At 44.9% G+C, this 144,179-nt stretch overlaps 2 protein-coding genes across 2 annotated transcripts; one reads left to right on the forward strand and one right to left on the reverse strand.

The window, feature by feature from the left end:
* Positions 1–5,039: 5,039 nt before the first annotated feature.
* On the reverse strand, positions 5,040–94,399 carry BAALC (BAALC binder of MAP3K1 and KLF4). The gene is made up of 3 exons (XM_040261961.1): positions 94,096–94,399; positions 19,990–20,156; positions 5,040–6,304 (listed from the first exon to the last, which is right to left on the reverse strand). The coding sequence occupies exons 1-3, from the start codon at positions 94,253–94,255 to the stop codon at positions 6,194–6,196; spliced, it is 438 nt and encodes a 145-aa protein (XP_040117895.1). The 5' UTR covers positions 94,256–94,399; the 3' UTR covers positions 5,040–6,193.
* A 42,200-nt stretch (positions 94,400–136,599) lies between these two features.
* Positions 136,600–138,211, forward strand: LOC120878969 (small nuclear ribonucleoprotein Sm D2-like). Its single transcript, XM_040261962.1, has one exon. The coding sequence runs from the start codon at positions 137,375–137,377 to the stop codon at positions 137,678–137,680; it is 306 nt and encodes a 101-aa protein (XP_040117896.1). The 5' UTR covers positions 136,600–137,374; the 3' UTR covers positions 137,681–138,211.
* The last annotated feature ends 5,968 nt before the right edge of the window (positions 138,212–144,179 follow it).

The following is a 144,179-nucleotide window of genomic DNA, read 5'->3' on the forward strand; positions in this document are numbered from 1 at the left end:
GCAGGGAGAAGTGAAAACAAATACCAGGTTGCTTTGCTCACTCCGGAGTGAGGGCAAGCTGGTCGCTTAAATGGGGTGAGGGAGGGAGTGGATTATCGGGTGGGCTTGGAGGGTAGTTAGGTGACTGGCCTCCCTCTTAGTGGTGGTGGTGTGTGCAGGGTGCATGCATAGCACCCTGCTTTTGCACTCAGCTCCTCAGAAGTGGCAGTTGGATGTTTTGTCTTTTTGTATCTTTTTGTTCATAATTTAGGCCAACTGTGCATGCATAAAGTTATTCTTACCCTTAAAGTTTCTTTGTATCTTGTTGCTCAAGCAGACATTTGCACAGATGCAAGCACTGTGGCAAGGGATCCCAGGCCCCATGTTTCAGGTCCCAACCTGACTCAATGATAGCGGAAGGATTTAGTAGCGATATATATCTAAAGTGCTTAGTGCAGTGCCCAGCAATGAAGATGAACAGGAGGTTCTTTGTTACTGTTGAACTGTTATCCAACCCTGAAATTTCCAGGATATGGGCAAGACTTGGCATACAAAATTCAGCTCTTAAGGGTAAATGTACCAGAGAACTGGCTCCTTACTTGAGTAATTTATGTACCACAAATGTATCTTTTTTTCCAAGATAAGCACTTCTTATCCAATACAGAATGTACCATGGGCACCATGAGATGAAGACAGCAACCATTCTCATGAATGGTTTCTCACAAAACCTACCTAAGAAGCTTGGGCATTGGGCAGATGCATTGACTCCAGATAATGCAGAGGAAGAAAGCTTGCTTAGTTATTGATAGTTTGGGGTTCTAGAAACTTTATATTTTCCCTTTAAACATGTCTGAGATTTTGTTGGCAAGTTCTCCAGAGGGGTGTGTGTGTGTATTAGTTGCTCAGTCATGTCCGATTCTTTGCAACCCCATGGACTGTAGCCCACCAGGCTCCTTTGTCCGTGGGATTCTCCAGGCAAGAATACTGGAGTGGGTGCCATTTCCTTCTCCAGAGGATGGCTGTCCCCAAATTGGGGATTTGCAGAATTGCTGAGATGATTTAGGAACTCACAGCAAGGGAGACTGGGAAATACAGCCCAGCTGAGAGAACCACATGCCCCTTCAGAGACCCAAACACATTTTTTCCACTTCGTCTTATAGTACTTTACCAAAACCCTGTTGATCAAACAAAACTTAAGAATCACACCGATTTCCCCCCTTCTCTTCACTCCCTAAAACCAATCCATGAGCAACTCTTAATGTTTCTATTTCTGAAATGTTCTCAGCATCCACTCACTTCTACCCATCTTCAAAGCCATTCCTCGGCTCCTTGCATCTCTCTCCAGGGCTGGTGCAGTGCTTCCTAAATAGTCCCTGCTTCCATTTCTGCCTCCTTCCAATCCATTCTCCTGTTAACTCCTGTCTTCTTTTCAGCATTCATCACCATCTTAAGTTATTGTGACCATTTCTTTATGTCATTATTGTCTGTTTTCTCCATTAAAACACCAGCTCCATGAGGGCATGGGACAAGTCTGTTTTATTCTTCACTCTGTCTCAATTTTGAACACACTGAAGCTTCTTGAGAAATTCCTATGGAGTAAATGAAAGAGGAGGTGAATACAGAACTTAAAAAATGAAATCATGTTTGGAGTTTGCCTACTCAGAAAATTTTCCCAAGTTTGACTTCCCAGAATGGTGGGAATGCAGTAAAAGGACCTTGTATACTTTGATGACTCCTGAAAAGAACATGAAAATGATATACTAGAAACACAATTTGGAGCAGGGGTCGCAAACACAAATGTCTCAGAGCTCAGTTCAGTTCAGTTCAGTTGCTCAGTCATGTCCGACTCTTTGCGACCCCATGAATCGCAGCACGCCAGGCCTCCCTGTCCATCACCAACTCCCAGAGTTCACTCAGACTCGCGTCCATCGAGTCAGTGATGCCATCCAGCCATCTCATCCTCTGTCATCCCCTTCTCCTCCTGCCCCCAATCCCTCCCAGCATCAGAGTCTTCTCCAATGAGTCAACTCTTCGCATGAGGTGGCCAAAGTACTGGAGTTTCAGCTTTAGCATCATTCCTTCCAAAGAAATCCCAGGGTTGATCTCCTTCAGAATGGACTGGTTGGATCTCCTTGCAGTCCAAGGGACTCTCAAGAGTCTTCTCCAACACCACAGTTCAAAAGCATCAATTCTTCGGCATTCAGCCTTCTTCACACTCCCAACTTTCACATCCATACATGACTACTGGAAAAACCATAGCCTTGACTAGCCGGACCTTAGTCGGTAAAGTAATGTCTCTGCTTTTGAATATACTATCTAGGTTGGTCATAACTTTTCTTCCAAGGAGTAAGCGCCTTTTAATTTCATGGCTGCAGTCACCATCTGCAGTGACTTTGAAGCCCAAAAAATAGTCTGACACTGTTTCCACTGTTTCCCCATCTATTTCCCATGAAGTGATAGGACCAGATGCCATAATCTTCGTTTTCTGAATGTTGAGCTTTAAGCCAACTTTTTCGCTCTCCTCTTTCACTTTCATCAACAGGCTTTTTAGTTCCTCTTCACTTTCTGCCATAAGGGTGGTGTCATCTGCATATCTGAGGTTATTGATATTGCTCCTGGCAATCTTGATTCCAGCTTGTGTTTCTTCCAGCCCAGCGTTTCTCATGATGTACTCTGCATAGAAGTTAAATAAGCAGGGTGACAATATACAGCCTTGATGTACTCCTTTTCCTATTTGGAACCGGTCTGTTGTTCCATGTCCAGTTCTAACTGTTGCTTCCTGACCTGCATACAGATTTCTCAAGAGGCAGGTTAGGTGGTCTGGTATTCCCATCTCTTGAAGAATTTTCCACAGTTTATTGTGATCCACACAATCAAAGGCTTTGGCATAGTCAATAAAGCAGAAATAGATGTTTTTCTGGAACTCTCTTGCTTTTTCGATGATCCAGCAGATGTTGGCAATTTGATCTCTGGTTCCTCTGCCTTTGCTAAAACCAGGTTGAACATCTGGAAGTTCACGGTTCACATATTGCTGAAGCCTGGCTTGGCAGGTAACAAATGGGGAGGCTGCAATGTGTTGACCACAGTGAGTGGTGGGGATCCTCACAAGCTGGAGACTCCCAACTTCAGCTAACACAACCTTATCAACTCCAGCTGACTGTATGTAAGTGACAATAAGGACCCAGGGATGAAAGATTTTCCAAGTTTTCAAAGATGGAAAGTTAGTATATTCTTTAGAATTAGGTTTGGCTGGGAGTAATGACCTGCAAAGTCCATCCAAGTCTTTCCAAGTCCATCTCCTGGCCATGCTAGACCTTCCGGCTGGGAAAGCCTTCCTGTGATCATGGTAGGAAAACCACTGGATCTGCAGGCAAACTTCCTCACTTGAATCCTTGTCCTGCCACGTACTGGCTGAATAGACCATAAATACTTTTTAAACTATAAATGGGAACAGTGTTCCCCTTACCTGTTTCATGAGAATTTGGGGAGGACTCAAAGTGATACATTTCGGGTATCACTTATGTAAAAGCCCATTGTTTATTTATTTTTAAAAATAATTTATTTATTTGGCTGGGCTGGCTCTTCCTTGCTGCGTGGGGGCTTTCTCTAGTTGTGGAAAGCAGGGCCCACTCTGGTTGTGGTGCAAGGCTTCTCATTGCAGTGGCTTCTCCTGTTGCACAGCATGAGCTCTAGAGCTTTCAGATTTCAGTGGCTGTGGCACGTGGGCTCAGTAATTGTGGCTCCCAGGCTTGGTTGCTCCGAGGCACGTGGGATCTTCCCAGATCTTCCCAGGTCTCCTGCACTGGCAGGCGGATTCTTTACCACAGAGCCACCAGGGAAGCCCAAATCCCTTTGTTTAAAAGAAACAAGATATCTAAGCAGCTATGTACACAAATTTACCTTTTCATACTGTTCAAGGGGTTCTCAAGGCAAGAATACTGAAGTGGTTTGCCATTCCCTTCTCCAGTGGACCACATTCTGTCAGACCCCTCCACCATGACCCGTCCAGATTGTTCTGGAGCAGGAAAGATCATGTAATGCCTTTATTCCCCTCTCCTCCAGAAGTGGAAACTGTTTCTAGATAAACCAGAGACACCCTCTCAAGTTAATAAATTCCAAACTACCTACAGTAGTTAAGTGATGCAAAAAACAAGGTTGCAAAGAGGAAGGGGGCTCAGCTGGCAACTGGCAGAGTGACTGGTGCAGGAGCACCTTGCACAGAAGTGCAGTGCACGAGCACTTGAACTTGCTGGCTCGATGAGCACCAAGCTTTGGCAGTGGGTGGCTCCTGCTGAGTAATGCCAGAGGGGACGCCAGAGTCACAGGTTTTGCTTTATTATTATTTGTAAGTTTTGGAACCTAAAGTTCCCTAAAAGCCCTTTCTCAAAGAATCACACAATGATAAAGACTTGGTAAAACTGTAGTTTTGTGTATGATGGAGTCTTGCAGAGTGACCAGAAGGAAGCCCAGATCTGTAGTTTGAGAGAGGAACCTAGCATGACCATAAAAATGAGGTTACACTGCAGAGCAACTCACACCACATATATCTCAATGTAAACTAGCCTCCTAGTTATTTTACCATCAGATTCAGGATATACAACCGTTGACTGTGTGTGTATGCGTGCTAAGTCACTTCAGTCGTGTCTGACTCTTTGTGACCCTATGGACCACAGCCTACCAGGCTCCTTTGTCAGTGGGATTCTCCAGGAGAGAATACTGGAGTGGGTTGCCATTTTCTTCTCCAGGGGATCTTCCCCACCCCGGGATTGAACCCACATCTCTTCATCTCTGCATTGGCAAGCAGGTTCTTTACCACTAGTGCCACCTGGGAAGCCCACAGCAGTGACTGGCTAAATCTCTCAGCATCTGCCTTACACAAGGTTGTCATTTAATGTTTAATGAATAAATATACAGTCCATTGAAGGAAGGAAGGACACTGCCTGCTTGTGTTTGAGGAATAACATAGCTGGGAGGTAACGAGGCCAAGGATCTGAATTTTTAGCCAGCTCATGTCAATTCTCTGGACTATGTTAGATAAACATACACCATCAGACTGTGCATTTCTGCTAAACATGGAGTTTATTGGTATCATTCAGTACGACTTTAGTCCTGCCTTTCCCAACCCCAGGCCTGTTGACAGTCCTTTAAAAATCAGGCTACATTACTTTGGAGGAAAATATGTCCACTTAACATGTTTAAAGAAATGCTAGAAAATTTTATTCCTATCAAAAAAATTTTTTTATTTACCCCCTCAGCTACTTGACTTCTAACAGAGTGCATGTTGATCTAAAGTCCATGTGACTTCACACCAACCAGGTACTAACTTCCTTAAGGGATTTCTTTGCAGATACCAAATGACACAGTCCTGAGCTATGCAGAGAGGCCTAAGGGAAGCCAACATGTTCCAGATTTTCTCCCTCTTGTGAGCCCAGTCTTTGATTGGGCCAAAGGTCTTACTGGAGAGAAAAAATACTCAAGAAAACAAGCAAAGTGGGAAGCTGAAAAAATGCAACATCTGCAGAGCCCTGAGGGCATTTGAAGTGACCAAAATCGTAATATTGTTGTTCAAAGGCTGATGTGGACCCCGGCCTGGGGGGATGCTGAAGACAGGTGAGAGAGAAGTGGGTGTGACTGTATCACCGAGGCCTCCTTGGGACACACGGGTTGTTGGTGGGGTTAGTTCGTATGAAATCGGATCTGAATCTGTCTCATACTGAGCTAAGGAAACAAGAGTAACAGTTTTCCTGTTTCTTGATTCCTCATTCAAGAAAATTGGGTGAAAGCCAGCTTTTAAGTAAGCTTTGTGATAGTAGTATTTTAAAATAAAGGAAGAATGAAGGAATAAGCTGGCCTGAAACAGGAGAGCACAGAACTGCCCATGACTCAGCTGGAAACCCACCCCTCCCATTTTTGTTTCCTAAACTGGCCCGTGGCTTTTGCTCACCATTTTTCTATCAGACCACACTGCAGGAGTTACCAGAGGCAAACTGAACACACATTGGTGGTTTATTACCCTATGGGAATACTGTGCCAGTGCGTTTATGTGACATACAGGAGGCTGAGAGTGTCTCAACAGGCGAAGACAGCATCCCAAAGCCCTTGGCCGTGCTCCCACACAGCAAAGGCAACCTCTTCTTCAAGCTTCCTTGACGGTGTCCAGGATGTGAAGGGCACCAAGGAGGTCCCTCTGCCCTTCAGCTGGTGGAACACTCTGCTAGTTGATGCAGGTCTTTGTGATTCTTCGACTTCTGTCCACCTGTCGGATGCTGTCTGCGACATTAATGGCGACTTCTTTTGCAGACGTCCGCTTAGTGTCCCTTTTAGCCTGTTAAAAAGTTTAATGCAGTGAATTGAGTTACTAGGAAATATCCAAAGGTCCTCATATTGGCATTAATCTCTTGAAGTTGTTACACACACACACACAAAGGCAAGAAGAATAACTCATAAGGACACATGCACATATACTCCTTTTCATAGGCTGTTCTGTTGAATCTCTTTTAGCAGCCTAGCGCAGAGCTTGGCATAAGAGATGCTTGGTAAAGCAGTGTTGAAGGAATGAATGAATCAATTAGCAAAGATCCATCAGAGGGCAATGTGAAGGATTTCACAGTTGACTTTGGTAGAATAGCTAAGGGTTTGAGCTTTGGAGTCAGACAGACTTTGGCTTGAACATTGACTTTATAATTTCACGGTAGGCAAGTTTTTTTCTAACCTCTCTAACCCTTAGATGAGTTTCCTCATCTGTAAGATGGAAGATAATAACAGTACCTAACTCATAAGGTTATTATAAGCACTAACTAAGATAAAGCTGAGTGTCGAAGAATTGATGCTTTTGAACTGTGGTGTTGGAGAAGACTCTTGAGAGTCCCTTGGACTGCAAGGAGATCCAACCAGTCCATCCTAAAGGAGATCAGTCCTGAATGTTCACTGGAAGGACTGATGTTGAAGCTGAAACTCCAATACTTTGGCCACCTGATGTGAAGAACTGACTCATTTGAAAAGACTCTGATGCTGGGAAAGATTGAAGGTGGGAGAAGAAGGGGATGACAGAGGATGAGATGGCTGGATGGCATCACCAACTCGATGGACATGAGTCTGAGTGAACTCTGGGAGTTGGTGATGGACAAGGAGGCCTGGCGTGCTGCAGTCCATGGGCTTGCAAAGAGTCGGACATGCCTGAGTGACTGAACTGAACTGAACAGGTCGCATAACTCCTGTGTAGTGGCTGCTGGCGATGCTGCTCTCAGATGCTCTCTACTTGGCTGGTGCCTTCATCCCTCAACTGTTTTGAGTTCTGGCTGCTAATCACTCAGAGATGCACCCTTCTTTTGAGAATTGCCTTCATCTGATTGGAGCCATCTCACCCAGAAATACCAAACAGGTTATACCTGAATTTCTAGAGACAGCCCCAAGCTAACGCCTGATCATGGGGAATATAAAGACTGGCCCTTTTGCCTCAAGGGGGTATAAATCCATGATGCCATTCATGCTCTGGAGCTCCCTGAGGGATCAGGCTGAGGCTGCAGCTACAACTCTTCAGCTGAGCTCAGTATTTGCAGAACTTGGTCCTCTCCCACCACCTTAAGGGTTTCACCTGAGACTATGCAGTTTAAACCTGGGTCTGGAAGATCCCTGGAGAGGGGAATGGCTACCCACTCCAGTATGCTTACCTGGAGAATTCCATGGACAGAGGAGCCTGGTGGGCTACAGCCCATGGGGTTGCAAAGAGTCAGACTCGACTGACGCTTTCACTTTTCACTTAGATCCTCCACACCTGAACTGGCACTAGGGTCTAGCAGTGACTTTTATGGGTTTATTTTTTCCCTAAAAGCAGAAAACCCATAGAGTCCCACAACCATTTTTGTTTCCGAAATATAACGGTAGTGATTATGAGGTTGATTCCATCTGATTTCAATTTTGGGTGTTATTGCATAAAAGCTTAGAGGGCTGCAGCACGGAGGAGAGACACAGAGGCCTTATTTGAAATGAGCCAAGTGGAGGGAGGCATTCCCATCAAACCAGTAGGCAGTAAGAGAGCTTTCCAGAATGGAAATGTAAACTTTCTGAACTGTAGAACTGCTTTTCTTTAGAGTTATTGGCAAGGTTTCACAAAGTTATTAAAAATTCTACACAGAAAGTGCTCTTGCTCCCTGGTTCAATCTGCCTTCATAAGTTTAAAAAAATCAAAGCAAACGTTTAATAGTTGGATGATCGTTAGTTTTTCAGCCTGTTTAAGAGTTAAAGGCTACAAAGCAGTCATTCCCAGAAAAGCCACAGAATATGTACAGTTTGCATCTCAAGTACACTGGAGCAATTAAAAAAAATTTTTATTTGGTTATGCTGAGTCTTCTATCTTTGTGGTGGCATATGGAATCTTTAATGGCAGCAGTTGAGGCAGGTGGGATCGAATTCCCTGACTAGGGATCGAACTGAGTTGGGAGCCCTGAGTCCCAGCCTCTGGACAACCAGGGAAGTCCATGGGGCAATTTCTTAAATCCGTGAATCAAAAACCTGACAATGAAGTCGTTCAAAGGACAAGCTTTGGGGGCCAGATAGACTTGGCATGAGGCTTTGCCATTAGTTAGCCTAAGAGCAGGCTGCAGTCCACAGGGTCACAAAAGAATTGGACTAAACAACAAGCTGTACAAGACATTGCTTTAACCTCTGAAACTCAGCTCCCTTATCTGAAAGAGGGAATAATGCTTGTTTCTTAGTGGTTTTTGTAAGGAGGGTTTGGGAAAGAATTAAGCATGTCAGTTCAGTTCAGTCACTCAGTCGTGTCCGACTCTGCAACCCCATGAATCGCAGCACGCCAGGCCTCCCTGTCCATCACCAACTCCCGGAGTTCACTCAGACTCACGTCCATCGAGTCAGTGATGCCATCCAGCCATCTCATCCTCTGTCGTCCCCTTCTCTTCCTGCCCCCAATCCCTCCCAGCATCAGAATCTTTCCCAGTGAGTCAGCTCTTTGCATGAGGTGGCCAAAGTACTGGAGTTTCAGCTTTAGCATCATTCCTTCCAAAGAAATCCCAGGGTTGATCTCCTTCAGAATGGACTGGTTGGATCTCCTTGCAATCCAAGGGACTCTCCAGAGTCTTCTCCGTCACAGTTAAAAAGCATCAATTCTTTGGTGCTCAGCTTTCTTCACAGTCCAACTCTCACATCCATACATGACCACTGGAAAAACCATAGCCTTGACTAGACAGACTTAACATTAATAGGGTGATCGACTTCTCCTGGCTTGCCCAAGAGTGTCTTCAAATAAAATCCCACATTCTGGGAATCTTTCTTGTTCTACTGAAACCATCACTATTGGTAAAAGTGAAAGTCGCTCAGTCGTGTCCAGCTCTTTGCAACCCCATGACTATACAGTCCATGGAATTCTCCAGGCCAGAACACTATTGGTGGGGCTACTTCTAAATGCCAGCAATAATAATAACTCTACATGATCTGTCTTTGAATAAAGAACAAACTGGAGTTCTGTATTCTAATAACGGGCACAGACAATTCCAAGCCATAAACAAATCCACTTTCAAATAATTACAGTATATTTAAATGACAAATGAAACAATTAGAACAACAGTGCATTGACTTAAAACAGGAAAGAGAAACTTCCGAGTCTGAGACCTCAGAGAGGCAACCACCCTTTTTATAATGGCACAATTATCTAGGAGGTTGGCAGTTGCTAAAATGTAGTTACAACTTGGAAACCTCAGATTTGAAGCCCAAATGAGGACAAAGAAGATGAATGAGAATGAGAACCACAAGGCCAGAGAATTTGTCTAGAAGTTCCAAGAAGTAAGCTGTTTTGCCCTCTTTTGAGAAGAGCTATATAGATACACAGAATAATTACACCACTTGTGCTTTTGGGACCATGGCATTTTGTATGACACAGATATTTCCCCCTCTGATGTGGTTTTTAGCCATCTGAGCCTTTTAATTTAACAGCCAACTCTCTTTATTCAGTGACAGGAGAGCAAAATGTGTCCCTATTGCAATTATTGGCTTAAAAAAGAAAATCTTATGGTCTTCAACTCAGTGCTGAGAGAAGCCTGTTTGGCACCTTTTCCTTTTGTGGCTGTCTGTTAATTCAATCCTTCCACTTTTAAAATTCTTGTCTTGCGAGTTTTATCACCATTGGCTTTTGTTAATGGCCACACTCTTGTTTCTCACCCAGTTTTACAGCTTTTCTATTTTCCCCTCACCTCGTTTTAATTTCTGCAGGTTTAGAACCACAGATTTTAGTCCTCTCTTTTAGCCTTTTTAATTAATAGTAACTTACTGACTGCTATTTCTCAAGGGTAACCAGACTGACTGTGATAACTTCCTGGCAGATGGATGTGCTTCTTTTGAGGTTTTAAAAGTCAATGAGCCAGCTCATTCCCGCAAAAGGAGGCCTGAACTCAAGAGGGCAGCTACATCTCCTCAGCCTTTTCTCACATTTCTCCCAAATGGAAATGGTGATGTTCTTTGCTTTATTTTGACTCCACGAATATACCTAACAGGGCTGTACTGACCTTTTTGCAGGTCCTTGTAGACAATGAAGAAAAACAAGGCTTCCTGAGATCAAAATGTTTTTTGAAAATGTATTTATTTATTGATGACTGTGCTGGGTCTTCACTGCTGTGCATGAGCTTTCTCTAGTTGCAGTGAGCAGGGCCTGCTTTTTGCTGCAGTGCACAGGCTTCTCATTGCATTGGCTTCCCTAGTTGCAGAGCACAGATTTAGTTGCTATGCGGCCTGTGGGATCTTAGTTCCCCAAGCAGGGATTTAACCCGGTGTCCCCTGCAATGGCAGGCGGATTCTTAACCATTGGATCACCTGGAAGTCCATGAGATCATGATTTATCAGACACCAATGTTCTATGTAACTAGTATTTTTTATAAATTATAAAAATGATATGTAATTATGGTAAAAAGAAATTCACAGAGTAGGGAAGGGCACAGTGACAAGCAACACTTGCTCCCATGCTGAGGCCACACCGTGCTTTCCCCAGAGGTGATCACAGCTAATCATTTCTTAGGGAGTGTTGAAGGGATTTTCTAAGTGGACACAGTATTGGGCTGTCTCATTTCCTCTCCTGGTACTCTGTACTTTCTTCTTGGCCTTTAACCAGAGATTGGATTATCTATTTATCTGCTTGTTTACATGCTTATTTTTACATCTTCATTAGATTAAAACTTCAAGGTGGGTAGGGACCCAGTCTGGTATTCCCAGCATCTAATTTAGTGCCTAATACATAACAGACACCTGACAATCTGATGAAGGACTTAAGTGTAAAGATACATCTTCAGAAAGAAAAAGAAAAAAAATCCCTGGGAGGAGAACCTGTTTGCATTGCTCTGCCTAAACATTCTAGAACTTTCCTACAGGATTTCAATCATGCTCATTATTAATCGTTCCTTGGACCATCCCTGAAAAATGGCCAGGAATGCAGCTGTGTACTCTTTATCTGAGGAGGCAGCTGAAGTCACTCAGGCTAAAGCAATTTGCCCAAAGTCAGCGTCAACAGGTAAAGAATCTGCCTGCAATGCAGGAAGACCTGGGTTTGATCCCTGGGTTGGGAAGATCCCCTGGAGAAGGAAATGGCTATGTACTCCAGTAGTCTTGCCTGGAGAATTCCATGGACAGAGGAACTTGGCAGGCTGCAGTCCATGGGGTCACAAAAAGTTGGACACAACTGAATGACTCACTTTCATTTTCCTTCACAATGTCAACAGGGGTGGTGAGTTGAACTAAAGATGGTAGGAGGGTGGATGTGGGCTTTGGGTCTCACATATACATATAGATTCCTACGATCGCCAGCACTCACACTAAATTCTCCACCATTTTGCTTCAGGAAATGGGACAAAGATCGTAGGGTTTGGAGGCAGACAGACCTGGATTTGAACTCCAACACAGCCAGACACTACTCCCTGTGCCATGGTGGCCTTACCTTTCCAAGCCTGTTTTCCCAGCTGGGGAATGAATGATGCTACTGACCACTTACACTGTGAAGGTTAAAGATAATGCCATGGGTGGCATGGTTCACAGGGTGTCTGGTTCACAGTAGACACTGAAATGTTGGTTCTTCCTCTCTGCCTTCCCAAAAGATGAAAGCTTGAGCCTTGACAGCTACAACTCAAGACATTTTTCTTCTTTTCCATCACGCCCCATTAAAAGGAGACACACAATAACAGACTTCTAGCTGTTCCCCCAATTCCAGGAATTTATTTGGCATTAATGTGAGGTTGTTCAGGAAACATTTCATCTCAGCAACTCCACCGAGAGCCAGGATACTAGCCTCCAAAGGCAGGAGTCAGACCATGCCTCAGGCAAAACTCTCAATACGTTGTTATGTCAGCTGCTCATTAGTGTCCTACTCTCTGCAACCCCATGGATGGTAGCCTGCCAGGCTCCTGTGTCCATGGAGTTCTCCAGGCAAGAATACTGGAGTGGGTTGCCATTTCCTTCTCCAGGGTGGCATTAACACGAGGTTGTTCAGGAAACATTTGATCTCAGCAACTCCACCAAGGGCCAGGATACTAGCCTCCAAAGGCAGGGGTCAGACCATGCCTTGGGCAAAATTCTCAAGAGCTCTCCAAACCTAAAGCAAATCCTACACAGAACAGAGCCACTTGCTCTAGTTCAGGCTAACCAAGTCTAGGGGTTTTTATTTATCAGGTATCTGGTGCCAAAAGGAGTTGTTGCTTTTCAACTTAAACCTCAGATAGATCAAATGCTAGGAGGGCAGTAGAACCTGCTTTAGAAAAGCAGTTGGCTCCAAGGGAACAGTCATCAATCATATGATGGTGGCACGGGGGGTGGGGTTGGGTGAGTTGGGAGTGGACCCGTGGGAAATCTTTCTAGTCTTAATGAAGTCCCAGGCTGACCGCATTCATCAACAATTGGTGAGTTAATATACCATATTTGTTCTTCTCTTTCTGACTTCACTCTGTATAACAGGCTCGAGACATTGCTGTAGAGCACAGGGAACCCAGCCAGGCACTCTGATGATCTAGAAGGGGTGGGGTGAGAGGAGTGGAGAGAGGCGATATATGTGTAATTATGGCTGATTTGTGTTGTTGTAGGACAAAAACCATCACAATTTGTAAAGCGATTTTCCTCCAATTAAAAAATCAATTAAAAAACCAATCAGTGAGTACATGCTAGGTGCACACTCCTGAAGCAGGCTCAGGGGAAATGGAAGAATACAAAGGAGAATAAGAAGGTCTCTGCCCTGCTGCTGCTGCTGCCGCTAAGTCGCTTCAGTCGTGTCTGACTCTGCGCAACCCCATAGAGGGCAGCCCACCAGGCTCCTCCATTCCTGGGATTCTCCAGGCAAGAATATGGAGTGGGCTGCCATTTCCTTCTCCAATGCATGCACGCCTGCTAAGTCGCTTCAGTCGTGTCTGACTCTGTGCAACCCTATGGACAGTAGCCCACCAGGCTCCTCTGTCCACAGGATTCTCTAGGCAAGAATACTGGAGTGGGGTGCCATTTCCTTCTCCATCTCTGCCCTGAGTCTTCTAATCAAACTGGTTTTTCTGCAGACCCTTAGGTGAACAGCGAGTCTTGCAATTCTTCATTTACATAAGGTAGCAGCTAATATATACATGCAATTGTGGAAATCACCACACACACACTCCACCCCTAAACTGCTACTTTGCTTCCTTTTCCCAGGCTCAAACTAGAACATGCATCAAAGGAGGCCCCTTCTACCAGGTCTTCCTTTCCTGTTGTCCTAAATGTGCCTTTTTTTTCTCTCTCTCCTTTTAACATCATGTTTTTGTTTCTCCAAGAGAAACTCACATTTCCTTTCCAAACTCTCCTCATGGATCTTATATTACTGCCACCAGGAGAAATTCTGGGTTGGTTTCATCCTCCTTTTGGGATTACACCCCACCCCCCTTCAGGTCACATCCACATCTCTGAGGCTTCACCTACCTTTCCTGGACTGTGCCAAGCCTTGCTGACAGTTAGACACTGGAGAGAGGAGGGGGCTGGGAGCAAAGAAGGGAGAGGCTACTTGGCCAAGAACCAGTCCAGGCATCTGCTAATTTGTTTGTCAAGGTCTGGCTACGCTAACAAGAATAATAAAGCAAACCCAAAAAGATGAAGCTTCTGAGGATGTGAAGGTTCCACTGGGAGGCCGGCCACAGACCAGAGTTTTGTGTGCCCAGAGCTACATCCATATTTACTTCTCTACCTTAGCTGAATAGTTGAGGAGACAGCTCTGGAGTAGGAAAACAGGAGTCCTCAGCCTGGAGAAACGGGTTGGAGAGTCATGTCTGGAGGCGGCCCCGAGCTCCCGAGCAATTCATTGGCATGGGAGAACAGGCAGCTACAGAGCTCCCTTGTGTTGTCTGCTGGGCTCAGGGAGGGGTGGGGAGGAGACAGCCGATGATCTATCAGCTGCTTTTCAATCAAAAAGGTCCCAGGTGACTGGAGCAAATCAAGGTTTAACAGAGAAAGAAAGAGCGCCCCACCGAGACAGTTCCAACTCGTGAAGCATCACTTCTGTCACATTCTTTCTGCCAGTTATCACCTATTAACACCAGGCATGAGACAGAGGCCAGCGGGAACTGAAAAAAAGATGTGGTTGGTCTGATGGGGCATGGATTGGAGCAGGGCTCCGAATGTGAGGTGTGGCTGCTCATAGGCGTCAGCTGCCCCATCACCCTTCAGAAAGTGATCTGAACTGTGGGGATCGCATCTACGTTAAATTGAGTAGGGAGGAGAAGGGGACGACAGAGGATGAGATGATTGGATGGCCTCACCAACTCAATGGACATGAGTTTGAGTAAGCTCCGGGAGTTGGTGATGGACAGGGAGGCCTGGTGTGCTGCGATTCACGGGGTCGCAAAAAGTCGGACACGACTGAGCGACTGAACTGAGTTGAACTACCTTCCCCTACCAGTGACCTTTCATTTCCTTTGCAGCACCATTTCGAATCTGTAAGGCTTTGTTCATTTACCCTGTATTATCTGCCTCCCCAGGCTCAGTGCCATTAAAATCGGCAGCTGCCTCTTCCACTCCTGGACCCTTGGCATCAGAACAGTGCCTGGCACCCAGACAGCACTCAGTGGGTGAGCATCAGATGAATGAATCCAAAACGTTCTTACACTACCCAACAAGGAAATTTTCCATACCAGGTGAGGATTGCCTTTAACCCACAAACACGGTCTGTCAATCTGAACGGGACTACTGAGTAGACATGGGCATGATGATGCATGCTTCATGAACAGGTTCTTCTGGAGAAGGGAAGCTTTAAGAAAGTGCCCAAGAACCATTAGCTGGTGGCCCGATGATGTTCAGGGGAGCGCTGTGAAGTACTAATAGGTGATTTTGCGGGAGCTAAAAGCAGATCGGAAGAGGCCAGTGGATACTGCCTGAGCCATACACAGAAAATGGAGGAAGCTCTAGCCTGGAGTACGAGGCACACCAGGAAGAGACGGTGTGTCAAAAGCCCTGGATGGAATAGGAAGAAAATAATTTTATCTTTATTTAAAAGATTTATGTATTTGTGTATTTTTTAGCTGCGCTGGGTCTTTGTTACTGCGTGCGGGCTTTCTCTAGTTACAGCAGCTCAGTCATTGAGGCACACAAGCTTTAGTTGCTCTTTGGCATGTGGGATCTTCCAGGACCAGGGACTGAACTGCTGTCCCTTGCATTGGCAGGCAGATTCTTAACCACTAGATCACCAGGGAAGCCCAATCCTTTTTTTTTTTTTAAAGCAGATTCTAGGCAGCTGAGAGGTGTGTTAACAGAAGCTTCAATCAGAGGTGGGCCTGTCTTGTAAGCTGACACCTTTGGTAGAAATCTTTGCCCTTGAGGAAGACAGGACAACTTGTGGCTAGTGAGGTCTTAGGACAGGAAGACCACTGATGCACTTCAGCAATTGTCTGAATGCTTTAAAACTGAAGCTATCTGCTCCTTGATCTTATTTTGGAAATACTTAGTACACAGCATTGTTCGCTGAATCTGAAAACACAAAGCTGTGTGTTGGGCTTATCAGTGTGTGCCATCTCCCCCCCAGTGCTGTGTTGGTCATGTTGCTCAGATGTGTGATCCTCACTCCCAGCGACACAGTTTTCATTGCGGCTGGAGCCTAGGGAGGGTGGGCTCTACCTGGCCCCCTTTTAACTACCACACAGTGGGGATAGCTTTCCTGAAGCACCCAAGGCTCCATTCTTATCTGTACATTGGAGACAATATCCACACTGTGAGGATCAATGATATGACGAAGTGCTTAGACCCCAGGCTGCATGTAGAAGACCTAAGAAAGATGGGACTAAGCACAGCTTACTGGCCTTACATTCTTATGGTCCCTAACTGGAACTCATCTGCTGCCAGTTAGCATGTTAAGTGATATAACCACTTTGGAAAACTGTGTCAGTATCTGTTAAAGTCAAATATGTATGCACCCTATGAGCCAGGAATTCTACTTCTGGGTATATACCCCCAGAGAAGGGAATGTCTACCAAAGGGCACAAGCATGTTAACACTTGGGACTTCCCTGGTGGTCCAGTGGTTAAAACTCCCAGCTGCCAGTGCAGGGGACACAGGTTCAATTCCTGGTCAGGGAACTAAGATCACACATGCCACACGATGTGGACAAAAAGGAAAAAAGAATACAAAAAAAGACTAAATATATGTGTATATATGTAACATTCACTTTAAGCAACTATCAGTCAGTTCAGTCGCTCAGTCATGTCCGACTCTTTGCGACCCCATGAATTGTAGCACGCCAGGCCTCCCTGTCCATCACCAACTCCCGGAGTTCAGTCAAACTCACGTCCATCGAGTCAGTGATGCCATCTAGCCATCTCATCCTCTGTCGTCCCCTTCTCCTCCTGCCCCCAATCCCTCCCAGCATCAGAGTCTTTTCCAATGAGTCAACTCTTCGCATGAGGTGGCCAAAGTATTGGAGTTTCAGCTTTAGCATCAGTCCTTCCAAAGAACACCCAGGACTGATTTCCTTTAGGATGGACTGGTTGGATCTCCTTGCAGTCCAAGGGACTCTCAAGAGTCTTCTCCAACACCACAGTTCAAAAGCATCAATTCTTTGGCGCTCAGCTTTCTTCACAGTCCAACTCTTAAATCCATACATGACCACAGGAAAAACCATAGCCTTGACTAGACAGACCTTTGTTGGCAAAGTAATGTCTCTGCTTTCAAATATGCTATCTAAGTTGGTCATAACTTTCCTTCCAAGGAGTAAGCGTCTTTTTAAATTTCATGGCTGCAATCACCTTTGCTCTAATAAAAATTAATTTTAAAAAAGAATATTAACAGCTGTATTGTTCACAACAGCCCTAAACTGGAAACAACCCAAATGTCCTTCAAGTACGAGTTAAATGGTGGTGTATTCATTTGACGGAATATAAATGGCAGTGGAGATGAGGAAATTTTTTGCAACTCACAACACCATGGATGATTCCCACTAGCATAATGCTGAACAAAAGAAGCTGGACCCCAAAGAGCACATACTATATGATTCCATTTATAAAAGTCAAAAATAAACAAAACTGGTCTCTAATGCTAGATGTCAGAGGCTGGTTATGTTATGGGGGTGGATGGTGACTGGCGCATCCAAGTTCCTATGGTGAGGGGCACAGGGGATATTTGGAGTAATGATACTGTTCCGTGTCTCCTTACAGATGACGGTTACATGTGTGTCACCTTATTAAAATTCATCACACTTAGGACTGACTTGACCATTTTTCTATACGTATGGTCTGTGTAGTAGATTGCTAATCCTTTGCTGTCTATCCATTGCAGACAGACTCCACGTCCTTGTCTTGCTGATGTTGGGTTTGTCCATGTGACTTACTTTGACCAATAGGAGGTCGGAGGGTCTGATGGGAGCAATGACATGAAATGGTTTTGCCCTCTTGGGTTTCCCACAAGCATAATAAACCCCAGAGAGCTGCTGCTCTTTTAGCCTGATTCCCAGAATAATATACACAGAACAGACTAAGCTAGATCTGGAGCCTGAAGTCAGGGCTAGCCATTCAAGTTGTGGTTGATTGCGAGGAGAAAGATTCCTGTTTTAAGCCATTGAATGTTGATTTGCTTTGTCATGCAGCATTATTGTGGCAATAGCTGACTAATACATTATTCTTCAACAAAAAAAGGACTTCAAGATCTAACTGCTCTATTTTTCTTATAGTCACTTGTTTCAACTTAATGTTACTGACACCCATCTCTAGCACTTATAGGACCTATTCATGTCATCTATCAAGTGAATTTCAGTTTCCTTGTCTATAAAATGGGATGATGCTTACTTTACACGCTCTTGGGTGGAATGAATGAGCCAGTAGACCTAAAGCGTGCGTGCTCAGTCGTGCTGACTCTTTGCGACCACATGGAGTATAGCCCACCAAGCTCCTCTGTCCTTGGGATTCTCCAGGAAAGAACACTGGAGTGGCTTGTCATTTCTTCCTCCAGGGGATCTTCCTGACCCAGGGATCAAACCCACATTTCCTGCACTGGCAGGTGGATCCTTTGCCACTGAGCCACCTGAGAGGCCCAGAAGACCTAAAAGCACTGTATAAACTGCACGACACAATTTTAAAGTGATGGATTTTAAAGTGAAGGCACACTCACACCGGGCGAAGCTGCTTCCTCCCTTTTGTGCACATCTTGGCTCAAAAGGTGAGGGTGCGGTATGGGGAACAGGCTGGAGAACAAAAGCCAGGGCCTGCCCTAGAGCAGTGACCGAGCTTCTGGGCGTCGTTCTGTGGGACCCAGACTGCCTTGGGAGATAGCAATGATGCCTGGGCCTCTAGAAGGTCAGCAGACTATAAAGGACCCCAGGAAGGCCACTGCTGCCCTCAAATCTACCCCCCAGCCATGACCCTCTGTGTGTCTGAAGAACTACCATCAGTGTTTCCTTTCACGGGGTTATGGTGCTGGGTGTCTAACCAGCCCCTGTTGAATCCTTACTGCCTTTCTCACTGCACTTCTCAGTTCCCAAAGAGCAGGCCCATCTGTTTTCTCATTTTGGTATCATTTCCATTGTGTGGATAAGGAACCTGAGACTCTGGAGGACTGAGTGATTTCTGCAAAGCCACTTAGTCCAGGAGTATTGGAGCTAAATTTGCAACAGGTGTTCTGACCAAAGCTTAGAGAGGCAGCTCACTGATGTGGGCAAGAATTCTATCAGTAGATAATCCAGTCGGATCTCCAGACATAAAATAGGTGGCGCTGGCCTGAAGGATAGGAGCGGAAAGTGTTGACAGAGGAGACGGGAAAGACAGGTATTGAGTGAGCAGGTAAGTGGGGGCACTTTGAAGTGGGTTATGGGGGATGGTGAGGGAGTGAGGGAGGAGTGGAGTCAGGGCACGGGGCGAAAGACTGCAGACCCCCCGTGCTGGTCTGCTAAGGAGCAGTCAGGGATAGCAGCAGGAAGAGTCCTTCCCAAGAATGGCTCTGAGAGAAAAGCAAGAATCAGAAAGGATGCCAGCTAGGTCCAGAGACTCTGCAGCCCCACTCCGTCTCCAATAGCAACAGTGTGGGGTGGTACCATCAGCACATCCTACAACAGGAGCCCCCCTCGGGGACCCTCCTGCTGCCCGCCTGGCTGGAGGGTGAGGTAAGACTCCAGGCTTGTCTCCTACACGCTGGGCTCTGGTCTTGTTCCCTGCCAAGCCCTGTGACGGCCGACTGCCTGGCCTGGGACTAGTTCCTGCAACCAGTACAGTCCTCGCTATCAAGACGCAACAGCAAAGGAGACCCTTGAACAAAGCTGTATTTAAACAAACACACACTTCCTCTAGAGCCCAAATATCAAGGACCCATTTCCGCTGATTCAACCAAACACAGCAGCCCTCAAGGCAGGGGGTGGGAGGTGGGGCCGTGCTGTTTTCTTTGTAACGATTTTCACACGGGTGGGTGGAGAATTTCCTTTGGCAAGGTGAGCCATCACGGCTGCTTCCGTGGATGCAGTCTCAGCGTGGCTCTGCCTGAAAGCAGCCTTCTCCCCGCAGACTCCGATCCCCAGTCTGTTCTGCGGCTGTAACCTACCTCTGCGGTTCGGAGGCCATTCTGTTTCTGGGCCAGGGGGCCTGAGCTGAGGCTCTGAGGGTTCGGGCACTGGGTCCCACAGCTCATCTTCTTCTCTGGGTTGGATATTCCACTCGGGGCTGTCGATCGGGGCACACCATTGGAGGTCACACCATCTTCCAGCACACCTGCGGGGAAGGAAGCAGAGCATGGGACTCGAGTCTTGCCCATGGCAGTTGCTGCAAACAATCCCCAAGACAGCAGAAATGAAGAAATAAATGTCACCCAGAAATCCCGTCATGCAGAGCTACATTTTCTATAAGAAGACGTGTGGGTTTTTTCCTCTTTTTTTAAAAAAAATTAAAAAAATAATTTTTGACCACATGGCATACCACATGCAGTCTTATTTCCTTGACTAGGGATCGAACCGGTAACCCCTGTGTGTTGAAAGCCTGTAGTCTTAACCACCAGACAAGTCCCTGTTTTTACAAAAATGAGACTTTAAAATAATTTTGTAACCTCAAATTATTACTTAGTAATACATCTTTGACATTTTCCCACACCCTTAAGTATTCTGCCATACACTTTGTCTGGTCTGTCACTGTATGGATATGTCACTATTTATTTAACTAATGCCCTCTAATTGGATATTTATTTTTACCTTTTCATATCAAATGTTACAGTGATGAAAGCCAATGGGGCTAAAGTTTTATTCTTAATTATCTCCTAGGATAAATTCCTAGAGGTGGGATTACTAGTTTGAAGGTAACACATTGTTTTTTACATAATTCCATTTCAAGGTGTTGGACTGAGTATGTGGTTCCTCCCAGGGAAGGCCAAGAAAGGACAGAATGAAGTTTAAATATGGCCTCAGTGAAAAGCAAGAGGGTGGAATTCCCTGGTGGTCCAGTGGTTAGGACTCCGAGCTGTCACTGCTGAGGGCGAGGGTTCAATCCCTGGTCAGTCAGGGAACTAATTCCCACAAGTTGTGGGGGGAGGCCCAAAAAAAGAAAAAAAGGAAAAAGAAAAGCAAGAGGAGAACGTCATGGATAAAGAGTATTAATTGAAAAGACAAAAGGTGGTCCAGGGAGCACTGGGGGTGGGGGTGGCAAGGGCGAGACAGGAAGACAGCAGAGGCCGTCATGGCCACAGGGAGGCCCAGGGCAGCAGGGCAGGCCAGTCCCTCTGCTCCTCCAAGGCCAGTTGGCAATGACGGAGCCGTCTGTGAGGGCAGGACGTTGTGATACAAAAAGAAACATACATTTGGTCTTGGTCCCTGGTTCCCGGCACAGAGCTCCTAAAACCCTTGTCATTTCCTGAGTAATAATGGGGACAGCAGCACCTTCGGTGACAACATTTTGTATTTGCTCACGTTTCCTGACGCAGAGCTCCCAAACTCCTTGGAATTTCATGAGTGACAGGAAAGAGAGGAGCACTATTTGTTATAAGGAGGCCACCCCTGGTGGCCCCCTAGGTGGCACCCTTCAGGGTGAGGGCTGGTTGCCAGGAAGACCTGACCTTGAGTAGGAGCTTGGAACTTTCAGCCCCACCTTCCAACCTCTGGGGAGGGGAGAGGGACTGGAGACTTGAGTTAGTAACTGATGATGCCTACATGATTAAACCTCCCTAAACATCCCTACGTGACAGTTGTTTGGGGGAGCTTCCAAGTTGGTGAAAGCATACAGATGCTGGGAGGGTGGCACACCCCGGCTCCACAGCTCAGATCCTGAGCTTAGAACTCTTTCAGACCCTGCCCTGAGTACCTCTTTATCCAGCTGTTCATTTGGATCATTCATAATATCCTTTACAAATAAAATGTAAACATAAGATATATTACTTATATGCCTATTAGCTAATTGTGTGTGTGTGTGTTTAAATTTTTGAGTCTTTTGCCTGTCTTACTTTTGGGGTGTTGGGGTGTTACTTTGGGCGTCTTAATTTTGGGGTGTTTGCTTTCAAACTTAAGGAAAATAAACAAAATCCTTTCCCAGAGTGTTGAGAAATCTGGCACGAGGCAGGCATCAGAAGCCATGTATCTGATACACTAAGAGAGGGAGGGGCAGAGCTGATGAGGCTGCAGTCTCCGTGCAGCTAAGGGAAGGACCTGAAGGACACACGTGTCCACATGCCACCCACCTGCTCTGCAAAGTGCTAGGAGGCTCCTGACCATGGCCACAGGATAGAAATCCAAATTCAAAACACTGTAAGTCAAAATGGAAGATGCCTGATCGAAAGTTTCCTGACTGACAGGCACTCTGGATAAGTTCCGAATGTGTCGAGAAATGGCTGGATTCCTTCAGCTGGGCTCACCCCAAATCTTTGTGCTCCTCTTCCTCCACCAGCTGGCAGCCTGCCCCCCTTCTCTTCCCATCCTCCCTCCATCCTGCATCAGCAGTGCTTCAAACGCTTATGCAGACACCCCAGCATACATATTCAATCTCCATCCCCGCTGCCCCCTGCAAACAGCTGCCCCTCGGCCTAGGGAAATGCAAACCGGGAGAATAACTCAGGTGAAAAGGCCCATGAAGACCCTGGAAGCAAGTCTGTGTGATTTGGACGGGTAATTCCAGGATCCTGGCACCCACAGAAGAGTCTAAAGCAGAGCTTCTTATCATGGTCCACTGTTGTCACCGGTCTGCTGTGGGATAACTATAAGAACTGAACACAAGCATTTGGAAATGTACGGATGTGAGAGCTGGACCATGAAGAAGGCTGAGCATGGAAGAATTGATGCTTTCGAATTGTGGTGCTGAAGACTCTTGATAGTCCCTTGGACTGCAAGGAGATGAAACCAGTCAATCCTAAAGGAAATCAACCCTGAATATTCTTTGGAAGGACTGATGCTGAAGCTGAAGCTGAACCTCCAATACTTTGGCCACCTGATGTGTAAAGCCAACTCACTGGAAAAGACCCTGATGCTGGAAAAGACTGAGGGCAGGAGGAGAAGGGGATGACAGAGGATGAGATGGTTGGATGGCATCACTGACTCAATGGACATGGGCTTGAGCAAGCTCCGGGAGATAGTAAGGGACAAGGGAGCCTGGCATGCTGCAGTCCATGGGGTCTCAAAGAGTTGGACACAACTGAGCAACGACAACAAATGACCATCTGACATCACTGGAACATCCAAGGGGGAACCTGTCCGACTGAACTTATCTGGTTGAAGAGGGTATAGACCAGTTTCAGTGTTGTCAAACTCATGAGGTGAGCCACAGTTGCTGCAAGCTGGGTGTTAATCATATACATAGGACCATTTATTTGTCTGTGATGGACTGGGAGAAAGAAAAGCAACTGGCCAAGAACAGACAGTGGAGAACACAGAAGCCAAGAGGCAACAGGAAGGGGGACCGGGTACAAGGCAGAGCTCTAAGCTCGTGGCACCTGTTCTGCTGTCCCATAGTATTTCACTTACAAAATGCAAATTTAGACAAAACTATTAAGAATTTCAGGATGGCACCTGCAGGGCATTAAATCCTAAGCACGGGCCTCTTCTGAGCCTGGCAGGCCCTGGGGGCTGCCCTGGTGGCACCCCCAGGAAGCCAGTCCTGACAACACAGATTGAGGCAGAGCTGCTGTGGCTGCGGTGCATATGGTCAGTCCTACCCTCTCAACAGCCCGCTGACTCCCTGGGTGTCTCTGCTGAGGCTCACGACTCCTAGAAACATTGCCATTCATTTGGTCTAGTGTTTTCAGTTTTCACTGGTGGCTGAACAAAAGTTAGAACTCCTTCTTAATCCCCAGTCTAGGGACTTCCTCAATGATTAAAAGGGAAGAATAATTCCCCCTTCCTGGGCTACTGTAAGGGTTAAACAAGACAACATATGTTAAGGTTCTAATATGTTTGGCACATGGTCTTCCCAGGTGGCTCAGAGGGTAAAGAATCTGCCTGCAATGCTGGAGATGCAGGCAGATGTGTTTGATTCCCAGGTCAGGAAGATTCCCGGGAGGAGGGCATAGCAACCCGCTCCAGTATTTTTTTCCTGGAGAATCCCCATGGACAGAGGAGCCTGGTGGGCTACAGTCCACAAGGTCGCAAAGAGTTGGATACGACTGAAGTGACTGAGCATGCATGTCACTTTGCACTTATTATTTAAGGTCCAACACCAGCCTCTTTGACTGCTCAGGTGCCCCCCTCTATCAGCCATATTAATGACATTCTTGATCTATGAGTCACACGAGCAGGGTCTATGAAGAGCTCAATGACTGGCTCACTGAGCCTGATGTGTGTGTGTGTGTGTGTGTGCTCAGTTGTTCAGTTGTGTCTGACTCTTTGTGACACCATGGACTGTAGCCCACCAGGCTCCTCTGTCCATGGAATTTTCCAGACAAGAATACTGGAGCGGGTTGCCACTTCCTGCTCCAGGGGATCTTCCCAACCCAGGGATTGAACCCGTGCAAGTTTGGAAAACTCAGCAGTGGCCACAGGACTGGAAAAGGTCAGTTTTCTTTCCAATTCCAAAGAAAGGCAATGCAAAAGAATGCTCAAACTACAGCACAATTGCACTCATCTCACATGCTAGTAAAGTAATGCTCAAAATTCTCAAGCCAGCCTTCAGCAATACGTGAACCGTGAACTTCCTGATGTTCAAGCTGGTTTTAGAAAAGGCAGAGGAACCAGAGATCAAATTGCCAACATCTGCTGGATCATGGAAAAAGCAAGAGAGTTCCAGAAAAACATCTATTTCTGCTTTATTGACTATGCCAAAGCCTTTGACTGTGTGGATCACAATAAACTGTGGAAAATTCTTCAAGAGATGGGAATACCAGACCACCTAACCTGCCTCTTGAGAAATCTGTATGCAGGTCAGGAAGCAACAGTTAGAACTGGACATGGAACAACAGACTGGTTCCAAATAGGAAAAGGAGTACATCAAGGCTGTATATTGTCACCCTGCTTATTTAACTTCTGTGCAGAGTACATCATGAGAAACGCTGGACTGGAAGAAGCACAAGCTGGAATCAAGATTGCCGGAAGAAATATCAATAACCTCAGATATGCAGATGACACCCCCCTTATGGCAGAAAGTGAAGAGGAGCTAAAAAGCCTCTTGATGAAAGTGAAAGAGGAGAGCAAAAAAGTTGGCTTAAAGCTCAACATTCAGAAAACGAAGATCATGGCATCCGGTCCCATCACTCCATGGGAAATAGATGGGGAAACAGTAGAAACAGTGTCAGACTTTATTTTTAGGGGCTCCAAAATCACTGCAGATGGTGACTGCAGCCATGAAATTAAAAGACACTTACTCCTTGGAAGAAAAGTTATGACCAACCTAGATAGTATATTCAAAAGCAGAGACATTACTTTGCTGACTAAGGTCCGCCTAGTCAAGGCTATGGTTTTTCCTGTGGTCATGTATGGATGTGAGAGTTGGACTGTGATGAAGGCTGAGCGCCGAAGAATTGATGCTTTTGAACTGTGGTGTTGGAGAAGACTCTTGAGGGTCCCTTGGACTGCAGGGAGATCCAACCAGTCCATTCTGAAGGAGATCAACCCTGGGATTTCTTTGGAAGGAATGATGCTAAAGCTGAAGCTCCAGTACTTTGGCCACCTGATGCGAAGAGTTGACTCATTGGAAAAGACTCTGATGCTGTGAGAGATTGGGGGCAGGAGGAGAAGGGGACAACCGTGGATGAGATGGCTGGATGGCATCACTGACTCGATGGACGTGAGTCTGAGTGAACTCCGGGAGACGGTGATGGACAGGGAGGCCTGGCGTGCTGCGATTCATGGGGTAGCAAAAAGTGGGACACGACTGAGTGACTGAACTGAACTGAACTGAACTCCTTCACTGGCTGGCAGACTCTTTACCACCAAGCCACCTGGGAAGCCCATACTGAACCTGATAAACAAGAAAATCCCTGATCATAAGCAGTGAAACAGTCTGCTCAGTATGGTCAAGAGGTCACTGCAGGGAGTCAAGGATACGGAGTCATTTACTGTTACTTCTGCCTACAATCCATCAGGTGGTTTCACTGCATGGATTTAATTTGACGTGTCTAGTTCCAAAAATAATAAGACTCAATATCAGAAAACCTGTCAACTATAAAATTACACAAGGGGAAAAGAATTTTTACCTCATCATGCAGAGATAACAAGGAGGCGATGTCCTTCTGACAGATGCTACTGGTGCCCCCACCCAGGTTCAGTTATCTAACCCCAGCTGTGGTGCATGCTGGTGGCCAATAGCTCATGCCTGCCCCTTCTCCTAAGGTCTGTCCTTGGTCAAAGGAGGCCCCCTCACCGGGAGAGGCTTGGTTGATTATGTCAGGTATAGCCCATGGCCAATAAAAAGTGTTTAGGGGTGTGTGTATAAGAGCCCAGCACCCACGCCTCTGAGCAGGATAATTTCTACAAAACAACTTTTCTCCAAAGTAACTCAGGGGAGGAAGCTGGGACTAGACTCATCCTGAAACTAATACATCTTTGCCCAGCTCCCTCTCCTGGCCCATCCTGCTTCCCTGGCTCCCTCCCTCACATGGTTCTCCTCCCAGGAGTGTCTCCAGGAGTCAGTTGCATACAATCCCCATTTCAGGCTCTGCTTCAGGAGAACCAGACCTAAGACAGCATATATACCCTGCATGCTCAATATATTCTTTCTGCCTCATCACACTGACCTTTCCCTCGTCTTCGCCCTGCTCCAGGTCCTAGAACTCTGACTTGAAAAGCGCCATATTCACAGGCCCCCTTGCCTACTGGCTTCTAGTTGGGTTTGCCGGTGGGCATCACTAGCTATTGAGCTGGGGTCTCTGCAGTAGCACACTGAGGTAGGGCCTTTACTTTCCTAGATCCCTTCCAGTAGAGTTTCCATGGCTGCCCTGTGTCCTCTACACACTCCTCCACCAGAAAAGGGTATAGAATCAAGAAAAGCCAGAGAGACTGTGTCATTAGGAGGCTCCTGGTGGCTTCAAGGGGAGCTCAGAGGAGTGATGGTAAGACAGAACAGATGGTAAGCTGTTGAGTAGGGAGTTACAGATGCTCTATCAGTCAGAGTGCATAGCTGCAAGCAACAAAAATTGACGCCAGTGAATTAAAGTTGAAAAGTGATTCATTTAAATAATCCAAGAAGCTCACAGAATATCTGGAAGGGCTGGAGACTGAGACACAGAGGCTGTCAATCAAGGAACAATGTCCCAAATCCTTCTATGGAGCTTGTCCCAGCAGCCCCTGGACCCTGGAAACTCACCTTGGCATTGTTGCCACAGTTACACTGAAAACTATTGTTGTTTTTCTGAAATTCAAGTTAACCAGGTGTCCTGAATTTTATCTGGCAACCCTATAGGGTGCCAAGTGACCCAGACTGGGGGGACACTGTTGTGAAAATTGCTTTGTACTAGATCCCGAGCTTCATCCGCATCCCTCCTCCAGGCCAGCCCTCTCCTACCTGGGACCTTGGGGAGTGAACCTTATTTTGTAGAAAAAGAAACTGAAGTTTAACTCTGGTTCTGTATATGTCCAAAGCTGGTGGTCTCAGCAAGTATTCATTCACATTACCTTTGAGGAAAAGCTCCCAAGGAGGCAGTTCTCAAATTTTAGTGTTTGTGAGAGCCACCTAAGTGAAAGAAAAAGTCACTCAGTCGTGTCCGACTCTTTACAGTCCACGGAATTCTCCAGGCCGAATACTGGAGTGGGGAACCTTTCCTTCTCCAGGGGATCTTCCCAACCCAGGGATCGAACCCAGGTCTCCCGTATTGCAGGTGGATTCTTTACCAGCTGAGCCACAAGGGAAGCCCAAGAGAGCCACCTAAAGTCCCTGTTAAAATACAGGTCCTTACATCCACACCCCCACCCAGAACTTCTGATTCATTGGGGGCTCAGGAATATACATTTTAACAAGTTCTTTCCATCCTTCCCCACCTCCAGTGATTGAGGCAAGTAATTCTAAAGACTACACTCTATGCTCCTGGCATAGAGATCAACACTCCTACTAGTTTTGAAGGTTCACTGAAAAATGCCTACCTCCATTTCTTTCCACAGTGAATTCTGTAGCAGTAAACTGAGGGACATTTGTGTGCCCCTGGGGTATGTCCTTTTTGGACACCTTTCACAAAATGTTCATTCCATCCAGAAGACAAGCCAAATCACTGACTCTGCCAGAAGAGGGGAAACAGCTGTGTCCAAAGCTGGATGACAAATTGCAACCCAGGACTTTTTGCCAGTTTCTTGCTATTTTTGGAAATGGAACTGGGAGAGGGGTAGAGCATAGAAGTTAAAAAAGATAGCCGGGAACTGTGTGGGAAGCAGGACAAAGGGCCGTTTCTCCTTAACCCTTGTTGAAGGTGATCACAGATTTCAGTCACTGAAACCACCTGCAAGTCATTCCCTCAACACTCAAAATCCAAAATGCTGAGTCATTAGCAGTCTGTTTGGGAAGAATCTTCTAAGGTCACATCAGATAAAATTCTGGCTCACCAAACACTATCGGGGCTCAGGCTCTGAATATGTGGCTGATGATAAGTCTGTCTGAACTGAGTTATAAGTTAAATAAACTGCAACTACCCAGCCACTTACTGAGAATTTGTTTCCTCAATTTTTCAAAATGAACTAGAATGGGAAGGTGTCTGTTATTTCTTCATGCTTGTGGGTAATTTTTGATTACACACATGATGTGTGAGAAGCTTATATGTGACTTTTGGAAAATATTTATTTATGTATTTGGCTGCTCAGGTCTTGGTTGCGGCAGGCAGGAGTTTTCGTTGCAACACATGGAACTCTCTAGATGTGGCTCGAAGGCTTAGTTGCTCCCAAGCCTGTGGGATCTTAACTCTCCGACCAAGGATTTAACAGAAGTCACCTGCATTGTAAGGCAGATTCTTAACCACTGGATCATCAGGGAAGTCCCCACGTGTGACTTTTTGTGTGACTGGTATAAGAAAATCCTTAAAAATGGTTAGCAACCCTTACAATCACTGTCAGTTGATTTTGGGGAAGGATGGGGAAAGAATCAGTTTTTCAAGTGTATGGGATAACTGAATATCTACACAAAAAAGACTGAAATTGGACCCTGTTTCTCATGATATACAAAAGTTAACCCAAAGTGGATCAAAGATCTAAATGTAATCGCTTAAACTATTAAACACTTAAAAGAAAACATTGATGTAAATTTTCACAACCTTGGATTAGGCAATAGTTTCTTAAAAATGACCCCAAAAGCAACAAGAATAAAATGTAGGTAAATTACAGATCATCAAAATTTTAAACTTTTGTGCTTCAAAGGATACCATGTGTAAAGTGAGAAGACAATTCACTGAACAGGAGAACAATTTTTGAAATTAGATATCTGGTAAGGGAGTCTTCGGAAAAGGCGATGGCACTCCACTCCAGTACTCTTGCCTGGAAAATCCCATGGACAGAGGAGCCTGGTAGGCTGCAGTCCATGGGCTTTCGAAGAGTCGGACACAACTGAGCGACTTCACTTTCACGCATTGGAGGAGGAAATGGCAACCCACTCCGGTACTTTTGCCTGGAGAATCCCATGGACGGGGGAGCCTGGTGGGCTGCCATCTCTGGGGTCGCACAGAGTCGGACATGACTGAAGCGACTTAGCAGCAGCAGCAGCAAGGGACTCTTACTACCCAAAACACACAACTCAACAATAAAAAGACATACAGCTTAATTAAAACATAGGCAAAGGAGGTGAATAGACAGTTCTCCAAAAAAGATATGCTAACACAAGCTGGAATCAAGATTGCCGGGAGAAATATCAATAACCTCAGATATGCAGGTGACACCACCCTTATGGCAGAAAGTGAAGAGGAACTAAAAAGCCTCTTGATGAAAGTGAAAGAGGAGAGCAAAAAAGTTGGCTTAAAGCTCAACATTCAGAAAACGAAGATCATGGCATCCGGTCCCATCATTTCATGGGAAATAGATGGGGAAACAGTGGAAACAGTGTCAGACTTTATTTTGGGGGGCTCCAAAATCACTGCAGATGGTGACTGCAGCCATGAAATTAAAAGACACTTACTCCTTGGAAGAAAAGTTATGACCAACCTAGATAGTATATTCAAAAGCAGAGACATTACTTTGCCGACTAAGGTCCGTCTAGTCAAGGCTATGGTTTTTCCTGTGGTCATGTATGGATGTGAGAGTTGGACTGTGAAGAAGGCTGAGCACCGAAGAATTGATGCTTTTGAACTGTGGTGTTGGAGAAGACTCTTGAGAGTGCCTTGGACTGCAGGGAGATCCAACCAGTCCATTCTGAAGGAGATCAACCCTGAGATTTCTTTGGAAGGAATGATGCTAAAGCTGAAGCTCCAGTACTTTGGCCACCTCATGTGAAGAGTTGACTCATTGGAAAAGACTCTGATGCTGGGAGGGGTTGGGGGCAGGAGGAGAAGGGGACGACTGTGGATGAGATGGCTGGATGGCATCACGGACTCGATGGACCTGAGTTTGAGTGAACTCCGGGAGTTGGTGATGGACAGGGAGGCCTGGTGTGCTGCGATTCATGGGGTCACAAAGAGTCAGACACGACTGAGTGACTGAACTGAACTGAACTGATTAATAAGCACATGAAAAGACGTTCAAGGTCACTAGTTACCAGGAAAATACAAATCAAAACCACAATATCACTTCAAACCAAATGGAATGGCTATAAAAAAAGACAAATAATGACAACTTTTGATGAAGATGTGGAGAATTTAGAACACTTTTATACTGCTAATGGGAACGTAAAATGGTCCAGTCACTTTAGAAATCAGTCTGGCCAATCCCCCAAAGGTTAGACATAGTTGCCACTGGACCCAGAAATTCCAGTCTTAAGTATACTCCCAAGAAAAATGAAAACCTATATCCACACAAAGACCTGTACATGAATGTTCATAGCAGCATTATAACAGCCCCAAAGTGGAAATACCCTAAAAATCCACCAGTTGATGGATGAATAAAATATGGTATATACCTACAGTAGACTATTACTTAGCAGCAAACACAATGAAATACTGAGACAAGTTGAAACATTGGTAAACCTTGACAACATTATGCGAAGTGAAAGAAGCCAGTTACAGAAGGCCACATATGGTATCAGTCCATTTATGAGAAAAGATCAGAAAAGAGGCAAGTCTATAGACAGAAATGTAGATTAGTGGTTGCCTGGAGCTGGGGAGGTTGGAGGGGCAATGAGGAGTGCCTGTTAATAGATACAGGATTCTTTTTAAGTGATGAAAATGTTCTAAAATTGTGGGGACGGTTGCAGAGTTCTGAGAATATATGAACAGCCATTTAATTGTACACTTGAAATAGGTGAATTGTATGGTATGTGAATTATAGCTCAATGAAGCTGTAATTTAAAAAATGGTGAGCAACACATTTTAGAATGGTATATCGTCTTGAGAAAACAGCACGTTTGGATTTGAACAGCAACAGTCAGGGAGAGACACTGACCGACCGATGGGCTTCAAGTCCATAAGGATGCCTGCAAACTTCTCAGTCCTTGAAGGTCATGAGTCCCACCTAGGAGAGCCCTGGAGATGGAGCTCCAGCCTGTCACACCTGCCCTTGCCTGTGGGGCTTGGTGGTGAAAACGGCTCCCCTCGTCCCCTGCCGTGATACCCAGCAGCGTGCAAGAAAGACATCTGCTGAGAGCAGCGGGCCCCAAGAAGGAAGGAAAGTCTCATCTGTCCCCAGTGAAATCACCCCTGAATTCTTTCCCCAAAGAGACACTCAGGAGACCGCACACAAGCAATGAACTGGGAGCCTGAATTCTCTCCCTAGTGAGACACTCTGCTGCTGCTAAGTCGCTTCAGTCGTGTCCGACTCTGTGCGACCCCATAGATGGCAGCCCACCAGGCTCCCCTGTCCATGGGATTCTCCAGGCAAGAGTACTGCAGTGGGTTGCCATTTCCTTCTCCAATGCATGAAAGTGGAAAGTGAAAGTGAAGTCACTCAGTCGTGTCCAATCACCAGGCTCCTCTGCCCATGGGATTTCCCAGGCAAGAGTACTGGAGTGAGTTGCCATTGCCTTCTCCGAATGAGACACTCAGGAGACCACAAACAAGCAATAAACTGGGAGGTAGCCAAACGGAAAACTCAACAGTCTCCCTTTTCTTCTCCCTACCAATACCCTTAGAACCTGTCGGTCTTATCCTTTGCTCCCACTTTGATCCCCTCGGTGGCACCTCCCTTCCTTGAAGCTTCCACCTCTGCTCAGAGATCATTACAGAGTAGATACTCCAGGGAGGGGACGGCCATATCTCTGAGTTAATTACCTCGGGGCAGTCTCGACTCTGTAATAAAAACTCACCTCTCTCTCCCATCAAAGAGCTTATTGTTTCGAAGGTACACAATACTGCTATGCTATGAACATAACAATGCCGTATGCTTTTCCACAGTCTTCCTCCCAAATTGCCCAAAACACTTCTCTGATATTATTCCCTGTCCATGTCGTCTTTCCTTGAAAAATGTTCTATTTTTTGGTGGTTATGAAGTTACAAAGTTATTTTTGTCTGTATCGAAGAAATATTCTTTAATTGAAGTATAGCTGAAGTACAAGGCAGTATTACATAAGTTACAAATGTATTGAATAATTATCTTCAACTTTAAAAATGCCTCCCTTGTGTATTAGCTTGCTAGGGCCAACAAAGTACCACAGGCTGAGTGGTTTAAAACAATAGAATTCATGACCTAATTTTACCTTAATTACCTCTTTAAAGAGTCTGTCTCCAAATATAATCATATTCTGAGGTACTGGGGGTTGGGATATCAATATCTCAATTTTGAGGGGACTGTATCGCCTTGCTTTTCCTCTTACAAAATAAATGTTTTTCCTTTTATAAATAAATGTTTCTATTTTGCTTGTATGAGAAATAGATATTTCATATAGAAAATTGACTGTATTGGTAAAAAAATATATATAAGAAAATGAAAATTATTCATAATCCCACCAACCAAGGATAGCTGTTAGTTGACGTTTTGCCTACTATATCCCCAAACATGTTTCACTGCTTAGACATACAGCTTTTAAGAAATGAGATGAGGCCCTAACCCTGCTCCATTTTCCCCCTTACCTATCACCATTTCTACTCAGCCTTATTCCTCCTTCATCTGCTTCTTCCTCTTCATAGATCCCTTACACTTTTATCATGTCTTTCAATTAGCCAATCATTTGAAAAATATTCAGTGCCTACTGGGGCTTCCCTAGTGACTCAGATAGTAAAGAATCTGCCTGCAATGCAGGAGATCTGGCTTTGATCTCTGGGTCAGGAAGATCCCCTGGAGGAGGGCATGGCAACCCACTCCAGTATTCTTGCCTGGAGGATTCCATGCACAGAGGAGCCTGGCAGGCTGCAGTCCATGGGGTCACAAAGAGTGGGACACGACTGAGCGACTGACACAAAACACAGTGCCTATTACGTGCCAGGCGCTACGCTGGGTGCTAGGTTACACCTGAGGCTTAGAGCCCAGCAGGGTTGCAGCTCAGGCCTCCCCCAGCCCACCTTCCTTTTCTTACCACCCCTCCCCGTCTCTTCTAAGTCCCCCACTTCCACACCAGAAGGAATACCAGGGATGGAGGGAAAGATTGAATTCTCATTGGTGGCAGAAGGAAGACAAGAAATTGAACTGGTGTAGACATAATTCTCTATGAGGGATGGAGAGCGAGGCATGGCAGAGGTCGTTTGCAAGACCATAAGTCACATCCATCAGGTATCTGACGCCCCCTTCCTCGCCCACGTGGCCTGGTCTGAAGCCCACTGTCCTACTCAGGCTGAAACTGTCTCTTCAGAGAATTGTTCATCTGAACCACCCCAGGAACCCTGAACAACGGTGTCCTTATCACAGAACAGGGCGACGAACCGATGCCCCAGAAGGAAGTCCCAGGAGTAGAGTGGGACAGGTCCCCTCCAAGGGCTGTGACATTCCTTGGCCAAGGCCCTGCCCATCATGGTCCCATTTTTTGGTAAGCAAGCTTGAAAGGGGAGGCTTACTTTGATCGTTTTTTCTTACCCCAAAGCCTTATGTGTTCAGACAACATATCTTGCTTGTGGCCTGGCTTTTTTCCACAAAGTCTGCAGATCTAATCAGTCAGGGATTTAAAAACACCCCAGGGGTTACCTCTCACACGGCTCCAAAGGTGGCTGGCTCTGTGCTTGTCTCCTCAGCCTGTCCTGGACATCTGCTTAGCTGGTGAAATTGTCCTCAGGGAAGTCTTCCAATGCAATTTTCCTGCCTGTTTTCTTTTTGCCTTGGTTCAGTCACTTTGGGGATGGATAGCCCTTTAAGGAAGGGGCAGCTGGTTTCTTGCTTTTTTTTTTTTTAATTCCTTGACATTTCTAAATTTAGTACAACTAGCTTTTACAGCAGGCTCTTGTCAGGCCAGCTTTAGCTGGTACTGAATTGTTCTCTTAGGTGGACATTAGAAATTTAGTGATAAAACCTCATTAGATATAAGAAATACATTTGGGTCAATCAGAATCAAGAGATTTAGGTCAACGGAATTGAAATTTTAATTCTTGGAAATTTAAAATTATCCAAAGCAATCAATCAGTTCTCTAGCATCTCCGAGTACCTCCTCTGTGCCTACCAGCACTGGGCTGTCCTTGGAGGATGGAAAAGACCTGCCTGCCTGAATCCTTCCTGCTTCTGTAATTTAATTGGAAATTCAATAGCTTATTTAAGAATTACTGGAAAATAGACCCATGCAAAATTTAAATAACAAGGTATCATTTCTCACCCTTCAGAGTGGCAAAAGTTAATAAGTCTGATAATATTAAATGTTGAAAGGTGTCACTGAGTGAATTCTCTCATAAATTGCTGGTGGGAGTGCAAATAGAACTATCTATTTTGGAAGACCACTGGTAGAATTTAGGCAAGTTTAGAACTGTGCACATCATGACTCAGCAATTTCTTTTTCAAATTTCTTTTGCTGGCTGCACCTTAAGGCATGTGGGATTTTAGTTTCCAGAACAGGGATCAAACCCATGACCAGTCCCCTCCCACCCCTCACCCCGTGCAGTGGAAGCCTGGATTCTTAACCACTGGGCCTCCAAGGAAGTCCCCCTTGACTCAGCATTTTCTGAGTCTACTACTCAGAAAGAGTCTGCTACTACTACTTTCTATCTACTGTAGAAAATCTCTTTACATTGGCACCCAGGCCTGTTGAGGACCTTCTTTACACCCCTATAACAGTGAAAAATGGAATCAACGTAGCCATTCATTAGTTGGAAAATTACTAAATTAACTGTGTTTTACCTACACTGTGAAATTCTACACAGTAATTTAAAAAGCATAAAGATTTATGTAGGTAGAAATCCAGTATATAATCTCTTTCTTTGCAAGCTCAGTGGTGTTTGATTCTCTGCAACCGCATGGACCGTAGCCTGCCAGGTTCCTCTGTCCATAGAATTTTCCAGGAAAGAATACTGGAGTTGGTTGCCATTTCCTACTCCATCAGTATATAATAATAAGTGGAATAAAGCAATTAGATGATAAATATGTAAGAATGACAGTTTTTGTATAGGAAAGAAAAAACTATATTACATACTATGTTATTATTGTTATATTTTTGCATGATACATACACACATGTGTGTATGTATACACACCATTCATCACTGTTGGAATTTTTTGTTCCAGGTCTGCCTGCTCCACTAGTCTGGTTGCTCCACAAAGCCAAGGACCATACCTGTCTTGTTCTTGACAAGATCTGGCATGTATTAGGCATTCAAGAAATGTTTGTTGGAAGAGTCCTGAACCGTTGAGCAGGTTGCCAGAGCTAGAATCATCACTTAGAAAGAAGCTGTCATATAGACCTCTGTGTGTTCAGTGTTTCCTCCTGTGATGGACTGAACAGCTGAAATCCCAAAGAAGCAAGTGCAAAGGTGCAACGGCCAGCGGTTCCCATGACTGTGGTGGTATCAGGAAGTGGAGGAAAGAGCTCACATAAACAACATAATGATTCCCCAGGAGAGACCTGTTAAAGGCTGCTGGCCACTCACCCCACACCCCTCTTCAGGTTACTGTGACTCTCAGGAGCTCCCAAGCAGGACAGATGTCTTTCTAGGATTTGGGGCTGAGTACAAACACTAGATCCACTTGCCCTTTGGGGGCTCATACTGCAGGAAGGAGGGATGGCTTTCCCTCATCATGAATGTCACGACCCTCTGGCAAGAGCAGTTCTCCCACAACCTCAGCCCAATAAGGTCATCCTGTGCCCAGCTCCAGGAAGGGCTGGTGACAGGGCAGTGCAATGCTGCCTAGGGGCTGGCAATGGTAAAGCAAGAAGTGAGTCACACTGGCCTTTCCTTTCCTCTCTCTACAGATGGCTGCCTCGCTGCAGGGAAGGGGCTTTGATGGGGGTCAGGGTGGGGTGTGGGAAAGGTGCCAAGGCCCTGACCTCTGGGCATTTGAGTTCAGGCTGAAAGGTCTACAGGGTCAACTTTGTGCAGAAGAAGAACCCCCCAGCCTCCAAAGTGCTCCCCCTTCCCAGTGATGCTTAAAATTCTTTCCCCAGTATCTTTTATACTATGATTAGCACTAAGGCTTAAATTTTAGTTAGTTCCAGGAGAGAGAACATGGTAATTGAAATTCACCTCTCTCCACCTCTCCTAATCTTTTAAAAGCAGAGTGGATTCTTGTACGCTAGAATGACCTCATGCCTTGCTTCTGAGTTGAAGAATTCAGGTAATTAACTGGTGGAAAGGAAATCAAAGAAAAGGGAGACATTAGGTTGACTTAGGTTGACTGCAGATGGTGACTGAAGCCATGAAATTAAAAGATGCTTACTCCTTGAAAGTTATGACCAACCCAGACAGCATATTAAAAAGCAGAGACATTACTTTGCCAACAAAGGTCCGTCTAGTCAAGGCTATGGTTTTTCCAGCAGTCATGTATGGATGTGAGAGTTGGACTATAAAGAAAGCTGAGCACTGAAGAACTGATACTTTTGAACTGTGGTGTTGGAGAAGACTCTTGAGAGCCCCTTGGACTGCAAGGACATCCAACCAGTTCATCCTAAAGGAAATCAGTCCTGAATATTCATTGGAAGGACTGATGCTGAAGCTGAAAGTCTAATACTTTGGCCACCTGATTCGAAGAACTGACTCATTTGAAAATACTCTGATGCTGGGAAAGATTGGAGGCAGGAGGAGAAGGGTTCGACAGAGGATGAGATGGTTGGATGGCATCACCTACTCAATGGACATGAGTTTGAGTAAACTCTGGGGGTTGGTGATAGACAGGGAAGCCTGGCATGCTGTAGTCCATGCGGTTGCAAAGAGTCGGACATGACTGAGAGACTGAAATGAACTGAAGGTTGACTTATTTATTAGGGTCTAGGTGGAAAAGAAGCAGGAAGCAAAAAAGCCATGTCAGGGACAGAAAGAGGAGGGAGAGGGGAGTCTGCTAGGTTTGTAAAAACAAAATATCTGAGTCAGAGGATTTCAAAGAGCTTTAGTTATGTATCAAAAGTAAACTCCTTCCAAAATCCTGCCATTTGTGAAAACGTGGATGAACCTGGAGGGCATTGTGCTTAGTGAAATAAGCCAAAGAAAGACAGATGCTGCATGACATCACTTATATGTGTAATCTTAACAACAGCAACAAATTTAAATGCATGGAGATAGAGAGTAGATAGGGCTTCGCTTATAGCTCAGTCGGTAAAGAATCTGCCTGCAATGCAGGAGACCCGGGTTCGATTCCTGGGTTGGGAAGATCCCCTGGAGAAGGAAATGGCAACCTACTCCAGTATTTATGCCTGGAGAATCCCATGGACAGAGGAGCCTGGCAGGCTATAGTCCATGGGGTCGTAACAGTCAGACACGACTTAGCGACTAAACTACTACTAGAGAGTAGAAAAGTGGTTGCCAGGGGCTAAGGGTGGGGGAAATAGGGAGAGGTTGTTAAAAGGGTACAAACTATCAGCTTTTAGATGAATAAGATCTGAGGATCTAAAGTATAACGTGGTGACTATAGTTGACAATACCATATTGTATTACTGAAATTTGCTAATAGAGTAGAACTTAGGCGATGAGTATGTATTAATTACACAGGGGGAAATTCTTTCACAATGCACATATATATCAAGTCAGTGTGTTACTCACTCAGTCATGTCTGACTCTTTGCAACCCCAAGGCCTGTAGCCCATCAGGCTCCCCTGTCCATGTAATTTTCCAGACAAGAATACTGGAGTGGGTGTAGCCATTCCCTTCTCCGGGGATCTTCCTGACCCAAGTATCAAACTGGGTCTCCTGTATTGCAGGTAGATTCTTTATCATCTGAGCCACAAGGGAAGCCCGTCATGTAGTATACTTTAAGTATCTTACAATTTTGTCAATAATGACTTTACTTTTTTAATGAAAAAAATTAAAAATTCCTTATTTTGTGATACTTTTCTTGTAAGATAAAGCAGGAATTGAATTGCATTTTCCCCTTTATTCGGTATCTCTGAATCTGCCTCCATTTCGAGCCTGCACCTCTGGGGGCCCCAAGTGTCTGTGAGCTGAATGACTTAAATACACATTAATTCAGCAGGTGTGACTAGCAGCTACGTGTCCGAGAGGCGCGTGCTACAGTGGGCGGCACTGCATCTGCAGCCACGGAGGCCTGGCTTCAAATCCCAGCTCCACCCCTGACAAGCTATGTGACCTTTCTGAAGTGACTAAATAACAACATTCTCCATTTTTCCCCCTTTTGGCCTGCTGCTGCTGCTGCTGCTGCTAAGTCGCTTCAGTCGTGTCCGACTCTGCAACCTCATAGATGACAGCCCACAAGGCTCCCCCATCCCTGGGACTCTCCAGGCAAGAACACTGGAGTGGGTTGCCATTTCCTTCTCTAATGCATGAAAGTGAAAAGTGAAAGTGAAGTCACTCAATCGTGTCCAACTCTCAGCGACTCCATGGACTGCAGCCTACCGGGCTCCTCCGTCCATGGGATTTTCCAGGTAAGAGTACTGGAGTGGGGTGCCATTGCCTTTTAGTCTACCAAGTATCAAACTCTTTGCTATGATTGTTTCCATTTTACAGGCTAGGACACTATCTAAGAGAGGCCAAGTAACCTGCTCAAACAGTCTGCCAATGGTGGAACCAAGACTCAATCCTCAGATCTGTGTGACTCCAAAGACATCTTGTCCCTATCTCTGTCTCTGTCTTTGCTCCACCACTCAGCATCATTAAGCTTCAATTTTCTTGGGTAAAGAATGAGAATTATGATATCTGCATCAAAGATTGGTGATCAAAGGCAGAAAGGGCAGGTGAGACCGGCTCTGGGCCTGGCACACAGTCAGAGTTGATTTCTCAACTTTCTACCCCCAGGCACAACAAGATGTTGATTCCTGATCTTTACTCAAGAGTAAAGGGATAGGGTGGGAGAGGGGTACTAGGTGGGTGACAGAAAATGGAGAAAAGAGATGAGGACAAGGGAGTATTATCAAAGATCAACTTTGCCAAGACCACAGCTTTGTTTCAGATCCGGCCAGGGCATAGCAACCCCTAAAGAGTCCAAGACTTCCTTGGTGGCTCAGATGGTAAAGAATCTGCCTGCAATACAGGAGACCTGGGCTTGGTCCCTGGGTTGGAAAGATCCCTTGGGGAAGGAAATAGCAACCCACTCCATTATTCTTGCCAGGAAAATCCCATGAACAGAGAAGCTTGACAGGCTTCAGTCCATGGGGTGGCAAAGAGTCAGACACGACTGAGCCTGCACGCAGGCAAAGAGTCAGACACGACTGAGCCTGCACGCAGGCAAAGAGTCCAAGACCCAGAGACTATGGGGCCCCAGGAGACGCATCAAAAGCTCAGAAGGTTGAGCTAACATAGGAGCCCCAGATGACAGAGCACGTGGCTGGCAGATGAGGGTCTCTTTACTATACTGTCACTAGAGAGCTGTTATGTGACAGACGTGACAGGGATAAAAGGTAAAACACAGTACCCACCAGCCCTCACTGGGCCCCACCTTCGTTAAAGGAAAGATCATTTGGAGCTTGGCCAGCTATGGACCTTTGTTGTGCTGAAAAGAAATGGCTTTCTCTGTGCTTAGCCAGAGAAGACAGCATGGGCCAGAGGGTCAGGAATATTTACTGCACCCCTCCGATGCACTGGGCTCTACTCTAGGGCTGGGAGTCAGCAGTGGAGGAGAGACTCAGTCCTTGCCCTTTGGTGGAGATATTCAGGATGTGGGCAAGAAAGATGTCCAAGGCATATTGCTGGTGGCAAAGAACAAAATCGGCCAAAGAGACGCAGAGGCCAAATCACGGGTGTCAAACCTTGTCAAGGAGTTTGGACGACGTCCTGTGGGCAATGGCAGCCTGAGAACAATATGGAGGATCCATTCAAAGGGCTTAAGCCTGGAGTCCAGCCTAAGAGCCTTGCCTTTGGGGCCCTGCCTGCTTCTGGAGTGTCCTTAGCCCTTTGAATGCACTGTGGAGGTGAAAATCTTCCCAGCTGGGATCACCAAATTGAAAACCACTCTCAGAAGGCTGTGACTGGTAATAACACCACTTCAGAAAGATAGTGTTTGCCAAAATACACACCTGACAAGTGCAACTGAATATTTAGAAAGAAAGGCAAGAAAAGGAAAACAATCGTAAATTAATTGGAATAATCATCTGTAACCACGATCTAGATGAAAAGATTTTCAATAACAATTTCAAAAGGACACAGGCAGAATGGACAGAATTAAGCTTCCCAGGCCACTCACTACAGTTCACTATGAATGCTTAGACAGTTGGCGAGATCTAAAACCCCTTCTGTAGCATCATCTCACTCCAGTACTCTTGCCTGGAAAATCCACGGACAGAGGAGCCTGGCGGGCCGCAGTCCATAGGGTCGCTACGAGTCGGACACAACTGAGCGACTTCACTTTCACTTTTCACTTTCATGCATTGGAGAAGGAAATGGCAACCCACTCCAGTGTTCTTGCCTGGAGAATCCCAGGGACGGGGGAGCCTCATGGGCTGCCATCTATGGGGTCGCACAGAGTTGGACACAACTGAAGAGACTTAGCAGCAGCAGCAGCAGCAGCAGCAGCAGCAGCATCACAAAAGACAGATACTGTGAGTTTTCTATCAGAAGCAGGAAAAAAAAAAAAAAAACCCTCTAGTTGGGCTGATTTGATTTTCTATCTCTGAAATGCAGTAATTGGCTCTTATATCCCCAGTTCCTGTCTCTGAGCTCTCCCTGGATAGTTTTTAAAGCAGGTTTAAGCTTAACATTTTCTTCTGAGAAGTCAAGTTCAAGCTCCCCACCCTCAACAAGTTCCTGCAAGAACCCAGAAGTAAGAGCAGTTGGTTTTGCTTTAAATCCTATTACCATTCTTGATATTTGCAGAAGGAGGTGGCTCTTCCAATGGATGGGCTTGGACAACATTGCCTGTAGAGTCAATAGTCTGCTTGTGTGACCTAACTCCACCCCAAACACATGGATTCCGTTTTGAAACAGGTTCTGCTGTGGCTGTTCAGTCACTCAGTGATGTCTGACTCTGCGACACCATGGACTGCAGCACTCCAGGCTTCCCTGTCCCTCATCATCTCCCAGAGTTTGCCCCCACGTTCATGTCCATTGAATCAGTGATGCCATCTAAACCATCTCATCCTCTGCCACCCTCTTCTCCTTTTGCCTTCAAAAAGTCAGCTCATTGGAAAAGACCCTAATGCTGGGAAAGACTGAAGGCAAAAGGTTCTGCTGAGTTTGGCATAACAGAACCAAGCGATGTGAAGTCTGAGAAAAACCAAAATCCCTTCTAGGGATGTTCTTCATTGCAAGACAATATCGAAGCTGATTTTTCTCCAAGTTTCCCTGAGTGTCTGGATCAGACCTCAATGATATACAAGAAGGTAGGTAGCCCTGTGGGAAACTTCAAGAGCCCAAGGGCATGCAGGGCCTTAGACAGATGCAGTCTCGGGACTGGCTTACTCAAGCCCCACACTACTGACACACTGGCTCTGTGAAGTGAAGAGAAGCAAAGTCGCTCAGTCGTGTCTGACTCTTTGCGATCCCGTGGACTGTAGCCTGCCAGGCTCCTCTGTCCATGGGATTCTCCAGGCAAGAATACTGGAGTGGGTTACCATTTCCTTCTCCAGGGGATCTTCCCAACCCGGGAATCAAACCCCGGTCTCCCGCATTGGAGGCAGACGCATTGGAGGCAGATGCTTTAACCTCTGAGCCACCAGGGAAGCTCTGTAGCTGTTGTTTAAAAAAAAAAAAAATCAGCACATGGTGGCCCATACACTTCTGAAAAGACAGCCACTCTAAAAGTCTTTTCCCTGCTCTTCGTTGTCATTCCTCTCTCAGAGACTACAACCATCTTCACCAATTTGACTCATATCTGACACTAAACCCTCTGCTTCCATCAGTTCATCTCAGCCAGTATCTGCTGAACCTACACATGCCCAGACATTTCACCGGACTCTGGTATCTCACAGACACATAGTTACAGTCTTTGCCCCACAGGTACTCACATTTAGTGAGAGTCAGATACAGAAATCATTGCAGTTCTTATAAACCAAGTCATTCTTGTGGTCCAGTTTCAGAATAACATTCAGTTCAGTTCAGTTCAGTCGCTCAGTCGTGTCCGACTCTCTGTGACCCCATGAATTGCAACATGCCAGGCCTCCCTGTCCATCACCAGCTCCTGGAGTTCACCCAAACTCATCTCCATCGAGTCGGTGATGCCATCCAGCCATCTCATCCTCTGTCATCCCCTTCTCCTCCTGCCCCCAATCCCTCCCAGCATCAGAGTCTTTTCCAATGAATCAACTCTTCTCACGAGGTGGCCAAAGTATTGGAGTTTCAGCTTTAGCATCAGTCCTTCCAAAGAACACCCAGGACTGATCTCCTTTAGAATGGACTGGTTGGATCTCCTTGCAGTCCAAGGGACTGTGACGGAAATCATGTTCAACACTTGTAAGTTATTAGAAACTAATTTAAACCCTTTACTTGATTTTTTTAGAGATAAGCAAAGGCAGTTCCATTCATAATCCACCACAACACTTTACAGTCTCCCTAGATCCATACTGAATTAGTAATCTGGAAAACCAAATTAGGGGCATATGAGAAATAAGAGGAAAAGTTCAATGACACGGAAGATGATGGATTAAGGAGGATGAGTCCAGAGGAAGGAAACTTGGTTAGGACTATTATACTCTCTGAAGGCAGGAGGGGATGAAAACCTCAACCCAAACAGTAGGGTGGGGATGGGCTGAACAGGATGGATTCAAGACACAGTTAGGGGAGAAGGGAGGGAGAGATTCGGGAGGAGATGCCTGCAGTCCCGCAGAGCCAGTGGCAGTCCAACTCTTCCACATGGAAGTCGCTCAGGGCTCCTTAGCCTCAGCACGTCCAAACTGAGCTGATGTCACCTTCAGTGCAGTTCTTCTACCTGGCTCTGTCACCTATGTCATGAGCCCATGAACCTTCTAGCCTCTGGTCTTAAAGAAATGTTTGTGAGTTATTTCCTTCCCCTTTTCCTTCTTTCCCAATAATCAAGTCTGACACCAAGCTTTGTCATTTCTTCCTTCTATACATCTTCCCAAGTAGCTCTTTACTGTCCTCTTATGATCCCATCGGTGGGGTCCAGCTCGCCTCTCCTCTAGATGATTGCAAAGGCGACAGCTGGCCTCCTTGACTATAGTCTCTCACCACTGTCCAGAACATTTGTATCATGACAGAAGGATGAGTCTTCCCAACGCGTGGCTTCCTTCCTCGCATCACATTGCCACCCCGCATCAGATCCAAACACTTCTGCTGGCTCTAAAGAGCTCAGCCGTGTGGGCTCAGTCTTTATGCGGCTTGGTTCTCACTACGCGTCCTATCCTCCAGACAGGCTGGTGTCCTTCTGCTCCTCCTAAGTGCAGCCTCATGCCCACCTCGGTGACACTGCTGGGGATGATCTCTTCCCCGCAGGGGGTCTCCCTCACTCCTTCACCTTTCCAACCTGGTGAGGGGCAACACAGACCTGTGTTTACTCAACAACATCCACACCTGGTGTCAACATCACCCAGCTCAGCACTAAATGACTCCTTCTCACTCCGCGTGCCAAAGATTTCTCTCCCTAGCTCGGATGCTCTCTCTCCAGGGAGTGAATTCTGCCACTGTGCCCAGCTACCTCTGCTAACCTAAGAAGAGGAAAGGTCTCAAGGAAGCTTTGGCGTTTTCATTTTTGCTCTCATGTTAAGAAAAACACTATGCTTTTCTTATATAAACCATGGGAAATATAACAGTAATTTTGGAACAAATTTGCACACAATTCGAATTCATTTTTAATTATTAAATTACATACTTTATTTAAAATGAAACTATAACTTAGGTTTAAGTCATATAACCTCTTGGAAAACATGAATATTGCATCTCTGCAAACTATAGTGGATATGGTCCATTTCTTTTCCTTTATCGGATTTTTAAAGGTGTTAAAAAGAATCAGAAGGGAGTTTCTATTTACAGAGAGCCCATCACATGTTAGGCACTGACTAGTTGCTTTCTTTTAAGCATCCCTACTCTACTGAGATAGGTACAAAGGTTTTTTTTTTTTTCTCTTTAAAATTGACTTCTATTTAAAAGATATCCTTAAAATAGCACTTGGATATGAAGTTGAAGAACTGAACTTTAAAGTCTAATGGAAATTAAAAGTCCTTCAATTGCCACATTTTGGCTTTTAAAAGAAACTAATGAAACATTGTTTTAGATAGTTGCTTAGTAAAATAAAGATGTGAGATTTCACAAGCAATTTTAGGAATAAATCTGAATAAATTAAGATACAGAAAAATGTTTTAAGTGTTCATCACAGTTGAATACACCGTGGCATATAATCAGGCAAATATCAAACAGCATTTATATATTTCATGTATTGAAAGGTTGAGGCAGAGCACAGTGTGTCAAATGAGGAGCCTATAAACAGCATAACAGGAGGAACATGTAGGCAATATTTCCTTTCTATCAGAGGTTACTATAGAGTTCCCTGCACCTTCCCAGACCCCATGCTCCCCATGCCCTGCCATCCAATTTGTTTTAAGCATAAGACTATCAACCCTTTCTCATTTTAAAATGACATATTCTTCATTAGAGATTCTCTTCCTGACCTACGTAGTAGCCCTGTAGCTCCTTTGATAGAACCTAAGATTCTAAACCACTGCAGTGGGCTTGTCCCCCACTACTTCAGTATTTTTTTTCCCAGCAACCTCACCCTCCCACCTTCAGACTGGGTGATCTGAGTTAAGATCACCCAGTTAGAGATCTGAGTTAGAGATCTGAGTTAGAGATCAAGGGCAAAGCCAGTCAGCACTCTACATTCTCAGGGACCGTGTGATTGGCTCAGGGGCATCACATGACCCAGGTCAGTAACTCTCAGAACCCATTGCTGCTAAGTAGCTTCAGTCCTGTCCGACTCTGTGCGACCCCATAGATGGCAGCCCACCAGGCTCCACTGTCCCTGGGATTCTCCAGGCAAGAGTACTGGAGTGGGGTGCCATTGCCTTCTCCAATGAATGAAAGTGAAAAGTGAAAGTGAAGTCACTCAGTCGTGTCCAACTCTTCACAACCTTATGGACTGCAGCCTAGCAGGCTCCTCCGTCCATGGGATTCTCCAGGCAAGAGTACTGGAGTGGGTTACCACTGCCTTCTCCCTCAGAACCCATTAGCAGGAGCTAATGGAAGAGGCTCTTTTTCCCACTGGGCTGGACTCTGGGAGCTTTGACATTGGGCTGTGCCAGTCCTAGGGAAGACGCTTTCTGAGAATGGAGCCCACACAGAAGAAGGGACTTAAGACGTGGAGAGGGAGACATGGGGCCCCTGACATCATGTGAGCCTTGAACCCAGCCTCACCCCCAGACAGTCCTACACTTGGCCTTTCTGTTACCTGAACCAATACAGTACTCCCCCTACTATTTTTTTTTTTGGTGGGGGGAGAAGGGCAGAACGGTTTATTTTATTTATATTTTTTTGGCTGTGCTATGCAACATGTGAGACCTTAGCTCTCTGATTGGGAATCGAACCCGTGCACTATGCATTGAAGTTTGGAGTCTTAACCATTGGACTGCCAGGCAAATCCCCTACAGTCCTTTCTTTTGCTTAAAGTTTTATCTTGGTAGATGTTGATTATTTTTATTACTTGCCACCAAACGTGTCCTAACTGATTCATAGTGTAGACCACAAGGTTTACACTTCAAAAGCACTTAAGTTCTGCAGTACCTGGACACCAACTCATAAAAGATTCTCTCTTATTTGAGCTAGGATCTGCACTGGAGTTCAGACATGTCAGGACAAACCGGCACGGGGGGAGGGGGGGTGGCAGCTAGCAGCATATGTGTATTATCCTCCCCAAAATAACTTGCCCTAAGGGGAGAGGAGCCAGGCCCAGTGGGCGTCACCTAGGAAGGAGAAGAGCCAAGCCTCACAGGCTCGAGGGGAGGAGAGGAGCAAAAAAAGAACTCATCCTTTATCCCTGAGCTCCGTCTTCTGTCCACAACCTGACTCCAGAGAGCACAAGCAAAAATTAAGAAAGCTGCTGGTCAAAATCTTATCTTAACTCATAGGGTACAAACCACACTACAGGGGACCCCTCTAAAACTACAACATAACACAAAAAGGGAAGAGAAGTCTTCTTTCCTACTTTGTAATATAACTCTGCTCATTCTGGACATCCGCTAGAGCAGAGTTTCTCAAACTCAGTACTATGCCGTTTGGGGATGGATAATCTCTGCCTGTTGGGACTGTCCCCAGCACTGCAGTGTGTTCGGCACACCCCTGGCCTCTACCCTCTAGATGCCTACAGCACCCGCCCCCTAGTGGTGACATTCCAAAATGTCTCCAGATCTTGTTCCCAGGGCGGTGCTGTGCTTAGTTGCTCAGTCGTGCCGGACTCTCTGCAACCCCACGGACTACAGCCTGCCAGGCTTCTCTGTCCATGGGTAGCCCCAGCTGTTTTGGCACCAGGATCTGGGTTTCATGGAAGACAATTTTTTCACGCATGGGGGATAGGGTGGAGATGGTTTCGGGATCATTCAAGTCATTATATTTATTGTGCACTTTATTTCTATTATCATGACATCAGCTCAACCTCAGATCATCAGGCACTAGATCCTGGAAGCTGGGTAAATTACCTAGTTGAGAACCACTGCTTTAGAATCTCAGTGGTTGTGGCAATAACTAAAAAGGGACTTCAGTGCCCACTAGAAGTGACAGTGATGCCCAGCTGCAAAAATGAAGGTGCCTGGAAGATTTGCCAGTGCCTGCCCGGGATAAGAGTCGGACACGACCGAGCGACTTCCCTTTCACTTTTCACTTTCATGCATTGGAGAAGGAAATGGCAACCCACTCCAGCGTTCTTGCCTGGAGAATCCCAGGGATGGGGGAGCCTGGTGGGCTTCTGTCTATGGGGTCGCACAGAGTCGGACACGACTGAAGCGACTTAGCAGCAGCAGCAGCAGCCCGGGATAATGGTATCTGTGTGTGGGGAGGGTGGGGACAGCAAGTGAGCAGGCAGTTTCTAAAACAGAAAGTAAAAAAAAAAAAAAATCCCAAACAAAAATAGGACCCCATCTTAGCAGAATAGCAGCTGGCTAGTCCTACCCTGAAGACCCCCTGAAATACTTTGGGAGATGGCAAAGGGCTGGGGGACCGAGAGAACAAGTAAGTGGTAGTGAGAAGCAGTGAAATATGCTCTTTGTTCTTCCTGTGAGCCTCTCTGTACCAAGAGGCTCTGTACCCAGTGAGATCTGAGGACCTTTGGATTAAATCTGGAAAATCCCATAACTTTGAATTATACCAAATAACTCTGGCTCAGGATGACCCACTACTATTCTCTCAGTCACAAGTAAATTTACCTATAGCCACAGGGAATAAACTCCAGTCTCTATTTCCAGGGCTTAGATGTTCCAGTATGTGTACGAAAAGAAGAGAATGCAGGAAGGTATTTCCTTGGAAAATTTAATCTAGAGTCTTCAGGAAAGCAGGAAGATTAGCTTGAGTGAAAAGGAGGCATTGAGACAGACAGAAAATAATCCCTGCTGGTAATAGAAGCAGAGTTTGGTGACGAGCAGAAAAGCCTCTTGGGATTTTCAAAAGGAATCGGATTCACTGATTCACCACATTTTCCTTGGCCTCTTATGTCTGACGATGAGACGTCATGAGAACTGGCTTTGCCGTCAGACAGAGCTGGGGTCCAAGCCCTTCACCTATTTGTTAAATGATCTTGAGTAAGTTACTTCTCTAAGGGTCAGTTTCCTCATCTAATAAAGCAGCTAGAGCAGGCTGGACACTTAGGAGGTGCCTTACCACATGCTAGCTGACCTTCCACAAAGGGAAGTGGAGGGTGACGCCTGGACATTCTTTCAGTGGACAGTGATCACGGGGTGCATTAGCTGACAGCCCCGGTAGTGGGGATCACAGACCGATGAGGCTGTCCCCGCCCCAAAGAAGCTTGACATCTTATTCTTCGATCCCACTGAACAAACATTTAAGTTACGTGCAAGTACAGAACTGGGCATGTGGGCTATAGTGAATGCGAACACAAGACCCTGGCAACAAGTAGAAGAAAGAAAAGGAGAAAAAGGAAAGTGAGGTTGGGCCCCACTCTTCAGGCATGTAATAAGTGGCAAAGGAGATAAAGTGGTGAACTCAAAAATGTCCATACCACAGGGTCTTGTATTTCAAGTTCAAAGCCCTTTGCACATTTGTGTCTATTTTACTAATGACTTGGCTACTGTTTGTCTCCGGTGTTAGAGGATATTCCCCATAAAGGCAGAAACTGTGTCTCACTTGCTCTACACTGTACTTTTAGCACCAGCATTTAGAAGACACTCAGAAATAGTGTACATTTTGATATGATGCTATACACAGAAAATCCTAAAGATACCCCTGGAAAACTACTATAGCTCTTTAATGAATTTGGTAAACTTGCCAGATACAAAATTAATATAAAAATGTTGCCTTTCTATACATTGACAATGAAAGAGAAACTAAGGAAACTATCCCATTTACTATTACATCAAAAAGAATAAAATACCTAGAAATAAACTTTCCTAAGGAGGTAAAAGACCTGTAGCCAAAAAACTACAAGACAAGGATGAAACAAATTGAACATGACATGAGCAGAAGGAAAGTATACCATGTTCTTGTATTAGAAGAATTAATATCATTAAAATAGCCATACTACCCAAGGCAATCTAAAGATTCAATGCAATCCTTATCAAAATACCAACAGTATTTTTCACAGAACTAGAACAAATAATTTAAAAATTTTGTATGGCAACACAAAAGACCATGAATAGCCAAAACAATCTTGAAAAAAAACAAAGCTAAAGGAATCACACTCCCTGATTTCAGGCTATACTACAAAGCTACAGTAATCAAAACAGTATGATACTTAAAACTCCTAGAAGAGGACGTAGGCAAAACATTCTCTGGCATAAATCATACCAATGTCTTCTTCAATAAGTCTCCCTAAGCAACAGAAATAAAGGCAAAAATAAACAAATGGGACCTAATCAAATGTACAAGCTTTTACACAGCAAAGGAAATTATAAACAAATGAAAAGACAACCGAGGGACAGGGAGGAAATAACTGCAGGTGATATGACTGACAAGGGTTTAATTTCCGAAAGCTCACACTACTCAATAACAAAGAAGCAAACAACCCAACTGACAAATGGACAGAAGATCTGAATGGACATTTTTTCAAAGAGGAAATGCAGATGGCCAGCAAGTACATGAGAAGATGCTCAGCGACTCTAATCATCAGGGAAATGCCAATCAAAATCACGAGATATCACTTCACACCTGTTAGAATGCCTTTCATCAAAACCAATGCAAATAACAGATGTTGGCAAGAATGAGGAGAAAAGAAAACCATCGTACACTGTTCGTGGGACTGTAAATTGGTGCAGCCATTGTGGAAAACAGTATGGATGTTTCTCAAAACACTAAAAACAGAACTACCATATGACTCAGCAGTTCCACACCTGGGTATATATCCAAAAAAACCTGACAATATTAATTCAAAAAGATACGTGCACCCAATGTTCATAGTCACATCATTTACAATTGCCAAGCAACCTAAATGTCCATCAATAGATGAATGGTTAAATAAGATGTGGTGTGTATGTATGTGTGTGTGTATATATATATATGGAAAGGAATACTACTCAGTCACAAAAAAGAATAAAATTTTGCCATTTGCAGCAACACGGATGGACTTGGAGGGTATTATGCTGAGTGAAATAAGTCACAGAGAGAAAAATAACTGATGATATATGTAGAATCTAAAAAATACAGCAAACTAGTAAATATAACAAAAATGAAACAGATTCACAGATATAGAGAACAAATTAGTAGTTATGGGAAGAAGAGGGAAGAGGCTATATAAGGGAAGGGTAGGGGTTTAACCAGTACTATTATGTACAAAATAAGCTACAAGGACATACTGCTCAACACAGGGAATATGGCCAAAATTTTATAAGAACTATAAATGTAGTATAATCTTTAAAAATTGTGAATCACTATGTTGTACACCTCTAATTTATATAAATATTATACATCAACTATACTTCAATAACGAAAGCCAAGTGCCAAAGAACTGCAGTTCATGGGGTCACAAAGAGTCGGACATGACTGAGCGACTGAACTGAATTGATATTTCAATGAAAAACAAAAAGAAATAGTGTACATCTTGAATCCCAAATAGCACATTTCTGTTTCTGAAATTAGAGTATATTTTAAAATTGATGTCATATTTAATCTGCTCAACATCTTTTCTTTTTAAAAAAGAAAATTTATTTGGCTGCACCACACCTTAGTTGTGGCATTTGAACTCTTAGCTGCCACATGGGGAATCTAGTTTCCCAGCCAGGGATCGATCCCAGGCCCCCTCCACTGGGAGCACGGACTCAGCCACTGGACCACCAGGGAAGTCCCTCTCCTTCTTAAAAGCCACTATGAAACTGATCTCACAACCTGCAGAGTTTTTAGAACTGTAGAAAGGTGTTTCCTAGCTAACTGAACAATGCAGGCAGGGAGAGGCACACTGCTGCAATCTCCTCTCCCCGCTTCAGAGGTGAGGGATGGGTGTCCACCCCAGTTCTAGTGCCCCCCAAAATTCAAGGATTGAGATGCCCCATCATTCAACTCTAAGAAAGACACTTTCCCATAGGTGAATTTGGAAGGAGAGGGAAACAGACGCATATTTAAGGCAGGTGTACCTAATAAAATAGACCTTGGGGAAAGCCCATATGGCGGCTTTGGAACTGCCATCCTGAGACAGGCCCTGGAGGTAGGATGTGCTCCATGAAATGCAGCTGACCTTCAAGAACAGAGTCCCAGCAGGGGAAGAATGCACACCTGGCTCCTGATGGAAGGCAATCTGTTTTCCCAGACCAGGTGTGAGGCAGTAATGCAGGCCAGCTGAGTGCAGAAGCCCTGGCATAAACTAAAACATTATGCCTTATTAGGGAAAAAAATTCTTCAGTAAATGATACTGGGGGAGAACTGGATATCCAAATGCAAAAGAATGAAACTGGACCGCTGATTTACTTCACTCATGAAATTTGAAATGGATTAAAGCCTTCAATGTAAGATCTGAAACTGTAAATCTCCTAGAAGAAAACATGGGAGGAAAGCTCCTTGACATGAGTCTTAATTATGACGTTTTGCATTTGACAGCATAAGCACAAGCAATAAAAGCAAAAATAAAGAAGAGAGATGACATCAAGCTAAAATTCTTCTGCAGAACAAAGGAAAATATCAGCAACATGAAAAGGCAACCTACAGAATGGGAGAAAATATTTGCAAATCATGTATCCGAAAAAGGGTTAATATCTAAAATATATAAGGATTTCACATAGCCTAATAGTGAAAACACAACCCAATTTAAAAATGGGCACAAGATCTAAGCAGACATTTTCCCAAATGGCCAACAGGTACATGAAAAGGGGCACAACATCACTAATTATCAGGAAAATGCAAATCAAAACCACAATGAGATATCACCTCACACCTGTCAGAATGGCTATCATTTTAAAAAAAATGTTGGCGAGGATGTAGAAAAAGGTAACACACAGGACTGTAGATTAGTGCAGCCAGTCAGGAAAACAGTACGGAGGTTCCTCAAAATATTGAAACTAGAACTACCATATATTCCAGCAATTCCACTTATGGTTATAGAGCTGAAGGAAATGAAATCACTGTCTTGAAGAGATATCTGCACCCTTGTTCATTGTGGCATTACTCACAATAGTCAAAATATGGAAACAATAAAATTCTATTGCTAGATGAATGGATAAAAAAATGTAGTATGTTTATATATATTATTCAGTCATAAAAAGGAAGAAATCCTACAATTTGTGACATGTATAAGTCTTGGGGGTATTATGCTAAATGAAATAACTCAGAGAAAGACAAACATTGTATGATCTCATTTACATGTGGAATCTAAAAAAAACACTGAATTCATGGAAACAGAGTAGATTGGGAATTGTCATGGGTGGGGGTGGGAAGTAAATTTCAAATTTCCAGTTATACAATGAATAAGTTATGGGGATTTAATGTATATCTTCATGACTATATAGTTAACAATACCATATTATATAACTGAGAGTTACTAAGAGAGCAGATCATGAAAGTTCTCACCACAAAAAAAGTTAACTGTATGATTAGATGAACATGTTAACTAATCTTATTGTGGTAATCATCTTGCAATATATACATATATCAAATCATGTTGTACACCTTACACTTGTATGTTACGTTGGTTTGTTATACTTTAATTATATCTCAATAAAGCTGGGGAAAAAATGTGCTTTATTAGTACCACTGAGGTTAAACCCTACGTTCAAAAGTACCCATCAGATATAGAATTTTTTCACAATGCATTAGAAAGAATCATATACTTATTATAGTTAAACCTATTACACTTATCCGGAGAAGGCAATGGCACCCCACTCCAGTACTCTTGCCTGGAAACTCCCATGGACGGAGGAGCCTGGTAGGCTGCAGTCCATGGGGTCGCTAGGAGTCAGACACGACTGAGCGACTTCCCTTTCACTTTTCACTTTCATGCATTGGAGAAGGAAATGGCAACCCACTCCAGTGATCTTGCCTGGAGAATCCCAGGGACGGGGGAGCCTAGTGGGCTGCTGTCTATGGGGTCGCACAGAGTCAGACACGACTGAAGCAACTTAGCAGTAGCAGCAGCAGCATTACACTTATCAGTATATGTACTATAAGGGTATAATGAGTTGAATTGTGTCCCCCTCAAATTCATATATCGAAGTCCTAATCCTCAGAACCTCAGAATGTGACCTTGTTTGGAGGTTGTGGCAGATGGAACTAGTTAACTTAGTTAAGATGAGATCATTGTCCTAATCCATGATAACTGGTGTCCTTATTACAAGGAGAAATTTGGACACAGACACACACACACACAGGGAGAAGCCAAATAAAGGCACAAGTCAAGGTGATGCTTCTGCAAGCCAAGGACCCCAAAATGTCGTCAGCAAACTGCTAGAGGCTAAGAGAGAGGCACGGAACAGATCCTCCCTCACCGCCCATAGAAGGAACCACCCTACCGGCACCATGATCTCGGACTTAAGTCCCCAGAACTGGGAGAGCATAAATTCTCGTTGCTTTTCAGTTTTGGTTTTTGAATTTATTTAATCTGTGGCTGCACTGGGTCTTCTTTGTTATGCGTGGACTTTCTCTACTTGGCGCGAACGGGGGCCACTCTCTAGCTGCCGTGCATGGGCTTCTCCTTGCAGAGGCTTCTCTTGTTGAAGAGCAGGGGCACTAGGGCATGTGGGCTTTAGGAGTTTTGGTGCACGGGCTCAGTTACCCCTCAGCACGTGGAATCCTCCTGGACCGGGGATCCAACCCGTGTTCCCTGCACTGGCAGACAAGTTTCCCCACCACTGGACTACCAGAAGAGAAAATGAAAGTCCCTCAGTCGTGTCCGACTCTTTGCGACCCCATGGACTGCAGCCCGCCAGGCTCCTCTGTCCATGGAATTCTCCAGGCAAGAATACTGAAGTGGGCAGCCACTCCCTTCTCAGGGGCTCTTCCCAACCCAGGGATAGAATCCAGGTCTCCTGAATTACAGGCAGATGCTTTACTGTCTGAGCCACCAGGAGTGATGGGCCACTGAGGAAGTCCCAATTCTTTTTGTTTTAAGTGATCCTGTCTCTGGTACTTTGTTGCAGCAGCCCTGGAAAATTAGCACACTTAGTATCAAAGTGAAAGGACTAGCAGAAATCAGAGGTAGTGACAGGTAACTGAATCCTTTTTCAGTGACCCTGCTTGGGGAAGAAAGACATGAGATATCAACAGAGTAAACTCCCCAGTAAGTTCACTCACTGAGGAATCTTTGATCACAGTGTCACCACTTGATTTTGAGGTCTGGGACAGAGCCCCATGCACAACTCTCAAGCACTGTGTGTGTGTGTGTGTGTTTTAGGAAGGAATTTAGCTCACACAGGAACAAGGAAAGGTATTGACAAATTTCAGACTTTGATCAATTAAGGAGATAAAGGAGTTATGCTACAACTTTGGGATAACCACTACAATAGAAAGAATGCAAAAGCTCCAAACTAGAATTCAGGAAAACATCAGAAGTAAGAAAAACAACAATCTAGAAGCTGAAAAGAGGTGGGGGGAAATAGAGAAGTTGGGAAAAGAAAATTTGAAGAATTCCACTGGTCCATTTCTCAGCGGAAGTAGAAGGTGCCATGCCCCCCTGAGAGGAAGGGGCCCGAGACAGACGGGAATGGCGGCCTGCAGAGGGGGGTGAAGGTTTGGAGGGTCAATGAAAGGAATGGGAGACGAGGCCAATTTAGACTGAGTCAGAGGATCGATTTGCAGTCATCAGGACCTGGCTGAGGATTAAAATCACGGTTTTGGAGGACAGCCAATCAGCTATAAAAGACTAAATCAGGCAGAAAGTTGCTTGGTGCAAACAGAATCGGAGCACAAAGAAGGAGAAGATGTTGAGGCTGTTCCAGCCAGGCTTTGGAGCCGTGAAGCCCAGGACAGGAAGATTGCTCCAGTCTGTGTCATGACACGTATGCCCTCCCTTTAGAGAGGGCTGGATAAAAAACTGAGACATTCTATGACTCAGATCCTGCTTTGATCACTCTCTCGAGGCAGCTCTACATCAGGCAAATTATAAATCAACCGAGCAAATGACAGCTGTCTGAGCAGATGGGTCTCCAGGCCTGCCCCCTAGCCCCATGGCCTTCTATTGTCAGCAGCCCAACAGTCACCAGTTCTCTTGGGATGAGTCACCACTTCTGGTTGTCCCTCTCATCTAAGTTGATTCTCCTTGGCTTCAAGTTCAGAGGTGACTTCTTACTGTGTTTTTTGTCCATCATCCCTAGGTACACTTCATTTTGAATCCTCTGGGCCTGTTTGGAAGGAACAAAGGGTGGCAGAAGGTAGCACGGACTGAAGGACATATGGACAGAATCCCACAGTCCCCAGCTGTGTGACTAAGCCTCTGAGTCAGCATCTTCTCACTCATAAATTAGGGCTTGAATGCTGGGAGACTGAATGAGATAATCTGTAAAGCACCTATTTTACTGTCTGACACATCGTAGGTACTCGGTAAATGGCAGATCTCTTCCTCCGTAGCTCTCAAGGTTTTGACCAGAATTCTGACTGGGGCCATGGTGTGGTAGGCAGAATAATGCCCCCACCCCCAAATGTTATTTAAATAATGCTCTTTTTTTAAGATTTTTTATGTGAACCATTTTTAAAAAAATCTTTATTAAATTTGTTACAATATTGCTCCTGTTTTATGTTTTTGGGTTTGGTTTTTGTTTTTTTTTTGGCCACAAGACACGTGGGATTTTAGCTTCCCAACCTGGAATGCGACCCACACCCCCTGCATTGGGAGGTGAAATCTTTCTTAATTTTTCCTTTGGGAGATGAAGTCTTAACCACTGGACCATCAGGGAAGTCCCTGTTCTTAATCCCCATAAGTAATAGGGTGTTCCCTAATACATATAATTCCATAATACACTTAATCCCCTGTAAATGTATTAGGTTACCTGGCAAAGGGGAATTAAGGTTGCAGATGGAATCAAGGTTGCTAACTCCAATTAAGGTTGCTGTTTTAAGATGATTGTAAAGTAGATTATCCTGGATTATCCAGTGTAATCACAAGAGTCCTTAAAAGTAGGAGGAGGCAGAAGAATAAGACTTAAAGGACGATGTGTTTGCAAAAGGAAGGCAGAGAGATGCAATTTCATTAACTTTGAGGATGGAGGAAGAGGCCATAAACCAGGAAGTGTGGGCCGCCTCTAGAAGCTGGAGAAGGAGCTCTCTACTAGAGTACCCAGAGAGGAACCCAGCCCTGCTGACACTTAGTCCAGTAAGACACCCCCCTCTCCACCGCCACAGCTTTTAACCTGCAGACTGGAAGGTAATAAACTATATTGTTTAAACTGCTACATATATGGTAATTTGTTACGACAGCAACAGGAAATGAATATACCTGGTGTCATGGGAGTTTTTCCATCCAGACCACAGAAAGGAATTCAGTTAGTATCTAACAGTGCTCTGCAACCTTAGGTATTCCAACACCACCACCATGACTTCTATGCCTAGGACCAATTTGAGTCATTAACCAAACAGTTTAGTGGGGAGTATGGAGCACGGCTGATGGGGCTGAGTAGGTAGTCACCCCAAGATCTGTGTTGTAAAAGAACTGACCAATGCTAGCGATTCTCTGGTGACTGTCGTTCAGTCACTAAGTCATGTTCAACTGCAGACCCATGGACTGCAGCACATCAGGCCTCCCTGTCCCTGACCATCTCCTAGAGTTTGCCTAAGTTCGTGTCCATTGAATTAGTGATGCCAAGCAACCATCTCAGCTCTCTTGCCCCCTTCTCCTCCTGCCTTCAATCTTCCCAGCATCGGGGTCTTTTCCAATGATTCGGCTCTTCACATCAGGTGACCAAAGTATTGGAACTGTACTGAGCCCTAAACGGCCCACCTGCTGCAGGGACCTCCTGACACCCAGGTCAGGGAGGCTCTCCCACGGGTCCTTATTTTCTACTTGACTTCTCCCTGGGCCTTGCAGTGAGTCACGAGGAAGGAGGGAAGAGCTTGAAGGGTACTGAAGCTGGAAGCCTGCTTCCTTGAACTGCCACTGTGTGCGAGGCTGATGCTCTGCAATCTAAAATACTTTGGAAACAGCCCCTGTGCCAGCCAGGCCTGCACTCTGAGAAAATGTTTTGGAGGTTAGCATTCAAACCACCATTCCAGAGGCTGTATCTTCCCTGTGGCCAAGCACGTGAGCCCTGGAGCAGACAGCCTGGAAGGCCCAGGTGCAGGTTCGTGTGCAGTCAGCTCCCTGAGGACCGGTGATGACCAGTAACAATGAGCCACTGGCACTACTGGGCTCTGAGCGCTGTGCGGTCGCTTCCTCTGCCTTGGGCTTCACTGTCTTCCATTCTCCGTCTTGTAACACCGGCATTCCTCCCGCTAACCCATCCTATCCTATCTTTGACTTTATCTCTTAGTTATAAATCTGCTCCTCTCTCCCCCTTGTTTTGAACAACTTCCCAATTCTGCATCCCTTTCTCTTATCATTCTCTCCTGGGCTGCCAGGAATCCCAGGACCTGGCCTGAGCCTCACATTCCCTCTGGCCAGGAGCAATGACTTAGGGCTCCTGCAGTGGGTAGAGTTGTCCTTCCTTGATCAGGAACTGAGAATTCTGCAACAATGGAAACAGTGACAGACTTTATTTTGGGGGGCTGCAAAATTACTGCAGATGGTGACTGCAGCCATGAAGTTAAAAGACGCTTGCTCCTTGGAAGAAAAGCTATGACCAACCTAGTTCAGTTCAGTTCAGTCACTCAGTCATGTCCAACTCTGCAACCCCATGAACTGCAGCATGCCAGGCCTCCCTGTCCATCACCAACTCCCAGAGTTCACTCAAACTCACGTCCATCGAGTCGGTGATGCCATCCAGACATCTCAGCCTCTGTCGTCCTCTTCTCCTCCTGCCCCCAATCCCTCCCAGCATCAGAGTCTTTTCCAGTGAGTATGACCAACCTAGACAGCATATTAGAAAGCAGAGACATTACTTTACTGACAAAGGTCCATCCAATCAAAGCTATGATTTTTCCAGTAGCTGTGTATGGATGTGACAGTTGGACCATAAAGAAGGCTGAGCACCAAAGAATTGATGCTTTTGAACTGTGTGTTGGAGAAGACTCTTGAGAGTCCCTTGGACTGCAAGAAGATCAAATCAATCAATCCTAAAGGAAATCAGACCTGAATATTCATTGGAAGGACTGATGCTAAAGCTGAAGTTCCAATACTTTGTCCGCCTGATGCAAAGAGCTGTCTCATTGGAAAAGACCCTGATGCTGAAAAAGACTGAAGGCAGCAGGAGAAGGGGATGACAGAGAATAAAATGGCTGGATGGCATCCCCGAGTCAATGGACATGAGTTTGAGCAAGTTCCTGGAGTTGGTGATGGACAGGGAAGCCTGGTATGCTGCAGTCCATGGAACTGAAAAGAGTTGGACATGACTGAGTAACTGAACTGAACTGAATAGAGACATCCCTAATCCCTGAGACCCTAAGGCCACCCTCTATCACCCCCATCCATCTTAGTAACATTTCCAACTCTCACTACTGAACGTTCATCTCACAGTAATGATTTGCCTGCAGCCTCATCTGCCCAGTAAAACCATCAGCACCTTAAGGGCAGGAACTCAGTGTTAGTCATCGTCCAAGCCTGGAGCCCAGCACAGCACCTGGCATATAACTGATGTTCACAAAGTCATAATGACTCCACAGTGATCGCCTCAGATCCATTCTGGAACAAGAGAGCTTACCTGCACACATTCTGCCAGGAACCAGCTGTCTGCCTGTAGAGAAACCACCTCTACTCATAGCTGGAAAATAAGGGGGTTGGGTCAGGCCTAGGGCATGTCTGAGGCTCTTGTTCTGCTAGAAGTCTGTGACTCCTGGTAAAGCTCACTGTGCTCCTGTGACCCTGTAATTGGTAGTTTTATTTGTGAGGAACAATTGCCCCAAAGCTGGGAGGAGATGGTAAGTGTCATCCTAGGAACACTTCCTAATAAGCTCACCTAAAGGTCTTCAGGCTGCAGGGTCCCTGGAGTCTAGACTAGTGGTTCTTAAGTGGGGCAATGTTACTCCCTGAAGATGTTTTGGTTGTCAGCTGGGGGTTGTCTACCCCATTGGCACCTAGTGGGTAGAGACTGGGGATGCTGCTAAACACCCTGTAATGCCCAGGACAGCCTCTGTAACAAAGGATTTTCGGGCCCGAAGAGTCAACAGTGCTGAGGGTGAGAAATCCTGCCCTTGAGCATGCAATTGTGTTCCCACATTTGGTCTTAACCCCAACATTTTACAGTTCTGAGAACAGACAATGTGTGATGAGTTTCTTTTCCACTGGCTAGAGAGGATAACCCCAAACACTATGCTTTTATTTTCTTTTTGTCCCATAGGCTATAACAAGCTTTATATTTAATATCCTTACTTCAGCTTTCCTTCTGCTGCTGCTAAGTCGCTTCAGTTGTGTCTGACTCTGTGCGACCCCATTGACGGCAGCCCACCAGGCTCCCCCATCCCTGGGATTCTCTAGGCAAGAATACTGGAGTGGGTTGCCATTTCCTTCTCCAACGCGTGAAAGTGAAGTCGCTCAGTCATGTCCGACTCTTAGTGACCCCATGGACTGCAGCCTACCAGACTCCTCTATCCATGGGATTTTCCAGGCAAGAGTACTGGAGTGAGGTGCAATTGCCTTACCTATTAAAAACAACAACAACCAGTTTTGAACTTCCCTCTTGGTCCAGTGTTTGGGATTTGGCCTTCAGTGCAAAGGATGTGGGTTTGATCCCTGGTCTGGGGAGATTCCACATGCTGCAGGGCAACTAAGCCTGTGCACCCAGAGCCCGTGCTCCACACCAGGAGAAGCCACCGCGATGAGAAGCCCGCACACCACAACTAGAGAGTAGCCCTTGCTCACTGTCCCTAAAGAAAGCCTTCCTGCAGCAACAAAGACCCAGCATAGCCAAAATAAAGACAAATCAAAGAACGAAATGGACGGGACTTCCCTGGTGGTCTAGTGGTTAGGACTCTGCACTGCAGAGGACACGGGTTCAAACCCTGTCAAGGAACCAAGATTCCACGTGGCATATCCAAACAAAACAGAAAACCACTTTCTCATGTATTTTTCTGAGCTATTTTTAAAATTATATTTTGTTTTTAAATTAAACTTTTTATTTGTGTAGATTCATAAACAGTTGTAAGATGTAATGCACAGAGCTCTCCAGGTCCTTTACCAGTTTCACAAAGAACCATACACAAGATCACAACCAGGGTGCTGCCGTGGGTACAATCCTTCCATCTTACTCAGATGTCCCCAGCTGTGCATGTATTCATTTGTGCATTTGCGTTTAGTCCTATCCAGCTTCACACACATGTAGGTTCACGAAACCATCACCACAGTCAAGACACAGAATAGTCAAGACATCATCACAGGGATTCCTGGTGCCCTTTTAGTGACCATATCAGCATGTTCTCTTTTGATTTGGATTTATCAACCTGCTGTGACCCTTATTAATAAGTTAGTAACACCTGTTTACTATTTGTATGAGAATTTAACGTTTTGAGAAAATACACTTGGGTATTTTTTTCTTTTTAATATTTTGGCCGCACCTTGCAGCATGTGGGATCTTAGTTCCCTAGCCAGGGATGGAACCCTGCATTGGAAGCAGAATCTTAACCAGTGGGAAGCCAGGGAAGCCCTGAGAAATACACGTTGATGTATTCCTTTGCCATTATGAAGTTACCCTACCTAAGCAGCAGCTCCAGGCTGAGCATTGATGACAAGAGTAGACCAGTGGTTCCTAATTTCTCCACCACTGAGTATATCAATGAAAACCACCATTCTATATGCCAGGAACACAGAATGGCCATGAGAAAGCTACTTCTCTTTTTGTGATTCAGTTTCTTCTTCTGAAAAATGGGAATAATAAAGTACATCATGAGAAACACTGGGCTGGAAGAAGTACAAGCTGGAATCAAGATTGCTGGGAGAAATATCAATAACATCAGATATGCAGATGACACCACCCTTATGGCAGAAAGTGAAGAGGAACTAAAAAGCTTCTTGATGAAAGTAAAAGAGGAGTGAAAAAGTTGGCGTAAAGCTCAGCATTCAGAAAACTAAGATCATGGCATCTGGTCCCATCACTTCATGGGAAATAGATGGGGAAACAGTGGAAACAGTGTCAGACTTTATTTTTCTGGGCTCCAAAATCACTGCAGATGGTGATTGCAGCCATGAAATTAAAAGACGCTTACTCCTTGGAAGGAAAGTTATGACCGACCTAGATAGCATATTCAAAAGCAGAGACATTACTTTGCCAACAAAGGTCTGTCTGGTCAAGACTATGGTTTTTCCAGTAGTCATGTATGGATGTGCAAGTTGGACTGTGAAGAAAGCTGAGCACCAAAGAATTGATGCTTTTGAACTGCGGTGTTGGAGAAGACTCTTGAGAGTCCCTTGGACTGCAAGGAGATCCAACCAGTCCATCCTAAAGGAGATCAGTCCTGGGTGTTCTTTGGAAGGAATGATGCTAAAGCTGAAACTCCAGTACTTTAGCCACCTCATGCGAAGAGTTGACTCATTGGAAAAGACCCTGATGATGGAAGGGATTGGGGGCAGGAGGAGAAGGGGACGACAGAGGATGAGAGGGCGAGATGGCATCATCAACTTGATGGACGTGAGTTTGAGTGAACTCTGGGAGTTGGTGATGGACAGGGAGGCCTGGCGTGCTGCGATTCATGGGGTCGCAAAGAGTCAGACAAGACTGAGCGATTGAACTGAACTGAACTGAACTGAACAGCCCCTACTTCAAAAAGATCATGGAGAATTCAACAAGTTAATACACACAAAGCACTTAAGAGTATTGTGTGGCACATAAATCCTAAATAAATTTCAGTTACGATATGTTCTCTCATTTAATACCCACAACTACCCTACTAGGTAAGTGCTCTTATTATTCCAGTACAACAGATGAAAAAATCGGAGCTCAGAAAGTTCAATTAATTTCCCCAGAGTCTTAATCTAGTAAGAGACAGAGTCAGGATTAGAACTCTGGGCTTTCTGACTCCAAGTATCACCTCTGCCCCACTCTGTGGGAATATCGTGCTTCTGGGCTAAGTCAATTCAGTTGTGTCCAACTCTCTGTGACCCCATGGACTGTAGCCTGCCAGGCTCCTCTGTCCATGGGATTCTCTAGGCAATAATACTGGAGTGGGTCGCTGTGCCCTCCTCTAGGGGATCTTCCCGACCCAGGGATGGAACCCACATCTCTTACATCTCCTGCACTGGAAGGCAGGTTCTTTACCTGGGAAGCCTCCTGTGGGAATATTAGGGAGATGTATTCAGAGTAAAAACTAGAAACTCGGGTTCCAGAGGAACACAGGTTGCTGAGAAGGTGGGGATGTGGTACAGGATACGTGGCTATCAAAAGAAATCAAAATTCTGAGATCCAAATACCCCCAACATCTTATTTCTAGAGTTTGAGGACTATTCCTCTGAACAACAGAAACCCAAAAGAAAATCTTTGGTAAAACGAGTGAAATAATATTTTTTCTAAAATTTCTTCCCACACAAAGCTGGAAACAGATGGGGGAAAGAAATCACTATTGATCAGCTCAAATTTATTCAGCATGCCTAGCAAAGGGAAGCTAGACAGCAGAAAGGCATGAGCGGGACCCTGAGCCTCCATCCTTAGAAAAGAAAAGTTTTTGATTCACAGTTCTTTCTTTGCTGACATATTGATTTACATTGAGGCATAATGAAAAACTTCCTGGATCACGACTTAGGCAAGATAAAATCCCAGCCAATCAGTAGCCTAGAAATTGAAAGCCAGGAGTTGAAAAAGGCTAAATCGTGAGCAGAGATTGAGTCATCCTCACCAGTCCCTCCCATCTCAGCTTCTTGGAGCTGGGACAGCACAGAGCAGAGGCTCCCAATGTTGTTGGGTCACAGGAATGAGATCCCCTGTGTGCTGCACAGTGAGAAGAAAGCAGTCATGTAGCAGGTGCATGCGGGTGCTAGGACGGTCCATGCCCTTTCTTAGAGACGGGGGTGCTCTGCCTCCTTCCTCAGCAATGGCTTCCTCCCCCACATACTCACATCCCTCTCCCCCACTTTATTTTCTCTCCATAGCACTCACTTCTACATACCATATGCTTTCCTTATTATTTTTTTAATGCATCATGCCTCACTTAGAATTTAAGCACGAGGGCAGAGATTTTTGTTGATTTTGTCACTCTAATATTCTCTAGTGCCTAGAATAATATCTGGCACATAATAGCTTCTCAATAAATACTCACTGAATTAATTTAGAAATGGTTTTTTGTATGTGTGTATGTGTATGTGTGTGAAATATCCTTTCTGATGAAATGGTAGTAACAACAAATGACATGCCTTTTTCATGCTCCGATGGAAAAATTAAAAATTAACAACTCTACTGGGGGAGAATGGATACATGTATATGCATGGCTGAGTCCCTTCGCTGTTCACCTGAAACCATCACCACACTGTTAATTGGCATACCCCAATACAGGCTTGCCAGGTAGCTCAGTGGTAAAGAGTTTGCCAGTCAGATGTGCGTTCAACCCTTGGGTCAGGAAGATCCTCTGGAGGAGGAAATGGCAATGCCCTCCAGTATTCCTGCCTGGGACATTCCTTAGACAGAAGAGCCTGGCGGGCTATTTTCATGGTGTCTCAAAAACAGTCAGACGTGTTAGCAACTAAACAACAACAAATACTCCAATACAAAATAAAAAGTTTCTTAAAATGGCAACACCATATTGCCATTCAAGAACTCTTACACTTTTTTTCTCTTTTTAATTTTACACAATTAAAACAATTTTACTAGTCCATGAATTCTAAAAGTTTAGGGCTCTAGGGACTCAGAGAATAGTTTCAGAAAAACGTAGGCTTGGTTTGAACCCGGCTCTACCAGCCATTTGATATTAGGCAAATTCCTCTATATCTTTAAGCCTCAATATTCTCACCTGCAAAACAGGAACAGTCATTGAGAGGGTGATATATATAAAGCAGGGACCCAGTACAGAGTGAGTTTAGTTCAATGAATAAATGATGCTCACTATGTGATTCAGCTGTGATTCAAGGCAGGCCTTCTCCATTGAGGCCGCATCTCAGAAGTCCTTTTGGGGTTTGCTCTCTTTGCTCCAGCTACACTGCTGACACCTGAGCCCAAGCCAGACATGGGCCACCCAAAGGCACTTTCCTGACATTCAAAGGAGCTAATCTTAACTTGGTATTTAACTCCCTTGCTATAACTGATAAACATTGAAAGGTTTCAAGGCACTACTTACAAGTTGCTCAAGTTCCACTTGCCTGGAGGTGGTGAATTCTGAGATCCGCATAAATTAAGAGATTTGATAAACCAATTATTTTCCCCAGTATGACTAGAAAAGAGAGGAATCAGGTCAGAAACCACTGCCAAAAGGATATCCTTCAGAAATGATGACAAGACAATTCAGAAATTAGAACATAAATAACTGAGGACACAAAAATCATTTCCTGTCAATTTGATTTGCATATAATTTTAATTTTTGCTTTCATTCAAGCACAACTTGCCTTTTGTTGGAGTCCATGGTTTTGGAAAGCTATGTTAATGAAGAAAAATGAGTGTTAAACTGGGAGTTGCAGAAGCAGAGAGCTGTCTCTGCTGCTTAGCCTTGAGAAAGACGGAGCTGAGTCAGAGCAGAGAGCGAGGAAAGTCTCTGGACTTTAACTGCTTAGGGTGAGGAGGGTATGATGAGTAACTGAAGAGGGTAAAACAGTTCTGCCACATCTGACAGGCTCTGTCCTGTGTAATTCCATCCATGGAGATGGATGTGGGCAAGCAGTGGTTCTCATATTTTCAAAGTGATCTGAAAAAATTGGGGGAACCATGGCCAGACTGCTAGCTGCCATCTAACATTCCTGTTGTTCAGTTGCTCAGTTATGTCTGACTGCGACCTCACGGACTGCAGCATGCCAGGCTTCCCTGTCCTTCACCAGCTCCCAGAGTTTGCTCAAACTCATGTTCATTGAGTGGATGATGCCATCCAACCATCTCGCCTTCTGTTGAATGTTAGCCCTTTGTTCTTGCTTTAATAACAGAATCTTGGTTTTTAGCATGGCATGTTGCCACTCAGCTAGAAGACATTTCCCATCTTCACTTGTAGCTAGACGTGATCATGTGACTAATTCTGACCAATGACATAGAAGTAACAAATGATGCTACCAGGAATTTCTTTAAAGGAATGAGGCAGGTCCTTCTCCATTCTCCTCCCCCATCTTAACATCTGGAATGTGGATGCCATGCCTGGACCATAAGTTCAAAGGCCACCTGAGCATGGCAGGGCAGTAAGCTCATGGCAAAGCATTGAGATAGAGGAAGCCTGGGTCCCTAAGGACTTGGGACTTGCCATATTGGCCCAGGAGGGAAACAGACACTTATCATGTTTTAAATCACTACTTTTTCACATTTCTTCTTCACAACTAAACCTAATCCTAATTGATACAGGTTTTGACTTTTTATTTTGCCAAATAAAACTTTAAAAAATCAAACTACTGTATATCATCACATGATGAAATACCAGAATAAAGAATTGTCTTTTGAATTGAATATTTTTTTTTATTCATCCAATAACCGTTGAACATTTACTATGTGGCAGGCACTGTCATAGGGCCTGGAAGACAGCAGTGACCATATGAAGAAGACACAGCGCTTACCCTTGTAGGGCTAACACTGCAGTGACACTGTGTAAGCTTGCCAGGGACTTCCCTGGTGGTCCAGTGGTTAAGAATCTGCCTTGCAGTGTTGGGGGCGGGGGTGGCAGGCACATGCTGGATCCCTGGTCAGGGAACTAGGATCCCACACGCCCCAGGGCAGCTGGACCTGCGCACTGCAACTGGAGAAGCCCACATGACTCAGTGCAAGATCCCTGCTGTCACAGTTAGAGCCAACGCAGTCAAAAATAAGATGCATAAACAAATATTTTTAAAAATGGAAGAAAGGAAGTAAAGCTTGCCAAACTGGCTCTGTTTCTCATTTTACTGCAAGCCAATGACAACATGAAGAAGTTCTTCCAATAGAAGAACTGTACAAGAAAGATCTTCACGACCCAGATAATAACGATGGTGTGATCACTCACCTAGAGCCAGACATCCTGGAATGTGAAGTCAAGTGGGCCTTAGAAAGCATCACTATGAACAAAGCCAGTGGAGGCAATGGAATTCCAGTGGAGCTATTTCAAATCCTGAAAGATGATGCTGTCAAAGTGCTGCACTCAATATGCCAGCAAATTTGGAAAATTCAGCAGTGGCCACAGGACTGGAAAAGGTCAGTTTTCATTCCAATCCCAAAGAAAGGCAATGCCAAAGAATGCTCAAACTACTGCACAATTGCACTCATCTCACACACTAGTAAAGTAATGCTTAAAATTCTCCAAGCCAGGCTTCAGCACTACATGAACTGTGAACTTCCTGATGTTCAAGCTGGTTTTAGAAAAGGCAGAGGAACCAGAGATCAAATTGCCAACATCTGCTGGATCATGGAAAAAGGAAGAGAGTTTCAGAAAAACATCTATTTCTGCTTTCTTGACCATGCCAAAGCCTTTGACTGTGTGGATCACAATAAACTGTGGAAAATTCTGAAAGAGATGGGAATACCAGACCACCTGACCTGCCTCTTGAGAAACCTATATGCAGGTCAGGAAGCAACAGTTAGAGCTGGACATGGAACAACAGACTGGTTCCAAATAGGAAAAGGAGTACATCAAGGCTGTATATTGTCACCTGCTTATTTAACTTATATGCAGAGTACATCATAAGAAACGCTGGGCTGGATGAAGCACAAGCTGGAATCAAGATCGCCGGGAGAAATATCAATAACCTCAGATAAGCAGATGACACCACCCTTATGGCAGAAAGTGAAAAACTAAAGAGCCTGTTGATGAAAGTGAAAGAGGAGAGTGAAAATGTTGGCTTAAAGCTCAATATTCAGAAAACTAAGATCATGGCATCTGGTCTCATCACTTCATGGGAAATAGATGGGGAAACAGTGGAAACAGTGGCTGACTTTATTTTTCTGGGCTCCAAAATCACTGCAGATGGTGCTTACAGCCATGAAATTAAAAGATGCTGACTCCTTGGAAGGAAAGTTATGACCAACCTAGACAGCATATTAAAAAGCAGAGACATTACTTTGCCAACAAAGGTCCATCTAGTCAAGGCTATGGTGTTTCCAGTGGTCATGGATGGAGGTGAGAGTTGGACTATAACGAAAACTGAGTGCCGAAGAATTGATTCCTTTGAACTGTGGTGCTGGAGAAGACTCTTGAGAGTCCCTTGGACTGCAAGGAGATCCAACCTGTCCATCCTAAAGGAGATCAGTCCTGGGTGTTCATTGGAAGGACTGATGTTGAAGCTGAAATTCCAATACTTTGGCCACCTGATGCGAAGAGCTGACTCATTGGAAAAGACCCTGATGCTGGGAAAGATTGAGGGCAGGAAGAGAAGGGGACGACAGAGGATGAGATGGTTGGATGGCATCACCAACTCAATGGACATGGGTTTGGGTGGACTCCGGGAGTTGGTGATGGACAGGGAAGCCTCGCGTGCTGTGGTTTGTGGGGTTGCAAAGAGTCGGACATGACTGAATGACTGAACTGAACTGAACTGAACTGAATGATAACTTGGTCAGGACTGATACTGGTCCACACGCCGTATTTGAGAACCACTGCCTAAGGTGGGATTATGGCATTGTCTGCAAACTCAAATATATATTAAGCACTGCCTGTAGCTTGAAATAATGCTATGTCTCACATATTAACTGCTGCTTCCAAAATGTAGGCAGACTCAAAAAAAGGAAATTCATTTAAAAAGCATTACTGAATTCATATCTTTCTGTCAATTTGGTGGGGGCTGGGGTCAATTTTTCTCAATCACTGAATGCTGAAAGTTTGGGATATTATACTGAATACTGAAATTTGGGGGCATTATAAAATATTTACTGTACTCAAAATGGTGAGAAAACATTTTTTTTTCTTATAACGATTTTTATTCCTAAGGATTGTGAAAGATCACTGAATCCTGTTTCCATATTTTTCCATGTGAGCACTGAGAAAAGACTCTCCCCTTTAAAATTCTTTGCTTAGAGACCCTGATAGTTTCTCCCTATTCAGGGTACACTTTCTAAGCTATTTAGAGTCGGTTGTCCCTTAAGGATTCCCCTGAGATACTGCTTTTGCTAAGATCTAATGGCATTAATCCGTACAGGTTGGAATGGAGCTGAATAGATAGCCAAAACCTCTGTCCTCATAACCCATAGGACAATGTTAAAAGGGACAAGTTGCTGAGCAGGTGAGGCAGAAATCGTCTGCCAAGGTCCCACCATGGGTGCAGATTCCTCACTCCAAGAAAGCAACACCGTATTGGACCTTGGGACCACACGGTCCTTTGAAGTGCCCACCTCTTGGCAAAGAGTTGAAAGCAATGCAGTTGATACCTCAGAACAGTCTGAGCACTGAATTTCATAGGGAATAAGAGACCACGTGAAACTTTCGGTCTAGTTTCTGTTCCCAGGCATTCTGACAGTCCTTGTGCAGTCCAGCCTTAGAAAGAGGATTCTTCCAACCAAACTACCTTGGGAGAGATTGCAAGAACACTTATGAAGCAAAGACGGCAGGCAGTTCTGGGAGAGCATTTATGACCTGTGTGATAAGCAGTAATGTCAGAAGGATCTGATGTTACACCTCATAGATGCGTGTGTGTCTGATCATATACGTAAAAGAGCACAGGCAGGCAAGACGGGTGAGAGGCAGCAGGAGATGGGAGGTGCCCTTTCTGATGGGAGGACCAAAGAAACACCTGTGTGGTGTGGCATGTAGTTCTGGCCAGTCTGTGGACTCCAGTAACCTCAGGATGGACCCAGACTTGTGAATTTCCTCAGTGACACCACTGTGATTCAGTCACTCCTGACTTCACCTCAAGTGTTGTTTCCCAGAGTGAATTCGTCAGAACATTACGTTTCCAAAATGATAACTGGGCATTCTGTTATACCCAAGCCGGAGGAGAAGGGGATGACAGAGGATGAGACAGTTGGTTGGCATCACCGACTCGATGGACATGAGTTTGAGCAAGCTCCAGGAGTGGGTGATAGACAGGGAAGCCTGGCATGCTGCAGTCCGTGGGGGCTGCAAAGAATTGGACACGACTGAGCAACTGAACTGACTGATTCTGTTATAAGTTTGGGCAACTCTTCATTAAACAAAGGTGTATTTGTTATTATTTTCTTTTTTAAAATATTTACTTATTTATTTGGCCGCACTGGGTCCTCACTGTGGCACACAGGATCTTCCATTGTGGCACACGGACTCTGGTTCAGGCACACGGACTCCAGAGCAGTACCGGTATGTGGGCTTAGTTCCCCGACCAGCAATTGAACCCATATCCCTTGCACTGCAAGTAGGATTCTTAACCACTGGATCATCAGGGAGGTCCCTAAACAAAGGTGTATTTGGTTCCTGAGGCCACTGTAACCCAGTTTTGATGGCTAAAACCAGAGACAGCTCTGAGGCCAGAAGGGTGAATTCAAGGTGCCAGCAGGGTGGGCAGCCTCTCTCTGACCTTCCTTGCCTCACCTGGTTTCTAGTACCTGCTGCCATTCCTTGGTGTTCCTTGGCTTGTGGCTTCTTCGCTACAATCTCTGCCTCTCTCTCCAATCGGCCTTCTCCCTTTGTGAGTGGTGTGGTGTTGAAACCCCCTCTGGTCCTCCCTTTTAAGGTTACATGCGATTGCACTTAGAACCCATCATAATATTCCAGGATAAGCTATTACTCTCAAGATCCTTAACTTAATCACATCTTCTGTCACATGAGACAATACTCTTCTGCCATATAAAGTAATATTCACAGATGCTGGGGAAATAGGATCAATGACTAAGTTTTGGGGGCCTCTCCAGTGGCTCAGTGGTAAAGAATCTGCCTGCCAAGGCAGGAGACTTGGGTTCCATCCCTGGGTCAGGAACATCCCCTGCAGGAGGAAATGGCAATCCACTCCAGTATTCTTGCCTGGAAAATCCCATGGACAAAGTTTGGCGGGCTACAGTCCATGGGGTCGCAAAGTGTCTGACACGACTGAGCACGCGTGCACGCACCTAGCTATGGGGCCACCATTCAGGTAAACAGGTTTATTTACTATAGGATTTCTCATAGTCTATAGTCTCATGTATCTTGTGACTCTAAGAGGAATTCACAGCATGAGCATTTTCCAACCTTATGCAACCACAGGGCACAGCCCAGGTGCCTTCCTGTAGTGAGTCTACAAAGAGTTTTTGCAGACTCACAGACATAGAGAACAGACTTGGAGCTGCAGCGGAGGGATGGAGTGAGAGTTTGGGGTCAGCAGATACAAATTACTATATAGAAAACAGATAAACAACAAGGTCCTACTATATAGCACAGGGCACTACATGCAATATCCAGGGATAAGTCATAATGGAAAAAATATTCAAAAGGAAGTTTATATATGTACATGTATGTATAACTGAATATTATATATGTACATGTACGTACATATACATATAACTGAATCACTTTGTTGTACAGCAGAAATTAATACAACACTGTAAATCAACTATATTTCAATTAAAAAAAAAAAGAAATGGTTTCTGTATCCTCAGGTCTGCTCCAGGATCCACGAATCATCCTTTGTACATCATACATCATTTCCAGGGTTTCCTCTGGCTCTCTTCCACACCTTTGCAGTTCATAAGGTGAGACCAGAAAACCAGCGAGCTGACACGCCCACAGCAGACACCCAAGGTCTTGGCAGTGGTGCCATGAACACCAGGGAGGAAACCCTGCCCAGGGCTTGGAACAAAGCCTGCTCCTGGCTGTGCCTGACATGAGAAACAGCGACCTTGTTTCAATTTGTTCTCACCAAACACATAAGTAACTTTCTCCTTTCTTCCCAGAACACACTGGCATTTTTTCAAGGGGTGATATGCCAGAGGGGTTTCCCCGACAACCGAGCTAGAATTTGTGTATTTGTCCTTTCCTGCACCAAGTCCATCTTGAAGCAGGAGGCCAGAGGGGTAGCTGCAGGGTCTCGTCCCCCTTCAGAGTTTAATGAACCATCAGCTTCTGGGGTCCAAATTCTTCTGAAGCTGTGCTGTGTACTGGGTGCAGAATTTTCATCCTCAATTGTTTACGATCAAAGCCATTTTTCCAACAAAAACACATTTAATTGTGCCAGAAGGTGGAATTTTCGTGTCTCTATTCCATAGTTAGGGTCAAGTGGATTTAAGTGAGCGTTATGAAAACAAATACCAATATCTCCACATTATCTGAATAGGTGGAAAGATAATTCCAGGTTCTAGTAGTATGGGGAGGGCCATTTTTTTAAGGTGTGACTTTTATAAAGAGTTTTTGAGGATGTACCTGCTTTTGTATATTTTCTAGCAGGGAGACTGCAATGTTCAAGCATCTGTTGTGTATCTGGGGATGTCTGGCATGGATTCAGGGTGCCTCATGTGGCCCCAGGGTGTCTAGCATAGATCCTGGAGACATCTGCCGTGGATCCAGGGCATCTGGCACAACCTGGGATTGTCCAGTGTGGACCACGGTGTCCGATATGACCCTGGGGTGTCTGTCATGGGCCCTAGGGTATCTCTGCTAAGATAACTCTTGCTCATTGTAAAAATGGTTTTCTTTTCATAGCCTCTTCCTTCTTCATGTGATAAGTTTGAAAAGTAACTCCTCAAGGGTTTTCTGGTTCCTGTGAAAATTGCAGGATTGGGGTAAGGATCATAACTAATTTTGCATTCTTCATTTCATGCTATTCATTTCTGGCACCACTGATACTAGGAGACTCAGTTGATTTAACTTTAGATACACAGTTGGAAACCTCTGGCCTTAGTGGATGGTTTTGGCATAATCATCATTCACACTCGCCTTTATCCAGGGACGACTGCACACTTTCTTTAATCTGGGTCAATGTGCCTAAAAATGCAGGGGTCAGCACAGTCCTGGGGAGACCGAGGTCATATTCTTGTGCTTCCATTTGGATGATAATTGTGAAAAAATATTATATGCATATTTGTGATCATCCTGGGATTTCAGATCAGTAGAATTCCATGATTTGGTGCCCGTTTACATTGTTTTTAAGGCTCTATTGGTACCAAGTGCTTTAATAGTCTTGAAGTATGAAGAAAGGAGTGTACAAACAAGACCTCTGCACTATATATGTGAAGGGGAAATGGACTCGTGGAAAAGGAGTCATTTAAATGGAGAAAAGGTAAGAGATTTGAATCATCCTCCAACACAAGGAAATACAGGGGGCTGATCTGGAAACAACGGCATCCTGGCATAAGCAGCTGTGCTCCCATCCTTAGAGCAACCCCCCTGCACAGAGTACTGGATGCTGAAAGCTGGAATCACCGTTAAGATGAAGAGTAACTGCGATAGTAACCATGACTCAAATGATGGTCCACTGTGTTCCAACATCAAACGCATCAAGTGGATGAAAGTGAAATAGAAAATAAGCAAACATATCTTTCTACCACTAAAACTAGCAGTTGTGAATCAGCTTCTACAACATTACCTGTGAAATTAATGCTATTATTCAGAATGCAAATTAATAATAATTATTCATTATTTTAAAATTTAATAATTATTCAACTATTCTTCAGGCTTTCTTGTTTGTGAATTTCTCCTTTGTGAATTATTCTTTGTCTTATGACTGTGTTTTAGCTGTAAGGAGTGGCTCTACCTAATTTAATGTGTATATACTTAAGCAAATTTTAAGTTTGTTATCCACAGGTCAATTAATCTTTAAACCTGTGAAGTTGGCATTATTTTTCCCATTTCCATAGGGAAACAGGAGCTTAGAAGATACACAAATTTGTCTCAGCAAATAAGCGATCCAGAGTAGAAATCAGGTTATTATAATTCTCACAACCTTCTACAGCCTTCCTAAAGCCAAAGATGCATCCTTGGGTAGGTGGCCTTTGGATCATTTGGTCAAAAAGGAATTCACCCAAAAGCAATTCACTGGAAGACCAATTTGCCAAAGGCTAGTCAAATGGGCTTCCCAGGTAGCTCAGTGGTAAAGAACCTGCCTGCCATTGCAGGAGACGCACGTTCTATCCCTGAGTTGGGAAGATCCCTGAAGAAGGAAACAGCAACCCATTCCAATATTCTTGCCTGGGAAAATCCCATGCATGGAGGAGCCTGGTGGGTCTCAAAAGAGCCGGACACTCAGAGCCCATGCTCTGAGTAACTAACCAACTGAGTAACTAACCAACAACAATTAGTCAAATACTCTTTTCACTGAAAAACAAAAAAGCCAAACGATCAATGCCCCAAGTACTTACTATCAGTCAATTATTTTACAGGCAGTTTGGAAAAGTCTGCTGGAACAATATGCTGTCCATGCAGATGCAGACAAAGGCGGGGCAGGGGCTGGAAGTGGAACAAGGGCAGAGTGGAAGTCCAGAGAGCAAGGAGAGCAAAAATGGATTTAAAGGAAAGTCTCATCATTGACACTTAAACGAATCCTGGACTAGCAATTCCGAGATAAAGCAGTTGCAGCAAAGTTGAGGCAGATCCAAACTAGGGGCAAAGTCTTAGGTATTCAGTGGATTCACTAACAGGATTCATTTATTTGTGAAGAGCTGGGCTTTGAAATGATAGTTCTTTCCTGTGAAGTCTCTATCTTGAGTGGGAAGCCCATCTCACCTGGGGTTCCAGAGTTCAGCCAAGTCCTCACTCCAACCTGAGAGGTAAACAGAGGTGGGGGAGGCAGGAAGTCTGGTATCGAGAACTTTCCTTGAGGCTCCTGTCTCCCCATTGCTGCTCTCTGCTCTGCCGAGGTCACATGCTCGCCCAGCATTTGTTAATGTGCCTTTAAGAATTCATGTTCCCAGGGCCTCCCTGGTGGCTCAGTGGTAAAGAATCTGCCTGCCAGTGCAGAGGACAGAGGTTCAAACCCTGGTCCGAGAGGATTCCACATGCCTCAGAACAACTAAGCCCATGCACCACAACTATTGAGCCTGTGCTCTAGAGCCCATGAGTTGCAACTATTGAGCCCACGTGCCACAACCACTGAAGTCTACATGCCTAGAGCCCATGCTCTGCAATGAGAAGCCACCACAATGAGCAGCCTGAGCACCGCAACTACAGAAAACCCATGTGCAGCAATAAAGACCCAGCACAGCCATAAATAAATAAATCTTAAAAAAAAAAAAGAATTCATGTTTCCAGGGCAAGGGAGAAAGTCTGAGCAATGGCCACCAGCAGAGGCAAAGGATTTAGTTACCAGGGGAGGATGAACTGATACACCCAACAGGGGGTCCTTAGAAGAATCTATGTGACGGTACTACTAGAGTCTGGGTTGCATGGAACAATTTCGAGGACCCAAATTGGATTCTGGAGAGTCTCAGTGATCTCAGGAAAAAGAGGTGGCAGGAGATAAAGGAAGAAGTTATACTGAGTTCACTGTTGCTGGAAGATTTTCCAGTGTTTGGGTCAAAATGAATGGAGACATATTTGGATTCTTTTTTTTTTTTCTCTTCTTCCCTGATTGGCTTTCCTAAACTTCACCTGGCTCTGCTTAGCTTGATGATTTTCCAAAGAAATCAGATAGGCATCTTAAAAGTCAGCCAGAAAAATAAGACACAGATGTGTGCTACATAATGACATTTCATAGTGTTCAGAATTAAGACATACAGTAAATGAAACTTCCAAATAACAAATGGCACAGAGAACAAATTCTTGTTTCAGGGAGAATCACCTTCTGTTTCTCAAAGCACATTTCACTTCTAAGAACACTATGCCACATAGCAATATTCATCTGTGTTAGTTTCTCAGGGCTTCTGTTAACAAAGTACCACAAACTGGGTGGCTTGGAAGAAACAGAAACTCGTTTTCTCACATTTGTTTCAGAGGCTGGCAGTCTGAAATGAAGATGTTGGCAGAGCTAGTTCTTTCTGGAGGCCCTGAGAGAGCGCCTGTTCTATGTCTCTCTCCCAGCTTCTGGGAGTTGCTGGCGATCCTTGGTATTCCTGGGCTGGTAGAGGCATCCTCCAGTCGCTGCCTCTCTTCACGTGGTATTCTCCACTTTGTGTCTGCATCCAAATCTCCTTCTTATAAGGACGTTTGTCACTGGATCAGAGTTCACCTTAATCCAGTGCAAAATCACCTTCACTTGATTACACCTGCTAAGACCCTATTACCAAATAAGGTCACATTCACAGGGGTTAGGGTCACTGGGCCTTAGGACCTGAACAGATCTTTCTGCAAGTCTATCCACTATCTCATCCAATACAAAACCATCTGAACCATCAAATCCTTTTTCTATACTATAACCCAAGGTTTTACTTTTTTTTAAAACCAGGCTCAATGAACTCCAATTTTCCAAATGGAAAATGCTATAACTGCAATTGCAACTAGCTCTGTTCCACTCAAGCCCTTCAATAACATCTACTTCTATATCATCCCAACAGCAAAACCTGCACCAAAGAAAATTAAAACTTAGGTAACAAAATAAATAAATACTCATGGCATCATTTTGTGGCATAATTAGGGAGTCAAGTGACTCATCAAGGCAAAAGGATTACACTTCATCCAGAATTAGATTCTCAATTTGTCGTATGAACCAATCATTAGAATTAATCTCTAAGACATGTATTTTCAGAGTGCATTGGATTTAATCATCCTAATGTGTCCTGTGACTGTGGCAAGCTAAGTCAGTTTGGGCATTGTGGAATACAAATCCAGTTCAGATGTGTATTCAGAATTACACACACAGAAAGAGATTAAATAGATATGCTTTTCTTTTAAGAGGATTATTACCAAGCTTTTAAAGATGCCCAAGTACCTCATTAATTGTTAATGTGTTCACCGGGTTTGTACAAATTCAACAATCCAGAGACACATTCAAATATGTTTATTTAACCACTCTGGAGATTTTTAAAAAAGAAAATTGGGTCTTTCTGGATAACAGTAAATCACCATGCCGGCTATGGAAGAGCCCCTTGCCCGTGCCCTGCCCATATTCCAAAACATGGGGGGAGGTGGTCCCTCTCCACTCACCCCCAACATCGTCTCCACTTCAAGCCCTGATTCAAGGAGGTCCCTGGCAACACAGAAAGTGTTCCCAAGGTCTGAAAGAGCAGCCTGAGAAAGTAGGACTCTCTCCTCAATGATGAAGGAGTACTTTATGCCTCCTCCTTATTTATCTGCCTCCATCCCCTTTTATTCTCCCAAGGCTGATCAGAGTGCAGTGGAAATAATGGTCAGAAGGGGAAAAAAGTAACACAGGGAAATGGGAAAAGAGTGATTGGTTCCGCCTGGGGAGAACCCAGGGTGGTTTCACAGAGGGCATGTCTTCGGGGTTGGATTCGTACAAGAACGAGCAAACGTGAAGGTAAAATGTTCCATCTGAGCAAGCAAGACTCAAGACATAGAGAAGAAAAGAAAGGGCAGGCCGAGGAAGCATGTGAGGCTAGTGTGGAGCTGGAAGGGACAGAAGGTTCAAGCCAGAAGGCCATGGGCCTGGAAGGCCAGGCTGAAGTTTTCATCATCTGTTCAGTAAGAAACAGAGGTCACAAAGCACCCGGGGCGTGAGTGACAGGATCACATCCATGCTCCAGACAGACTCTGGCAGGAGTGTGCGGAATGACTGAAGAAATGAAAGGTCAGAAGTAAATGAGAGGACCTCCCCGCTGGCGCAGCGGATTAAAAAAAACAATCCACCTGCCCATGCAGGGGACGTGGGTTCAATCCCTGGTCCGGGAAGATTCCACATGAAGTAGAGCAACTATACACCTAGATTCCGTGCTTTGCAACAAGAGAAGCCACAGCAGGGAGAAGCCTGGGCACAAGGAAGAGCAGTCCCCACTCACTGCAACCAGACAAAGCCCGTGCACAGCAACAAAGACCCAGCAGAGCCAACGTAAATAAATATAAATGTGTTTCAAATGAAGTGAACGACAGTCTCAGCCTCCATGGAGGTAATCCCAGTCCTGCTTCCCACTGCCCCTGGAGTGAAGCTCACACTCTTGCCCATCACCCATGAGGCAGAGGCTACACATTCCGTCCCCTACACATATCTTCTCCTCCTACCCCTTCTCTCGGCTCCCTCCAGTCACATCAAGCTCATTCCAGCCTCAGGGCCTCTGCATTCACCGGGGCTGTCCAGGAGCCCGTGGGCCCCAACGTCCACAAGGCCCGCCCTGCTTTCCACTCACAGTTGAACTCACATATCGCTTCCTCAAAGAGGCCTTTCCTGAGTACCCAATCTGTTAGCCCCCACCCTATCCCCAGTTCCATCTCTTTCATTACCTAGGTGTTTTTTTTTTCCCCCCATGGTGCTTACAAATATCTAAAAATCACCTTGGTAATTACCATTACTATCAACATCACATCCCATCTGAACATAAGCTCCAAGAGCAGAGTCTCGTCTGTCTGATTCTCTTCTACAATATCTAAAGTAGTGGCCCCTACCACCCACAGTGGGTGCCAAAGAGTATTTGTGGAAAGGAAGGAAGGAAAGGAGAAAGATGATTGCTCACTAGCTGAGAAATCCAAAACAATTCAACTGAGCTTGTGGTCTGAGGAGAGACAAGCCTGGGATGATGAGAGAGGTGCCTGCCTTGCCACCAGATTGCCCCACGTGCAGGAAGGTCAATGGGAGGCTGTTCAAAGGTGGGCATGAAGGAAGCCCTGCATTAGGGCACTAGTCTGGGGCCTAAAGAAATCAATGCATTCCAAGAGGCATTTCAGAGACAGTCTGTGGGATTCACTTCCATATCAGATGTGCAAAAAGAGAGATAAAGGCGGGTGTAAAACAAAAATAACTCTGAAGTCTTGCACCCAGATAACCAGAGGATGACTGTGGTAAACAGACAGGGAATGCACAACAGGATAGGCAGGTGTGTAGAAGAGGTTAATTTGTTTGTGGGAAAATTGAACTGGAAGCACCTGGCTGACAGCAGGGCTTCCCCGGTGGCTCAGGGATAAAGAATCTGCCTGCAGCCACAGAAGACTCGGGTTCCATCCCTGAGTTGGCAAGATCCCCTGGAGGAGGGCATGGCAACTCGCTCCAGTATTCTTGCCCGGAGAATCCCATGGACAGGGGAGCCTGGCGGGCTCCAGTCTAAAGGGTCGCACAGTCAGACACAGCTGAAGCGACTTAGCACGTATGCACAGCTGACAGCAGCCAGATGTCTTTGGAGCAGTTGGAAATATGATGGTTTCCCCAGGAGTGAGCATGCTTAATGAGACAGAGCCTGGGAAGGACATGAAGAGCCACCTACCTCTAGGAGGAGGGTGAGGGGGAACCAGGAAAGAGGAGTCAAAAAGGGAAAATGAGGCAGAGGAAACACAAGCAGAGGTAGAAGGGAGACTCACCAGTGGTGGGGGTGGTGAAACCAAGGGAGAAGGTTGATTTTGCTCTTTGATGTGGGCAGAAGAGATTAGCCAGATCAACGCACTGCATAGAGCTCCGACTCTGCATTTACAATACCACTCTTTGTGATAAGAGTTTCAGTAGATTCGCAGGCACATAAATCTTCTATAATGCAATCTACTGCCTGTGAAGGAATCCATCTGGAGCCACGGGTTTCACCCCTGTGAGACCTGGGAAAATGGGGAACTGATGCAAATAGTAATTCCCGTGAGGCTCACTGCACCACAGTGATCAAGCCCTTTGTTTCTGACCCAGGAGTCTCCCGTCTTACCAGCTTCCAAGAGAGTGTCACAGGCTAACTAGTCAGGTAAGATCTCAGAACTTCCACAGTTGTTAAAACTGCCATGCTCTTCTAGAACCTTGCCGTTCCTTCTTCAAGGGGTGGTGTATAATTCCCTCCCTTTGAACCTGGCCAGGCTTGTGACTCACTTGCAAGCAAGAGAATGAAGATGTGACACCCCCATGAGCTCCAAGGCTAGGTCGTGAGAGTCAGTACAGCTTCTGCCTTTTTAGCTGGTACACGCGCTGGAGCTCAGAACAGTTTTGTAAACAATCTGACTGTCCCGAGGCCACCATGCTGTGAGGAAGCCCAAACTAGCCCATGCAGAAAGACCATATGGAGAAGCCCCCGGACTGTACTCAGAGGGAAATGCCCAGCCAGCTCCAGCTGCTCCACCCGAGAGCAAAACCCCAACAATTTCATTCACTAAATAACTATAGGGACTTTTTGCTCTTCAAAATATCTCAGTCATCTTCCAAGGATGAAGATTTGCAACCACTGCATATGGTCAAAAAAAAATAGGTCTAGAGACGTAAACAGATTGTATACGTCTGGGAAAAAGGCAATTTGCCCATAATCACATGAAAAGAACAGCAACCTCACTCACAGAGATGTACATTAAAACTACCCATTTTCTTACCCATTAAAGTGACAAAACTCCCTATGTTGGAGAGTATACTCCGTTGGCAAAAACATGGGACAACGGGCACTTCCAGACACTGCTAATGGGAAAGCAAAATGGTAGAAATCCTGTAGAGGGGGATCTGGCAATACCTGTTTGCATTCAGCCTTTGGCCGAGTCATCCCGTTTTTAATAATCTACCTAAAGATACATTAGAAGTGAAAAACACATGGACAAGACTAGTTGCCTAGTAAAAGTCTAGAAACAACCCCAATCAACTATGACACAGCCACAGAACGGAGTACTGCGTAGTTATAAAAAGAGAATGAGGAATTTATATACTGCTTTGAAGTGGTCTCTGGAGTATATTGTTGAGTGAAAAGGCCAAGGCACAAAACAGAGGGTATAGTATGCCACCTTTTATCTTTAAAAGGGAGAACATGTGACTGTGTGTGTGTGTGTGTGTGTGTGTGTACATACTGTGTAAATATATCAAAGTGAAAGTCACTCAGTCATGTCCAACTCTTTGCGACCCCATGGACTATCCCATCCATGGAATTCTCCAGGCAGGAATACTGGAGTGGGTAGCCTTTCCCTTCTCCAGGGGATCTTCCCAATCCAGGGATCGAACCCAGGTCTCCCACATTGCAGGCGCATTCTTTACCAGCTGGGCCTCAAGGGAAGCCCTAAAAGTATCAGACGAGGAGGACAAAGGGCATAGAGGGGCTAGAAATAGAAGTGAGACTTCTTAAATGGAGCTTGTTTTGCAGATTTGTCATTGGACCTATATAAAGTTTTTACCTAAGTATAAAACAAAATTAAACTAAATTTTTAAAAAGCAACAATTTGGCCACAAAGTGAACAAATGCACTTACTTCTAATAGCAAGTTGACAGCTTAACCATATACAGCAAGAAATTATTTCAGATTACTGTTAAACATAGCATTCTAACTATATAGTTCTATTATGCTATACCCTAAGGACAAAACCCCACAAAAATCTAAAAATATTTTCAGTAGCATATTGTTCGATATATAAAAAGTAAATAAGGACTTATAATGTTGTTAGGAACCAAGACTTTCAGCATCTAAAAAGAAAAGAATATAAAATAAAAAAATAAGGAAAGCCCTACAATTGAAAATTTTGAACTAATAATATCAATACAAATATCTCTTTAAAAAAGAAAACAACTCCTAGCTCTGTCCACTGCAAAGGTTCATAAACAACAAACCCAATAGCAATGAACACTCCAAGTGCCCAAGCTGAAGTCTCTAAATATCGTATTTCAATGAAAGGAATCAGGACTCCTCAGGGAAATGGTTAATTCCAAGACTAGCACAGGAAAAAATACAATATAAGTCTAGAAAAAATATCACAGCAGAAAGCAAGGACTATCAAAGACTACGGGAGTGTAAAAAGGAATCGAACTGAGAAGCTCCCTTTCATCAAAGACAGAACAGTTTAGAAACATATACACACATAGATAATAATACATGCAACAAACTAAAACTCATCAAATATGCTAAAAATCCATGAATTCATAATGATATTTCCACCTTTGGAGGAAACCAGGAAAAAAATTGGGAACTGATAATTAAGGGAAAGAAGTAGACATTTAACTGCCTTTTCAGGGAAACCAAAAGGGCAACAAGGAAAAGTTATTCTTTATAAAATATCTAATGAATGTTGAAGAAATGTTAGAATATCACCATTTAGCAATTCCTAATGAAATAACTGATGCGGGCAATGATTATCAATGACTGAAAGCTAATAAGGAACTTAACAGTGGATGGTTATTAGATTGTCACAGGCAATCTTAACAACAGAAAATTGAGAGATAGGCAGATAAACATCAACCAAACACAAAGTATGGATGTTGCTGGCATCCCAGTTCAAACCAACTGTATGAGGTCATGGGTGAGATTTGGCCAGTGATTGAATCTGGTTATATTAGCGGAATTTTCATCAATTTTTTAGGTATGCTAATGGTACTGCAGTTCAGTTGAAACACAGAATTGATGATATTACATTTCAACCTACAAAAATAACAGTTTCATATAATTCAACGTTGTATCTTTTTAAAAAGAATCCTTATGTTTTAGACAGCCATACTAAAGTATTTACGGATAAAGTTACACAACTTCCCAAACTTGCTTCAAAATAATCCAGTGGGTGAACGCAGATGGATGCAGAAAGGAGACAAGATTTGCTGTGTGTTGATAATGTTGAAGCTGGATGACGGTACAAAGGGATTCATTACACTGTTCTCCCAGTTTGAAGTATGAGTATTCATTTATATAGTTTTAAAGTTTTAACTTTTATGTAAGTTGAAATGTTAATGTTAGAAATGCCTGAGGATACTTCAATAAAAATAAGTAAACAAAATTTTTTAAAAACAAAAGAGAAAGTGCCTAAGGCTATGATTGTGGGGTTCCAGAACTGTTTTGAGCAATTGCAACCAGTTGGTATCTGCTGGGAAGCATCCATGCTCAACTGAAAATATAATTGGTGTATGGGTGTCTGCACGCATGTTTAAATCACCTTGTCATATGAGATTTTAATTCATTTCCCACTGCTGGCAGTGCAAGAGACCTCTGCACTGGGTCTCTGGGTTCGATCTCTGGGCCAGGAAGACCCCCTGGAGAAGAAAATGGCATTGCATTCCAGTATATGTGGCTGGACAATCCCACGGACAGAGGAGCTTGGCAGGCTACAGTCCACGGGGTCACAAGAGTCGGACATGACTTAGTGACTGAACCACCAAACCACATGCGATTTGGGGGTTCCAGGAATAATCAGCACTTGAGTTGTGAATTCACATGCAAAAGAGAAAAGGCGGTGGGCAAACTCTCCCTGGGCTCCTTTGTTAACATGTCTGGCAGCTTCTATTTAAATGATGCCTGCATGTTTTCTGAAGCCATATGTAATGGCTAGACACCCCTGCCTCTACAAAGGAAACACCTGATTCAGAAAAGTAAACATCATAACAGCAACCAGCTAACCAGAACCATCATCAACCATATGGTGAGCAGAGCTTAGAGAGACACAGCAACTTTTTAAACACCCCAACTCTGACCTTACAGCCCATGGCAGAAACTGGGTGTTAAGGAATGGTGAGCAGAGCTTGGAGAGATACAAGGAAATGGCTGATTATTCCTCTCACCTCCCAGCAACAGCTCCATACCCACAGAAGCAGCACAGGATGCAGCTGGGAAAAAGCCTTTCAGGCCACAGCAGCTGCCTCGCGGCTCTGAATCAACGGCGACCTGTGATGAAGGGACAGAAGGATTCCAACATTCCTGGAGACCCAAGGCAGGGACACCTCCTGAGAGAACCAGGAACCCCAACTTTACTCTGGGTGATGCTGCGACAAGGTTTTCTTCCCAAATCCCACTCAACCCAAGAGGGCGTGTGTGCACGCTAAGTCGCTTCAGTTTTGTCCAACTATGCAATCCCATGGATGCAGCCCGCCAGGCTTCCCTGTCTTTCACTATCTCCGGGAGGTTGCTCAACTCATGTCCATTGAGTCGGTGATGCCATCCAATCATCTCATCCTCTGTTGTCCCCTTCTCCTCCTGCCTTCAATCTTTCCCAGCATCAGGATCTCTTCCAATGAGTTGGCGCTTCACATGAGGTGGCCACAATACTGGAGTTTCAGCTTCAGCATCAGTCCTTCCAATGAATATTCAGGGTTGATTTCCTTTGGGATTGACTGGTGTGATACGCTTGCAGTCCAGGGGACTCTCAAGAGTCTTCTCCAACACCATAGTTCGAAAGCGTTCAGCCTTCTTTATGGTCTAACTCTCACATCCATACATGCATACTGGAAAAGCCATAGCTTTGACTAGACAAATTTTTGTAATGCCTTTGCTTTTTAATACGCTGTCTAGGTTTGTCATGCCTTTTCTTCCAAGGATCAAGTGTCTTTTAATTTCATGGCTGCAGTCACTGTCCACAGTAATTTTGGAGCCCAAGAAAATAAAGTCTGTCACTGTTCCTGCTTGGCAGGCAGATTCTTTACTACTGAGCCACTGGGAAAGCTGCATAATAAGATACCTAATACTTTAATGACCTAATGTTATCAGGGACACCTTACTGGTCTTTCAAAACTGCCTTCCAGGTGAGAAAAGCACTTAATCCTATTTATTTGCTCATTCCACAAACATTGTTTCAGGGCTTACTGTATGTGCTGAGCTTGCCAGAGATGTGCTTGAGGGCGAGGACCAGTAGCTGCAAACCTTGTTCTTCTCTCCCTTCCACTCTGCCTTTGGGATGAAAGACACTGGCTCCTAAACCTGACTCAGCCTCAGAATCACAGGAGTGAGCATTGGTACATGGCCAAGCTCACTGATTTATGCATCTTTTCCTTTGGCGGCTCCAGTGCTAAAAACAGCAAAGTTGAGTAGCTGCAACAGAGATCGGTGGCCCACTTAGCCTGAAATGTTTACCATCTGACCCTTCACAGAAAAGTTTTCCCAGCCTCTGATCTAGAATCTCCCTTCTGTATGAGAGGTCCAAGCATCACTCGGGAGCTTATTAGAAACGCAGGATCTTGGCCCCACCACTGACAGACGGAATGCCACTCAGTGCGGACCTAAAGAAGCTATTAAACGGGCAGGAGTTCTGGCCCCACCCGCCTACCGTATCTGAAGCCCCAGGGTTGGGGTGCAGGCTTTATTTTAGGATCCCCAAGAGAACCTGATGTGCAGCCCTTGGGCAAAGTGCCTCACCTCCCTGACTTCCCCAATCTGTAAAATGGGGTAACAGCACGAGGTACCGAATACACAAGGCCTGGCACGTCCTCTGCACAGTTTACCAGAAGCCATGCTCACAGGCAGGGGTTGTGACTATGAGTGCTGGCACACACATCATCTCCCAGCAGGCAAATCTGAGCCTGACTGCTACGATGACTGTCCTTGCGAAGCAATTCTTGGACGTAATAATCTACTGTGGCCTTGTGGTCAAACACGGCTGTTGTTTATGGAGATGTTTAAGCGTGAATGGTCCCTCCTATGATCGGCACCAGCCCATCGCCACTTCCCTTGTAACTGCCGCTGCACCCTGTTGTTATGACGACCGGTTTCACAAACAGCCCTGCTATTTTCTACAAATCCTTTCGATTTCCCCATGCCCTACAGTCCAGCCGGCCTAGAGACAATAGTGGGGTAATTTTTTTTTTTTAACTTTCACAGGAAATACTGTCAGTTCTTTAAACGAGCCAACTGGCTGGCTGCTGCTCCCCTAGCAGAAGCCCCCAGCCCAGGCCTTACAGTCACCCGGCACAGTGAACCTGCACAAATGTTCCCACTCATTGGAAATGGGTGCCACAGAGGACCTGTGGGCACATCAACTTCCGGCTGGCATCAACTGTACAAGAAAATGAAGCAGCAAAGAAAGAAGTGGCCACCACATGTCTGTGTACACAGCACAGAGTCTGATGTCAAGAGACCGTTTCAAAAGATTTCAATTTGAGTTATTGCTGCATTATTTCTGAGATTAGCTCAATATTGGCACACGTAACTTTTTCAGCAAATATTCACCTTTATGAATTCATTTGACACGGGGGAATGCTGAAAACAATGATTATTAGAATGTGTTATTACTGCAGCAAACTCTTAACGCCAGCCATTATGGTATCTGGGTTTCTGGCAGGCCTGCCTCCCCCTCACTTCCTCCCGCTTTGTTCCTGCTAATCCTCTCTCCTCTCTGACACAGTCTTAGGATTAAAGGTACAGCACCTGCTTGCAGTCTACCTAGTCTCTGCTCTCCCCTTTTCCCTCTTGGCACAAGGACCCACTACTTTTAAGGTGTCATGAACCCAGCTAAAAGTTTTGACTTCCTAGACTCTAGAAGCCTGTGACAGCCATATAACATGCTTCTGGACAATGAGAAGTGTAAGCAAATTTACTGGGTCCTGAGAAATCTACTGTTTTACAGATTAAAAAAAAACAACAACAACAAAAAACGAACTTAGGTGGAATGCTCCTTTCTACATTTTCCCCTTCTTCCTATCTAAAATAAGATGTCATAGTAACTTGCAACTATGAGGATGAAATCCACACACCAAGGATGGCAAAATAATAAGCTCAAAGAGCCCAGGTCCTGGATAGCAGCCTTAAGCGGTGGTGTGGCTCCTGACCTCCAGACTTTCTGTTAAGTGGGAAAGATAATGGAACCTCTTGTGATGGCCTCACCTATTGTTACATCAAGAAGCAACCCCATCAGTGCACTGAGAATCCAAACAGGCAGATGTTAGGAGAGAGGATGGCTAAAGACATTTAAAAATGCTGAAGTGGCAAGAAGGATGCACAGCAGGTGACTGGAAGGAAAGATGAGAGAATTCACAGCAAGTCTTCGATGTTTTTAGCATTCAGAGGGCAAGAAACAATAATGTTGGGAGTGTCACATACAGACTAAAACAGCATATTAATAAGGAATTAATAGAACTGCCAAGAACTGGTAAGAACACTGAGATTCCAGGCATGAACCACTATTGGATGCAATCACCAACACTCATCACTTTCAACAGCAACTCTGGGCAACTCAGAAACAGAGGAGGGGTGACCCTGGGTTTGAAGTTGGCACAGTAAGCTCAGGGCAAGACTGAGGAGGTAAAGGGATCCTGGGTGCCAGGAGAGGCAGCACTGAAACACAATGTACGTCCTTCATATTTGTGAGCACAGTAATTCTGCAACGACTCCCATCCTACAGTGTGGAAACCGAAACCCAGAGAAGCTAAGAAACTTGCTCAAGTCACACACTTGGGAAATGTCTGTTGTTAAAGTCTAATTCCTTAACCACCAAACTATACTATCTGCAAGCAAAATAACAAGGAGGAGGAGGATGATGAAGAGAAAGGTCAGGACATGGTTACATGAGAAGGAGGCTGTAAACAGAGAGACAGGTCTGGCGAGGTGGTGCGGTGTGTGTGGCTGTCTCAGGCTGCTGCAGTGACTGAGAAGAGAAGGGCAAGAACTTTGGGACTGGATTTCCAGGCTGAAGGGCATCTTGTTAGGAGCAGCTGACTCAGCCTTGCCCAACTGGCTGTTAACATGCCTAGAAGACAGAAAAAACCAAGACTAACAACAATCCCTAAAGTGAAGACTAACAGACAACCGAATCCAGAATCTAGGAGAAATGGGCACTATTCGTAGAGCAGATGGACTAGATTAAGAAAAATCTACCGCTTCCTGGCTTTGCTTCATAACACAGAAGCCACATGGCAAGATGTAGGCAGACAGTACGTACCCCATCTGACACAGAGACCCAGAGCTGGAGCGTATGACAGTACATATCCCATCTGACACAGAGACCCAGAGCTGGAGCGTATGGGGTTGAAGCAACCCCAACCTGCATGACTTCGTGGGCATTTGAGACTCAGACAGAGAGCTGGTCCACACACACATCATGTTCCTACATCCACAAAGCAACCACAAATCCCAGAAAACAGCTGGGCAGAATGTAAAACAGCATCCTCAACCTGAGCGAATTGTAGGGAGGCGGAAAGGAGGTGGAAGGGACGTGAAGGGATTTACACACAGTGGATTCACACTACTCGTTAGCCTAGTATGTAATTTGTTGTCGTTGTTGAGTCTCTTTTGCGACCCCATGGACAGAGGGGCCTGGCAGGCTCCAGTCCATGGGGATTCTCCAGGCAAGAATACTGGACTGGGTTGCCATTTCCTTCTCCAGGGGACCTTTTTGACCCAGGGATTAAACTTGCATCTCCTGCATTGGCAGGCGGATTCTTTTACCACTGAACCACCAGGGAAGCCTGCAGTATGTAATTAACCTGAATTCAACTACATTGCTTAGAAGAAAAAAAAAAAAGGAAGAAAAATCCCTTCACCCATCCATGGTCTTCACCGCCTGCTCTTCCCCTATTCCACCTAGACTTTGGCTGTCACCATCTGTAACTAAGGGGCTTCCTAGGTGGTGCTAGTGGTAAAGAACCTGCCTGTCAATGCAGGAGAACTAAGACACGATCCAATCCCTGGGTCAGGAAGATTCCCTGGAGGAGGAAATGGCAACCCACTCCAGTATTCTTGCCTGGAAAACCCATGGACAGAGGAGCCTGGGCGGCCTACAGTTCATGGGGTGTCAAAGAGTTGGACACGAAAGTGACTTAACACACCATCTGTAACTAAATATTTTTTTGAACACAAGGAGAAAAAAGTTTTTTTTTCCCCCTTGGCCTTTGGGCTTCCAAGCAACTTGAAGGCTCTTTTACATATCCCTCAACCAAACTTTAAACATAACCCCTACAGAAGCTGCAACACACACCACATACGCCTAGATTCAGGACCTTAAGGATGAAACCTAAATGGAGGCGTGTTTCCTTCTGTGTGCTTCTCTGCACTTTTTAAATTCTCTGAAGGAATATACACTGCATTTGAAACCAGGAAAAAAGATTATTCTGCCCAAAGACTGCTCCATCTATAACAAGCCCATCAGGTGAGTGGGATGCAGGTGATTCTCTGGGCAGCTCCGGCAGCCCTGCCCGGGGGCACTCAGCACCGGCAGGGGTGGCATCTGTGCCACAGGGCTGTGGGCATCACTTCAAGGACTTGCGTTCTCGCCTTGAGAATGCTGGCAGGAGGCTCCCACTCCAAGTGGTTTATATTTTCAAATAAGCCAAAGACAGATGGGGTGGAGGAGGGCCCTAAATTTGTGCTCAGTAGTTAGCACTGCCCTGGATTTAGAAACAAGAGATCTGGATTCTAACCTGGGTGCTTCTATTTCCTGGATAGGTGACCCCACTCAATCTCTTTTATTATTTCTATTGTTATTTTTTTTTAATTTTCTTCATAGTTGATTCACAATGTTGTGTTTAAACCATTCAGTCTCTTAAGCTCACTAAGCCTCAGTTTTTCCTCATCTAGTAGATGTTGATAGCAATGACGTATGAGGTTTAGAGTTATGAATACTAATGTCTCTTATTCGTGTCCGACTTTTTGGGACCCCATAGACTGTAGCCCAGCAGGCTCCTCTGTCCATGGGATTCTCCAGGCAAGAACACTGGAATGGGTTGCCATCTCCTTCTCCAGGGAATACTAATATCCCCAAAGAAAAATGCTCACTTATAGTAGATGCTCAGTAAATGCTATTTGAATATAAATGACAAAGAAAGAGATGCAATCTCAGAAGGAGGTGTGAAGTAGTAACCACAGAAATCCTTCTGCTATTTCCAAATGTTCAGTGTCTGGGCTCACAAGAACATTTCTATCGGTTTTCTGTGGCTGTAACAAAGTACCACAAACTGGGGGGCTTAACAGAAATGTCTCGTCACAGTTCTGGAGGCTAGAAGTCTGAGACCAAGGTGTTGGCAGGGTTAATTTCTTCTGTGGGCTGTGACAGAGACTCTGCTTCATGCCTCTCCGGCAACTTCTGCTGGCTGGCTGGCCATCTCTGGCCTTCCTTGCCTTCAGTGTCTGCCTTCGTCTTCACATGGCCTTCTCTCTGAGTGTCTGTCTATGTGTCCACATTTCCCTTTTCATAAGGACACCAGTCACATTGGATTATAGCCTACTGTAATGACCTCATTTTAACATGATTACTTCTGTAAGAACTCTATCTCCTGAAAAGGTTACATTTTGGAAGAGAACATAGGCAGAACATTCTCTGACATAAACCCATAAATTGTACCAATGTTTTCTTAGCTCAGTCTCCCAAGGCAATAGAAAAAAATAAAAATAAACAAATGGGACCCAATCAAACTTATAAGCTTTTGCAGAGCAAAAGAAATCAAAACCAAAACAGAAAGACAACCTATGGACTGGGAGAAGATATTTGCAAGTGATGCAACCAACAAGTACTTAATTTCCAAACTATATAAACAGCTCATTAAATGCAATAATAAAAAACCAAACAACCCAATCAAAAAAATGGGCATAAAAAGATATTTCTCCAAAGAAGATATTCAGATGGCTTGACAGGCACATGAAAAATGATCAACATCACTAATTATTAGACAAATGCAAATCAAAACCACAATGAGGTACCACCTCGCACCAGTCAGAGGAACCATGATCAAAAAGCCTCCAGATGACAAGTGCTGCAGAGGGTGTGGAGAAAAATGAGCCTTCTTACACTGTTGGTGGGAATGCGAATTGGTATAGCCATTATGAAGAACAGTATGTGTTATGGTCTATTACAGACTGGGACCTGGTGGACCAGAGTCCACGAAAAGAGAGAGAGAGAGAGCAGTATCTCTCGGGTTACGTAGAAAACCAATAAAGCCCACACACAGGACTTGTATTGCTCACAAAGGCACAGGGTGTCCTCTCAAGGAGGTCTTGAAAGCCGGGCGAGAAAGTGAGCTCGGCAGGTTTTCCCGCTCCAATGAGAATGAAGACAGAAAGGCCGCGGGGGACCCAAGTCTCTAGTGGAGCTCCCAGGCTAATCCAAAAGATGGACGTGGGAACAAGCCAGTGTGACCGCTGCTCTCACAGGGCTGGACAAAGCGCCTGGAGAGCCTGGGGCAGGACAGGCGGCCACCCGGGAGACCAGAGTTGTGAGAGGTGAGATTCCCAGATGTTGATGAAAGGCCCGGGTTTGTTGCCACCTGTTTCTTGAAGTCATTTTTGCAAAACCACCCTTAAAACAAATGGGCTTGTGTTTGGCAAAGGGGGTGTAGAGAGGTGGGGAGGTTTTCTTACTATGCAACCCACTAGGTGGACGAGAACCTGAAAAGGAAGAGCGGGTAGAACTCTTGAGGAAAGGAAACATCAACTCTGGGGACTACAGGAAGAACGAAATGGACACAGAAACATTTTAGGAGATGTATTCATTCAAGAGAGATCGCTTGAGGTCCTACTGTGGCCAGGCCCAGTGTTAGGAGCAGGACTACAATGGCCAGTGGAAAGACCCCTTCCCTGTCATTCCCAAGAGTACAGGCCTTAATCAATAATTATCTGACTGTCTTGTAATAACCTAAATGGAAAAGAATCTGAAAAAGGATATATATACACACACACACACATATGTATTACATATTGCTGCTGCTGCTGCGTTGCTTCAGTCATGTCCGACACTGTGCGACCCCAGAGACGGCAGCCCACCAGGCTCCCCCTTCCCTGGCATTCTCCAGGCAAGAACCCTGGAGTGGGTTGCCATTTCCTTCTCCAATGCATGAAAGTGATAAGGGAAAGTGAAGTCGCTCAGTCGTGTCCAACTCTTAGCGACCCCATGGACTGCAGCCCACCAGGCTCCTCTATCCATGGGATTTTCCAGGCAAGAGTACTGGAGTGGGGTGCCATCGCCTTAGGTTGGCCAAAAAGTTCATTTGGGCTTTTCTGTACCATCTTACGAAAACAGTTTTTGACCAACCAAACATATATATATATATAATCACTTTGCTGTACATTTAAAGCTAATACAACATTGTAATTTAACTATACTCCAATTCTAAAAACTGTTTGAAAATATTACCAAGTGGTAACAGGTCTATAGGTCGAGCTGGCGGAGAGGGAGGCTTATCCATCACACAGTCAGAGGTCAGTTCTCCACAGGCGCCCTCACTCAGGGAGGGGATCAGGGGTCATCAGCTGTGTGCGGCCTGCAGGGGCAGTCCTGTTTCCGCAGGAAGGTCTCCTGCAGGGGTCTGTGCACACGGGCCCCTCCCTAGGCAGAATGAATGCCTCAGTTCTCTGCACTCCCCTAGCTCCCTCCCCTCCTGCTGTTCTAGACCGCCCCTTGGAGGAGTCTGCTGCTGATGCTACTGCTAAGTCGCTTCAGTTGTGTCCGACTCTGTGTGACCCCATAGACAGCAGCCCACCAGGCTCCCCCGTCCCTGGGATTCTCCAGGCAAGAACACTGGAGTGGGTTGCCATTTCCTTCTCCAATGCATGAAAGTGACAAGTGAAAGTGAAGTTGCTCAGTCGTGTCCGACTCTTAGCAACCTCATGGACTGCAGCCTACCAGGCTCCTCCGTCCATGGGAGTTTCCAGACAACAGTACTGGAGTGGGGTGCCATTGAGGAGTCTAGGTTAAACTTATTCAGGTAAGCAAACATCAGCAGCAAGAGATGTAAGGCAGAGAAAGGGGGAGGAAACTTAGGAAGACTGGACAGGAGGAGGGCAGGTTTAGATCAAGCACCTACTCATTCAGAGGACCCCAATGGGCGGCTCCACAGTGTGCTATGAGTCCACTCCCTGCACTCAGAACTCCTGAGGCTGGGATGGCCAGAATAAAAAGTGGTTTCAATGTGATACTAAAAGAGAGTGACCAGAGGCCCAGAAAGAAAGGACTCTTGAGGACTGAGGGAGCTGGGGGCAAGAAGTGTGAAGGGACTGGGAGGCTATGCAGTGCAGACTGGACAAATCCCATCTGCCTTGAACAGAGACCCCCTCCAGCTCCAGAATTCTAGCCATGAAGCCATTAGTGATGATTTTGTTGTTGTTTAGTCACTCAGTTGTGTCCAACTCTTTGCGACCCCATGGACTATAGTCTGTCAGGCTCCTCTGTCCATGGGATTTCCCAGGCAAGAATACCAGAGTGGGTTGCCATTACCTTCTCCAGGGGATCTTCCCAACCCAGGAATTGAACCTGTCTTTCCTGAGCTATCAGGGAAGCCCAGTGATGTTTTTACAATCTGAACTATCCTAAATCCTGGTTTTCCTTTTGTCCCCCCCATCAGAAAAGAGTTGATGGGAACAGGAAAATGTGGCGTCTGGCTTCTTACCACAGCACAATCACTGTGGACCAAGGCAGTGCCCCCCAGAAGCCTGGAATTGAATTAATAGGTGGCACACGGGCAGAGGGTGGGTAAGACTCCGGGAGTAGGAGGGAAGAAAAAAATAAAGAACGCTGGCTAATCTCCCAGGGTGACTGAAGCCCAGGGAATGCTTGGTTCCATGCTGACCTTCAGAAATGTTTCCTCTCCTCTGAGGCTGACAGAAATTTCTAGGGAATTGAAATGATCCTGCCCATCTAAAAGTCTTGCCAATTTTAGGGCGCTGTTCTGAGACAGCAGTTGAGCCATTCCTGTGAATGACTCAGGTCTTCAGGACCACCCACCTGGCAGGGCTGTCCCACGTATGGCAGGGTACCACGAATGAGCGTGATTGTCCCAGATACCACCTGTTGCAGATCTCATGATGCATGACGGGACATGACTCAGGATGGCAGAGTAATAAGCATTGGAAACAAATTAATATGGACATATTTAGCCATCCCATAATAACTCTCCCACACTTGTACACATGGACACATACACTTCCTGTCACCAAGGCAACCATTCCCTGAAGCTGTATTTTGTTCTTTTCCACGTTAGATATTTTTAACCTTACTTCCTAGGAGTGTAGCTCTGGTCTTTTGAGTCTCTCCTGAGGAAGTACCTCAGTACACCTCCTTGGGACATGCTGTTACATCTAACATTTTCCAGGTCAGTTTTGAAGGCTTATGTCTTATCCTCCTTCTGACATGGAATTCAGCCAACACACCATTTGTAAATGCACTGAAAGCATCAGCAACACAAAATGACCATTACGATTGCTACTGTGAGTCAGAGGAATTAGAGACAAAGGTAGCGTTTGCCTTGCAGTTTTCCCCTGACAATCCTCACTTTACAAAAGGGGTAGGGGGAATCACAAAGTTCGTGTGAAAAAGGAGCCAGCTTGGTTCCAAAAGATGGAGACAGAGTCTCGGGATTAAAAGGGACAGCTCTTATTTTGGAGGCAGGAATTTAGGACTAAGGATGGTTTAAGAGCAGTTGACATTTCTTTCCTCCTCCTTATAACATATGTTACTCTTCCGATTAACCTCATTTGCTATTTTAGATTTCAATATTTCAAAATGCCAGCAACACAAAGGGGTCAGGAAACAGTTAAAACATTCATATACAAATATTGATATGGCTTTTGACAACATCCATGTAATAAGCAGGGAAGTTTTTTCCTTTTAACATCATCAACGCGTTCATGATTAAAGGTCAGTCTGTGCCAACAGTTAAGCTAATTTCATCTCTACGCTACAATTATTACTCTCTGCTTAAAAAAAAAAAAAAAAATCTTATTTGTCACCGGTCCAAAAAGTTCTTTGCATGTCCTTCGGTCAGATTTCTGCCAGAGGGGGAATGGTACGAGTATTTAATTTACAGTAGTAATCCACTCTCATGCCCTGCCTGTTATTAAGCGTCGGGGCACGGTGGAGTGGAGAGGAAGTCTTCACTAGGAAACAACTGCTTGTAAAGTAGCTTAAGTGCAGAACTGGTGATGGTGCGGCCGGCATTTATTATGCCCTGAACTAGGGCTCTGGTTTTCAAAAACCCGAGACAGGAGAAAAGGTAGGCGCCACGAGGAAGACTGCACCCAGGTAATCTGGGTCAGTCTATACATCAACGGAGAGAGGGGCAAGAGGCCAGTGGATGGAGAGCCCTGGCTGGGTGCACAGTGGCCAAAACCCGGCGGCGGCGCATCCCGAGGGCTGGAGGCGTGGGTGGGCTGCGGAGAAGGCGTGCGAGCCGGGCGCGCTGTCCTCCCGCCCCATCCGACCCTGCCAATGAGCGGGCACCGGCGGGGGCCCGGAGTGCAGGGTTCCCCCGAGGCTCGGGGACTAACTCAGCTTCCCTGAGGGTCTCTGGGTGGCCCACCCCCTCCCCGGGCCTGGGCGGGTCAGTCACAAGGCAGGTCCCGTCTGTCTGTCTGTCTGCCTGTCTCCCGCCTCCCCCTCCCACCGCCGCCGCCGCCGCCGTTCCGCACCGAACGCTGCGGGGGTCTGGGCTGGCCCTGGCGCCCCGCTGCCCCCGCCGCCCGGGGCCGGGCGCACTCACCGGCGTGCAGGCCGCCCGCCTCGGGGCCGCAGTCCGGGGCGGCGTTGCTGGGCGGCGCGTCCGAGTCGGTGTAGGTGAGCCAGGTGGACTCCGTCTCCCGAGTCCAGCTCTCGTAGTAGCGGGGCTCGATGGCATCCGCCCGGCTCCCGCCGCAGCCCATCGTCCCTCCCGCGCTGCGGGCGCGCCCAGCGGCCGCTGGGTTTTTGGTTCCGGCGGCGGCTCAGCCCTGGCGGCGCAGCCCCAGCCCGCGAGGAGGCGGCAGCGGCGGCGGCGGCGGCGGCTGCATCGGATCCCCGCGCCAGCTCGCCAGCCCGCCCGCCCGCGCCGCAGCCAGGCGCCCGCCAACCCCTCCGCCGCGCCCACTCCCCGCGCCCCTCCTCTCCTCCTCCAAGGCCCTCCCCTTCCCCACCTCTCGGCCCCCTGCCGCCCCTCGCCGCGCTCCCTACCCGTCCCCGATTCAAACTCTCCCCCGCATCCTCCCCGGGGCGCCCAGCCGACCGGGGGACTCAGGAGCGACGGCCTGGGAATGGGAGGGGGGCCAGGGGTGGACGTCCCTCCGGGGGTTCAGCCCCTCCAGCTGTGGTTATGGCCCCCAGGCTCTTGCGCATCCATCCACTCCCCCTTACTTATTCCTTCATGCCTTCTTCCTCTCTCCTTCCCTCTCTCCCTCCCTCCCTTCCACATTTGTTCCACTCAAACATCCCGGGGAACCTTGGAAGGGACTCTCAAGCTTTCTGGCCACTTGTTTCTAAAGCAATGGAGCTGACGACCCAGAACCAGGAAAAGAAACTATTGCTGTTAAGAATGAAGGAAGAATCAGAGCCCCTGCCGCTCCTACTTGGTTTGGGAAGCAGGGAGTAGGGCCTTATAATTTCTGAGAGAGTTGGACCGGACTCTGTGTCGCTAACACCCTTTCCAGTTCTGAGACTTTGAACTTTGGTCTCAAGAAAGCAAAAGAGCATCAGGAACCTCAGGGAACTCGGAGCAGTCCCTCTGGGTCGTCTGTTAAGGCATGGCTGGCTTCCCTCCAAATCCATTGGTGGCCTTGATATTCCCAGGGTTCGTACCCCAACTGTCAGCCTTTCATTCCGTGGTGCACGCTCAACTCTGTGTGCTTGATGGGAGCACTCCTCGAGCTCAGACTTGGGTAAACCAAAGAATTCCCTTGTCCCAAAGGAACCAGAACACACTGGGAAAGGAAGGAAACTGCCTTAAGGAGACAGCTAAGAAAGAAGGGTTGAAAGAATAAATCCTCAATGACTAGGCTCTGGCAGAACTTCATAGTGTTGAATAAATATTGTTTTCATTCTTCCAAAAGTATACATATATTATTTTTTTAGTCAAAATATATCTGATGTACAGTAGGAGGTTAGTTTCAGGCGTACTACATAGTATTGGACATTGGCATCCATTATGAAATGATCACCATGGTGAGTATAGTAACCATCTGTCCCCATACAAAGTTATTTAATTATATTATTGACCATATTCCTTGTGTTGTATATTACATCCTTGTGGCTCATTTGTTATATCACTGAGGGTTTGTACCTCTTAATCCCTTTCATCTATCTCACCCACCTTCTCACCTTCTGCCCATCTGGTGACCATTCTTTTGTTCTCTGTATCTATGAGTCTGTTTTTAGCTTGTTTTGTTTGGCTTTTAGATTCCACATATAAATAAGATCACACAGAATCTGTCTTCCTCTGACTTAGTTCAGTTGCCTCAATATTCTCTAGATCCACCCACATTGTTGCAAATGGCAACTTTTCATTTCTTTTTAAATGATTAATATTACATTGTCTATATACCAGATCTTCTTTATCCATTTTTCTGTTGATAGATGCTTACGTTGCTTGTACATCTTGGCTATTGTAAATAATGCTGAAATGAACATAGGGGTGCAAATATCGTTTATTTCTTTATTTAGCTGCATCAGGTCTTCGTTGCAGCGTGCAGGATCTTCATTGTGTCATGCAGTGTCTTTCGTTATGGCACACGGGCTCTCTAGTTGCAGTGTGTGCGCTTAGTTGCTCTGTGGCATGTGGGATCTTAGCTCTTCCACCAGGGACTGAACACCCATCTCCTGCATTGCAAGGCAGATTCTTAACCACTGGACCACCAGGGAAGTCCCCAAATATCTTTTCAAATTAGTGTTTTTGTTTTCTTCCAGTAAATATCCAGAAGTAAGATTGCTGGATCATATGGTAGCTTCACTTTTACTTTTTTGAGGATCTCTGTACTGTTTTCCATAGTGGTTGTACCAATTTACTTTCCCACTACCAGTTCATAAGTGTTCCCTTTTTCTCTGCATCATCAACACTAATAATTAGTGATGTTGAGCATCTTTTCATGTGCATGTTGACCATCTGTGTGTCTTCTTTTTTTTGAGAATTAAAAATAATTTTATTATAGTAACATATATATATAAGTTTGTCACTTCACCCACTTAGTGTATGTCTTCTTTAGAAAAATGTCTGTTCAGATCCTCTGCCCATTTTATGTTGACTTGTATGAGTTCTCTGCATATTTTCACATTAACCATTTAATGGATAAATTGTTTGTAAACATCTTCTCCCATTCAGTAGGTTACCTTCTCATTTTAGTTTCCTTGGCTGTGTAAAAGCTTTTAATTTTATGTAGTACTGTTTATTTTTGCTTTTGTTTCCCTTGTATGAGGAGACAGATCCAAAGAACTATTGCTAAGACCAGTGTCAAAGAGCATACTGCCTGTGTTTTCTTCTAGGACTTTTATAGTTTCAGATTTTTAATTCATTTTGAATTTATTTTTCTGTATAGAATGAAAAAGTAGTCCAGTTTCATGCTGATGCATTAAGCTATTCAATTTTCCCAATACCATCTACTGAAGAAGCTGTCTTCTTCCCATTGTATTTTCCTGGCTTCTTTGTCATAGATTAATTAACCGTATAAGCATGGGTTTATTTCTGGGCTCTCTGTGCTGTTCCGCTTATCTATGGTTAAGTTTTATGTCAGTACCATACTATTTTGATTACAGTACCTTTGCATTATAGTTTAAAATCAGGACTTGTGATACTTCCAGCTTTGTTCTTTCTCGAGATTGTTTTGTTTATTTGGGTCTTTTGCATTTCCATACAAATTTTAGAATTATAGCTCTATTCTAGCTCTGTGAAAAATGTCATTGGTATTTTGATAGGGATTGCATTGAATCTGTAGATTGTCTTGCAGAGTATGATCATTTTAACAATATTAATATTTCCAAAAGACATGAGTGTGGTATATCTTTTCATTTGTTCATTGTTGGGGGCCAGCGTGAGGAACTCCGCCCATGGCAAAGGTCATGAGGAAGGAGGCTTGGCATACGCAAAGGCGTGATCAAGCCTCAGGAAACCCCCTGTTCCCGAGCATCTACCCCAAAACCAGAGTCTGTTTTATGCTCTCGCCTACACCTCTGACTTTACGGGGGGCTCTCCCCCATAACCATTTCTCTCGGAGAAGGAGTAAACGTGCAGCTCCAAGGCAATAAAAATTCCTGGGCGTGACAAGAGTGTTTCAGCTTACGAACTCCTCTGAAGGTTATCTAGCCCACCTGTATAGGTTCGTCCGGCCACATGTAATTGTTTACAGCCTCCCAATCTGAGAGGCACGAGATGTTTTAGACTTACTAAAGGCAAATTCTTTTGGGAGTTAGAAATTATCAGTATAATGGGTTGGTTAGGAATTATATTGGTGAGGGTTTTTCATTTGTTGGGCTGATGTTTGCTGCTAAAACTCCATATTCCCTGCCCTTATAATGAACATAACTAACATATAGGAGAAATAAGTATTAACCTTTAAGCATATAGGAGAGATAGGTATTAACCTTTAAGATTAATCCTGTTAACCTTGGGTTAAATAAATTCCTTTCTTGATTGTAACTCACTACACCCTCACCCTATAGGAATGCAACTTTATCTGGAGGGTGGTGCCTGGTTTAAGAAATAAGGTTTTTGGTTATCAGAAAGAAAGGATCATAGAATGTCAGCAGGTCTCACTCATGGCCAGAAGATGATGTAATATCCCTAAGACCCCCGCGTGACTCTGTATTCATCCCTATGTGTAACAAAAGGTATATAAGCAAACCCCAAAATAAAGAAATCAGATCAGTTTCCGGAAAAGACTGATTCCCTCATGTCGTCCTTTACTGCTCCCCGTTTTTCTGGCTGAATTCCCATCTGGAGTGTGAGTGCCCTCCAAGTCTACTTATCTGCCCCGGTTTTCAAGTCCATGCGAGAAGGAGCCCAAGGAGGGGCAACTTCTGATATTCAAGTGGCACCAGCGGCCCAACGTAGATGGTGCAAATTCCTTGTCTTGGAATTTTATTGGTATCTCACGTAAACCAAGTTATTCAGCTCCTTTCTCTCTCTCTTACTATTTTCTGGCTGAATTTCCATCTGGTACATGGGTACCCACCAAGCCTATTAATTTTGCCTGGGCTTCTAAGATCGGACCGGGGAGGCCTCAGTGCCTCCTCTCCTTAGGGAGAACAGGAAGACGCCTGCGGCCTACGTAGGTGGTGATTGGTATCCCATGTGAACCAAGTTATTCGGCCTCTTTTTCTCTGCTAATCTTCTAATGCCTCTCTATCTGTAATTTAAAAAGTTATTTCCAAAGACGCCGACGCCATCCCCCCGCCTTCGAATCACCCTGGATCCACTGGGGCTGGACCCTGGCAGTTCATGACATTTCAATTTTTTTGATCAATATCTTACAGTTCTCCAAGTCTTTTATCTCTTTGATTAGAATCATTCCTAAATATTTTATTCTTTTTGATGCAATTGTAAATGGGATTTTCCCCCTAATGTCTCTTTCTGAAAGCCCACTTTTAGTGAGTAGAAATAAAGCAGGTTTCTGTATAATAATTTTGTATCTGCAACTTTACTGAATTCATTTAGTAATTCTAATATTTTTTTGTGGTGTTTTTAGGATTTTCTATATGTATTATATCATCTGCAAACAATGAAAGTTTTATTTCTTCCTTTCTGATTTCAATCCCTTTTATTTCTTTTTATTGCCTAATTACTGTGGCTAGAACTTCCACCTCTGTGTGAAATAAAATTGGTGAGAATGGGCATCCTTGTCTTATTGCCGATCTTAGAGGAAATGGTTTCAACTTTTCAACACTGAGTATGATATTAGCTGTGGGTTTGTCATATATGGCCTTTATTATATTGAGGTATCTTTCCTCATTCAACATATATTTATTAAATACCTATTATGACAAAACACTGCCAGTAGATATAATACCCATCTAATACATTTTATTATCAATTGTATATATACTATAATATGTACTGTTTAATATATTTTATAAAGTATACAGAATATAGGTATAGTATTCATTATATACTATATAACATATAGAATGTAGACTAAGTTACATTGTCTATAGCATTCAGTATGTATTAACAGCATCCAGTTCAGGGCAAGTTCAGGGCATTCCTGGAACATAGTAGAAATGAATAATGTGGGCTAAAGAAGATCTAGTTTAGGGCAGAGCTCTTAGATGTCCCTCTGGCAGGTTCTAATCAGAACCCATAATGCAGAAGTGAGCAAAGACTCCCTGAGCCAAGATCAGGGACTCCTCCTCATGCTGAGTCCAGAGCCTGCCAAATCCAAGGGCCAAGGCTGGCCCTTCCCCTGCAGGGTTTGCAGGGAAAGACACCTTTTAAGACACCCTGGCACTGTGTTCAATCTGGTTTCAGCTGTGAGAGGCAGAAGAGGTGCAGTTATCTAGAATGCAGAGGTTTCCCCAGCCCATTGAAATTCAGATGCCCTGTGCCTTTTTTCTTAACCTTAAGATTTTAAGAAGAATGAGCCCTCTGGAACAGAGAATTCTCAACATCTCTAACAGAATTTCTGCTTCCATCAGTTCTAGCGTGAAGTGGCTCCTTTAATAACCAACTACTTTGTAAAAGTCACCACCCAAAGAGCCGTCCAAACAGAAAGAGTGTCCGAAGTGGGAAGGTGCCAGGGAGTTCCAGAAAAATTGAAAAGGCCCGCAGAGCCGGAGCACTGTGAGCCAAGGAAATGAGGTGAGCATGAGAGGAGGTGGAGGAGTGGGCTGGACCAGCTCGGACATGGAAACAGCCAAAGACAGAGATTTGGACTTCATCTTAAAAGGATGGGAAATGTTGGAAAGCTTGAAGCCATACCCTGTTAACATCAGATCTGTGATTGTGAACTCTCACTCTGGAGAAAGGTGGAGAATATGTGGCAAAGAGGCTGGGTTCTGTGAAAGCATTAAGAGGCTCTTAGAGACGATGATGTTGGAGAATGCAAGGAGTGGGGTGGACAGGCTTGCCAGTTGCTGAGAATAGGAATCCTGGAGGTGAGCTAAGATTGTATCAGCATGGAGAGGTCTGGAAATGGCAGGTAGATGAGGAATACTGTTTCAGTTGAATTTGTGATGGCTCTATGACTTGAGTTCACATAGGTAAAGCACTTAGCTTAGTTGCCAGCATGAAGTAAGAGTGACTTTGTAGGTGATGTGTGTGTGTGTGTGTGTGCACACATGTGTGTGCTCAGTCATGTCCAGCTCTTTGGGACCCCATGGACTGTAGCCCGCCAGGCTCCTCTGTCCATGGGGATTCTCCAGGCAAGAACACTGGAGTGGGCTGCCATTCCCTCCTCCAGGGGATCTTCCCAACCCAGACCTGTGTCTCTGGTGTCTCCTGCATGGGCAGATTATTTACCAACTGCGCCACCTGGGAAGCTGGTTATAAGTGCTGGCTTTTCTTATCACCTGGCTCCAAGTCTAGAACTCAGGAGAGAGATCTTGGCTAGAGAAATGAATTTATGAGGTATCAGTATATTAAAGATATCTGAAGAAATGTCTTCCCCAAATATCTTGGCCTTCTCTGTTCTTGTTTTTCAGTAACTTCCTCAGCTCCTGCCTCCTGCTCCCTGTCCCTTAAAGCTCAATCTCTTCTGTCCCCAGTCTTCCTCTCTTTCTTAGGAAAAGCAACTTAACTCTGTTCCAGCATCTGACTCCATGTTTGATACTTCAGCCACAACTTAACAATTTCTTCAGGCATCTCAAAAACTTGAAGGATGAAGATATTGTCCACACCTAGCTTTGAAAAATCCTCAATTACTAGGCTGTGGAGAACAATAAATAACAATCCATTTTTCTTGTCATATATTCAAATTCTAAATAAGGTATCTAATATGTGTACCAGTTGGAAATAGGGCCTGCTGACATTTTGCCAGCGACAGGAGATAGGAATGGAAACCTGCATGAACCAGCATTGTGTTTATGACTGACTCCAGCGATGTTTCAGCACCTCATGTGAATTAGCACCTCAAAAGTTACTCTGCCAGCCCAGCTTCCTGAGGCTCTTAGAGGAGGAGAATATTGCTAAGCTGGAGTGGTGAGTGTGGAAAGACACAGGAATATGGGGTCATCAGAGCCAGATTAGGGAGCAATGGCAATGAAACTGTGATCTTGTTGACTTTGAGCTGCCCAGATGATATCTGTAGGAAGATGTCAAATTGGCAGTAGATAAATATAAAGCCGGAGCCCAGAAGAGAGGTCTGGATGGGGACCACGGGAGTTAGTGAGATCCCAGGGGGAGACTATGGGAAGGGAAGGCTGGGAATGAGCGCAGAGGATGTTCAACATTTGCAGGGTGAATAGAGGGAAAGAGCCAGGAAGGGAAATCGAGGGGAAATCATCAGAGGAGAGTGGCACGTCAAAGATTTTGAGAGAGGAGACCTCTCCAACAGTGCACCTATACAATGCAGATTGCATCACATGGGGACCGAGAAGTGGGCCACGGGATCGAACATCAAGGAGGTCCAGTTCATTGGAATATTGGCAGTGGAAGCCAAACTGACTCAGGTCAAGAGTAAAGGAGGGGTGGAGAATGAGGCAGCAATGTAGCAGCTGGAGGGAAAGTCCACATTAGAACTTTTGTTTTAATAGAAGAAACTAGAGAATATTCAATCTCGAATATTCACTAGAGGGACTGATGCTGAGGCTGAAGCTTCGATACTTGGGCTACCTAATGCGAAGAGCCGACTCATTGGACAAGATTCAGGGCAGGAGGAGAAGGGGGTAACAGAGGATGGGATGGTTGAATGGCATCACTGACTCAATGGACATGAGTCTGAGCAAACTCCAGGGGATGGTGAAAGACAGCGAATGTGCTGCAGTCCATAGGGTCGCCAAGAGTTGGACATGGCTGAGCAACTGAATAACAACAACAAAAGCACGTGTTTATGGCTCAAGAAGGTGAGAACACTGAAATCTGGGGACAAAGAGGGAGAAAGCCACAGCAGTGGGATGCGATTGGCTCCCGTGGGAGGAGGGCACCCCTACCTGCACTGTTGCAAGATGAATGCACGAGGAGGGCTGAGAGGATTCCAGGTTAGAACTAGGATGTGGAGGGTTCTCCAAAGGGATGGATTTTATTTTCTCTGCGAAACAAGAAACACAATTAGTCACTGAGAGTGAAGTCAAGAAGAGTTTCAGAGATTGCGAAAAACAGAGAAGGATTCCATCATTATTTTAGAGACTGGGAGACTGAGCTGTGCATTTTGGGGGGCCAGTCTTCAGCTCAATGGAGGCTGCTGACTCCATCCTGCCGATTATGGAGATACCTCGGCAGAGTTCAGCAACCGGGGTGCAAGTTCCAGATGAATGAGGGCTCAGGCAAGACTGGGGGAGGTAAGAGGGACAGACAGCCTGGGAAGTGACTGAAATAGTGGCGCATGGAACCCACTGGGTGGGAGGGAGCTGATGGGGGAGGAGGACGTGGTGAGGCCCCCCCAGTGGCCAAGGAGCACTCATTGTAGGGGCTTCAGTGGCCAGTTGGGAGAAGTGGGGGTGATGGCAGAGAAAGCAGAGGGACTTTGAAACCCCATGTGGAACAAATCCTAAAAAGTGCTGAGATTGGACAACTGCCCATTCAAAGCCTGTGAACAGTCTTATGGGGCCTGGGTAAGAGTGCAAATGGAAACATCATGCCACATATCTACTTTTTAAAGGTTGATTAAAAAGTTAGCGCACTTAGGGAGAATACATTCTCTTATCTCAACAGACTATCTTCATAACAACCTGAAAGGCTGGGTTCTAACATAGGATTCTCTGGGTCTTTGGAGATCTACACTGAACATGGCAGAGTGGGCTGAGCTGCCCCGTCTGGGACTCCTCTTCCTGCCCCCATGTCAGTCTTGCTCTGCAAGAGTCCTCATGGACACGTGTCCCTGTGAACCCGCAAGTCCATGTTCCATTTATGCGCTCCTCCTCCAAATCAATGCCCTTGGCCCCTCCTCTGGCTGAGGAATCTGTAGCTGGGGGCTGAAATCTGCCTTGAAGGGACTTGCCTTCAATGCAAGCTCTGGAAGTAGGGTCGGGGCTTTACAGGGAATTACAAGTTCCCGGGTACCCAGCAGAGAGGTTAGAAGGGAGGGGTTGGGGCCCAGACTCCAGGTGGATGAAGCCCATGGCCCCTGGATTCCTTACCCTCAGAGAGGACCAGAGTAGGGCCTCTAGAACAGAAGCCAGGAGCAGGGGGTCCCTCTTGCCAGGTGCTGTACAGTGATTTGAATGGAATTGTGAACACTTCCAGAAAACAGGCACTAGTTGTAAAGTTCTTGGGTTGAATGTGGTCACTGATTGCATGCACATTCCTGAACATCTATGTGTATTTTAAGCTTCTCAAGGATAAGAGCATTATCTCATTTGGCTTAGAATCCTTAAGAAAGAATAATGGCTTCAGAGAGTCGATGCTCATCAAATATTTGCTTAATGAATGAATTGCCTCTTAGTGACAAGAGGCAGTGTGGGGATGTGGTCAAGAATATGAATTCTAGGGCTCAACTCTCTGAGTTTGGAACTTGACTCTGCCACTTACAACTAGATAGCCTTGGACAAGTTGCTATCACCTGTGCCTCAGTTTCCTTATCTGTAAATGGGGATAATGAATTGTGTGAGTAGATGTAAAGGCTTGGAAGAGTGCCTGGGGCATAGAAAACACTTGATCAATGCAGGTATCTCTGCACTTGGGGGAAAGCAGCAACAATAGCATCTCTCTCCCTTATGGGAGAGAGCAAATCTCTGAAATTATGTTTTCACGTGAGATAATGTTTGTTAATTTTGGGGGTTTTGTTTAATATTTGTTTATTTGGCTGAGCCAGATCTTGGTTGCAGCATGTGAGACCTTCGCTCTTTGTCTCGGGATGCAGGATTTTTAGCTGTGGCATGTGGGTCTAGTTTCCTGACCAGGGATCGAACCCAGGCCCCCTGCATTGGGAGCATGGAGTCTTAGTCACTGGCCACTAGGGAGGCCCCCCAATATCTGTGAATTAGCTTGGCACACAACAGAAGTTTGGTAAATGGTAGCCTTTTTTCTTTTCCTTTCTTCCCTTTTCTTTCCCTTTATGATGTTACTGGGGCTTCCCAGGTGGCGCTAGTGGTAAAGAACCCATCTGCCAATGCAGGAGAGCTAAGAGATTGAAGTTCGACTTCTGGATCAGGAATATCCCCTGGAGAATAAGGGCATGGCAACCCACTCCAGTACTCTTGCCTGGAGAATCTCATGAACAGAGGAGCCTCGCGGGCTACACACAGTCCATAGGGTAGCAGAGATGTGGACATAATTGAAGTGCCCCTGCTCCTCCATGCTCTTTTAATTACAGCTTTCTAGTTGGTATTGAATTTTCTCCCAAAACTTTAAGAATAACTGTAATAAATTAAATGTGACTATGTAAAGTGTAATAAATTATGTTAAACCCTCTGTTCAGAATCTGGAACTCAACTGCCATGAATTAGCCATCTTTTTCCATCAAGTTTAAAACCAACAACCACAAAAATGAATTATTTTTAAGTGGGTATGATTGCAACAGGGAAATGGAAAGCCTTAGCCAAAGTCACCCAGATCAATGAAGTCAATTATGCCTTTAAAAAAGTTTTGCTGCATTTTCACAGAAAAAAATAATCTTACATGAGTTAACCAAATCATGTTCTGACCAAATCCTCAATTTTCAAAAAAATTTCAAAATGTGTTTATATAACCTTTACTCCATTTGTCCTGATCTGTTTGCCACAAAAAGAGCAATGCCATTCTGGAGACGTCTGCACTAAATAAACAGAGTACGTTACCAAGGTGTGAGTATCAAGAGAAAAGAGATGGAAGCAAAGCAGGCTACCAGTCTACTGATGCAAAGCGCAGCTAATGCAGAGAGGCAGACACTACAAGCCCCTGACATCCAGCTGTGGGTTACAAATGTTGCCTACTGTATATGTAAATAAAGGACGTTGCAGCCATCTAGCCATCATCCACTGCAGCCACAAACTGTGCACCCAGGGGGGATTTAGGATTGAGGAAAGCAGGGTACTGGCCCCAGATAGTTAAGATGCATAGCAAAGGTGTGATTCCAGTGAGTCCAGACTCTTACATCTGCCCATATATAGAAGAGCACTAAATTCATTAACTTGAGATGCCTGGTTTTCTTTAATTAACAGTAAACTTTTGATATTCCTACTACCTTGTTTTTGTTGCAAAAATCCCTACATATCCTGGCCTCTACCTTACCTATTCAGAACAGTCCCTCAAAGCTATCTGAGGGGCTGTCTTCTGGGCTTAAGTCCTCTGTTTTATGCACCAAAAAACCCCCACATAATTCTCAACTTTAAGGTTGTGCTTCTTTTTTTTTTTTCAATCAACAGCCATCTCCACTAAAGGGTCAAGTGACCAGTCTGTCATGAGTAGATAGAGGAGTCAATTCCTGTGCCATGCCCTCCTCCAACTTTTAGCTTTCAATTGGGATAACAAGGTAAGAATACAATTATTTGTATGTGTGTGTGATAAGAACACACCTCAATAAAGTTTTCTTTTAAAAATGCAAAAGAAAATCCACTTTTCCTGAGTGTTACATCATTTGTTACATGATGGGATTCTCAAAATAAAGTCTCTAAGACCTCTTGTAATGGATATTGCTCCCCTCCTCCCACACACTCATTTATATGGAAACCAGAGCAGAGAGCTTAAGGACCCAAATCCATTCTACTTCCAGGTCATATTTCTGGCCCAGTATCACAAGGCTCTGGCCCACTGTGACGAGTCAAGGAAAGAAGATCTTTCGGGAGGCAGTCAGGATCCAGGGCAAACCTCCCACCAAGATCAGTCATCTGAAAATGAGTAAAGATAGATTCATTGCCTTAGAAGTTTCCATTTTTCCAAATGAGAAAGTAATACAGATGAACAGCAGTAGCAGCGGTAATTCTGGCCTCTGGGTGCAGACCCCAGGTCAGTCTCTTGGGCACCCTTTACCAGCACCCCAATGCTCCAGAGCGAGTGGAACAAACCAGAACTCGGGTCCCTGCCCTCCCTCTGGAGGGTGTTAGAGCATTCCACTGAGCACACCTCCAAGGCTGGCTGACACATCCTCATTCTACAAATCGTAATTTTGTTCTAAAGTGAGTAAGAGAGCTCGGGATTAGTATCCCAAAGCACAAAATCTTAGTCCATTCCCTGCATCTGGGTGAATAATCAGCAAGTGTCATTTGACCATTTGACATGGGCCAGTTCATGCATCTCTCACCATTGAAGAATGACTTCATGCCCTGGGGGAAAGGTTCAGCGCACCTGGAATTCAGGTGAGGCAGATGATGGGGTAAACATGACAACCAGAGTGGAAACAAGAAAGGGACACAAATGTTGAAATGGCAAAAGGAGACGTGAGTTTTTGACTTGGTTGAAGAGGCTGGAAAAGGTGAAAGAGAGAATTTGGGGGGGAGGGTGGGAAGAAAGCAATTAAATATGGTACCACAAAACATTTATACAGGAAATGAAATGTGAAGTAAAACACTATTAATTTTCCCTCCACTAATCTTTAAACCAAATAATTCTCATGAGAAGAAAGGTCTGCTCCTTCGGGTTAATTCTAAAGAAATTTAGCAAGTTCTTTTAATATCTTCAGAAGCTCTCTCAGTGCCTGGATTAATGTCTGTGGCACTTTGCTGCTGCTGCTGCTAAATCGCTTCAGTCGTGTCCAACTCTGTGCGACCCCATAGACGGCAGCCCACCAGGCTCCCCCAGTCCCTGGGATTCTCCAGGCAAGAACACTGGAGTGGGTTGCCATTTCCTTCTCCAATGCATGAAAGTCAAAAGTGAAAGTGAAGTCACTCTGTCGTGTCCGACTCTTCGCAACCCCATAGACTGTAGCCTACCAGGCTCCTCCGTCCATGGGATTTTCCAGGCAAGAGTACTGGAGTGGGGTGCCATCGCCTCCTCCGTGTGGCACTTTATTATACCCCAAATAAAAACATGAGACAAAGCCATTACGGGTATTTCCAAGCTTTTGATTTCATTACACTTCCTTTCTGTATAGTACCGCTTGTTGATAAGATGTAGGAGTAACCAGTTTGTTCTCTCACAAAGGAATATGAGACACATTCTTCTGGAAATGGCCTGGAGAGGAAAATCTGGTGATGATGCAGTGGGCAGGTGATTTTTTTAACTGTCAGGACAACTTCAAATTGTAGATCGTGAGAGTTTGAAAGGAGGGGTACTCAATTCGAGATGAGAATAGATCCAGAGAGGCATATTCACACAGAACTAATTCCAAAGAGAATTTTGAAAACCCAGAGAAGGTTTTGATTAAGTATCCACCTAGCATTACATATTCTTAAGGACCTTTAGAGTCACCATTATCTATGTCTTCTAACATTGTAGTGGCTGAATTAATAATTGTCCTTTGCACTTCCTCTTCATCTCGAACGAGGAAAAGTTGAATAATTCATCAAAGGTTATTCTAAATGTCAGGGAGAGAAAGATTAGATCCTGGACATTTTAGTCAAGACACACAGAGTCTTAATTCTCTTTAGAAGAAAGGAAGGACAGAATGCAGCTTCTTCCTGAGTTTGGAGAAAGAGCATTTTCTATGGATTTGAATAGTGCTTTCTAAGGTGTTTATTCAGACAAATGGTCCCATTTCCATGCATCAGCTCTCTCTAAGTGTGCCTTCACCTTGAACCCATGAAAGTTTTGACAGCATATAAATCTCAAAAATGTTTTGAGTCTTGGCAGACACCTTTAAGAACATAATCTGGCGAAAAGAGAAGAACTGAAATAGAGGGAATACATTTTGGCTGAGGCTTTTGAACAAAGGTTGCTAGTTTACAATGCTGGGAGCCCAGAGCGCAGGGCTTGGGTTTCTAAGGCAAAGCTCAAGATGTAGAACAGAATGTTTTCCTAAACTCTGATCATGACCCATGAAGGCAACTTGGTTCCTGGGGCTCTCCAATGTTCTCAGAAATGTTCACGTTGTACACAGTAGACCAGATCATTGAGATTCTTTCTCTGAAAGAAAAGAAAGCACTTTCAGACCATTTTTGTTTGCTATTTGTTTAATCACGAGACAGTTGACCTGGACTTCTGATCACTAAAGAGAGCTGCTGTTTCTTATTCATTTCCCTTTGCAAAGACTTGCCTGCCTATTCAGTCAGAGCAAATTAAAAAATGAGTTCCAGGCAAGCGAAAAAAATACAAATTGATTTCCATATATATTACACCGCTCCTTCGGGCAGGGCAGGCCGTTAACTAGGCCTATACATAAACTTAGACCACACGACAGCAGAGCCCAGGGCAGCAGACGCTGACTTCTGTTCATCATTTCCCCGGTGAGGAACAAAGGATCACAGTCATTTACACTGCCCATGCCATTTTGGTAGCAGCTGTTGTGTTTGATGCCTTTGTCAGATAAAGTATAGATCCAGAAGAGAGAGGGGGTAAGACCCCGGAAGTCAGGTCATCTCTCAATTCAGTCCCCATAACATTAATGTGGAAATGAGGCTCAGTTTGCTTTCTGCTAGTCTTCAGCAGCAGAAAAATAATTGCCTTATCCTAAATGGAAAACATGACTTCCTGATTATAGTAAATAGAGGAAGGGAAAAAAAAAGAGCAGGCAGAGAATCAGGTCTTTCATTTGTAGTAATCTGGAGAAAGCATTGTCTCCCCAGAGAGCTGGCAGCTCTGGAACTGATGGAAAAGAAGCCGAGGCAGTCCACCGGGCGTTTTGAAGGCAGAAGTTGTTCAGAAGCTTGAAGATTCTGGTGCACTGCCAGTTGAGGGTGGCAGGACTTCATCTGGCTTTGCCTGTACTGTGCTTGTGCTTAGTAGCTCAGTCGTGTCCAACTCTTTGCGACCCCATGGACTGTAATCTGCCAGGCTCCTGTATCCACACGGATTCTCCAGGAGTGGGTTGCCATTCCCTTCTCCAGAAGATCTTACCGACCCAGGGATCAAACCTGGATCTCCTGCATTGCAGGTTCTTTGTTGTCTGGGTCACCAGGGAAGCCCAAATCATGTCATCTTTTTAATGGCCACAGAGTATTCCAACCTCGGTTCATTCATTCCCCTGCTGATGGACACACCAGGGACATTGTCCAAACATCTACAATGAACATCCTTGGACACATGAGTTTCCTTGAGCCCTGCATCAGCCGGGGGGTAGGTAAACCAAGGATTTAGAATGTTTTGTGTATTTTCCCCTCAAGAAAACCTGTGTTCAAATTCTGGCTCTGATACTTACTAACTGAGACTATAGGCACCTTTCTGTGTCTTAGTCTCATCTGTGACATGGAAAAGCATGGTACCTGCCTCACAGTAGGAGAAGGGAATGGTGCATGCAGAGTTCTGAACACAAGTCCTAACATATAGCAAGTCTTCAATAGGTGGCAGCTATGATTTTAATCTTTAAACATGTTTTATTCTTATCATTGTTATTCCTTGACTGACTGGGACCACCGGGTCTTCTTTCTGTCCTGCTGTTGACATTGCTGCCCGGATCTGCTCTTTCACAATGTCCTTAAAGCCCTGGCATCCTGAGAGCAGACAAAGAGTGGGGACAAGCTAAGTTAGCCCCCAGTAGGCTCCACAAGTACAGAGGCCCTTCTCCCTTTCTTTGTATTTCCACCTCTGGCCAGAGAGGCAGAGAGCTCACAGATATGACCAGATTTCTGCACAGATGCAGCTGCCTTTACTCAAAGGTGACAATGGAAACAGACCAGGCCCACTGGAGGGCATCCATCCCCACAAGAAGATCTTTCTGATGGACGCTGGATCAGATGGCCTTTGGGTGCACATAGATGGCTTCCAGGCTAGAACAGGTATACTCAGGGGAGCAGCAATCCTCCAGCTCCTGTGACTAACGATGGCCTCCCTGGTGGCTCAGATGCAAAGAATCCACCTGCAATGCAGAACACCCAGGTTCTACCCCTGGGTCAGGAAGATCCCTTGGAGAAGGGAATGGCAACCCACTCCAGTATTCTTGCCTGGAGAATCCCATGGACATAGGCTATAATCCATGGGGTGGGTAAAGAGTCAGACATGATTAAGCAACTAACACTTTCACTTTCACTCTCTGTATGTCCCAATCCCTGCATAATAAGCACTTTGAACACGGATTAGCTCATTTACTCCTCAGAGCAATGCTAAGAGGTAGGTGCCATTAAAAGCCCCAATGTCACAATGAGAACCCTGAAACCTACAGAGGTCAAGTCTTAATCAGTGTCACCCATAGCACCAAAGCTAAGATTTAAACCCAGGCCTTTATGACACCCAAGTCCACACACACATTGATCATCATGCTGATTTCCCATCTGAGAGCTGTTCTCCTGGGCTAGTGACCCACAAACATCTAAGAAGCTGCTCATGTCACAGAGTGAAGCACCTGTCAGATCTTCTCCAAGGGCAATCCCATTGTGGGAAAACTACGCGTGCTCTCCTATTGTCCACGGGAGAAAAATGAAGATTAATAAAGACCTTGGGAGAAATTTTCCAATTCCAAGCAGTGTCTATTCTGTGAGTAATCCTATTTGAAATTGAGCAAAATAGAACAGTTACTGGAAATAAGGTGAAAAATACTCCCTCCACAGTTTAGAACTCCCCCATAAACAACTATATGAGCAAACCCAGGAACAAGCCACAAATATGAGAGCAGTAATTTGATTTTGTTTATTATCTGTGTTGCATAGGGTGTTATCCTGCCAGCGCTGGGAAGAAACAAGCTAGTAGAAATTATGTGTGGGCTGGTAGAACGTTTGAATTATCTGCATTGTTGATTTTACCTCCTGATAGATTCTCTCAGAAGGCTGCATGAATTGATGTGAATTTCAGGTTCTCAGCTACCAGTAAGCAGCTCACTGAAGAATCGGAGAATTGCTGCAGCACACAGGCCAGACAGAAGGTGGTTTCACACTTATCAAAGCACCTCAAATAAGAATAGAAATTTAGGCTTTTTTTAAAGTGTATTTACTAATAACCCCCATACAGAAAGAACAGTGCATTTTTTTTTTTTGGTCCCTAAAATGTAGGCAGACATTTTAGGGGGAAAAGGCAGGACCTGGAATGATTACAGAATGTTTGAAAAGTAGGTAATGGTGGTGGGGAACAGGGTACAGCAAAATTGTCCAAATATATCTAACCTATTGGACATAGCCTCAGGTGGGCTCTACTTGCTTGAGAGACTGAGCAGCCTCTTGGAAGGAAGATTTAGGGCAACTGTGGATGTGTGTGCCCAGTCACTCAGTCATGTCTGACTCTTTGGGACCCCATGGACTGTAGCTCCTCTGTTCATGGAATTTTCCAGGCAAGAAACTCGAGTGGGGTGCCATTTCTTCCTTCAAGAGATCGTCCCAACTCAGGGATTGAACCCTCATCTCCTGTATCTCCTGCATCGTCAGGGGGATTCTTTACCACTGAGCCACCAGAGAAGCCCTTTATTTCATTTTCAACTTTTTGTTTATATTGGAACATAACCAATTAACAATGTTGTGACAATTTCAGGTGGACAGCAAAGGGACTCAGCCATACACATATGTATGTCCATTCTCCCCCAAACTCCCCTCCCATCCAGGCTGCTACATAACATTGAACAGAGTTCCCTGTGCTATACAGGAGGTCCTTGCTGATTTTCCACTGTAAACGTAGAAGTAAGTATGTGAGAGTATTCATTGTTGACTAAGGCTACTGAGACGTTGTGTAATCAAGGGTGAAAGACAGCTCACTTCATTTGAGAACATGAAGGTCACTGGTGAACTTGGTCTGAGTGACATCAGTGAAGCAGTGGACTCAGGGCCAGAGTAGAGGGTTAATGAGCAAGAGAACACAGGCATCTCATTTTCCTCCTGGAAACCCACAAAAAATATGATAAAGTGATTATGTTTAACATAAACCCATAAGGATGGTGAGTAGGGGACAGAATAAAATAACCACAAAAATTTCAGAGCTGGAAACCATTTAGATAAGTTTTAACTGATTGAGCAGACTGAAGAAAGCTGACTTTGAAGCCAGCAGTGGAAAAACTTAAAACCAACACAGTTTACATCTTCAAAGTCTTAGGAAGTGGTGGCGCCAGGAAACTTTAAAAGTGGGGGTAAGGCAAAGGGGCTAGGAACTAGCATTAAAACAAGGAGAATTGGTTGAAAGCTGTTGAAAAAGTAGGGCTTCCCAGGTGGCTCGGTGGCAAAGAATCCATCAACCAGTGCAGCAGACACAGGACATGTGGGTTCGATCCCTGGGTTGAGAAGATCCCCTGGAGAAGGAAATGCCTAAGCATTCCAGTGTTCTTGCCTAGAGAATCCCATGGACAGAGGAGCCTGGCGGCTCCAGTCCATGGGGTTGCAAAGAGTCAGACATGACTGAGCATGGACACACCTGCAGCAGTGTCAGGCAACCTCATCTGAATCCCACCTCTACCTCTTTCTTACCTGTTCCGGGCCTCAGGCACTGGAATTCTCAGTTGAAAAAGGAATTATATCTGCAGGATCACCACTGTACCCTGATCAGCCTTTGAACTGCTGCAGAAGGAGGATTCCAAGGGAACAAGGTCCCCGAGAAGATTAGAGGTGTTGAATCCAATCCACAGGGTAGGGGTGGGCTTTGATATGGAAGGGAAATGAGAGGGGAGGAAAAGATAGATGTAGACACAAATAGAACTGTGGGATCGGCCATGACCCTGCTTCTCCTCTTGTCAGGCCTCAACGAGATACCCAGAGCAGAACACAACGCAACACACTGGCAGCTGGCCCAGCAGTAACACACGCACACGCTGTAAGCAGGCGTGTTCCTTCAACCCTCCTGTGGTGTGCGGTGCCAAACTGCCTGTGCTTGACGGAGTAACTGTCACGGTGGATGTGTTACCCTTTTATCTCACAGAAATAACATCTACATTTGAAAATAAAAGGACTTCCACTGCTAATATGTGGATTCAATCCTCTTGTGCCCCATCCCCAACTCCTGCTGTAAAACAACTACATCCTATACAGAAATATATATACATTGTATATAGAAGAGCTCATTTGGGTACAGCAGAGGACTGCAGCCCACCAGGCTCCTCGGTCCACGGGATTTTTCCAGCAAGGATTCTGCAGTGGTTTGCCATTTCCTTCTCCAGGGGATCTTAGCAACTCAGGGATCAAAGCCAGGTCTCCTGCACTGCAGGCAGATTCTTTACTGACTGAACTACCAGGGAATACGGGGCGGGGCGGGGGGCGGGGGGGGGGGTGGAGAGCAAAAATGCAAACAAAAGTGCTGCTTTGAAGTTTTGTAGCTTAAGGAGCGAGGAAGTTGAGGAGGAAAGTGGAAAGTGTCTTGAGACTAAGAGGAAAAGGGAAAGTGCCTTATGGGGAGACTGGCAACAACAGCAATAGCCAACCAAAGTCGAATGGTTACTACATGCCAGGCAGGGCGGAGTATTACAACCACTCTATCCGGAGGCATTCATGTTATTATTTCACAGGTGAGAAAAATGAGTTCAAAGAGGTGGAATAATTTGTTCAGTATCACACAGCAATAAGTTATGGAGCCAAACTCAGGATCGAACCCAGGATGGCTCGTCATTGGCCATGTTCTTAAAAACTTTTTTCTGACATGATTATTTAAGTAGGTGATTTCAAGATTCAAGCTGTATGGCAAAAGCCATCACAATATTGAAAAGTAATCATCCTCCAATTAAAATTAATACATACATTAAAAATATTTTTTTAAGTTATTACCATTATTACAGAGAGAATTCTTTCTCTCACCATGGCTCCCCTCCTCACAGACAACCAATGTCATTAGATTATGTGTGATATTCCCAGGATAGTTTATGGATTGCATTTTGCTATGTAAGTGATAGATTATACACACTGTTCTGAGCCTCACACTTTTCACTTGGGGAGGCGTCCAGTGGATCTCTGCACAGAGGCACAGAGAGAACTTCCTTGCTCTGTTTCCAGCTGCAGTGTTGACTGCTGTGGGGAGGTCCCGTGATCTTGTTTACAGTCCCCAGCAATAGACTGAGCTATGTTTCCATTCCTCGAGTAGCTGGAGCCTTTGCTCTGAGCAAACTCCCACTCCCTCTGGAGAGATCTTGAGACTCTCCCTTGACAATTGGGCTGCTTTAAGTTGCAAGACACATCAGCACTCTCAGGTTGCCTTGTCGAGCAGGGGTTTACTGAGAAAGGAAACAAACAGCTGGAGAAGCAGGAGGCAGAGAAGCCCTACCCCGGTATCCTCACTCCCATCGGCAGGGAGGTGTGCCAGGAGCTACCCTCCTTCCGTCCCCAAGGCCCTCGGCAGTGTTGGGCTCCCACGGTGCTCCTGAGTCCAGACCTCCACACAGGAGAGGGCAGGGCAGGCTTGGGGAGCGGCTGGCCAGCCAGCTACCCCAGGAGCACGGCCCACTCCTAGTCCCCCCCAGGTGTAGCCAGGGTGATGGGGTCAAGGGGGAGAGAGTATGCAAGGCCTGCGTATAAGGTTCATTTTCCCAGAATGGGGTGCAGACCCCTTGCTCAGAGCAAAAGAGACTGCTGGGCGGTACCCCCTGTCCGGGAATCCCGGAACTGCCCAGGAGACATCTTCATGGGCTGCAATTCCTGCCAAGTGAGTGTGGCCAGCCTCCCCTCCTGCCAAGACCCTCTTGAAGTTATCTTGTTTTTAGGCCCAGGATGATTCAGTCTATAGGGGAAACATGGAAGCACTTATAAGCCATTTAGAAAAATTTCACGAAAAAAAAACATTTTACGAACCTTAACTCACCAAAGTCCACTGAGGTAGGCAGTATGGGTTAAATTCCCATTTTACAGATAAGAAAACTGAGGCTTAGAGTGTTGCCCAGGATCACACAGCCAGTAAATGATGGAGCTGAGACTCATACCCAGGTCTTCAGACTCCAGCTTGTCTCCTTCGGATTCCTCATCATGACAAGCCTTTTTACCGACTCTCCTCCTTTCACCTCCTGAATGACAACACTCCCAAGGTTCTCTTTCGGGACCTTCATTTTCCTCTCTCCATATAATCTCAGGTTATTCTCATTTACCTCCTTTCCTTGGGTATGAGTGTGTGAAGTCGCTTCAGTGGTGTCCAGTTCTGTGATACTACAGACCATAGCCCACCAGGCTCTTCTGTCCACGGGATTCTCCAGGCAAGAATACTGGAGTGGGTTGCCATTTCCTCCTCCGGGAGATCTGACCCAGGGATTAAACCTGCATCTCTTATGTCTCCTGCATTGGCAGGCAGATTCTTTACCACTAGCGCCACCGGGGAAGTCCCTTCCTTCCCTTGGTCTAATTCTAAAAGCTTGGTGGCCCCTGGTTTCTCTCTCCAGCCCAGACCTCTCTCCTAAGTTCCATACCTGTACATCCACTCTCCTACTGAACACCACCATGTGGCTGCCCAAGTCACCTCCAGTGCAGTGCTTCTAAAATGAAACTTATTGTCTTTCTCCTTCAGTGGCTCCTCCTTATGGGTTCTCTATCTCAGGAACTATAGCTTCCTCTTCTTAAGCAACAACTATGTGCCAGTCACTTTATACTGGCAAGATGGTGTCATCCCATTTCACAGGTGAAGAAACCAAGGCTCGAAGTTATGAACTTACTTACACAAACCATACTACTGAGTAGCTGACAGCGCCAGGATGCAACCTGAGCTCTTTTCTGCACTGCTTCCTCTTTGCTAGGCTGTCTGAGAATTGCAGGCCCAGAGCAGTTCACTCTGTTTGAACAAACCAGGAGTCACGGACGATCCTCCCATCCCCTAACCCCTGCTCTCACCCCCCACAGCTGCTTCAGACCCAGGTCTACCTCCTAAATGTTTCTCAGATCATCCTGTCTTCCTTCCAGTCCCGTGACACCTCCACTCCCATAGTGTGAGTTGCTCAGTCATGTCTGACTCTTTGCAACCCCATGGACTGTAGCCCGCCAGGCTCCTCTGTCCATGGAATTCTTCAAGCAAGAATACTGGAGTGGAGTGGGTGGGTAGCCATTCCCTTCTCCAGAAGATCTTCCTAACCCTGGGATTGAACCTGGATCTACCGCATTACGGGCAGATTCTTTACCATCTGAGCCACCAGAGAAGCCCCTAGGTCAGCACCTAAATGATTTCTCCCCCACTACAGAAATAGCTTGCTAACAACTAGTTTGTCTCTAAGAACACTCCCGCTTCAAATTCCCTCGCCCTAAGAATGGGCTTTCTAAAATACACCTGATTATTGCCTTCTTGGGCTTCCCTTGTGACTCAGCTGGTAAAGAATCCGCCTGCAATGCAGAAGACCTAAGTTCAATCCCTGGGTTGGGAAGATCCCCTGGAGAAGAGAAAGGCTACTCCAGTATTCTGGCCTGGAGAATTCCATGGACTGTATGTATAGTCCATGGGGTCGCAAAGAGTTGGACACAAGTGAGTTACTTTCACTTTCAACTCCCTGTTGAAATCCCAACTCCCCATTCCTGCCACCGCCTGTCCACCCAGGGTCTCTGCAAATGCCCATGGCCTCACTAATAAAAATGGCTTCATTTCTTGGAGGGTTCCGCTGAGCCAGTATTCACACATCCTCATGGCACATTGCACTGGCCCCAGCCATCTAAACTGTATTCCAACGAACTACAGAATAGTGCTGGTTGAGAGTCATTCATATGCACAACAGAGAAAGGCTGAAATATGCGGGAACTCTTGATAAGTCTACAGTCATCCATCAAGCCAGTTGAGTGTGTTTATATTGTCTTGGGTACCATGCAATTTGGTTTTACAATTGGGGAGCCAATTAGACCCAGGATGGTGGCATGTGAGTGTTGCCGAATGATTTATTACTCCACACCTCAGGGAGAAGTGCACTTCATAAACTTTCCAAAAGTGTTCGAGAGAGAGCAGGCAAAGCGTTCTGTTGTTGGGTGCACACTAACAGATTAAAGGCTCAGAAAAACCTAGGAAGTGGAGCGATTTTGTTCTCAGGAATTTTGTCCACAGTTGTCTCTCTGCACATCTATCTAGTAATATCCCCTGAAAGCATTTTTCCCTCCACAGATGTTTGGGGAAGCACTGGAATGCAACGTGGAGGCCCTGGAGGCTTCTGGAATCTCACCTACTTTGATGTCAGGTTGCAAATACAAACCTGCCACTCTCTGTCTGGAACAGGTCTAGTTACCCTTGCCAGTCCTTCCAGGTTTGGTTCAGGTGCCACTGCCTCCTAAAAGCCATCACACACACACATATACACACGTACATAGACATATGTGCAACATTTAATCATATGTGCCTCCATAACACCCCTCTCTCATAACACCTCTCTGTATTTTCTATTGGCTGATAGACAATTCAGCCCAGACCAGAACCTGAGTAGAACGTATTGGCTCAGGCATCAGAGGCATCCTGAGTACAGCAGTTCCTGCCTCCACTGCTCCGGGTTCAAGTTTGGCAGGAAAGCAGGTTTCTCAGCAAGCTCACCTGTCCACTCGCTGTGGATGGGGAAACGAGTTCCGGATGTTAGTACCTGTGGCCTAGACCACAGGTGCCATCTCTGAAGTTAAGAGGAGGCAACCTCTCAGATAGGGGACGGTTTCTAAGAGAAGAAGGTGGAGGAGGATGGACAGCCAAGGCATGGCCCCGAACCATCCATGCAAGGCCCAGGGCTTTCTCTTTACTCACTAATCTTCCCTGGCTGAATGTGAAGTCCCCAAAGGTGAACAAAGACTCATGTCACGAAATATTCAAAGCAAGACCCCTACCTTGAAGAAGGGTTTATGGTCTAGTCTGAGTCAGTATTCACACAGAAAAAAATAATCAATGAACCATAGACAGGTGACAAGACACAAGTGCCAAATGAGTGACTAGGGTGTTGTCAAAAGAATTTTAAAAAGGGACAGTTGAGGAAGGGGGCCGAAGAAACCCGAAGCATTGTCCTGCTCTCACTGGCCCCCAGGCCACAGCAGGAGCATCAGGCAAGCTACCCACACAGGGCCCAGCATCCAGGTGGCTGGCTCACCCCTGCAGAACTCCTGGGTAGCTGGGTTTTTCAACCTCTGTCCTTGAAATTATTGGCTTTGAAATTGAAACCCTGGGTCTCTCCTGTTGCTAACTCGATTCAATCTAAACAAAATTAATGAAAGTGAAAGTTAAGTTGCTCATTTGTGTCTGACTCTTTGCGACCCCATGGACTATAGCCTACCAGGCTCCTCTGTCCATGGGATTTTCCAGGCAATAGTACTGGAGTGGATTGCCATTTCCTTCTCCAGGGGATCTTCCCGACCCAGGGATCGAACCCAGGTCTCCCGCATTGTAGACAGACACTTTACCGTCTGAGCTAGCAGGGAAGTCATAAAAAGAGAACAGCAATTTCTAGCACCCCATATTTAATCGTTGTTTAAAACAGGCCCAGTTACAACAGCTAAGAGAGGAAAGCAACCTAAATATCCGTTGAAAGAAGAGTGGATAAAGAAGATCTGGTCCATATAAACAATGGAATATTACTCAGCCATAAAAGAGAATGAAATAATGCCATTTGCAGCAACACGGGTGGGCCTAGAGATGGTCACACTGAGTGAAGTCAGAAAAGACAGATATCACTTGTATATGGACCAAAAATGGCACAAAGAGTTTCTTTACCAAACAGAGTCACAGATGTAGAAAGCAAACTTATGGTTATCAGGAGGGAAGAGGGGAGGGATATATTGGGAGACTTGGATTGATATATATACACTATTATATATAAAATAATTACTAATAAGAAGTAGAAAATAGCAACCGACTCTGGTATTCTTGCCTGGAAAACCCCATGGACGGAGGAGCCTGGCGGGCTACAGTCCATGAGGTCACAAAGAGTCAGATACAATTGAGTGACTGGACATGCATACACGCACACAAGGACCTACTGTATACCACAGGGACTGAACATGCACGCACACACACAAGGACCTATTGTATACCACAGGGAACTCTACTCGATATTCTGTAATGGCCTGTTTGGGGAAAGAGTCTAAAAAAGAGTGAATGTATGTACAGGTACAATTGATTCACTTTGGTGTACACCTGAAATTAACACAACATTGTAAATCAACTATTCAATAAAATTTAAAATATATATATATGTCCCTTATGTGAATGTTTATTTTTCTACAGTAAAGAGAGTGGGCTCTGTTGACTCTTTTATTCTCAGGAAATGAGGTTCTAAGTTTAACTTATCTACCTATAAGCTCTTTGTTAAAAGAGTAAGATTCAGTATGGTATAAACAGAAAGTCAGCTTTAGGCGAAGAAGAGATGGGATGAATTGAGTAGCACTGAACCATATACATTACCATAGGTAAAACAGAGAGCTAATGGGACCTTGCTATATAGCACTGAGCTCAGCTCGGTTCTCTGTGACAACCTAGAGAGGTGGGATGGGAGAGGTTGGTCAAAGTGAGGTTCAAGAAGGAGGGGGTATGTGTATACTTTCGGCTAATTTCACAATGCTGTGTGGCAGAACCCAACACAACGTTTTAAAGCAATTATTCTCCAATTAAAAATCAAAAGATGTTAACCAAAAAAAGAGAAAAACATCTTGACTCTTTCTAGCCAATGTTTCTTTAAGCAACTCCTGGTAAAGTTGTTTTTCTCTGTCCCTAGATGAATTCCAGGTAAAGTCCCAGAGCTTTTCCAGTCATTCTATTTATTAATGAATAGTCTCCCTTTGCAGGTACTGGGAAGTCCAGTTCAGTCTATCTCAAGGCTATAACCCCATATCCAAGTTACAACTCGGGCTTGACTCAGGCTAAGAAACTCAAAATAAGGGAGGAGAAACACAGTGGACGTCTCCCCTTATACTCTCCTGCTCAAATCCCCTTCCGGCCCCTCCAGACTTGGAGCGTGGAGAGGGGACAGGGCACTCTAGGACACTGCAGAGCCCCAAAACCAATGCCTGGGGTGGTGGTAGGGGTGTCCTGCCCACGTGATTACTCTCTCCCATGGGGAGCTTCTGCAGTCCCGAGGAGATCCCTCTACAGGCACATATTTGACATTCGTGCTGTTCCTCAGATGCCCACTTAGCCCCCAGCCTTGGCTTCTGCGATCCACTCCACCCTGAGTCTCTGCTGGGGTCATCTTGCCTTGCAGGTCATCCTTTGGGGCTGAGTCCCTTTCAAGGTAACTCTATGCCAACGCACTTTTGCAGGCCCTCCTGCCACCATGGAAACTCGCTCCTGAGCCCCACCTCCCTGAGTGCAGCTCACTGCCATGCACCCCTCTCCTTGTCCCACCACGCTAGGGGACCACTCCAACCAGGCTCTGCCTCTGTGGCTTGAAATGTGGCTCCGGCATCAGTCCCTTTGTTCCTCCAGCTCCAGAGGGTACCTGTTGAGCTCTCTGCAGGCCTTCTGAAGCCTCAGAATTTCACTTGTCTTCCTTCGAGCCTTGCCTTGTGGCACAATTGGTTAAGAGCCTGCCTGTCAATGCAGGAGACATAAGAGACGCTTGTTCCATCTCTAGATGGGAAAGGTCCCCTGGAGGAGGGCATGGCAACCCAGTCCAGTATTCTTGCCTGGGAAATCCCATGGACAGAGGAGTATGGAGGGGTTGCACAGAGTTGAACATGACTGGAGTGACTTAGCACACTTGTGGGGATGGGGGTGGTGGGGAGACACAGTCAGAGGTGTGAGGGGAGAAGCACCCCCGCCCCATTCCTGTACCGCTCTCACCCTAGAGAGCACCTTCCTCCTGTCTCTTACTGGGTGCCCCAGCCTTGTCTTAGGTAGTCTCCAGGCAGGTGATGAATTAACGGTCTCAACACTGACTTCACAATCTCTTAGTAGGGCCTAGACAAGCAGCTCCGTATTTTTGTTTCCCTTTGTTGCAGGGGTTGGGGGTGGCGGGGTGGGTCTCTGATGAAACTCAGAACCGACAGGAGCAGTTAGTTACACTTCAATCCCTGGTACGTGGTTCACGGCAGATTTTTCAGTAGTATCCACCGTTCCCAGCTAACACCCTGAGAGATGGACTGACCAAGCACGTCATGAGCATCTTCTTGTGTTACAGACAGTGAAAGTGGAAGTGTGAGTTACACGGCTCCAAGCAGAGGGAGGGGAGGCTGAACCCAGCTCCTGTGACTCAATCTGAATGTTCTGTGATGAAAGCCTGTAAAGATCCCCTGAAGGCCCCCTGGGGGCAGTCACCAGCATACGGGTCACTGTAGCCTGTAGCCCAGCCAGAGCGGACCATGATGGCCTTCTCTCTCAGCACCTCCAGCCATGTTGGCCTTTTGCCCTTTCTTCAGACGCACAAAGCTCTTTCTCCTGCCAGGCCTCCTGTATTCACTTCCCAGGACTACCAAAACAAAGTACCACTAACTGGGTACTGAAACAGCTGAGATGTATTCTCTCACAGTTCTGAAGGCTAGGAGCCTGAAATCAGGTTGTCCCCAGGGCTGGTTTGTTCTGGTGCTCTGAGGCTGAACCTGTTGCCTGCCACTCCTGGGGACAGCTAGAAGTCCTTGGTGTTCCCTGGACTCACAGATGCATCACTCAGATCTCTGCTGTTACTTTCTTCCCTCCACACCTTCACGGAAGCCCACACTTAACACAGATGGAGGACTTCCCTGGTGGTCCAGTGCTTAAGAATCTGCCTGCCAGCTGCCCATGCAGGGGACATAAGTTCAATCCCTGGTCAGGGAATGAAGACCCCACATGCCTTGGAGCAGCTAAGCCCATTCTCCATAACCACTGAGCCGCATTCTAGAGCCACAGGTCGCAACCACTGAGCCCAGGCACTGTAGAGCCTGTGTTCCACATGAGAAGCCACCTCAACGAGAAACCCAGGCACTGCACCTAGAGAGTAGCCCCCTCCAGCTCACTGCAACTAAAGAAAGCGCGAGGAGCCACAGAGACTCAGCACAGTGACCCCCTCCCCAAATTTTTTTAATTTGAAAAAAAGAAAAAAGACAGATGGAAATGTGATGAATGCACAAAGGCCCCTAATAATCTCTGAAAGCTTTAGTTGCTCAGTCGCGTCTGACTCTTTGTGACCTCATGGACTGTAGCCCACCAGGCTCCTCTGTCCATGGGATTTCCCAGGTAAGATTACTGGAGTGGGTTTCCATTTCCTTCTCCAGGGGATCTTCCTGACCCAGGGATGGAACCCAGGTCTCCTGCATTGTAGCAGATTCTTTATTGTCTGAGCCACCAGAGAAGCCCAGATATCAGAATGGGATCCTAGAGATATTTGCCGGCTTCACAAAGTCTATTTAAATCACTGAATTACCATTCTGGCCCCTCTTCTTCTGCCTGACCCTTGACTGAGGCTGGTAACCCGGTCAGAGAAGGACGACGTCCCTGCCTTCACCTAGCAGGAGTGAGGGCTGGAGTGACCGAGAAGCGGGTTTTCTCTCTACATTAAATAAACACTGACAAGAGCTAAGTGATCTCCCTCACCCTACACTACCTTGTTCAGAGAAAGGATTTGACTTCACCAGACATAAAACCTGACAGGTATTTCTCCCGAATGAATCAGTGGGGAGGAGCTGAAGCGACTTAGTTTTTTATCTAAAGAAATGTAATATTTAAAGAGAGAGTTCTCTATCCCCCCTCTTTGGGGAAGGGAACCCTTAATTTTCCCATCAACTCTGACACATGTGAATCACAGCCCTTTCAGTCCTAGAAAAGCCTCGTGATTCATCAACAACCCTTCTAGCTATGGGCTGCGCTTTCTTCTGACAGGGCAGGCTTTCCCCAGAGAAGGATCTGGGAACATACCCCTCCCTCCCAGCTGAGCACTATTGCGAGCCAGGCCCCCGTTTACCTCTGAGACTGGGGACTAGGAAAACCTTAACGCCCTTGTAAGCCTGTGACATATTCAGAGGGCCCTGCAGGAGGGCCGTGCTCCCATCTTCACAGGGACCAGGTCACCTTGACTGATTCAGAAAACTGCATCTTTGTAAATTTCAAATTTTGTGCCTAAAGGGGAAAATGATTTTTTCCTGAAGAAACCTGACTGAAGTGTATGTTATACATAATTCAGTTCAGTTCAGTTCAGTCAGTTATGTCCGACTCTTTGTGATCCCATGGACTACAGCATGCCAGGCTTCCCTGTCCATCACCAGTTACTGGAACTTGCTCAAACTCAGGTCCATTGAGTCATTGATGCCATCCAACCGTCTCATCCTCTGTCAACCCCTTCTGCTCCTGCATTCAATCTCTCCCAGCATCAGGATCTTTTCCAATGACTATTTTAGTTCCATACAGTCAAAGCTATGGTTTTTCAGCAGTCATATACAGATGTGAGAGTCGGACCACAAAGAAAGCTGAGCACCAAGGAACTGATGCTTTTGAACTGTGGTGTTGGAGAAGACTCTTGAGAGTTCCTAGGACAGCAAGGAGATCAAACCAGTCAATCCCAAAGGAAATCAGTCCTGAATATTCATTGGAAGGAATGAATATTTTCGGCCACCTGGTGGGAAGAACTGATTCCCTCGAAAAGACCCTGATGCTGGGAAAGATTGAAGGCAAGAGGAGAAGGGGACGACAGAGGAGGAGATGACTGGATGGCATCACCAGCTCGATAGACATGAGTTTGGGCAAACTCTGGGAGATGGTGATGGACAGGGAAGCCTGGCGTGCTGCAGTCCATGGGGTAGCAAAGAGTCGGACACAATCTAGCGACTGTACTGAACTGATTTTAGGTGTTTGGGTTATTTGGATAAATGGATACACTTGTGCAACCACCATCCTAATCAAGACATAAAATATATCCACTATCACCCAAAGCTCCCTCATTCTCATCTGCAGTCAATCTTGTCTACTTCCACCCAGGCAACCACTGAGATGCTTTCTCTCACTATAGGTTACTTCAGCTTATTATAGAATTTCACCTAAGTGGAAAGCATATAGTGATCTCGGGGCTGTTTTCTCTGGCTCACTGTAATGTTTTTGAGACTCACTAAGGACTCACATGTATCGTTTATTTATTCTAATGGCTGAGCGGACTCCTTGTACAGAAAGATCATAACTGTCTTCTCTACTCACCTGTGGATAGGCGTTTGGGTTGTGTCCAGGTTTTGGTTCTCATGAATAAAACTGCTACAAACAGGAATGTACAAGTCATTCCATGGAAATATGCACTCATTTCTCTCACACACCTACCTAGAAGAGGATCAAACTGCTTTTTTTTTTAAAGAATTCATCAAACATTATGAAGCAGACCATGATCAGGAACTTGGGGGAAATTTTGAATATTGCAAGTGACTATAAAATAAATTATATAAGACTGTAATACAGTGACAGTCCAAATGATGTGGGCTTCTAGGGATGGGTGACACGGCAGCAGAGAGCCCTGGAGTCCAGGAATTTTACGATCCCTTGTTTCTCTCCAGTTGTCATGAGCTTGGACAAGTCTCTTTCTCTGAAACCACCACAAATGAATATCTGATCCTTCACTGAGCTTTAAGATCATCCCTTGGAAAATGTTAGCTCCTTTGAGAGAACTTCAGCTGTAAAAAGCCAAGTGGTATACACTGTACTTAGAAATATGGACTTAATTCAGGAGGTCAGGCACATACTACATATATGGTAGGTACTCTTTGGGGAAGTATGAAAGTGAGAGTGTTAGCCGATCAGTGGTGCCCAATTCCAGTGATGCCATGCACTCCAGCCCACCAGGCTCCTCTTGTTCATGGAATTCTCCAGCCAAGAATACCGGAGTGGATAGCCATTCCCTTCTCCAGGGGAGCTTCCCCACCCAGAGACCAGATCTGGGTCTCCCACATTGCAGGCAGATTCTTTATCATCTGAGCCACCAGGGAAGTTAAAAGCAAAATCTTCTCCCAACCCAGAAATTCTCTTCCCCAAAGTAGTAGAGAACAAAATCGGTTTTGTTATTGAATAAGCATTGAACCAGAATGTGATGCACTGCACAGACAATCCATCAAGAATTACAGAAGCAGAAGGAAACCTCACCCATGCAGATGCAGCCCATTACATACAGGTTCTCAGGATAAACGCCACTAGTCCTGCAGGCAGGGGACTTGCCAGCACCATCGGTCACACACAGCTCATCCTAACTTTACCTGGTAATTGGGGTGACTGTCTGTGTTACCTACATGACTTTATCCAAACGAAAAACAAACTTCTCCTTCATGACAGGAGGGTGTTTTGCAACTCACCTATGCTGGGAGACAGGTGCCATCTCCCTTGGCATTCGCATTTCAAAGAGGTGCCTGATGAAGACATCCCTGGGTCATAAAAGGGACAAAATGCCAATCTAGCCTTCAAAAGGATTTACATCTTTCAAAGAAGAGAGCAGATCCTGACAATGACAAGTTTTCTGAAGTCAGTGCTCAAAGTAAAAGAGGGAAATCTCTTCCATTATTTTTAAACAGGGGGGGGATGGAACCTCTCACTTTAATTAGCATTTGTCCTGACAGTACCCAGTGAATATTCGTTCCTTACAGTCAGGCATCTCCCAGTTCAGAGCCTCAGAGTCTGGGGTGAGCGAGGTGAGGGATGAACCCAAGATTCCCACCCCTGCACCCAACTCCTGCGACGGCCTCTGTGCTGAGTGTTCGCTTTGGTTCCCATCTTTTCCTTCTCCAGCTCATTTTTATTCTTGAGGTCGATCTCTTCTAAGAAAGCATCCTCCTTTTTCCTCCCACTGCTAGCTCGAGTCTCTGCCATCCTTCCAAAGCCCCAGCAAAATCCTTGACTGGCCCCTTGCCTCCGGAGACCCCAGGGTCACCAGGGGCGACCAGGATACTGGTCAGTGTCGCCAGGACCCTGAGACTGGGCACCGTTTTGGGGTCCACGAGTCCATCTCTGTGCTGGTCATGGAGAAACTCCTGAGCTGCAAACCTGGCCACGACCTGCGTCCTCTTTCCCAAGCCGATCCCCCTATTGTTCTGTCTGAAAGACATCTGTAAGCTGCCCCCATCCAATTACCGCAGTTTCTTTCTCTCTAAAATACTACCAATTTCTAACCAAAACTGGGTGGCCTCTCTTTCTAATTAACTCAAGTGCCCTCGTCTCTGATGGTAGCAACTATAATTACAACTCACTTCCCTCTGAAAAGTCTGTTTAAAACTGGGGAATGTACAAGGTGACCTTTTTATCACCCCTTGTTTATCTGGGCTTGGTACCAGGGGAGGAGACAGAAGGACGTTGCTTTCCCCCCTCGTCTCAGAAGCTGCATCATGACCTATGTGTAGCACAGCCTGCATTTCAGGCCAGCGGAGAGTAGCTGCCTCAGTGGGTGCAGGACCAGAGAGTTTGTGTTCCGTGGCAGAAGGAGCAGGAGGAGGAAGACGGTTGATACTGTCATTATTTAAAATCACTTCCGCCCACTGGGCTGAGTCACTAGAACGTCACTGCCTGGAATTTTGCATCAGTCTCAAAAATATACCTTTGCAGAGCTTTCCGAGCTCAGAAGCACACCCGTTCCCTCACTCAGGCCCCTTAAAAGGAAGCTGCGTGGATCCTGTGCACGGCTACTCTCTGTCAAGGGCCTCAGCTCCTCCCCTGCATCTTCCTGACAACATGTGCAGCACATTTACATGCCAACCTGAGCTCGGAGGGAGGTGGTGCCATTTCCCCCCACCCCACTTCCACACTCAAGACAATGAAGATTTCAGGAGCCAGAGAGCACACTGGGCTGAAATCCAGGTTTCCGGCCTCCTGGTCTAACCCGGAACCGGTAAGAGAGGAAAAGGAGTTTGGGTCTGAAAACATGGACCACCCTCCTCCCCACATGCACCTGCAGTGGCCAAATGAACAGAGACAAAACTCCACTTTGGCTGAAATGATTTGAACACTTGACATGTGGTTTCAGCAAAGCAAATGAGACCATTTCCTATTTTTCTTTCTACCCCAAACTATGAATATTCTCTCCCTGTCCCTCCAAGTCCAGAACAAGAGACTTCCTATAAAGCCTGGGCTGGTTTCCAGGATACTTGTGACTATTCACAAGGAAAAGAAGGATTTCCTAGCAGTAAGTTCTAGTGGTCCTAAGAGAGCAAACCTGGGGAGGAGCCCTGTGTGACTTCGGGCTGCTGACTGTGACTCGTCTATGGTTACTTACAAGATTGATTATCCCCTTCCCTGGTGACTCAGATGGTAAAGAATCTACCTGCAATGGAGGAGACTCAGGTTTGATCCCTGGGTTGGGAAGATCCCCTGGGTAAGGGAATGACTATCTACTCCAGTATTCTTTATTTTTTTTGACTAACACTTTTTTACTAATTAATTTTTAAATTGAAGGATAATTGCTTTACAGAATTTTGTTGTTTTCTGTCAAACCTCAACATGAATCAGCCATAGGTATATATATATCCCCTCCCTGTATAATAGATTCTAGATTCATCCACCTCATTAGTACTGACTCAAATCCATTCCATTTTTATAGCTGAGTAATATTCCATTGTGTATATGTACCACAACTTCTTTATCCAGTCATCTGTTGATGGACATCTAGGTGGCTTCCATATTCTAGCTTTGTAAATAGTGCTGCAGTGAACAATGGAATACATGTATCTTTTTCAATTTTGGTTCCTAGGGTATATGCCTAGGAGTGGGATTGCTGGGTCAAATGGGGTTTTATTCCTAGTTTTTAAAGGAATCTCCATACTGTCTTCCATAGTGGCTGTATCCATTTACATTCCCACCAACAGTGCAAGAGCTTTCCCTTTTCTCCACACCTTCTCCAGCATTTGTTTTTTGTAGACATTTTGATGATGGCCATTCTGACTGGTGTGAGGTGATATCTCATTGTAGTTTCGATTTGCACTTCTCTAATAATGAGCAATGTTGAGCATCTTTTTATGTTTGTTAGCCATCTGTATGTCTTCTTTGGAGAAATGTCTGTTTAGGTCTTTTCCCGCTTTTTGATTGGGTTGTTTGTTTTTCTGGTATTGAGTTGTATGAGCTGCTTGTATATTTTGGAAATTAATCCTTTGTCAGTTGTTTCATTTGCTATTATTTTCTCCCATTCTGAAGGTTGTCTTTTCACCTTGCTTATGATATTTGCTGTGCAAAAGTTTTTTTAAGTTAAAAGCTTTTAAGTTTAATCAGGTCCCACTTGTTCACTTTTGTTTTTATTTCCGTTACTCTAGGAGGTGTGTCATGTATCTTGCTTTGATTTATGTCATCGAGTGTTTTGCCTACGTTTTCCTCTAAGAGATTTATAGTTTCTGGTCTTACATTTAGGTCTTTAATCCATTTTGAGTTTATCTTTGTGTTTGGTGTTAGGAAGTGTTCTAATTTCATTCTTCAACATGTAGCTGTCCAGTTTTCCCAGCACCATTTATTGAAGAGGCTTTCTTTGCCCCATTGTATATTCTTGCCTCCTTTGTCAAAAATCAGGTACCCATAGGTACCTGGGTTTATTTCTGGGCTTTCTATCTTGTTCCACTGGTCTATATCTCTGTTTTTGTGCCAGTGCCGTACTGTCTTGATGACTGTAGCTTTGTAGTATAATCTGAAGTCTGGAAGCTTGATTCCTCCAGCTCCATTCTTCTTTCTCAAGACTGCTTTGGCTATTCAGAGTCTTTTGTGTTTGCATATGAATTATGAATTTTTTTGTTCTAGTTCTGTGAAAAATGCTATTGGTAATTTGATAGGGATCACATTGAATCTGTAGATTGCATTTGGTAGTACAGTCATTTTCACAATATTGATTCTTCCTGCCCAGGAACATGGAATATCTCTCCATCTGTTTATATTGTCTTTGATTTCTTTCATCAGTGTCTTATAATTTTCTGTGTACAGTTCTTTTGTCTCCTTAGGTAAGTTTATTCCTAGATATTTTATTCTTTTTGTTGCAATGGTGAATGGGATTGATTCCTTAATTTCTCTTTCTGATTTTTCATTGTTAACATATAGAAATGCAAGTGTATTGTGTATTGATTTTGTATATTGATTTTGAATCCTACAACTTTGATAAATTCACTGATTAGCTCTAGTAATTTCCTGATACTATCTTTAGGGTTTTCTGTGTACAGTATCATGTCATCTGCAAACAGTGAGAGCTTTACTTCTTCTTTTCTGATTTGGATGCCTTTTATTTCTTTTTCTTCTCTGATTGCTGTAGCTAGGTCAGAACTATGTTTAATAATAGTGGTGAAAGTGGACACCCTTGTCTTGTTCCTGATCTTAGGGGGAATGCTTTCAGTTTTTCATCATTGAGAATGTTTGCTATAAGTTTATCATATATGGCCTTCACTAGGTTAAGGTAGGTTCCTTCTATGCCCATTATTTGAAGTTTTCCTCATAAATTGGTGTTGAATTTTGTCAAAGGCTTTTTCTGCATCTATTGAGATTATTATATGGTTTTTATCTTTCAATTTGTTAATATGGTGTATCACATTGATTGATTTGCATATATTGAAGAATCCTTGCATTCCTGGAATAAACCCAACTTGATCATGGTGTATGAACTTTTTGATATGTTGCTGAATTCTGTTTGCTAAAATTTTGTTCAGGATTTTTGCATCTATGTTCATCAGTGATATTGGCCTATAGTTTTCTTTTTTTCTGTGGTCTTTGTCTGGTTTTGGTATCAGGGTGATGGTGGCCTTGTAGAATGAGTTTGGAAGTATTCCTTCCTCTGCAATTTTTTGAAAGAGTTTTAGAAGGATAGGCATTAGCTCTTCTCTAAATGTTTGATAGAATTCTCCTGTGAAGCCATCTGATCCTGGCTTTTTGTTTTTTGGGGAGATTTTTGATCACAGCTTCAATTTCAGTGCTTGTAACTGTGTTGTTCATAATTTCTATTTCTTCCTGGTTCAGTCTTGGAGGATTGAACTTTTCTAGGAATCTATCCATTTCATTGACATATAGTGTTCATAATAGTCTCTTATAATCCTTTGTATTTCTGCATTGTCTGTTGTAATCTCTCCTTTTTCATTTCTAATTTTGTTGATTTGATTCTTCTGTCTTTTTTTCTTGATGAGTCTGGCTAAAGTTTGTCAATTTTGTTTATCTTCTCAAAGAACCAGCTTTTAGTTTTGTTAATCTTTACTATTGTTTCTTTCATTTCTTTTTCATTTATTTCTGCTCAGATCTTTATGATTTTTTTTCTTCTACTATTTTTTTTTTGTCGTTGTTCTTCTTTTTCCAGTTGTTTTAGGTGTAAAGTTAGGTTGCCTATTTAATGTTTTTCTTGTTTCTTGAGGTAGGATTGTATTGCTATAAACTTCCCTCTGATAATTGCTTTTGCTGCATCCCATAGGTTTTGAGTTGTTGTATTTTCATTGTCATTTGTTTCTACAAATTTTTTATTTCCTTTTTGATTTCTTCAGTAACCTGTTGGTTATTTAGAAACGTGTTGTTTAATCTCCATGTGTTTGTGTTTCTTACCGTTTTTTTTTCTTGTAATTGATATCTAGTCTCATAGCATTGTGGTTAGAAAAGATGCTTGATATGATTTCAATTTTCTTAAAGTTACTGAGGTTTGATTTGTGACCCAAGATGTGATCTATCCTGTAGAATGTTCCACGTGTACTTGAGAAGATGGTGTATTCTTCTGCATTTGGATGGAATGCCTTGAAGCTATCAATGAGATCTATCTCATCTTATGTATCATTTAAGATGTGTATTCTTATTAATTTTCTGTTTTGATTATCTGTCCATTGGTGTGAGTGAGGTGTTAAAGTCTCCTACTATGATTGTATTACTGTCAGTTTCTCCTTTTATGTCTGTTAGTGTTTGTCTTATGTATTGAGGTGCTCTTATATTGGGTGTATAGATATTTACAATTGTTATATCTTCCTCTTGTATTGACCCCTTGATCATTATGTAGTGTCCTTCCTTATCTCTTGTAATCTTCTTTATTTTAAGGTCTATTTTGTCTGATATGAGGATTGCTACTCCAGCTTTCTTTTGATTCCAATTTTCATGGAATATATTTTTCCATCCTCTCACTTCCAGTCTATATGTGTCTTTAGGTCTGAAGTGGGTTTTGTAGACAGCATATATATGGGTATTATTTTTGTATCCTTTCAGCCAGTCTGTATCTTTTGGTTGGAGCATTTAATCCATTTACATTTAAAGTAATTATTGATATATATATGTTGCCATTTTCTTAATTGTTTGGGGTTGATTTTGTAGATCTTTTATCTTCTCTTTTATTTCTTGACTATATAAATCCCTTTAACATTTGTTGTAAAGCTGGTTTAGTGGTACTGAATTCTCTTAACTTTTGCTTGTCTGAAAAACTTTTTATTTCTCCATCAATTTTGAATGAGATCCCTGCTGGGTACAGTAATCTTGGTTGGAGATTTTTCTCTTTCAGCACTTTAAATATATCCTGCCATTCCCTTCTGGCCTGAAGAGTTCCTGCTGAAAGATCAGCTATTAAGCCTATGGGATTGCCCGTGTATGTTACTTGTTGCTTTTCCCTTGCTGCTTTTAACATTCTTTCTTTGTGTTTAGTCTTTGTTAGTTTGATTAGTATGTGTCTTGGTGTGTTTCTCCTTGGGTTTATCCTGTATGGGACTCTTTGTGCCTCTTGGACTTGACTGAATATTTCATTTTCCACATTGGGGAAATTTTCAACTATACCCTTTCATTTTCTCTTCTTCTTCTGGGACCCTTATAATTCAGATGTTGGTGTGTTTGATGTTGTTCCAGAGGTCTCTGAGACTATCCTCAGTTCTTTTCATTCTTTTTACTTTATTCTGCTCTTCAGAAGTTATTTCCACCATTTTATTTTTCAGCTCACTGATTCATTCTTCTGCTTCAGATATTCTGCTATTGATTCCTTCTAGAGTATTTTTAATTTCAGTAATTGTGCTGTTTGTCTCTGTATGTTTAATTCTTCTATGTCTTTGTTAATCAGTTCTTGCATTTTCTCCATTTTGTTTTCAAGGTTTTTGATCATCTTTACTATCATTATTCTGAATTCTTTTTCAGGTAGTTTGGCTAATTCCTCTTCATTTATTTGGATTTCAGTGTTTCTAGTTTGTTCCTTCGTTTGTGTATTATTTCTCTGCCTTTTCATTACTGTTTTAAAAAACTTTTTGTGTTTGAGGTCTCCTTTTTTGTGCTGAGTTTTTTTGTTGTTTTGTTTGTTTTCCTCTGATGGGCAAGGCTGAGTGAGGTGGTAATCCTGTCTGCTGATGATAGGGTTTGTATTTTGTTTGTTTGTTTGTTGTTTAGATGAGGCATCCTGCACAGGTGATACTGGTGGTTGGGTGATGCTGGGTCTTGTTTCAAGTGATTTCCTTTGTGTGAGTTCTCACTATTTGATATTCCCTAGGATTAGTTCTCTGGTAGTCCAGGGTCTGGGAGTCAGTGCTCCCACTCCAAAGGCTCAGGGCTTAACCTCTGGTCAGGAACAAAGATTCCACAAGGGGTTTGTTATGGCATTCAGTTCAGTTCAGTTCTTTTCAGTCGCTCAGTCATGTCCTGCTCTTTGCAACCCCATGAATTGCAGCACGCCAGGCCTCCCTGTCCATCACCCACTCCCGGAGTTCACCCAGACTCACGTCCATTGAGTCGGTGATGCCATCCAGCCATCTCATCCTCTGTCATCCCCTTCTCCTCCTGCCCCCAATCTCTCCCAGCATCAGAGTCTTTTCCAATGAGTCAGCTCTTTGCATCAGGAGGCCAAAGTATTGGAGTTTCAGTTTAGCATCAGTCCGTCCAAAGAACACCCAAGGCTGATCTCCTTTAGAATGGACTGGTTGGATCTCCTTGCAGTCCAAGGGACTCTCAAGAGTCTTCTCCAACACCACAGTTCAAAAGCATCAATTCTTCGGTGCTCGGCCTTCATCACAGTCCAACTCTCACATCCATACATGACTACTGGAAAAACCATAGTCTTGACCAGACAGACCTTTGTTGGCAAAGTAATGTCTCTGCTTTTGAATATGCTATCTAGGTTGATCATAACTTTCCTTCCAAGGAGTAAGTGTCTTTTAATTTCATGGCTGCAATCACCATAAGAAGTAATTTTGGAGCCCCCAAAATAAAGTCTGACACTGTTTCCACTGTTTCCCCATCTATTTCCCATGAAGTGATGGGACCAGATGCCATGATCTTCGTTTTCTGAATGTTGAGCCTCAAGCCAACTTTTTCACTCTCCTCTTTCACTTTCATCAAGAGGCTTTTTAGCTCCTCTTCACTTTCTGCCATAAGGGTGGTGTCATCTGCATATCTTAGGTTATTGATATTTCTCCCGGCAATCTTGATTCCAGCTTGTGCTTCATCCAGTCCAGCATTTCTCATGATGTACTCTGCATATAAGTTAAATAAGCAGGGTGACAATATACAGCCTTGATGTACTCCTTTTCCTATTTGGAACCAGTCTGTTGTTCCATGTCCAGTTCTAACTGTTGTTTCCTGACCTGCATGTAGGTTTCTCAAGAGGCAGGTCAGGTGGTCTGGTATTCCCATCTCTCTCAGAATTTTCCACAGTTTATTGTGATCCACACAGTCAAAGGCTTTGGCATTAAGTGAGATTAAAACAAATACCCCAAAATGAGAAACCAAAGAGGAACCCCAGACAAATGGCAGTTACAAAATCAGGAAAATGATAATTAAAATAATGGAATATACACATATACATATACACCCATAAGCAAAGTCAGAACAATCCAACAAAAATAAAGTACAGTAGTTTGACCCAGCAAACAAAGGAAATCAAAAAATATATTTACCAGTTAAGAACAAAACTAACTAAAGCACAAGCTGGAAAACAAAACCAAAGCAGGGTGCCAAGTGGGGAATAAAGCAATGAAAACAACACTAACAAATATGTTGAGAGGAAAGGAAAGAAAGAATAGATATGCAAAGTTAAACAGAGGTATATAAAGAAGATTTATATACATTAAAGATTAACTGCAAGGGGAAGAGAACGGTAGGAAAGGCAAACAAAGGAATAAATGTAGAAAAAATAATAATAGGTTTAAAAAAAATTTTAAGAAAAGAAAAAAAAAAAAAGGAAAACTCCACAGAACTGCAAGTCCAACAGAGAGGCAGAGGTTTATAACAATGACAAAAAATGTGACTGAGAAAGAAAAAAAAGCTCAGAAGCTGAATCAGACTTCATAGTGCCAATAAAATTGACAACTACAACAGAGGCAGGGAAAGAAAAAAGAAAAAAATAAAATCCAGAAGAATCTACAGAACAAGTCAAAACATAATAATAAGCGGTTTTCTTGAGTCACTGCTGTCCAAGTCCTTGCCCTCACTAGGAGTCACAGTCCACCTCACCTCCCTAGGATGCCCTCCAACACTGTGCTGATCTCTGGACCTGCTGTGGGGGCCACTCAGATTCTAGTCTGGGCCTACTCCTGTGTGTTCTTGCCTCCAATGTCCACAGCTATCAGAACTAGTGCATTTTCTTTTGTGGGAGCTCTCAATGTCCTTTTATATATTCCATAGACACAGTCTGCCTAGTTGATCAAGTGAATTTAATCTGCAGCTTGTACAGCTGATGGGAAGGTTTTGGGTCCTCCTTAGCCACGCTGCCCCTGGGTTTCAACTGTGATTTTATTTCCACCTCTGTAGGTGGTTTGTCCACTAGGGTTTGCTCCTGAGGCTGCCCTGGAGGGCTTGGGTTTGCCCCTGTGAGGGCCAGGTGTTGAGGTGGTACAGCTGCTTGGGTCACAGGGGTTCTGGCAGCACCAGGTACTCAGGGGGGTTGGCAGCTAGGGTAGCAGGAAATATAGTGCTCTAGAAGGGAATGGCAACCAGTATTGGCCAATACACTCCAGTATTCTTGCCTGGAGAACCCCCCTGACAGAAGAGCCTGGCAGGCTACAGTCTACAGGGTCGCAAAAGTCGGACACAACCGAAGTGACCCTGTGCACGTAGATGCAAGACTTTTCTTGCCTGTGGCAGCTCTGCCCCAGTGAGAATTGAGCGTGAAGGTGGTGCAGCTGCCTGGCTCGCGGGGACCCTGGCGGTGCCAATTGTGTAGGGACACGGACTGCCTCCGCTGCAGGAGTTATGGCCCTATCAGAGTCTTTTTTGAGCCTCTTGTAGCTGGTAATCAGAAGGCCTTTTTGGCCAGTCTTTCTCTATCTCCGCCTGTTTAGGCACTTAAGAGGGCTCCCTTGCCTAGGGTCCTTTTCTGTTGTTTGGCACATCAGGCACATAGAGGGGCCTCCTGGCTGGGGTCCTACTCTGTATATTGGTGTGTCAGGCACTTAAAGGGGCGCCTTGGGTGGGGCCCTACTCTGTGGTTCAGTGCATCACGTGTTTGATGGGCCAGCCTCTCTATGGTTCAGCTGCCAATGTAGGCTTGTGGGGAGAGAGCGGCTATGGTGATGGCTCCACCCGCTATGCGTGACTCAGCAGTATCACCTTGCTTCCATGGCTGCCTGGCTTTCCTCCACAGGCATTTCCCACCAGTCTCCTCCCTCACATCCCCTGGATCTGACTCTCTGCAGTCAACAGCAGCCCTCGCACTGGGATTCCACAGTCCCTAAACTCCAGCTCCCAGCTGCTCCACCTTTCAGGGGATCTACGTCCCTGTTCGGGGTGTCTACGGCAAGGATTGTTTGATTCTCATTCCATTTAGGCTGCCACAGGTCAGTTGTTTCACTCTCAACCTTAAATGTTTCTCCTCTGACTCACACAATGGCACCCATGTGGGGATCAGACCCCTGCTTCAGTCCCCGGCGCCCCCATCCCCCACCCCCCACCCCTTGGAGGGCAGGTCCAGTCCTACTAACACTCCTGTTTTTCCCCCTAGTTCCTTCATCCTACTGAGATTTGTGTGGCTGTATATATTCTTTTCTGCTGATCAGGTACTCCTGTCCCTCTCAGCTGGTGTTCTGCATGCACCTCTGTGTCTGACGGTGTATTCCTAATATATCCGCAGAGAGAGATGTACTCCATGTCCACCTGCTCCTCTGCCATCTTGTTCTGCACGCCAGTATTCTTGTCTGGAGAATCCCATGGACAGGGGAGCCTGGAGGGTTATAGAACATGGGGTCACAAAGAGTTGGACATGACTGAGCAACAAACACACACATGATTATCCCAGCGTTGTTATGAGGATTAAATGAGATAATGAATGGAAACCACTTAGTGCAAACACTTATTAGGCCTTCCATAAATGTTGATAACGATACAGGTTATCAATCATATCAAAAATTTTCAATAATTATCTCATGCTACCTATCTGTGAGTGACGACTCTTGTCTTACCTTTTCTAAGCACCTCTTATAATGACAGTCCTTAAAGATATCCTTTGTAAAAGATATTTAAGCATGTATCTTAAACTCTAATCCAATAATGCTACCAAAACAAATCTCCTACAATGAAAACATTGATTTTATTTTTGACATATGGATAACTGGAGCCCCCCACTGTCAGGGGAGCCCTAACTATCTGATTTGTTTTTTCCATCCAATTCTCAAAACTCCTAGGAGCCTTCTAGGAGTCCTGAGAAGACTCAGGACAATTGGTTAACCCAAGACAACAGAGAGCTTCCCCTGTGGCTCAGACGGTAAAGAATCAGCCTGCAATTCAGGAAACCCAGGTTCCATTCCTGGGTTGGGAGGATGGCCTGGAGAAGGGAATGGCTACCCATCCCAGTACTCTTGCCTGGAAAATCCCATGTACAGAGGAGCCTGGTAGGCTACAGTCCATGGGGTCACAAATAGTCATGACTGAGGGACTAACACATGACAACAGGTCCCACCCACGTGGCAAAGAACCTGAGCAAACCAGCCCTCTCCATAATAACAGGAGATGCTCTCCAAGAGTGGGATAAGTTGAAATTTCTTGATGTTTCCAGAGTATTCTCGAGTCTCTTCCCCAGATAGAAGCCTCCATCCTCCTCACCACCTCCCAAAGAGTTGAGTCCCCTCTCACTGCCCTTCTGCACCCTGGGAACTCTGGTGCATGGAGACTAGCCAGACCCCCATGGCAGACACCTAATTGTCCCCACTCTGCTCTGCTCTGAGGAAAGGATGGAGCCTGGGAGCCACCCAGCCTCCTCCCCTTTAGAAATCAAAGTCTGAAACAGGTAGTGAAGAGGCTGAGGAAACGGAGAAGACAGAAGTGACCCGAGAGCGTAGCCACCACTACCACCATGGGCCTTCTCAAGAAACCCAGGAGCGAGAGGATCCCAGAGCAGCTGCAGACGTGGGAGGAGGAGAAGGTTAACCCGAGGCCACTCTCCGTGCTCGCGCAGCTGGTCAAGAACAACACCCAGGTGCCCATCAGCTGCCACAACAACAGGAAGCTCCTGGACGCTGTGAAGGCCTCCCATGGGCACTGCAACATGGTGCTGGAGAACGCGAAGGAGAGGTGGGCCGAGGTTTCCAAGGGTGGCAAGGGCAAGAAGTCCAAGCCAGTCAACAAGGACCGCTGCATCACAAAGATGTTCCTGGGCTGAGTCATCGTGGTCCTGTGAGACCCGCTCATCCCTGACAAGGAGGGGCCTCCTCCCCACCGTCAGAACCTGCCCGTCATTCTTGTTTGTTAAACAAAAACAAAAATACTAAGGAGCACTGATATTCCGTTTAAAACTGCAACCTCTCCCCCACATCTCCAGCTTTATTCCTCTCCATTGTGTTTATCATCTTCTTACATTCTGTTTTACTTGATTTCTTGGTTGTCTGTTTTCCCCTTCTAGAAAGTAAAATCCTCAAGGGCAGGGATTTCTTTCTTTGCACACTGCTATATCCTAGCACCTAGACCCTGAAACACTGTAGGCTCTGAAAATATTTCTTAAATGGCTGAAGCAAATGAAGAGTATTTATTGGATTTGAAAGTGGCTCTGTCTTGGAGAAGGAAATGGCAACCCACTCCAGTACTCTTGCCTGGAAAATTCCATGGACTGAGGAGCCTGGTGGGCTACAGTCCATAGGGTCGCAAAGAGTCGGACACGACTGAGTGACTTCACCTTCACTTTACCTTTTTTTTGACAGATCATAACGGGTCAAAGCTTAAAATTTTCAAATATTGTGAGCTTTACCCATGTCCTCCTTGAAATATTATGAAAGTTTATCACAAGTATCTCTAAAAAGGCTAAAGTTTTTAAATGGAGGCAAGGCTTAAAATAGTAAATGATACTGTTTTCTTTTTCTTTTCTTCTATCTGCTTCGTCCCCTCCGCCAACACCACTGTTTTCCCCCACCCACCTCTGCCCTCCATTGCAACATACACATATACATCCTCTTGGATTTTGCCCCACTTAGGCATCTAGACTGTTTTGTAAATTAAAAAATACCATGATGGAAGGAGGGAGAAAAAAGAGTCTGTTTTTAGTTTTAAAAACCTAGGCCCTTGAGAAAATTCAGAGCCTAGGAAAATCATGAGTATGGGTCAGATATTTATACCCTCAGACCAGGAAAAGATTTCCCAGGCTGTTGGCGGCAACCACTTGTTTTCTGTATCTATGACTCTGTTTCTATTTTGTTAATGGTTTTCTTTCTTTTTTTTTTCTATTTAAAAAAAAATGTTTTATTTTTGGTTGCTGTGTGCAGGGCTCTCTCTTGTTGTGGTGAGCAGGGGCTACTCTTTGCTGCAATGCACGCACTTCTCATTGCGGCAGCTTCTCTGGCTGTGGACACAGGCTCGAGGACACCTGGGCTTCAGTAGCCGTGGCACGCGGGCTCAGTAGTTGTGGCACAGGAGCTCAGTTGCTCTGTGACAGGTGGAATCTTCTCAGATCAGGGGTCAAACCCGTGTTCCCTGCACTGGCAGGTGGATTCTTGTCCACTGTACCACGAGGGAAGTCCCTTTTTATTTTTACTATTTTAAAAATGTGTATTTATTTATTTGGCTGTGTTGGTTGCAACATCAGGATCTTGGTTGCAGCTCGTGGGGTTTCCATTGCCGCTCTCAGGCTTCGCTCCAGTTGCGGTGAGCAGGCTGTGGAGTGCGCAAGCTCAATAGTTGCAGCACACAGGCCTAGCTGCCCTGGGGCATGCGGGATCTTCGTTCCCCAGCAGGGGATCTAACCCATGTGCCCTGCATTGGAAGGCAGATTCTCAACCACTGGACCACCAGGGAAGTCCCTGTTTTGTTTTTTGGATTCCACATGTTAGTGAGACCATACAGTATTTGTCTTTCTCTAACTTGCTTCAGTCAGCATAATACCCTCTAGGTCCACCCACTTTATCACAAATGGCAAGATTTCATTCTTTTTATGGCTGGATAATATTCCATTGTGTGCGTATGTGTATGTATATACACGGTGCAATATTCTTCTTTATCCATTTGTCTGTTGATGGCCACTGAGGTGGTAATGTGGTTTTACAAAAACAACACAGATATGTGGGATTATGGATTATTTTGTGTGTTCTGTTTTGTGAAAAAAAAAGAGATGACAAATTTAAATTTATTTGGCTCCAGGCATACTGGAACAAGATTTTGTTAGTGCCTCATTCTCCCCCTTACACTGAGGCTCTTCCAGGACCCAGTTACAAGCCTTACACTGCAGTACATGTAGCCACAACTAATATAGCTTCCAAAGAGGACAAGTAAAGTGAGCCGCCTGGGATCAGGAAAAGAAGCAGGAGGAGGGGCAGTGAAGTCTCCTTGTTTAAATGTATGTCATGTGTGTTCTGCTCAGATATTTCTATTAAGCTCATATTCTATGTGATTAATACAATTTATAAGGTTTCATAGATACATATAACTATAGTGTTAAACAACAAATTGTATGGCTACCCTAGATACAACTTCAGAAAATTCACCTCCTGAATTATTCCTTCTATATGACTTCCTGATCCTTTATTGACAGATCTAAAATCCTCATGATTTTAAGTGTCTCTTGCTGATATTTTGCAATAGGAAATCTAGGCTTAAAGAAATTTCTGCCAGGCCATTTACTATTAATGGTGACTATTTCCCTCATTAAGTTACAAAGGAATGAGGTACTTTAGAACCCAGAAGAAGCCTCCTGAACCTCACTTGGCGAGATTCTGTGATGTGTAGGCTACTCATAGGCTAAGGACTTGAGGTTTACTGTATGTGTGATGGAGACACATGAAGATGCCCAAGGAGAAAGTGATCTCTGTGTTTTAAACCTTGCCTCTTAGAAGCTACTTTTATAGCAGTATGAGCAAGGGTTGGAGCACCAAGACTGTGTGAGCAGGAAGTGGGCAGCTGCAGTGATATGAGGTAGAGATTATCAGGCCCATAGAGAGAGCTATTAATTGCTGAGTGCCCCATCTGTGTCAGAGAAAAGAGCTCAGTGTTTCTCACTGCTAATCTTCACAATAACTTTGTGAAGGAGTTCTTTCCACAGGTGAGAGAGATGGAGACTCAGAGAGGTTCGTTAACGTTGCCTAAGTTCACACAGCTACAAAATGTTTGCTGTGGTTGTTCCAGTGGCTAGGTGCTACTAAGCATTCTTCAAGGAAGAGGACAGCCCCACTCAACAGAGAACCGCTACATCCCAAATGCCAAAAGTGCCTCTTTCAAGAAATACTGGAGACAATCTTAGAGTACATCTCCCTGCCAACCTGGAGAGAAGTGGGAACGAGAGACGGAATTTCAGAAATAGATGATCCAGAATCTATGAGATGTATTTTGTTATTCAGTTGCCAAGTTGTGTCCAGCTCTTTGTGACCCTGTGGATTGTAGCACACCAGGCTTCCCTATTCCTCACCATCTCCCAGAGTTTGCCAAAGTTCATGTCCATTGAATCAGTGATGCCATCCAACCATCTCAAATGAATGACACTAAGAAGAGCTCACAAAGAGAGAACATTCTGAAAAACCAGCAAAGTCATCATCTAAGTGTGGTTTCTGGAGCACCTGGACTCCATCACCATCACCTGGAATTCATTAGATGCCAAACTTTTGACCCCATCCTAGACCTGCGGAGTCAGAAGCTCTGGGTTGGGGCCAACAACCTGTGACTTAACAAGCTCTCCGGGTGATTCTGATGCACAACCAACTGAGAGAACCATCGAGGGAAGGGTTGGGCAGAAGATGAGAAAAACAGTGCAAGAGAAGAGAAGAAATGAGAGTTTCTGGAAGAAGTGGTCAATGGGGACAAATGCTGTGGACTCAAGCAGAGCAGCCACTACATCTGATGAAACAGGATGTTCTCAATGACTTTGCCAGGAATAGTTTTCCATGGATGGGCAGACTGAGGGCTTATCTGGAATAATAATAATAATAATAAAATGGAGAGTAAAAGAAAAGGGAGAGATCGCTAAGCAGCTTTAGAAGGACATAGGGTTAAGGGAGAGTTTTTTGTAAAGAGGACAGAATTATGCTTATATAAGACAAAGGTGAAAAATAAAAAAGAAAGAAAAAAAAATTAGAAGCTCAAAGTGACTTACTGTCACTGTCATAAGATCAAGCCAAGTGTTGCAGGTAGCAGGGGCAGGGAAATACTGGTTGAAACAGGACATACCTTTCCAGAAATGGGAATGACAAAGGCAGGGAGAAGTCCAGAGGTGTTGAAAAAGCAAGGACATTTAACACTTAGCATGATGCCTCCCACCCAGCAAGCTCTTGGGACTAAGGAGCCCACTAGTTCCAAACTAAACTTCAGTTTGACTGTTCAGTGGCCATGTGGCCTTAGGCAGAGCAATGGACCTGAGTCTCGGTTTTGCCCATCTGTGAGAGGCCAGATCTTAAGCAGAGCTCAAAGGGGCAGAAGCTGGGAAGGAACCTTGGAGAATGGGAAGTTCTGGAACAATTCCTGTGAGGATTGGGAGACAGAGACCAGTAAAAAGAACATGTTCACAACCCGGTAAAGGGTACATAAGGAGCTTGTGAAACCAGAATGGTATAAAACTGAAAAATAACGTTCCAGCTCTGGACTGACATTCCAGTCCTTATTTTGGTTCAACTTCTGTATAAATCAAACAAAAAATAACCCTAAACCCAGGATTGTGTGGTTACTGAGAAAGGAAGAGCTGCTTATAGGGGATTAATTTTATGTATCATTCTTGACGGATCACTGGGTACCCAGACGATAGTCAAACTTTATTCTGAGAGTTTCTGTGTGGGTGTATTTGGATGAGATTAATATTTAAATGGGTGGACCCAAGTAAAGCAGACTGCCCTCCCTAATGTGAGTGGGCCTCATCCAATCAGTTGAAGACCTGAATAAAACAAAAGGCTGACCTCCCACAACAGAGAGAGTTCTCCTGCCTGATGGCCTTCGAGCCTGGACATTAGTTCTTCCTCATTCTACTGCAGTGTCTGGCCTTCGGACTCAAACTATGACATCAACTCTGGAGGTCTGGGACTTTCCAGCCTCCATAACTGTGTGAGCCAATTCATTATAATAAATCTCTTCTCAGAGGTTCCTACTAGTTCTGTTTCTCTGGAGAATCCCCCCAACTACTCTACTGTCTCCCTGCATGATTTCACCATTCATCCCCCTCAGGTTCAGAGAGGATTTGAAAGGACCGCTTAGCATCATGAAATTTCAGGCAAGCCTTTCAACATGCAAACTGTTCCTTACAGGAGCAAAAGCAGGTTCATTGGAAAGGGGTTCTGAAATGAAGCAAGAATAAGGGAAAACAGAATAAACAGAAGAATTACCAGGGTAAAACAATCAAAAGAGAACCAGAATGTTAAAAGATTGTGACCAAACAAAATAAGGCATGAAAGATATGCAAAGTTATCAAAGAGGGAGAAAAAAAAAAAAGAAAGGAAAAATGGAGAAGTCTTGATAAATGTTATTGGGGCCTCACAATTTCAATGTGGGATTTGATGAGTTTGGAGAGACTAAACTGGAGAGTTAACTTTTCCAGGGAGGAGGAACTGAAGCTGTGTGTCTGAGTTTGAAGATAAGAGCCTTCCAAATCATTTATTTTAGAAAAGGAATTCTGAAGCAAGGGCAAACAGCCAATTAAAATCTGTAGCACTTTGGGAAAAGCTCACACTTCCCTTCAACTGAAGTACCTAATTAGACGGCCCCATTCCAGAACTAACACTAGCAATTCTCAAGCAATCAATTCCTTTTTCCCAATGGTCACACCTCTCTGAAGTTGCAGTACTTCCTGAAAGAGTTAGGAATGCGATAATAGCTGAGCCAGATGAATACCTTAAATGACTTGAGGCAGAGGCAAGAGAGAGGTTAGAGTAGCAACCATTTATATGATAGATTTATTTTTAAAAATATTTATTCTCTTGGCTGTGCTGGCTCTTAGTTGCAGCATGTGGGATCTTAGTTCTTTGACTAGAGATTGAACCCCGGGCCCCCTGCATTGGGAAAGTGGAGTCTTATCCACTGGACCACCAGAGAAGTCGCTCTGATAGATTTCTATGTTAAGTTAAAGAATAGAGATCATAGCTTCTTGTTTCCCAGCAGAAGAGCATAATGGATTGAAGCAAAAAGACAACTTGCCTCTGTTAAGAATGTGGAAGTGAGACACAGACATATTGGGAAAATGAGAAGGAAACCACAGTGTCCTCCACCCCCACGACCCCTGTTGTCATATGTTGGCTATTGCCAAAGAGCTGCGGGGTTAGCTGGGTATGTATCCAATAGGATCTAAAGGGCCAAGTAATTTTATAAACACATGATGACTAGGAGTTTGAAGAAATTGGTGCAGAAATTCATAGTAAAGTTCACAAATTACTAAACTCCGCCTGGATCTCCACGGACATTTGCAGGATAGCACTGAGTCTGTTCGCAAAGCACTCTTAAAAAGTAACGGGGTGGACAGCTTTGGGGTGCAAAGTCCCACATACTTCCTGGCATAGAAAGCTCTCAATAAATCCCAGCAGTGGCCATAAAGGTGACAAACACGATGTAAGAAACAGAGTGACAAACACACGAGTAAGGGCCCTGCTGGGGATTCTTGAAACACGTCAATCAGACCCTACGGTGGGTTCCCTTTGCTATGAGAACTCAATCTAGGCTCTCTGCCATGGTCTGTGAGACCCTACCTGGCTTAAAACTGTGGACACCCC

The sequence above is a fragment of the Oryx dammah genome, unplaced genomic scaffold, assembly GCF_014754425.2.
Source record: "Oryx dammah isolate SB20612 unplaced genomic scaffold, SCBI_Odam_1.1 HiC_scaffold_19, whole genome shotgun sequence".
Taxonomy (NCBI): Eukaryota; Metazoa; Chordata; class Mammalia; order Artiodactyla; family Bovidae; genus Oryx; species Oryx dammah.

What these genes read in the sequence shown, in the direction of transcription:
- BAALC (XM_040261961.1), bottom strand. Translation starts at nt 94,255, where the DNA reads ATGGGCTGCGGCGGGAGCCGGGCGGATGCCATCGAGCCCCGCTACTAC. An exon ending in GGCGGGCGGCCTGCACGCCG is followed by an intron (nt 20,157 to 94,095) that starts GTGAGTGCGCCC and finishes CCTTCCCCGCAG; the next exon opens with GTGTGCTGGAAGATGGTGTG. An exon ending in ATGGCCTCCGAACCGCAGAG is followed by an intron (nt 6,305 to 19,989) that starts GTAGGTTACAGC and finishes ACTTTTTAACAG; the next exon opens with GCTAAAAGGGACACTAAGCG.
- LOC120878969 (XM_040261962.1), top strand. Translation starts at nt 137,375, where the DNA reads ATGGGCCTTCTCAAGAAACCCAGGAGCGAGAGGATCCCAGAGCAGCTG.